This window comes from Phyllostomus discolor, chromosome X (assembly GCF_004126475.2).
Source record: "Phyllostomus discolor isolate MPI-MPIP mPhyDis1 chromosome X, mPhyDis1.pri.v3, whole genome shotgun sequence".
Taxonomy (NCBI): Eukaryota; Metazoa; Chordata; class Mammalia; order Chiroptera; family Phyllostomidae; genus Phyllostomus; species Phyllostomus discolor.
In genome coordinates this window covers 68,962,776-69,106,954 of record NC_050198.1, presented here as the reverse complement: position 1 = coordinate 69,106,954, position 144,179 = coordinate 68,962,776, and the positions used below count along the sequence as shown (strand labels likewise).

Below are 144,179 nucleotides of genomic sequence, written 5' to 3'. Positions count from 1 at the left end.
TATTAGTATATAGCCATCATTAGATAGTTACAAGAAATCATTAGTGGGAGGCCAAATTCTAAGATGGCTCTCCAAGACTACCCACCCTAATCTCCAGACTGTGAATATGATGACAAATCTGCCATCAGGACTAATAAGCTTACCTTATGATAAGCAAATTATATAGATGGGACCAGTCTAATCACATGAGCCCTTTAAAAACAGAGTTTTCTCTGCCTCATAGCATAATAGGAAGTTCAGAGGGATTGGAAGCAAGAGAAGGATTTGATGCACTTTTGCTAGCTTTGGCAGGGGAGAGAACAGAGGGGTCCACATACGAAGAGTGAAGATTAGCCTCTAGAAATTGAGGGTATACCTGACTGACAGTTGAAAAGGAAATGGGGAGCTCATAAACCACACAGAACTGGATTCTACAAACAACCTGAATGAGCCTGGGAGCAGGATTCTCCTCCAGTGCCTCCAGATAAGAGACCACTCCAGTCAACAACTCAGTTTTGACTTTGTGAGACCCAGAGCCCAAAACACAAGTGAGCCTGTTGACTTCTGTCCTTCAAAACTCTGAGATAATAAATGAATGTTGTTTTAAGCTACCACATTTGTTGTAATGCAACAATAGAAAACCAATATGCTATTCTCCAAAGATGAAGGAAGTAGGACTATTTATTCTGGATGAGAAATGACTGAAGGGGAACATTGGATAGCTTTTCATGTGGAATAAGTAATAGACATTCTGTTTTCTATAGAGCAGTGCTATCCAATTAAACTTTCTGAGATCATGGAAATTATATACAGCCACATTGGTCAATACAGCTGCCACTAGACGTATGTGGCTATTGAACACTTGGTATATGGCTATCCCATCTGAGGTACTGAAATTTAAATTCTTTTCATTTTAAACTTTATTTAATAGTAATGACTTTAAGTTCAAATAGCCATATATGATTATTCACTGCTGAACTGGACAGAACATCTTACAAGGTTAAAGCAAGAAAATGCAGAGGAGCACCAGGGTAGCAGATTTTAGTCAACATAAGCAAGACCTTCCTGCTAATTGGATCTACTAACAACTAGAATATCATGCTTTTTAAGGAGTGGATCTCCAGTCACTGGAAGTATTAAACAGAAGATGGATGATTATTCACCAAGGATTATGATCGAGGATGAGGTAGGATTCCTGCTTTGTGAAGAAGGTTGCCTAAATGGTGTTTTCCAATTCTGAGATTCTAGGTTCTAAAAAGTGGAAATAGCTTTACTGAGCTTCCCTATATGTTATCAGGAAACTAACTTCAAAAACTTCTCTCTCTCTCATATATTTATATTTTCAAAATGCAGGGAAAACATTTCAATCTCTTTTGGGAGTAAGAAACTTCCCATAAATAAAAATAGCATCTTAATTTCCTTTTTTAAAAAGATATTTTATTGATTATGTTATTACAGTTGTCCCAATTTTCTCCCTTTGCCCCCTTCCACCCAGTACTCCCATTTCCTCCAGCAATCTTCCCCATTAGTTCATGTCCATGGGTCATGCATATAAGTTCTTTGTCTTCTCTATTTCTTATACTATTTTTAACATCCCCCTGTCTATTCAATACCTGACAATTTGTACTTCTTAATCCCTATACCTTCCACCCATTCTCCCCCCTCCCCCTCCCACATGATCTCCATATCTATGATTCTGTTCCTATTATGCTTATTTGCTTAGTTTGTTTTTTAGATTGAGTTGATGATAGTTGTGAATTTGTTGACATTTTAATGTTCATACTTTTGATCTTCTTTTTCTTGTATTTCATACAGTAATGGCTTGGTGATGATCAACTCCTTTAGCTTTGCCTTGTCTCAGAAGCACTTAATCTGCCCTTCAATTCCAAATGATAGCTTTGCTGGATAGAGTAACCTAGGTTGTAGGTCCTTGTTTTTCATGACTTTACTTCTTGCCAGTCCCTTCTAACCTGCAAAGTTTCTTTTGAAAAATCAGCCAACAGTCTTATGGGAACTCCTTTGTAGGTAACCTATCTGCTTTTCTCTTGCTGCTTTTAAGATTCTCTCTTTATCTTTAACCTTTGGTAATTTAATTATGTGTTTTTGTGCTTCCTGAACTTGTATGTATGTCCATTTCCTTCACCAAAGTAGGGAATCTTTATTTCATTATTTTTTCAAATAAGTTTTCAATTTCTTGCTGTTCTTTTTCTCCTTCTGACACCCCTGTGATTCAGATGTTGGTACATTTGGAGATGTCTCATAGGTTCCTTATTCTATCCTTGTTTTTTTAATTCTTTTGTCTTCTTGCTATTCTGATTGAATGCTTTTCTCTTCCTTATGTTTCAAATTGTTGATTTCATTGTCAGCTTCATCCTCTCTACTGTTGGTTCACAGTAGATTTTTCTTTATTTCACTTAATGCAAACTTAATTTTTGCTTGGGTCTTTTTTATGCTGTTTCCATACCCACTGAGTTACTTGAGCATCCTGACAACCAGTGTTTTGAATTCTGAATCTGATAAGTTGCTTATCTCCATTTCATTTAGTTATTTTTCTGGAGTTTTGTCCTGTTTTGTTTTTTTTGTGTTTTTTTTTTTTTTTTCATTTGGGCCTTATTTCTTTGTCTCTGCAGTTGGGCAGCCTCCCTGTGTTGTTTTTTTTTTTTCTATGTATTAGGTAGAGCTGCTTTGACTCCCTGTCTTAGTAGCATGGCCTATTGTAGAAAAGCACACCTGTAAATTGTATGGGGTGGAGGCTTAGGTAATTGCCAGGGTGGAGCAACCCATTTCACTGTTCTGTGGCTGTGTTGGAGAGGGATCAGGAAGGTACAATACTGCTGTCTGACCTCTGGAATTTTGTCTGGGAGGAAGCTGTCTCTCAGCACTTGCCCTGCTGCCAGTCCCTTCTCTTTCTCTCTGTATGCTACTGTGCCCTTCTAGCTGTTGCCCTGGTGCTGAATTCCAAAGTGGGTGGGTCTGCTTAAGTCCTAGGATCTTAGTGGGCCCTTTAACAGGAGTCTCCTCAGAATCCGGCCATTTCTCCAGCTGCCGCAACCCTTATACTATTTTTATAGCTAGAAGTTCTGGGGACTTATCTTTCTGGCCCTGAAACCCTGGGATACATGGTCTGGTGTGGGGCTGGAACCCCTCACTCCTGAGGTATCCCTACCAATGTTTATATACCACACATGAATGTGGGACTCCCCATTCCACCGCCACTCTGCTTCTCTGTGCCTTTCTGCACCTTTCTACTTCTCCATGTGTCTCCCCGCATCTCTGTGTCTCCTCCTCTCCTCCCCATTTGGATGAATGTGGCTTCTTTAAATCCTGGGTTCTGACTTCTTTTCAGCTCTATTTTCTGATGAATCTGGGTAATATTTGTTTTGTAGCCTAGTTGTAATTTTTGCTGTAGTTGTTTGAGGAGGCAAAGCATATTTAACTACACATCCATCTTTATCAGAAGTTTAATTTCCTTTGCTGGTAATTTGTTGTTCGTATTTACAAACATGACTGATTTTTCCTTGTGATTTTGTATTCTGCAACTTTACTGAATTTATTAGTTCTAATATTTTAACATTTTTGTAGAATCTTTGTGGTTTTCATATATATGACCAAGCCATCTGCAACCATAGATAATTTTAATTCTTTTCCAATTCAGATGCCTTTCATTTTTTTCTTATCAAAGTTTTCTAAGATTTCCAGCACTATGTTGAAAAGAAGTGGTGAGAGTAGGCATCGTTACCTTGCACTGGATATTGTCAAGATTTTAGTTTTTCTTCATTGATTATGATGCTAACTGTGGGCTTTTCGTATATGCCTTTTATTGTGTTGAGGTACCTTCCTTCTAAACTTATTTTATTTAAGTGGAAAAAAGGGAAATGGTAACTGTGAAAGGTGTTTTTTAGTGAATATTTCACAGTGTATACATGTATTGCATCATCAGGTTGCATAACTTAAATATATATAATTTTTATTGTCAGTTATACCAACATAAAACTGAAAAAATACTGAAAATTATTTCTTAAATCTAGGTGTTATTTTTATTAAGGTGAAGTCCACATAACAAAATTATCCATTTAAAAATGTGTACAATTTAGTGGTATTTAGTACATTCACAATGTTGTGAAATTCTCTCTCTATATATATGTGTGTGTGTGTTTGTATATGTGTGTATAAAGATATTTATATATTAATCATAGATATAATTGTAGACAAAAATATTTCTATCTATACCTATCTATATTGATATCAATATCTATATCATCTATATCTATCTATCATATATATATCTATATATCTATATCTATATCTATATGTTTGAGTGTGATAATTTGTTAAAAGAGAGATATAGACACTTCCAGACAAGATGGAGGTGTAGGTAGATACACATTGCCTCCTTACACAACCAAAAGAAGGACAACAACAAGTTTAAAAACAAAAAATAACCAGAAATGCCAGAAAATTGAACTGTATAGAAGTCCAACAATCAAGGAGTTAAAGAAGAAGCATTTATCCAGACTGGTAGGAGGGGCAGATATGGGTAGCTGGGTAGAGGGGACTTGCAGCAAGACAGCAGCTTGGAGGACTGGGGTAGGTGAGGTGATGGCTGTTAGAGTGGGCAGTCCCACTTTTGCATGCAGATAAACTGGGAGGAACAACTGGGGAGTGAGATAGACCATGCAACCCAGGGTTCCAGCATGGTAAAATAAATCCTCAAAACCTCTGAGTGAAAAAAACCTGTGGGGGTTGAAGTGGCAGGAGAAACTCTCAGCCTCATAAGGGAGTCCATTGGAGAGACCCACAAGGTCCTATAACGTACACAAAACCACCCACCTGGGAATCAGCACCAGAAGGGCCAATTTGCTTGTGGGTAGCAGAGGAAGTGACTGAAAATTGGTTGAGAGCTGAACAAGCTGCATTGTTCCCTCTCAGATCCCTCCTCTACATATAGTACCATGATGCAGCACAGGGTGAATTGCCTCACCCTGGAAAATGCCTAAAGCTCCCCTCTTACTATGTAACAGGGGCACTGAGAGAAAACAAATGGCCCAAATGAAAGAACAGATAAAAGCTCCAGAAAAAATACAACTAAGTGACAAAGAGATAGCCAACCTATCAGATGCACAGTTCCAAACACTGATAATTAGGATGCTCACAGAACTAGTTGAGTATAGTCATAAAAGAGAGGGAAAAGTGAAGGCTATGAAAAGTGAAATAAAGTAAAATGTGCAGGGAACCAACAGTGACAGGAAGGAAATTAGGACTCAAATCAATGGTTTGGAGCTGAAGGAAGACATAAATATTCAGCCAGAGCAGAATGAAGAAAAAATAATTTTAAAAAATGAGGAGAGGCTTAGGAACCTCTGGGACAACTTTAAACATTCCAACATCAGAATCATAGGGGTGCCAGGAGAAGAGGAAGAGCAAGAAGTTGAAAACTTGTTTGAAAACATAATGAAGGAGAACTTCCCTAATTTGACAAAGGAAATAGACTTCCAGGAAGTCCAGGAAACTCAGAAAATTCCAAAAATGTTGGACCCCAGGAAGCACACACCAAGGCACATCATAATTACATTACCCAAAATTAAACATAAGGAGGGAATCTTAAAAGCAGTAAGAGAAAAGGAGACAGTTACCTACAAAGGAGTTCCAGAAGACTATCAGCTGATTTCTCAAAAGAAATCTTGCAGGCAAGAAGGGACTGGGAAGAAGTATTCCAAGTCATGAAAGACAAAGACCTCCATCTGAGATTACTCTATCCAGCAAAGTTTTCATTTAGAATGGAAGGGCAGATAATGTGTTTCCCAGATAAGGTCAAGTTAAAGGAGTTCACCATCACCAAGCCCTTATTATATGAAATGTCAATGAGATTTATCTAAGAAAAAGAAAATGATCAAAAATACAAACAGTAAAATGACAACACACTCACAACTATCAACAACTGAACCTAAAAAACAAAAACAAACTAAGCAAACAACTAGAACAAGAACAGAATCACAGAAATGGAGACCACATGGAGGGTTACCAGTGGGGAAGGGGGGAGAAAGGGGGAAAAGCTACAGTGAATAAGAAACATAAATGGTAGGTACAAAATAGACAGGGGGAGGTTAAGAATAGTATGGGAAATACGTACGACCCATGGACATGAACTAAGGTGGGGGAATGATGGTGGGAGGGGGGTTACAGGGCAGAGGGGAATAAAGGGAAGGAAAAAATGGGACAATTGTAATAGCATAATCAATAAAATATATTTAATTTTTTTAAATTAAGAATAAAGCTGCAATGTGATAAAAAGAGATACATTACTGGCAAGAACCATCAGAGGTATAGGTTGTCTGGAAACAGAGTGTGAAATCTTATTAGCAATCTGTGTTTTATGTCTTTGACCCTAAGCTTGAGTTATGGCCTTGCTTTAGGTTATATGGGCTTTTAACCTCTAATTCCAAGAATAGATAGTTAAGAAGGTAGTCTCTGCAGTGATATTAGTTTGGACTTAATCCCTACTTATCAATCACTAGCCCTATAACCTCAGGCAGTTGCTTTATCTCTGAGAGTGTTTTATTACTTGTAAAAGTAAGATATAATAGTATTTACCTCATAGAATGCTGTAAGGATTAAATGACCTGGTAAGAGTTACCTTGCACAGAGTAAAGTGTTCAATAAACATGGTGTAGTATCATTGTGACCAGCATTATTATAATATTTAGCACTGGCATCTGAAATAACATGTGATTTTTTTTTTGCCTCCATTGTTCTCAGATGGCACACAAGGCCTGTTGACTGGTGAGGTGGAGCTGGACAGTACTATATGGACTGGGGTCATTTATTTCTTTGATTATTGAAAAAGAAGTGCTGCTGTGGCAGGAAACATTTCTAAAATTAATTTAGTTAGGTATCTGGAATGTCAGTCTTTTGAACAATTGAGTTAGTCCTGAATTTGAGGAAATAAAGTAAATTGTTTCTGTGAGAGTTTCTATTAGTGTCTTAGCATAGAACACTTCACTGACCTTTTCACCTTTGCGGCCAAGCCTTTTAGATGATCTCACTGGAACTTCATAGGCGGTTGAAACTAGACTCCATTGAGTGTGTTATGCTGCAAGCTCCTTGGAGACCTTCTGAGAAAGCCTCTGTTCATTATTTCTGCCCAGCATGATGTCATTAGGGAAAACCATATCTGTGTGACTTAAGTGCTCCCAGGGCTTTGAAAGAGTGTCAAGTGAGATGACAAGTCTTTCTGTATGGTGCTTCCTATTACTCTCCATAAGAATTGTTATATTTGGCCAGATACTATGCTTTGTAGCTAGAATTTTTCTGGCAACTTAACCCATCTGTGGGTTTTAATGGTGTTTGGCTTACAAGGCCATTTGTTCCTTTCTTTTTTCTTGTATTCAAATACAATTTTTATAAGGGTAAGAGGAGTTTTATTGTAGTTTGTTTAAATGGCCCCAGAGAAATAAATTTATAATTGAACACAGTTCAACTCTTGGTACTGTTTCAACTACCAGCACAAGCTATTATGGGGGATTTGCCACAGACCACATTTATTTGTGCAAGTGGCTATAATTAGATAAGGGAACACAGATAATTTATTTATGAAAAATACCTAGGGTGTACATTTTGTTAACAAAGACCCCTTTCAAAATGCAATAAAATAGGTGGGACTAAGGCTTAGAAACAGAATGGAGCAGACAAGATTCCTGTAACGTGAAGAGCACTGGAGGGGGCCGGGGGATCTGATTTTTTTCTGGATCCCTCATTAACTCACTGTGGCTTTGTTAAGGCACTCTACCTTTCTGGGCCTAATTTCATTCATTTGTACAAAGATAGGATTGGACCAGATGAACTCTAAGATTCCCTCATGTTATAAACATCTGTGCTTTGAATTGCCTGTGTTTGCGATTTTGTAAGAATTACCTTAGAGCCCTTGCTGGTGTGACTCAGTGGATTGGGCCCTGGCTTGTGAACCAAAGAGTCACTGGTTCAATTCCCAGTCAGGGCACATGCCTGGGTTATGGGCCACATTCTCAGTTGGGGGTGTGAGAGGCAAACACATATTGATGTTTCTCTCCCTCTCTTTCTCCATCCCCCTTTCTCTAAAAATAAATACATAAAATAAAATAAATTAGCTTAGAGTAGCTATTTGTGTTGCCAAGTATCAATAAATACATGATCTTGAGCTTTGAGCTGAGGTCACATCTTATTCTTTACCATCATATTCTCTCAACTAATTGAAAAAAAGAACAAACCTCAAATGTTTAAACTGTGTTCTATAGCTTTTAATTTTAGAAAATATAATGGCCCTGGCTGGTGTGGCTCTGTGGATTGGTGCCAGCTTGTGAACCAAAGGGTTGCTGGTTTGATTCCCATTCAGGGCACATGCCTGGGTTGCAGGCCAGGTCCCCAGTATGGGGCATGTGAGACGCCACTACATATTGCTGTTTCTCTCTCTTTCTCCCTCCTTTCTCCTCTCTTAATTAATTAATTAACAAATATTTCTTAAAGAAGGAACAACCCTCAGGGTTAAGAATGAATTATTTTCCCCACTTCCATAGCTGAGATGACAAATATGGTGGTCAGAAACGTTAAATGACTTATTCCTAATCATGTATCTAAGTGATGGAGCTGGAACTTCATCTCAGGCCTCCTGTCTCCAGAACCAGTTCCCCTTCTACCCCAAATTTTGAATTGCAAGAATTGTTTTATTGAGCAATTATTTTGTATCAGTTTTTGTATTGAAAAAGCTTTTATTTGTTATCTCACCACTGTCCTTACTTTCTACACAAGGTAAAGGTGAAGGTCAAACAGCTCTTATAAGGTTGAACAGAGGACAGATGCACTGTTTATCTGACTTGGTTCGCTTAACCAATATGCCTTTAATCATTGCTATGTTGCATCAGTGAGTATGGGACAAAGAAGGCACTCGAGATAGGAGCTAAGAAGGCTAGGTTAGGATAAAGTGAGTTACTCTTATTTCCAATTGCAGATACCCATGAGGTGTCCTCTGAAGTCCTACAGTGCAGTTTTAGAATAATGTTCTAGTCTAGCTGTCTACAATACCATTACATCAGATAACCTTGTCCTTTCCCTTTACTCAAGCTGCTGTTCCACCATCTCCTCCTCACAGAGTTTGTATGCAAAATAGCACTCTCATCTTTCTAATTCCATATTCTGCCTTCTTTATCCTGTTTGCACTTGTTACCACTAAAGCGACTAAATATCTACGTAGTCCTTTGTCATCTATGACCCTCCAGTAGACTATAAGCTTCATGTGGGCAGGACTTTTGTCTGGTTTGTTCAATGATATATTCATAGTTCATAGAACAGTGCTAGGCCCATAGTATCTACTCAGTAAATATTTATTAAAGGAATGAAAGGAAGAAAGACAGTGAAGGAAGTATTGGCTTTATGCCCAATGAATAAGGATTTAGGTATGAACATGGACAAGTGTCAATTGAAATCCTGGCCAGCATCACAAAACCAAAGGGTATGATGGGTTGTCTAGGTGGAAAAATCAAAATGTGTTGAAAAAAATTAGCTCTGCATATATGACCAGTGAAATCATGTAGTTTTAGGTTTTTAGGTAAATATATCTTCCTATTTCAATTTCAACCAGTGATCCTGGTATCTTTTTGTTGTTGTTGTTCAAGTACAGTTGTCTCCACTTTTCCCCCACCAGTACCCCCTACCCCAGCCATCCCCAACTCCCACCCATGATCCCACCCCACCTTGGTTATGTCCATGTGTCCTTTATAGGTGTTCCTGAAAATCCTTCACCCTTTTACCCCCATTATCCCCTCCCACCTTCCCTTCTGGTTACTGTCAGTTTGTTCTTTATTTCCATGTCTCTGGTTATATTTTGCTTGCCTGTTTGTTTTGTTGATTAGGTTCCACTTATACGTGAGATCACGTGGTACTTGTCTTTCACCACCTGGCTTATTTCACTTAGTATTCTGTTCTCCAGTTCCATCCATGCTGTCACAAAGGGTAGAAGCTCCTTTTTTTCTACTGTGTAGCATTCCATCATGTAAATGTACTATAGTTTTTTATCCATTCACTTACTAATGGGCACTTAGGTTGCTCCCAGCACTTGGCTATTGTAAATTGTGCTGCTATGAACATTGGGGTGCATAGGCTCTTTTGGATTGGTGTTTCAGGGTTCTTAGGATATAATCCCTGCAGTGGAATTGCTGGGTCAAAAGGCAGTTCCACGTTTAGTTTTCTGAGGAAATTCCATACTGTTTTGCACAGTGGCTGCACCAGTCTGCATTCCCACCAACAGTGCATTAGGGTTTGATCCTGGGATCTTAAAACTTGACTAGATCTTTAGATCTCATCCAGTCCACCTCTGTTGTAAGGAGAGTGAAACTTGGACAGGGGAAATAACTTGCCTAAGATCAAACATGGCTACTTACCTGACAAAATCAAATGGAAACCTCCAAACCCGAGTGGCCTTGTTCTGGGAGACACTTTCATATGATATGATGATGGAGTGGATAGTTATTAGTCACCAAATGGGATTCTGGTAATGTGCCTGTGTCTTTTAAGTAGTATTATTGTTTTGCTATAAATGATCCATATTGGAAGATCACGGGTAGACTGCAATATATTTGGTGATTCAGATGACCAAAATGTATTCTCATATATATTTGGTCTTCTTCCATAGTTCCTGGCTCACAGCTCTTAAAAATTCTTGGAATTTCATAAGTGATAAAGGTATTTTATGTCAATGAGGTCACTTTTGAGAAGCACCTAAGTATGGAGGCTGGTTCCCAGGTGAACCAACCCCATGATTAGAACTCTTCCTCTGACATTTGGGGAGGGGAGAGTGGCTGGAGGTTCAGTCTGTCACCAATAGCCAATGATTTACTCAATGATGCCTCTGTTATGAAGCCTCCATTAAAAACCCCAAAAGGATGGGGTTTGGAGAGCTTCTAGGTTGATGAACATGTAGAGATTTAAGGAGATTGGTGCACCTAGAGAGGGCATGGGAGCTCTGAGCCCTTTGCACCTCTTCCATTTGTGTATATCCTTATAATATCCTTCAATAAACTGGTAAATGTAAGAAAGTGTTTCCCTCAGTTCAGTGAGCTACTCTAGCAAATTAATAAAAAATAAGGAAGGGTATCATTAGAACCTTTGCTCTATAGCCAGTTGGTGAAAATCACAGGTGATAACTTGGCCTTGTAACTGGCATCTGAAGTATATGTGGGGGAAGCATAGTCTTGTGGGACTGAGGCCTTAACCTGTGGGATCTGACACTATATCCAGGTAGATAGTGTCAGAATTGAGTGAAATTGTAGAATACCGGGCTGGTGTCACAGAGAATTGCTTGGTGTAGAGGTAAATACTTTCACACGCTTGGTGACAAGAAGCGTTTTGTGTGAATAACAAAGAAGACTCAAGTGGAAAACTGAGTTTTTCTAATATAGCAACCTATAAAAGTAACCAGACTGTCACACAAATATTTTCAATAGTAAAATTTCAGTAAAACTTTACAAATTTTCTAGCTATATGGAAACACCTGGGAGTCTTAAAAATTACTGATGTCTGGATCCCATTTAAAGAGATACAACTTTAATTGTCATTCTAATGAGCAGACTGGGTTAAGAATCATGAGCTTGGAAGTCAGGAATATAAATTTGGAAAGGACAAAATAGGATTCCAAATGATATCTCTCTTACTTATTAGCTGCTATGATTTTGGGTAAGTTCATTTTTCTGAGCCTCAGCTTCCCCATTTGTAAAATGGATGTAACTGATCTGACGGGAGTTTTGCTGGGGATTACATGAGATAAAGTACAGAAAGCATATAGCATGTTGCCTAAACCACACAAGCACTTGATAAATGATAGCTGCTGTTACCATTATTAGGATTACTAATGTGCAAATAATAGTTATTTATTACTATGCTGAATAATGATTTTCCCTTCTATATCAAAAAAAAAAGAAGACTTTAAGAGTATATAAGGATTAGTTAAATGGTACAAATTGAAACTATGGGACTGTCTGGATGTAGCTATGTGTAGGGTGACCTGTATAAAATGACTGAAGACTGACTGCAAAGTGAGATATTTAAAACAGACCTGCCAGGCTCGTTTAGTTCATGGACCTGGTACCATGTTTGTGAAGTGGTAGCTGAGGAGACTCTGTCACTCACAATGGCCCACCAAAAGCCCAAGAAAAGAGTCAAGACTGAGAACAATGATTGCATTAATTTGAAGGTGGTGGGGCAACATGATTCTGTGGTGCAGTTTAACATTAATAGGCATACACCACTTAGTAAACTAGTGAAAGTCTACTGTGAACAACAGGGTTGGTCAAAGAGGCAGATCAGATTCTGATTTGATGGACAGTAATCAATGAAATGGACACACCTACATAGTTGAAAATGGAGGCTGAAAATACACTTAATGTGTTCCAGCAGCAGACAGGACATGTCTACTAAAAACAGAACCTACTACTTTACTCTAGAACTTTTCCTCTAGACCAAGAACACATTCCCAATTAAAATACCACAATTTTGTTCCATCACTTCCTGACTACAACAGTATAGTTTCCTCTATTCTTTCATTTTCCTCTTCCCCCATTCCTTTATTGTACATAAGGTAACTGGTGTACGTGCACAAATATTTGTATTTTTTAAAACTAAATGGCCAATGGTATATTTTGATCAACATACTCCCTTTCTCCATAGGTGATGTGCTCATTCATTTCTTATTTTTATATTCCAGTAAGTTAGTTTGCTCTCACTGTTTAACAAACAAAAACAATATAAAAATCTTTTCATACCTTGATAAACTGTAGAATTTTAATGTTTTTCATGTATCATTGTACAACCAAGGACAATTTTATGACTTTTTTTGTATGTAGCTGTTACATACATGTAGGGCAATCTGTCCTTAAGTAGGGGTAAATTATTCTAAAAGAAATAAATCCTAGACACTTTTCCCTTCAAGTCAAACCTCTTGCTGTTTAAATAAACTTCTTGTTTAGAAAAATAAAATAAAACGTGCCTGCCATATAGTAAATGTTACAGAAATCAGAACTCTGGATTCTGTGGGAAGCAAATTCATATATTGCTTCCGATGTTGCAGTAGTACCCACCAGTTGGAAGTGAGGTAGTGATCAATGCTCAGATTGTCTCTGGGCAGAGTTGGGGCAGCTCCACACCCAGAACCACACTACTGAGAAGCAGCTGGGTCCTGCCAGCCTGGAGCATGAAGTAAAGGGGCAGTTGCATCAGTGCAAGGTATACAGGTTAAGGTCAGACAGAATTTGAGGGGGTCCTTGACAAAACCCTGTTTCCCCCTTTCTCTCCTGTGGATGTTCTTGGAATATGTAAAATAAAACAACAGAGAAAATTTCTGCATGATAAAAAGTCATTTGACCATTACCAATACAAATATTTTACCCATGGGAAGCCTGTTTTGCTTTCAGAGCAAGAGAACATTTAGGCAATTGACCTCCTTTTTCATTACTGTAGTTTCAGATGCAAGAGCTCTGTGAAATGTAAGGAAGTATGAGTTTAGAATGATTCACACTTTAAAATGTACATTTCAATTGAAGGTAGTAATCTTAAATGTGAAAAGAAAGCAATACCATAATTATTTGTGTTTGGTAAAGAAAGCATTCACCAAAATACCAAAAAGTTGGAGCTGGTTAATGAAGAGTGAGGAGCAACCCAGGATGTCTGTAGATATCTTTGTTTAGGGCACTCTTCAAAAACAGATCCTTTATATGTGTCAAATATTTTAAAAATAAATTTCAATTAATTTCCAATTGCTATTTTAGGAACACACTGGAGCATAATCAAATTCTAAATAACAGAGTGTATCATCCTAGGTTAGAGAATAATTTCCATTAAAATGACTTGAAATTTATTTTGCAACATGTGTTATTATGATATTAGACCTCTGTCCATACAAGTATTAGAAGAATAGTCCTTCCTAAGTCTGATGAAACCAATTTTCCTAACAGCATCTCCCATAATTTTCCATAATTATTATTCAAAATGTACAAATGTACACATATTGCTTACAGTAAGCCTCAAATTGGATGAAAATGAGCTTATCTATCTTCCATGTGGGTAATCACGTATTTTTCTAATGCGTTTGTGAAACTGAGGCAGAAAACTTTGTGGGCCTGTTTTACCAGAGATAAGGGAAGAAAGCTAATTAAGACCTTAGACACTTTTGGGGGGAGTATTATAAGGCACAAAAGATTTTAATTTGGTTTTACTTCACTTTTTACAAATAATCATTTCTTCAGTTTCTTTCAAAATGGTGCTTGTTTGATCTTAGTGAAAAATGACACATGGCAAACAGTGTTTATGTACCAAATAAAATAAAGAAGCTGGGAGAAATTGACAGATTTTTAAAAAGTAAACTCTTCTAATTTTGCATTAGTGGTTTACATTAAACACAGCAACCAGTGGCTGTATTGGTAATTGATAGCAACATCCCTATGGGACCTTTAGCCTGTCTGTTGATTTGAACATTTTCAATTATAAACCACTTAACGCACTCATCCCTTTGCCTCTCTCTCCCTGACTTCAGCTGCCAGGTAAATATCTTCCCTTACATGGTGCTGATGGAACTTTGTAAGTCTGAGTTAATTTCAACATGTTCAGTACTATAACTAACTCTTGTCATTTTCCAACACCCAGAAGAATACTTTGTGTAGGCACGATCAGTCTGCCGCCCACTTGGTAACATGAGTAATGATCTTTAAGTGAACCATATCAAGACTGTAAAGGCTTTGGGTAATTTAGACCAAAAAAAATGGAACAGTGTTCATTTCTCTAAAAAATGTCACTCTGATTTTCTGCTTAGTGGGACTACACAATCTGTTAATGCAAAAATCCTCTCAAAGGGTTAGAAATATTTTCCACCAAGCCAGGGAGGGTGCATGCCTGTGTGGTGTGTGTTTGCGTGTGTGTGTGTACATATGTATATCTCCAGAGATTAAGATGGTAGACCAGCAGTTTTTCTTCAGATTCATGAATAAAAAATACTGGACAGAGGAGCACAGATGATGTCTTTCTATTGTTTCTTAGTGCCACAACACATTCCTGAGATGCCTGTTCCTAGCCCCAAACAGCTTCTGGAATTAAAACCCTTTAGAATGAAGGATATTTGTCCTACTACACTGATTGACAGCATACTTAGCAGCTCTGTGACAAAGAGAGGGAAACCAGGATTGGATTTTTTCCCTTTTACACTGAGTCATTCTAAAACAAAGGATTTCATATCCAAAGAAAAAAAGCCAGCAAAAGAGGTAGATGGTCTCAGGGTGGAGAGACAGAAAGAGAGGGGGAGGGGGAGGAATAAACATTAGTAATATGTTTTCTAATTGCATTTATTTTCAAAGATTTAAATTTTTCTAGTCATAGACTATAAAGGGTGTTGGGTGACCTCCTGGGGGAGGAAGGCACTGTAGGTTTTTGGATGCTGTTACAGGGTTCCTATTATATAAGTGAGCTGGAGAAATTGCTAAAAAACATCTCTTTTTGGAGCTGAGAACTATTACCATTTCTTACATCTACTATCTTGTTTGTTATTTATAAGAATCTTAGGAAGTGAGCTGCACCAATGGCAGTGACCCCATTTTATAGATGACAAAACTGAGGCTCAAGATATTTACTCAAGTTCACACACCTGGTTTATGGTCCTATCAGGACTGGTTTCATTTTCAGTTCCTCTCCTGGTCCTATCCATAGAACAGAATTTTTGACCAAGAGCATGAGGAATTTAGTTGACCTCCATTACCTTATTCCTACCCCTTGATCTTTATTACTCTATTGGTATGTAATAACCAGTAATATTTCCAGACTTCTCAGTGCTGAGCTCCATTTTTCTCATCTGTAAAGTGACAGTTGAGCCAGATGCTCTCAAAGTTTTCTTTCATATTCCTTTTATGATTAATTAAGAGTCAATGGGTGCCCTGGCCAGGTGGCTCAGTTGGTTGGAGCATCCTGCACACGAAAAGTTCACAGGTTCAATTCCTGGTCAGGGCACATATGGGAGGCAATCGCTCAATGTTTCTTTTTCACATCCAAATTTCTCTCTCTCTCCCCCTCTCCTTCTCTCTAAAGTCAATAAACATATCCTAAGGTGAGGATTAAAAAAGTAAATGGCACAGTCTCTGAATGATTTACATAGTATCTGGTTGTTTTTGCTATATAGTTATTGTAGTGGAAATATTACTGCTGTCTGAATACGAATCACTAAAGAGTTAATGCTTAAACTTGGATCTCACGGTAGTAATTGTGACTTGTGCAAGGAAGAATGTTAAGGTTTGTTTGCTCAATGACCTGTATAAACACAAGTGAGGCAAAAAACTGCCATTCATGCTACATTTTGACTGGACTGCCCCATCACCAGTGATGTTAAGTGATCATGATAATCCCTGAAGGAAAAATGAAAGCATGTTTGCCCCTTTGATCTGTAATTGGCCTGACACTGAGTCTCAGAGACCATGCACACCATGTCTCTCTACTGGTAATAAATATTGCATATGTCATCTTATCAGGCCATGATTAGGCTGATGTGCTTTTTTTTTTTTTTGCCTAGGATTATTTTAGTCATCTTCACTTTCAACCTTCAGTTTCATGGGACAATACAGACAGATTGCATTGTGCCTGAGCTGAGTTAACAATGATTTGTTGTCCTTTTCATAGGGTGGACTGGCAAAAATGCATTTGTTAGTCAATTGTATGCTGGATAGAAAATAAAAAAAGCCTTTTGGCTAATAATCACATCACACATGGGTAGTATGGTAGGGTGGAAAAAGCACAGATTCAGAGTCAGACTGTCCTGAATTGAAATCCCAGTTCTGACACTTACAAGGTTATGTGACCTTGGACAAGCTCTCAAACCTCTCAACCTCTAAAAGCTGTAGTTATCTCATATGCAACATCAGCAGTTTTCAACTGGTATGTTGTGGCACACTGTTGTGCTGCAGGAATTTTTAAAACAGGCAATACCTGACTGTTTAGTCAGGGGCACTGACCTCTTTTCCTTTAGATTGTCAAATATAAAAATGACAACAGCCAATAAAACAATAGCTGATCAGTGAATGAATCAAAAGTATACCCATTTTTTGTCAGATTGGCAAAAATATATTTTTGGTTTGCTGAAGATTTTTAGTAATTAGTTTATGTATGCCATGAGAATAAAGGTTGAAAATCACTGTGTAAAATAAATATTATAATGTCAGTCTTTAGGGGATGTTGTAATTTATGAAGTTTCTAACACAGTACCTGCTATGAAATAGTGCTCAATAAGTGGGAGATATTTTATTAAGGAAGATTCAATGTCAGCATGATAGTGTTTCTATTTATACATGTGTTTCAAAGGCTGGATATGGAAAGAGGCCTGGGGTTTTTTTTTATTCCTGTTTCTGCCTCGTTGCCTAGTATCTGGGGATGCTGGTATTGCATAATATGGGATACAGACAGCATTCAAGAATTACTAGTTAAATGATTGACTGAATGAATGAATGAACAACAGAAATAGTAAATAATTGGCAGCAACGTGATCAACACCAAGAACTTATAACCTATTCAACTGTTGAGTAAATTGGCAGAGCCAGGACTCACCTGCATCTTCTAATTCCAAGGCAAGTGCTTGTTGGTAGTATCTACCTATCTCATTAATTATAATGGTTTTGTTCCCCCACATTTAAGAACATTTGTGAGTTTCTAAAGACTTGTCAATTGCTCCTTGGCTCTATTAGGTCCCTTTTCTAAGTAAAGTAAGTAGGATTATCTTATTATTTGTTTATTCATTCAACAGCTTTGAGTAGGAGAGCAGAGATTTTACAGGAAACCATGAGTTGGAGGGGGCTTTGTGGGGCCATAGCCTCTGCTGAGAGTTTTTATTCTGTATCTGTTATAGGAGCCTATAGATACTTCTAGAATAGTCCACTGTATTCCGTAAAATACTGAGGCTTCTGCAACTCACAGCAAAGAGGAGAAATAACATACATTTTTCTCTTTCTAACCTGCTTGCCAAGATCCATGTTCTTCACTAACCAAGCCCACTTTTCCTGCTTGCAGGAGTAAAGAAATGGGGTTCTTTTGGAGTACATGGGGTGGGTCCCTACTTTGGACTTCGTATTGGCTCATTTCTAGTAGTTATTCTCTGTTTCCTCTGAGCATGAAGACAGACAGTTCTCACCCACTGATCCCACCTCTGTTCTGACCATTGCTAACACTGTCATACTCTGCAGCAAGGACCTTGCACTACTTTCCATGGCCATTTGGTGAGTCAGCAACAAGGTCTTCATTAGAACTTGGAATTCCTGAGATCTGACCTTTGCTGGCTTCAGTAGTGTGAATGATGGCAGCTGGGAATAACAAGGTTCATTGGAAGACATTTGGTACTGAGCTTCCAGACTCTGGAGATAAAAAAATATCCATTAGATTAACGAGATTTATTAAGATACAAGTTGTATTTACTTTTCTGTGTTGAATTGAGGAATACTTTATTTGGTATTTCAATTATTGTGTTTCAATATGTCCTAAAACACAATGCTTTAAAGACTTGCCTTCTAGGATATCTAGCATGCTGAATCATTTTTAGTGAGTTGGGTGAGTTATTGTTCAAAGAGATATTTTTCCAGTTTCTTTCCATATTTCAAGTATTTGCAGTCCTCAGAAATATCAAGACCCCACCACACAAATACTGTAACCACATCTCTAATGTTTTAGAGTCCCTTCTCTATCTGTCCTGGGAAGAGAGGGAAATTTGTCTGTGTAAGCTTTGGATAGGTTTATTAGGTCAGAATTTATAAGGCTGTAAAAGGACACATGACACTTCTTGGTTGGAGGCTAAGAAGGTGCCTTGATCCTCAGGTCTGTAAAAAACCTTTCAAGACTTCTTTTTTAAATTTATTTTTTAAAGATTGTATTTATTTATTGTTAGAGAGGGTAAGGAAGGAAAAAGAGGAAGAGAAACATCGATGTGTGGTTGCCTCTTGTATGCCCCCTACTGGGGACTTGGCTTGCAACCCAGGCATGTGTCCTGATTGGGAATTGAACTGGTGACCCTTTGTATCACAGGCTGGTGCTCAATCACTGAACCACACAAGCCAGGGCCCTTTGAGGTTTTCATGAGGGTAGAATTCACTGTGTCCTGATGGCTGAGTGCCACTCCTGGTTAAAACAAAAAATTGAAAAAAAGTACTTCTCACATGAAGAAAAGATGCTACTATATTTTTGTGTGCAGTGGCTAGAAATTTCTTATGCAGAAGCTATATAAAGACAAAAATAAAAATGTCATCTTGTTTCTTCTAGTTAATGATCATTCACTCAGGGAGAGGAGGGTAGGGATGGGCAGTGAGGGATCAGCATGAGAATTGCAAAAAGTGTGTCAATTAGAGTTAGAGAAAATTGGATTTGAGGACAGCAGGAAACATAGCTGCATTTTTTTCTGCAGCCCCATTGTTATAATCTATAAACAATCTTAATAGTAATTGCTTCACATTATTGATGTGAGAATTCAATATAACATATAAAACACTCCAGCACAATCTCTTTCACAGAATAGAAGATCAATAAATGGTATTTGTTATTACAATCTGGACTGCATTATGGTTTTTCACCACCCCAAACTACAATGGTGCAGCTTGAATGAATAGCAAAGAGGCTGGAGAGGAGCCTGGTGAAGAGCCTGTGCTCAGAGGTCTCATGGGTTCTGAAGTCAAACTGACTATCTAGTTTTGAGTCATATCTATGCCACTTTTTAGCCACATGATTTTGGGCCAGTTTACCTAACTTTCTGAGCCTCAACTTACTTGGCTGTATAATGGAGATTTTAATACCCACCTCATAGGATTGTTTGAAGACTTAAAAATCTATATATATTCTTAGAACAGCATCGGGCACTAAGCATTTAATAAGTGCTAGCTATTATTTTATTGTTATAGAGTCTAAATAATCATTCATCATTCATATCTCAAATATCATTTTTATATATGAATCATTTAAAAATGCCTAGTATATAGCAGCTAATTGTTAACTGTTATTTGTTTTCTTTCTCATATATTTATTTCTTTTGGTGAAAAAAAATTAAGTTCTGCTTTTATCTTTTTTAATTGAAATGTTATCTGGTTTTATTTATTGAGTGCTTATTATACATCAGTCACTGTATTAAATGAAAACAACTCTTTGAAGTAGTTATTATCATTATCAGTTTACATGAAGAAATCAAGCACATGTGCCCATGGTCTTTATTTGGTTTCAATATCACAGCTTGTTCTTTCTCTCCTATTAGAATTGTGGCAGCTTGTATGTGGCAGAGTTAGGACTAGAACCTGGGTTTGTTGGACTCCAAACCCCATGTTCACCATACTTCACTACTTAGTACATGTTCATTGAATGGGGTGAAGCTTAGCTAAGCCTGGCTTGGATAATCCTACATATTTCCCCATTCAATGGACATGCACTAAAAATGGAATCATTCTCTGAATTCCAAAAATTGTCTTCCATGTTCTGTCAGTTAATAATAACTAAAGAAGTACAATTTATGAAACTTCCAGATTAAGTGCCTGGTATGGCAGCACAATGCTTCTCATCAAGGTTTCTAAACACAGATATAAGTAAAATAGGTTTGTAAAGCTTTTGCACAGTTGTTGTTACTTGTCTTGAAGCATTCTGGGTTTGGATCATTTTAGTTCTTCTATGTTTTATGCAGAAGACTGAAGAGAGCTACTAATTGTGTTTATCATTTACAAAAGAAAAACAGCTTGAATTTATGGACCTGAACATGAATGCTGCACTTGTGATTATGAAACCTTCACTGTGTTACTTGACTGTAATGAAACTGGTTTATGCCTGAAAGTGCCTCAATGGTTTGATCCCAGCTGGATAAAACCAAGTAACAAAGTCCTTCAGGATTTTGTTTGCAAAGAGGGTGGAACTGTTAGGATTACAGGAGTTTTACTGGTATTAGTTTCTAAAGGGATGCTGATCTTGGAAGATACTGAATCTCTGACCATTCTAACAATGGTGTGGTTGTTGAAGGAAGCTAGATTTATGAGTTTGTAAGAGTGGCAGTGTCAAGGAGTTGCCTGGGTGATGGCGGGTATTCAATCTTCATAATATCACACACTATGCTAAATAAAAATCCAACCAATGCAAAAAACAGCATATAATCTCAGGTTCAAATCAATATACCTCACCTGCCCCTTCCAACCAGAATGTTATCTGTGAACCTGTAGAAGTTTTGGAATGGCCACTGGTTCCAAGGTAGGGTCTGTTTTACATATATTATATTCATTTGTTACTCATAAAACTCTATAATATGGCTATTATCTTCATTATTTTTATTTTATAGGTGAGAAAATTGAGATTCAGAGAGTGTCAGTGACTTGGCCAGATCTGTAGGAGACTGTTCTGCATGGTGTGGGCCCAGCTCCCACTCAGAGATGCCCAGGACCCATGCCCACAGATAGGTTCTCCCGTGGGTAATCAGACCTGCAATGTACCTAGGCCATGTTGAGACTTACTTTTTGCTAAAATTCCCTCACCCTGAATTGAGGACATTTACGGCAAAGTAACTTCCTAAAATCCATGCTAAACCTTCTAAGGATGAGTGTAACCGGTTCAACTACTTTTCCCTTTTCATTTGAAAATATCCCTCTTCTGTGATGTGATTAGCAGCATCTGCTCCTTTGTTTTCTGTAAAAGGTAACCACCTAAAGTGAACCTGTGTATAGTAAATGAGGACCATCATGTCATGGGCAGAGAAAACCAATAAAGGCTGGTCACGGCAAGGGCTGAGGCTTTTTGCTCCCATTGAGAGAAAAAGCCATGCTTGCCCTTTTCTTCCACAGGACTTGGTAGTCTGTGTGAATGTCTTGTGTCACATCCACAATGTGGTGGACCCCATGAGCCGGGGTCTGCATCAAGATCACAGGATATGAAGTAACAGAACTGGGATTTGAAATCAGACCCACCTGACTTTCAAGTACATGCTTGTCCTATTGTACCATGTTGGTGAGGGCTATTGAGGATGCTGGGAACTACAGAGCTACTTAGAAGGCTTGAGAATGATCACTTACCTTTTTATGTCCTTGAAATGGCCATTATTGGTTATAGACCATTATTTAGAATTCATCACCGCACATGATTATTTTTAACCGATTGATGTAAATGTAAAAAATAAAATAGTTTGTTTGACAGGCCCATTTTAGCATCCTGGACCACAAAGGATTACAGGTGCCCAGACCCTCTTGTATATTGCTAAATATATATTTAGCCTACAGGTGACCTCTAACAATCAAAATAGGTCAAATTATATAAAAAAATGGAGGAATCTAGCCCTGGCTGGCGTAGCTCAGTGGATTGAGTGTGGGCTGGGAACCAAAGTGTCCCAGGTTCGATTCCCAGCCAGGGTACATTCCTGGGTTGCAGGCCAGAACCCCCAGCAACCGCACATTGATGTTTCTCTCTTTATCTCTCTCTCTCTCTCTCTCTCTCTCTCTCTCTCTCTCTCCCTCCCTCCCTCCCCTCCCTCTCTTAAGATAAATAAATAAAATAAAATCTTTAAAAAAAATGGAGGAATCTAGAACTTTAAGATCTCCACGGCTACTGTGAAGTAGAGTGTATTTCCTAACTCAAGAATCAAAGGCCTTGGAGGGCCTCAGGTCCCAGTGAGCTGAACTTTCCATCACCAAGCTGGAACATTTAATTGAAGTTTGAAATGTATGTATAAGATGCTTTAGTTGTTGTGGACTGACGTAATTTGTTTAAAATGGTCACAATTGGAAGTAATTTCATTAGTCTTACAGAATCCATAGACTGGTGTGGATACTTCAGAGTTAGTAAACAAGTTCAACTGGAAAGACAGAGAGTGTTTCAAAGCATAACAGGAATCGCCAATGCCACCTCTTTCAGTGATCTCATGGATCCTTCCAGAAAAATCTAAGGCATGTCTTGAATATCTCATGTTTGAGAACACATTGTGTGCCATATTTCTGGGGCAAAGTGCTAGGACTGGGAATTTGGGCTAGGTCCCATGGGTGGGTTGGAGATATTTTCCTTCCTGCACTAAGAAAGGAAATGGAATTAAGAACTGTAAGAAGGTAACACACAGTCATGAAAGTTATTGTCTTATTGTTTACTTTTTGTTAAAAGCTCCATTGCAGGTTTTTTTTTCTTTTTATCTCTGTTGGATCACTTAGATTTCAAAGTACAGTATGGACCAGCAATCCTCTCAAATTTTAATTTATATTTATTATTTAAGTTTACAGAATTTCCTTTTTGCCTATAGCTGTTATGTATTTTTGACTCTTCTTGTTTCTATTGTATTTCTCCCCTGGTATTACTGATAAAGTTTGTTTGGTTTTGCTTTCAGTAAGTACTCAGTTACCCTACTACATACCTCAGATTTTGCCAGTTTTTTTTTGAGTCTGTGAAAAATTCACTGACATGAAATCATATTTCATCTTTTGATGAAAAAGGAGCCTAGCTTGTTATACAGATGTTTTACATGAAGAAATGACTAAGCTCTGCTTTGCATCAACATTGTGCATTTTGAAATGATTTATCTTTCCCTTTGAATACTGAGGTACCTCCTTCTTAATGAACCTTGTGTCAGAGCCATGCAAAAGCAGAATTTGGGGCTTGACAAAGGAGAAATAAATATCTATGGTCGGGGAGGCTAAGATGGTGTCGGAGTAGGAAGGAGCAGATTCAGCTTCCCTCAGCTCAGGGGAGAAAATCCTGACTGATCTATGGAGTAGAGAAGCAAGCAACCAACATACTTCAGCATATGTGAAAATAGGGGACCAAGGATTGTGGTGGAACCGAAAAACCAGACCCTAAGAAGAGTGCTGCAACAAGGTAGGGTCCCAGGGACCAGCATGTGGTCTGGGGGCTGCAGCCACAGGCCCAGGGCCCGCTGCTGGGTTTGCTACAGAGTCCTTGGGAGAGAGCCGAGACAACTGCTCCCTCCCCAGCTAAACGAGGTCTGAGCAGCACTGGGAGGAATCCAGGTGCTAGCAAATACACAAGGGCTGTGAGCACCTTTGGAGGCTGTGAATATGGGAGAGGCTGGGTCATGCAGCAGGCCCTGACCCACATGGTCACCAGTCTGGCTGGAGAGTTTGGTGGCAGGAGAATCCAGGCCACTGTGGGGAGCGGCAGGCTTGAACAGGAGGAATTTCTCAACAGGAAGGAGTGAATAGACAGACACTGTTTGGGGAATTCTCCTAAAGTGATCAATTGCTCCAGCCTCCCTGCCACCCAGCCATGGGTGCAAGGGCACGCATGCAGGGAGAGCATCCCCACACCTCAGTCCACAGCAGTAACCCTGGGGAAAGACCTGATTCTCACACCCAGGGTGCAAGGCTGAGGAGCAAGTGTGAGCACTGCTGGCCAAGGAAGAAAAGCCATACCAATCACCCCTCAGCCTGCCTCAGCCAGCAAGAGCAGAAAAACTGGTTTGGCCACTTTGAAACCAAGAGATTTTTTAATTTGATTCTATTTTTTTAACAATTTTTAATTTTAAAATTTTTATTGTTTTATTCTCTTTTCATTTCTTTTTCCTCCCTTTCCTGATTTCTTGTTTTATTCTTTACTCCTTCCTTTCCTCCAATTTTATCTCTTATTCCTTCCTTTGTCTGCCATTTCTATTTTTACTTTTTAAAATTTTTTCTAAATACCTACAAGTGAGACAAAATCCTGGATCTGTGAAAAGAGCAAAGTTGAACCCAAAGAAGGGGCATCACAACAGCGGGGACAGTAAGATAAATTTAATTCTGCTATTACAGAGAGCCTGCAAGTTATTGCATATTTGTATTATTATTATTTTTCCAGTATTCCTACATATTTTTTAATAGTATTTTGGTATCCCTCTTCTTTTTTGTATAGTCTGCTTTGCTAGGCTGGATAGATTGTATGACCTCACAGCTTTCCCCTGATATCTCTTTCCATAGTGTATTGCTAATCTACTGTCCTTTAACTCACCTGTGTCCCATTAGCACACTACTCGAGGTTCTGTACTCCCTATTCTTGTTACGTAGATCTCATAGATTCTGTCATATGATTGTTGCCGTAATATTATTGTAAATAACTGCTGTTCCATGCAATTGTAATTACTTCACAACACCCCCACCCCAGACCTTAGCCCATTTCAAAGTTTCCTGAACTCTAATACTGTAGTGGTTAACTCTATTCTATCACACACTACACCTATTTACTATCCTTTACTCTCACCTTACCTCAGAACCTGACCGCCCACAACCTCCCTGCTTTATAGATCCAACTCACAATCCTTCCTTCCCCAACAAGAGTCTTATCTTCTTTCCATCCTTTCTAAAAATCAGCTAGCTGGGTGGAAGATCACGGTTAACACTATACATAGTCAAAGGATCTCCTATCTCTTCCCTATTCACTACTATTGTAAATATCATAGAATTCTCTGTTGCTGTCTTAAACCATTTTGCCTTCCCCCTCCAACTGATGACAAAAAAGAATAGGTGGAGGTGGGGAACACCAGGATACCCACTGGAAGAGGAAACCCAACAACAAAGGAACCACTAACAGATAACAACAGAAGAAGGTGAAGGAGGGAGTAGTAACCACACAAACCTCAATCCAGGACCTATCTGGAAATACAACTAAACAGTAGAGACAGTACCCAATACAAACAACTGAACAAGATCAACAGCGAATTCTTTAAACCTTATACACACAGAATAACCAACTTCAACACAACCTGCCCTCACCAGCACAACAAAATACAAAAGGTGGTGGACAGAGTGACCCTCATTTAAACCAGCTGGTGGGAAGGAACCACCAAAGAAAGACTCAACAACAATCAAAACACAAAGGCAAACACAAAGCCAACTTAAATGACAGCTGAAGACCAGTGAGCTTGGGAGATCAAGGAAACTGCACCACTGAAACTCCCTGCTATTCTATAAAGAAGTTCACACCACAAACCCAGGTAGCCAGAAAAGATCAATGTAAGAAGCTGAGGCTAACAAGAAGAGTCTCACAAACAATGGGAAGACAAAGAAACAATCCCCAAATGAAAGGAAAGGAGGAAGCCCCAGAAAGAATGCTAAATGAAATAGAGGCAATTCAACTATCAGATATTGAGTTCAAAGCAATGATCGTCAGGAAGCTCAATGAGCTCACAATGAGCTACCAGAAACTACAGGGAAGCTACAATGAACTCACTGAAAACTACATCAGCATGAAAAAGGAAATAGAAATTCTCAACAAGGGCCAAGAGGAAATGAAGAGTACAATTTCTGAACTGAAGAACACAGTAGAAGGAATGAAAAGCAGGATCGATGAGGGAGAAGATCAGATCAGTGAACTAGAGGACAAAATAGAAGAAAACACCCAGAAAGAGCAAGAAAAGGAAAAGAGGCTCAGAAAGAATGAAGAGGGATTAAGAGAAATGCAAGACAATATGAAATGTAATAATATCCGTATAATAGGGATACCAGAAGGAGAAGAAGAAGAGCAAGGGACAGAAAACCTATTTGAAAAAGTAACAATGGAAAACTTCCCTAATTTGATGAGACAAAAAGTCACACAAATCCAGGAAACACAGAGAGTCCCAATCAAGAGGAACCCAAAGAGACCCACCTCAAGACACATCATCATTAAAATGGCAAAATTTCAAGACAAAGAGAGAATATTAAAGGCAGCAAGGGAGAAACAGGAAGTAACACACAAGGGAGCCCCAATAAGACTAAGAGCTAACTTCTCAATGGAAACACTCCAAACCAGAAGAGAATGCAAAGAAATATTCCAAGTAATGAGAACCAGAGGTCTGCAACCAAGGATACTTTACCTAACAAGGCTCCCATTCAAGATAGAAGGCCAAATAAGAATCTTCTCAGACAAAAGAAGTCTAAAATAATACACCTCGACCAAACCAGCTCTGCAAGAGATTCTAAAAGGACTGCTTTAAGGAAAGAAAGGAAAAGAGAAAGTGAGGAACACACGTACATAAAAGGCAATGAATAAGTACCTATCAATAATAACTTTAAACATAAATGGATTCAATGCTCCAATCAAAAGACATAGAATAGCTGATTGGATAAGAAAACATGACCCACACATATGCTGCCTACAAGAGACCCACCTCAGGATTAAAAACCTGCACAGGCTGAAAGTGAACGACTGGAAACAAGTTTTCCAAGCAAATGGACAGGAAAAAAAAGCCAGGGTAGCAATACTCATATCTGACAAAATAGATTTCCAAAAAAGGACCATAAAGAGAGACCCAGAAGGTCATTTCATAATACTCAAGGGAAGAATCCACCAAGAAGACATAAATATTGTAAATATATATGCACCCAACATAGGAGCACCCAAATACATAAAGAAAATCTTAGAGGACTTCAAGAAAGATATGGACAGCAACACAATTATTGTGGGGGATTTTAACACCCCACTATAAAATATGGACAGATATTCCAAACAAAATATCAACAAAGACATTGTGGCATTGAACAATACCCTAAATGAAATGGGCTTTACTGATATTTACAGAACCCTCCATCCCAAAGAAGCTAAATACACATTCTTTTGAAATGTATGTGGAACATATTCAAAGATTGACCACATGAAAGGACACAAAACAAGCCTCAACAATTTCAAGAAAATTGAAATCATACCAAGCACTTTCTTGGATCACATGGGACTGAAGCTAGAAACCAACCCCAAGGAAGAAAACTCAAAACACTCAAAATCATGGAGATTAAATTGCATGCTATTCAACAATGAATGGGTCAAGAATGATATTAGGGAAGAAATCAAAAGGTTTCTGGAAACAAATGAAAACGAATGCACAACAACCCAAAACTTATGGGACACAGCCAAGGCAGTCCTGAGAGAGAAGTTCATAGCAATACAGGCCCACCTAAAAAAGTTAGAAATATTCCAAACAACCTAACCCTATGTCTACAAGAACTCGAGGAACAACGACAAAGACAGCGCAGAGCAAGTAGAAGGAAGGAAATAACCAAGATCAGAGCAGAATTAAATGACACAGAGACGAAAAGCACAATTCTAGGGATCAATGAATCCAAGAGTTGGTTCTTTGAAAAGATAAACAAAATTGACAAGCCTTTAAACAGACTCATCAAGAAAAAAAGAGAGAAAACCCAAATAAACACAATCAGAAATGAAAGAGGAGAGATTACAACAGATACCACAGAAATACAAAGGATTGTAAGAAATTACTACAAAGAACTGTATGCCAAGAAATTTGAAAATCTAGATGAAATGGACAAATTTCTAGAAAAATATAATCTTCCAAAACTCAATGAAAAAGAAGCAGAAAGCCTGAACAAACCAATAACAGCAAAAGAAATTGAAGCAGTAATCAAAAAACTCCCAACACACAAAAGCCCTAGACCAGATGGTTTCACAGGAAAATTCTACAAAGCATTTAAGGAACAGCTAACCCCTATCCTTCACAGACTATTTGAAAAAGTCCAAAAAAATGGAAGACTCCCAAATTCTTTTTATGAGGCCAACATCATCCTAATTCCAAAACCAGATAAAGACACAACAAAGAAAGAAAACTTCAGGCCAATATCCCTGATGAACATTGACGCTAAAACCCTTAACAAGATACTGGCAAACTGCATTCAACAGTACATTAAAAAGATCATACACCATGACCAAGTGGGATTCACTCCAGGGATGCAAGGATGGTAAAATATTCGCAAATCCGTAAATGTAATACATCACATAAACAAAAGCAAAGACAAAAACCACATGATCATATCAATAGATGCAGAAAAAGCATTTGATAAGGTACAGCAGCCATTTATGATAAGAACACTCAGCAAAGTTTGCATAGAGGGAGCATTCCTCAACATAATAAAGGCAATATATGAGAGACCTACAGCCAACATCATACTCAATGGGCAAAAATTAAAATCTTTTCCACTAAGATCAGGAACAATACAAGGATATCCACTTTCACCACTTCTATTCAATATAGTACTGGAAGTTTTAGCCACAGTGATCAGACAAGAAAAAGAAATAAAAGACATCCAAATCGGAAAGAAGGAAACAAAACTGTCACTGTTTACAGATGACATGATAGTGAACATAGAAAATCCTATAGACTCCACCAAAAAACTGCTTGACCTAATAAATGAATTTGGCAAAACAGTGGGGTAGAATGTCAATATCCAGAAATCAAAGGCTTTTCTGTACACCAACAATGAAACAGCAGAAGCAGAGATCAAGAAAAAAACCCCATTTGAAATAGCAAAAAGAAAAATAAAATACCTAGGAATTAATCTAACCAAAGAGGTCAAAGACCTGTATATAGAAAACTACATAACACTGAGAAATGAAATCAAGGAAGACACAAACAAATGGAAACATATACAGTGTTCATGGATTGGAAGAATTAATATCATCAAAATGTCCATACTACCAAAAGCAATGTACACATTCAATGCAATACCTATTAAAGTACCAATGGCTTATTTCACCGACATAGAACAAACAATTCAATAATTTATATGGAACCATTAATGACCCCGAATAGCTGCTGCAATTTTGAGAGAGAAGAGTAAAGTAGGAAGGATCACAATACCTGACACTAAACTATACTACAAGGCCACTGTAATCAAAACAGCCTGGTACTGGCATAAAAACAGTCACATAGACCAATGGAACAGAACAGAGAGCCCAGAAATAAACCCAAGTCTCTATGGTCAATTAATATTTGACAAAGGAAGCAGCAACATAAAATGGAATAAAAATAGCCTCTTCAACAAATGGTGTTGAGAGAACTGGACAGCTATGTGTAAAAAAATGAAACTTGAGCACCAACTTACACCTTTTACAAAGGTGGATTCAAGGTGGATAAAAGACTTAAATATAAACCGTGACACCATTAAAGTCCTAGAGGAGAACATAGGTAGGAAAATCTCAGATGTTTCATGCAGAAACTTTTTTTACTGACATGTCCCCTAGAGCAGGGGACATAAAGGAAAGAATAAACAAATGGGACCTCATCAAAATAAAAAGCTTTTGCACAGCTAAAGAGAACAGTATCAAAATAAAAAGAGAACCAACTGTATGGGAAAACATATTTGCCAATGATACCTCAGACAAGGGTTTAATCTCCAAAATATAGAAAGAACTTACACAACTCCACTCTAAGAAGACAAGTAACCCAATTAAAAAATGGGCAAAGAACATGAACAGACACTTCTCCAAGGAGGACATACAGAAGATCCAAAGACACATGAAACAATGTTCAATATCTCTAGCTATCAGAGAGATGCAAATCAAAACCACAATGAGATACCACTTCACACCAGTCAGAATGGTCATCATAAACAAAGCAACAAACAACAAGTGTTGGAGAGGCTGTGGAGAAGAGGGCGCCCTAGTGCACTGTTGGTGGGATTGCAGGCTGGTACAACCACTAAGGATAGCAGTATGTAACTTCCTCATAAAACTAAAAATAGATCTGCCTTTTGTCCTTTCAATTCCGTTGCTGGGACTATATCCTAAGAACACTAAAACACCAATACAAAAGAACCTTTGCACCCCGATGTTCATAGCAGTACAATTTACAATAGCTATGTGCTGGAAGCAACCTAGACACTCATCAGTAAATGAATGGATCAAAAAACTATGGTACATTGACACAATGAAATTCTATGCAGCAAAAAGAAGGAAAGAGCTCCTACCCTTTGCAACAGTGTGGATGGAGCTGGAAAGCATTTTGCTAAGCAAAATAAGGCAGGCAGTGAAAGACAAATACCATATGATCTCAGCTTTAACAGGAACCTAAACAACAAAACAAACAAGCAAAATATAACCAAAGAGACTGAAATAGGGGACAGACTGACAGTGACTAGAGGGGAGAGAAGAGGGAATTTCAGGGGAGAATGGGAAGGGTTTACAGGAACAGGTTTAGGGGACACATGGACAAAATCTAGGGGGAGGGTGGTAATGGGAGGGAAGTGGGGAAGGTTGGGTGGATGGGCTGGAATGGGAGTAAAAGGGAGAAAACTGTACTTGAACAATGATTAAAATAAAATAAAAAAGTATCTATGGTCAAAGAGCCTGCAATAGGACAATTCACAAACATCCCTTCCTTTGGAGTGAGGCAAATGCCCTTTTTGTTTAGGGTTGGTTTACAGAGAGAAGCTGCATCTAAAGTCTTTACTGTGCTGAGCATAGTTTGCATATTTGTAGCCATGGGGAAAACCCCAGTCCCTTCTGCTTTTATGAGCTCCTAATTCGCAAATTTGTGGTATGTTTTTATTAAGCTCTCATCTTTCTTTAGAGCTTGTGTAATAGCTTGTTGGTATAGCTCAAACTGTCTATCAATGTGGTGACCATATTTTCTAGTTACCAGTCAGATAATCGGGTCTGAAAAGTACCGGTACTTAAGGAGACAATAGAATAACATATTTGAAGTCCAAAGTATTGAAGAATGTATAGACACTACTACTCTTAGGAAAACAAGCACATTCAAAGTTTGTCAACATGGGAATGTTACTTAAAGTTCCTGGTTGTGACAAGGAATGCTGTCTTTGACCTATGGATATTTTTTTGCTCCTTTTAAGATTTCAGGTAAGATTACACCAGTTTGAACCCCAACAAAACCCTTCTGGCTTCTGTTGTTATTTCTGGTACTGTAGCTACTTTGCTACAGAATCTGCACATTGTGGGAATAATGTGTTTGTGTGAAGATAATTCAAGTGAGGTGCCTTATTGAATTATTATTCATATAACCATGAGGATCCTGGCATGTGGCTTTTGTAATCAGTGTCTTTATTTAATGCACTTATTTCATACATTAAATTATAAGAGGCATGGAACTTTTAAGAATTTTACAAACTCCTGCTGTACTGAGAGGGAACAAAGTGGCCAAAATTCATGAGCATGTGGTAAAACATTTCTTATCTGTAGATCTAGGGAAAATGCTTCATTAGGGAAAAGAAATTAATATTGTGGGAAGATCTCTTTTACTCTCAGGCTGAGGTCACTCAGACTCTTAGGAGAGCCCTAGCTGCACAAGGGGTTTAAGCACACAGTTGGACCTTATATAAATGTGAGTGTGTTCTTGGAAAGCAACAGTATTATTTGAAAATTTTAATGTAGTCTGAACACCAAATGTAATTTTTTTTTCTATTTGACAAAGTAAACTCTCTTCTCCCTCCTAGAAGCATTTCTTTCTTTCACTTCACAGTGGTTAGAGTGGCCATCATTAATGAATCAACAAAAAACAAATGCAGGTAAGGTTGTGGAGAAAAGGGAACCATAGTGCACTGTTTGTGGGAATGCAGACTGGTGCAGCCACTGCAGAAAACAGTATGGAATTTCCTTAAAAAACTAAAGATGGAACTGTCTTTTGACCCCGTGATTCCACTGCTGGGACTATACCCTAAGAATCCTGAAACACCAATTCAAAAGAACCTATGCACCCCAATGTTCATAGAAGCACAATTTACAATAGCCAAGTGCTGGAAACAGCCAAAGTACCCATCAGTAAATGAGTAGATCCAAAAACTGTGGTACATTTACACAATGAAATACTATGCAGTAGAAAGAAAGAAAGAAAGAAGTAGCTCCTATCTTTAGTGACAGCACAAATAGAACTGGAGCGCATTATGCTAAGTGAAACAAGCCAGGTGGAGAAAGACAAATATCATATGATTTCACCTATAAGTGGAACCTAATCAACAAAACAAACAAATAAGCAAAATAGAACAGAGACATGGAAATAACTAACAAACTGACAGTAACCAGAGAGTAGACGGAAGGGAGCTAACGGGGTGAGAAGGGGAAGGGACAAGGAAAGGAACACGAATAGAGGACTTGCAGGCATGAACAATGGGGCGGATTGACTATGGGAGTAGGGGGATGAGGTAGGTGTGAGCAATTGGGGAAAAGGTGGGACAATTGTAACTGAACAACAATATTTTTTTTAAATCAGGAACTGAAGAGCCCTGGCTCCTTGAAGGCCAGGTTGGCATTTGCTCCTCTTTCCCAGCTGTGGGGGTTCAGAGTTGCTATTACTCCCCTAAGTTTGTAGTTGTCACTTCACTAATTCTTGGTGAAAATTATGTTTTCTTGCACAAAACAAGACAGATAGGAGGGAATGGAATTGTTTTAACATTTATGGTTTAACTTATTATCCTGATAACCCAGTCTACTCTTATCTCCTAATAGTTTCCTCAGAAATCAGGTTAGGAGGGTAACTTTCATTGCTGAGGGCTATAGAGAAATACTGCTTATGAATTCTAACTTTACGTTGTAAAATCAGAGTTGGGTACTGAGAAGAGTCTCCTACTGTCCCCAAAGAGAGATACAATGATTCTACTAACAAATCCTATAGCACCTCTGAATATTCTCCAGTTTGTGACTTAGAAAGTTAAGTGTACATGGCATTTTTATCAGAGAAACTTTGTCTTGTTTGCCCCACCCCAATTTTTGGCTAAAACCAATACAGGCTCCCAGAGTCTTGCCTGTAAGATCTAGATCTTAGTATTATACATTCTATATCCTTTATTACCTCTGGAAAAATTCAGCTCAGCCCAGATTGTGAAGTAATGAACAAAATTTATTGTACTCTAATTTTCCCACTTTGTGTTCTTTTCTCCCAGTCATTCTTTTCTTCACTCATTTAAGATGTATTTATTGACCTTTTAGTATTTGTCAGTCATCACATTAAGACATTGAGAATACAAGTGGTAAATACTTCTAGATCTCAATGACCACAAAGCAGCTGCATAAAGTAGCAGTTAAAAACACACACTTTGTGCCCTGACTAGTATAGCTCAGTGGATTTGGCATTCTCCTGTAAACCAAAAGATCACCAGTTTGATTCCCTACCTGGGCACATGCCTGAGCTGCAGGGGTGGGTGCACTGGAGACTACTGATGTTTCTCTTCCTTTACTTCTATCTTTCCCTTCTTTCTTAAAAAAATGCACATTTTGCATTTAGATTGCCTGGGTTGAAATCCTGGCACTATTACTGTTTGATAGTAGACAAGTCACTTAACTACTCTGTGCCCTAGTTTCTGCATCTGTAAATAGTATATTTCTTATAGGGTTTTTATGAGCATTAGATAAATTCCAGTTCATGTGAACCATTATGGATTTATTAAGTAATATAAAGCTTACATTGTAGTGGAGGAGATGGATAATTATAAGTCATGATAAATGGATGCAATAGGTTGATGAGTCCAATATCCTGATACTGTTTATATCTTGGCATAACCTTTTTCCTGGGGAAGGATCTTATGAAATCATTCATACTATGAATGGAACAGTCTTGATATATTTATATGTCTACAAAGGGAAAAGCACACATTATATATAACTCAGTTGTTAAACTTTATTGGAATTTGGAATCATCTTGGAGGCCCTACCTCCAGAGTCCAAATTGGCTGCTAGGACTCCAGCTAGCATTATCTCTTTTCAAGGAAGCAAAATGGAGGAAAAAAGAGGAAAATGTGTGCTCTCTTTCTTATCTTAAGACTTTCCAGAAGTTCTATGTGACAGTTTTGCTTATATCTCACTCTCTTGAACTTAGAGGCACAGCTTTACCTAGCTGCAAGAGAGGCTAGGCAATGTAGTATTTTCACTATTGACTATGCTCAGATAAAAGTTGAGCTTTTCTTTACTAAAGAAGAAGTAGAAAATGGGTATTGGGAAGCAATGAGCAATCTTTGTGTCAATCCAGTTCTCTAACTTCATATCTAAATTTGTGGCTTTTCTTTTTCTCGCCTTGGGACTATTATTAAGTTTCCTATTATTCTCATTATTTTTAACTAGGTTGGACTTTTACCTCAGATGAAATGAAAATCTAACATTTATTGAGCATTTACTCTATACCCAGTATTGCACAACAATGCTATGATGTAGACTGTATTATTATCCCCATTTTATGGATGAGGACACTGAGGAACAGAGAGGCTAAATAACTTTTTATTGGTGTCATAGTCAGGATTCAAATGCAAGTAATTTGATGCTAGAACATTCTTATTAACACAGTACTGCCAGATTTGCTTTGAGTTGGGGAAAGGAATTGAGAAAAAGTGGGAAGGGAGAAAAGGGAGGCATGGTAAAAGCAGCATGTGTTTTATATGAAATGTTTAGTAGTTCCATTTTCATAACTTACATAACCTGTGTATAGCATAATATGGTAAATGTTTCTCTGATGTGACACAAATAACTTTTTCATTTAACTAATTTTTTTGCCATTCAAGGCTCTTCACAATCTGGCCTCACCTTTTCTCATGTACCTTAGCTCATACCACTCATTATGTCATAATGGAAAGAAGTTTTAGAAATTGGGCAACTTTTGGTTTGTTTCCCACCTCTACCACTGTTACCTGCGTGCCTTTGGGCAACTGACCTATTTCTTCATATCTGAGTTTTCTTTTTCTTTATATCAGTAATGATAATATCTAGTTTTAAAAGGCAGCTGTAGAGAGTACAGGAGACAATGTAGGTGATATTCCTAATATTTAAATTAATGTTATTTTCTTCTGTCTTCTTGTTTTCCTTCCTCCCTTCCCTCTCTGCACCCCTACCTTTTTTCCAGTGTGCTCTATTCAAACTGGTTTGTTTACTTTTCTGTAAGAATAGTCTACTCTTTCTAACTTCTCTGTCTTTGATTTCAACATTGCCTCTTCCTCAAATGCCCCATTCTCTTCTTCCTTTGTGGTATATTGGAATTTACTGAAGGCTAGTGTCTGTACACCAGTATGTTTTGTTTGGTCTGCACAGTGTTTATTATCTGCTTTTATTTATTTTTATTTTTTTTTTTTTGCCTTACCAGGTATGGCTCGGTTGGTTGGAACTTTGTCCTGTACACCGAAGGGTTGTGAGTTTGATCCCCAGTCAGAGTGTGTACAGGAGGCAAGCAGTTGATGTTTCTCTCTTTCTCTGTCAAACAAATAAAAAAATGTCCTTGGGTGAGAATAAAAAATATTTAAAATTTTTCCAGTACAGTTGACTTTCAATATTATGTTTCAGCTGTACACATAGTGAATAGACATTTATATTACTTATTAAGTGATTCCCCTGATAAATCTAGTACCCTCTGATATCATACATAGTTATTATAACATTATTGCCTATATTCCCTATGCTGTACTTTACATCCTTGTGACTATTTTGTAACTGGAAATTTGTCCTTCTTAATCCCTTCACCTTTTTCACTCAGTTCCCCAATTCCTCTCCCACCCGGCAGCCATGAGTTTGTTCTCTGTATCTATGACTGTGTTTCTATTTTGTTTGTTTATTTTATTTTTAGATTGTACATATAAGTGAAATCATAAGGTATTTGACTTTCTCTGACTGACTTATTTTATTTAGCATAATACCCATTAGGTCCATCCATGCTGTTGCAAATGGTAAGATTTTACTCTTTTATTACGGCCGAGTAATATCCCATTGTATATATGTACCACATCTTCTTATCTGCACATCCTGATGAGCACTTGGATTGCTTCCATATCTTGACTATTGTAAATAATGCTGCAATGAACATAGAGGTGCATAGATCTTTTTGAATTAGTGTTTTAGATTTCTCTGGATAAATACCCAGAAGTGAAATTGCTGGATCATAAGGTCATTATATTTTTAAATTTTTGAGGAACATCCATAGTGTTTTTCAATGGGGACATTCATTCAGTATATATTCATTCAGTATATATCCTGCCACTTATTTTTTCTCACATCTAGACTCTTTTATAGTCTCTGCTGGGATCTGAAGGCATTTCATTTTGAGGCAACCCCTACTCCAGGTTTAATCCTGCTCATTGTTCAAGGTCCATCTCAAATGACTTGTCCCCCATGAAAGTCCTCCTTAATATGATCATAACCTGAAATTTATTGCTCCCCTCTTTTTTTCTCTAAAGTGATGAAATTTATTTCTTCAACATTGTGCTAATGGTGTGTGCAAGTCTTACTTATGTGCTTACTAAAGTCTAAGCTCTCTGAGAACAGGAATCCTTGGTTTTTTAATTTCTGCAGCCTCTCAGTTCTTAGTAGCTGTCTTGCTCTTTTTGGGCACTTAGATTCTTACTGATTGGTCAGTGAAATCATCCTTGCTGCAAAGCTAAACTGTAGAAATTCACTGAACAAAAGTATTTTGTAGAAATGAATTTTAGAAATGGAAAAAAAAAACATGTTTTGGCTAAGAATTCAAGAAGTATCCAACCTGATCATTCTCTGGGAAAGAGAGAAAGTAGATTTTTTCACTCAGTCCTCAGTGCTGGCATGGGATCTGTATTTCTTTAGTTTTGCTTCCAAATTGGTGTTGATGTCAGCTGCTGAGAAGTCTTGGCTTGTGCTAAATCTCATCTTCAACAGGATGGGCTTTAAAAAGTAAATGGAGCGAAAACCCGTGAAATGGGAAGCTCTAAAATGGATGCACATGGTCAGTATAATCAGTTACTAATTAAGGTGAGGTTTATAGCCATTTTACTCTTTCACCCTGAAGAAATGTCAAGGCCAGTTATGCACCACTTCATATTGCCAAGTGAAAGGCCAAAGGGTCAGAAAATCAACATCATCGAAAGGTCTAGTTCTGTCATAGGTGGGTTGATAGATGTGCTTGAGGCTTGAAGGATAATTATTTTCAGCAGTTCACTTGGTTTCCTTTGGTGATCCAGAAAGGCTGGAGTGGACTCCATAGAGGCAATACAAACTTTTGAGGATAGTGAGAAAGCATTGCTGTATTTCTAAGCAGTATTCTTATAAACACTGGCTAAGGCTCGTGCAGCGATAAGAAGAATCATTTAGAACTTGCAACCAAAAGGGGAAAGAGGCCAGCCTGAATTCTGGTGCCCCAGCCTCTTGTCCTTCGTGGCTGTGGTGCTGACAGTTATTTTCATCACCAGGAAACAGGGACCTCATATTTTCACCCTCAAATCAAGAGATAGATTGAAAAGATGTATATACCAGCAGCATTTGCAATAGCAAACAAAGTAGACACACAGAAAGGTCTATCAATAAGGGATCAGAAAATTTACATAAGCTGCAACCAGAAGTAAGCAGCTCTTTAAAAAGAGAGTAGGTCTATTTGTGTGTTCATAGACTTCCAAGGTGTATCATTGAATGGTAAGAGCAATTTGTAGAATATACTTTTTAAAAAAGTTTATGTACCCCCCTCCCACATATGTGTATGTATTCACAGAAAGCTGGAAGGATGTTTAGGGAATATCACCAGCAAACAATTTGGTGGCAGATGTGGGTGGGGTACATAAGGGAAAATTTCCCTTTTATTTTATATTTTTCCTTGTTTATATTTTTATAACAAGCTTGCATGACCTTTGTGATGGATAAAAACAGAAAGTTGATATTATTTTCTTAAAAAGGTAACAGAAGGAGTCCTTATTGATGACCTCTATTCACATGGAAATTACTGACAGGAGCTCTTCCTTTTTGAGGGAAGTGTGGCATGGTATATCTTTAGGCGTCAAAGCCTTAACCTGGTGAGGCTTTAATGATGGAATTTCAGCTAACTGGTAAACTGAAATTACAGATCCCTTTTCCTGACTCCTTCCTTTGGGGGGAGAGTTTTTTCTGATGGGTCAAGTGATTTTCAGGCCACTTTTTTACCAGGCCTGTTAGGGGAATTGGGAGCCCAGTAGGTGTGATCCCAGGTGTTCTAAGATTGCTTTGACAACAGCAGCTCTACTCTGTCTGCTTTTCTAGTGTCAGAGTTTCAACTAGGATTTCACTTGGGGAAAAAAGAAGATTCTGCTGCTTAATGGAAGTTTGCAAAATACTGGTTCATACCACGCTTAGCTATAAAATGGGAAGAGACAATCCCTCTTTTATGGAGGAGGCATTGAGGGTCAGAGAGTTAAGTGAGTTGCTTCTGAATAGACACAAAGAAATGGTAGAGTTGAGACTTAAACCCAAATCTCTAGTTTTGTGATCTTTTTACCAGGTTATATTGCTTCCCATATGTGGCCTGGAGGAGCTGTTTTTAGTGAGCTCAGTGATACAACTGAATTAAGAATCACTGCGAAATGCCCAGGTGTCTTTGAATGGCATAGTCTAATTAGTGCTTCACTGCCTCAGTTTACCACTTCTTCATAAGCCTGGACTGGAAGTGGGCAGGGCCCAGGAGCCCAGCAGAGAACACTTGCTTTGGGTACATGTCTGTACTATAATTACCAAGGAAAGTTAACAGGAAGTTCTCATTGTGAGTTGGTAACCTAGACTGGGATGTAATTCCCTTCCCACTATGCCATAGCACTGGGCCACTTTTGCTCTGGGTGGGGGTAAAATGCAGTATGTCCCATGGCTGCAGTTTATAGATATCCCATTTTTCTGGGTGGTTGATGCCTTTATTCCAAATTTCTCAACCAGCACCTAAAATCCTATATGTCTTGAATCATTGCTAAAGCATAAAGACAAAGACAGGAATAGTTTTGGTTATAAAGAAAGAGTTATGAATGGTACAGGCCTGAATGGCTTCTTTAAGACATTAGGAGGTCCTAAGGTTACTGTTTATAGAAGGGAAAGCCACTGAATTAATGGTCTTATCCATAATCCATGTTGCTGTGCCTTTATCCCTGGCTGAAACTGTGACTTTCAGGTCTCAGTCTTCTTCCCACAATATAGCCTTTGGAACATCCTCTAAGGTCTCTTGGTACATTCCTGAGAACTCTTCTACCAGCTTTTGGTACTGCCCTTTATTTTGTCCTTATCTGGGGACTGTTGCTGTCTTCTGCTTAGAGTTGATCTGGTAGGTCCTTCTATGTCCATTTATGTCTGTTCTCGAGGCCAGGCCATGCTTGGTGGTAATACCATTGCTTTACATTTGGAAGCAATTTTAATAGCACCAAGTGGAATTTTTTTTTTAGATTTTATTTATTTATTTTTTTAGAGAGGGAAGGGAGGGAGAGAGAAAGAGAGAGAGAGAGAGAGAGAGAGAGAGAGAGAGAGGGAGAGAGAGAGAGAGAAACATCAATGTGTGGTTGCTGGGGGTTATGGCCTGCAACCCAGGAATGTACCCTGGCTGGGAATTGAACCTGGGACACTTTGGTTCCCAGCCTGAGCTCAATCCACTGAGCTATGCCAGCTAGGGCTAGCACCACGTGGAATTTTTTTAACTTTTCATTTTATTTCTAGTAGAAATCCTCAAAATCAATAGTGGACAAAAGGGATTCTGTTTGTTCTAATATTAGTACTGGCTTCCCTTACTACAGTGTCCTAGTGGCCACTCATGTCATGGGAAGGCTGAGTGAATGATGTTTTCCCTTTGGTGTATTTCATCCAGACAGCAATATAGCTCAAGTGAGATTAAAGCGCTATGGGGAATGGATCACCTCAAGCTAGAGCTATTTTGAAGATAAGGAACTAGCTAATGAAGGTTCATTAGTCTGTCATGAGCAATTTATAGTCAGCAAACAAGAACAAAATTTTTTATAAGAAAGATCATTTACCATAGCAAAGAGAAATTTTCTTATTGGCAGAAGGTTGCACAAAACCTGGGGTAGGAGTATAGAAATGTGGACATAAAGGGGAAGGTTTCTAAGAGGACTGGGCACCTGTTCTGGCCCTTTGACTGATTTTATTCAACTTGACACTAACCTCTCATAAGTTGGAATGTCTGGTTGCATTCCCTTACCTAAAAAATGAGGAAGAAAATTCCTGACTTACCTACTCCGTGAGGTTGTTGCAAAGATCAAGGAAATAGTAGATGCTCTAGCTCTTCAAAAATCTTTAAATGTTGGATGGACACATACACATACATACCACTGGTCATTAACTCCCATGTTTAGAATAATTATGAAATTCTGTCCCTTTTCTAGCTGCACTTTTCTGCCACAACCAAAGCTTATTTATATGTTTTTTTTTAAATGGGCTACTGCACATGTCTCCTAAAGTATCATTTTGCCTTCAGTTTCTCTCTTCTACAGTCTATTTTCCATTGTACTGCCATATTAATCTAAATCCACTTTAAATCATAACCTCCCTTGCTCTGAAACCTTCAATAACTCCTTGTTACCTGTTGAATCAAGTTCAGACTCCTTGGCCTGGTATTCAAAAGCCTTTGTGATTAGACTCCTACCAAGATGTTCATCCTGTTTCTGTATTCTTCCCCTGTGTTTTTTAGCACTCCATCCAGCCTGTAACATGTATCCTCTGCAAATGCCCCATAGTTTCTTATAGCTTTTAGGATTTTGTCATCTTCTTATCTTTACTTTTTGTTTTCAAGCATCAAAATTCAATGTTCTGAGGACCATATTGAAATGCCATTTTCTTTCATAAAGCTTTTTGATATCTCCCTTGGGGGCATCTGTTTGGTAAGGATATTTGGAAGAGGACTCAAGTATTACATGGTGGTTGAGTGAGATGATTTTTCAGATCCCTTTCAATTGTATTCATTTTTCTCAGCAGTGCTACTTGGATAAAAGCAGAGGCATGAATACTCCTATTTTGATGAATCAAATATTTCCCACCTCTTGTTCTTCCTACCATATTCCCCCTCCTCCCACCTTGAGTTCCTGCTTTTTCTGTTCATACTGGCAAAGTACCTTGTCGTTTCAACCAAAAAGACAGTCAATCTGGGGACTTTTATTGAAGCAGACAGGATGTGTTTCAACATTGCTCTGAAAAAAATGGTGCTAGTCTCAACAGACTGCCTGGCACACTCTTACAAAACAATTTTTAATCACTGTAATTGCCCTCTCCTCTATATTCTTCCAGCATTTTGTGCCACTCTTCAACCACTGTCTTGCCTTTCTGACATCTTCAGGTACATATCTTCCTATCTAGACTTGAAGTTTGTTGAGGAAAGTGACTTTTTATCATTTTGTTCCCCATAGTATCTACGGGTGCTCAGTCAATGTCTGGTAACTTGAGTTGACAGTGGATGAAGAAGGAGATTTTGAAGGTATTTTTTTCTAATACAAGGGAGAAGGTACATAATGGAGGACTCCTTGACCCCTACCCATCTTCTGTGACATCAGCCTTTCTGAAGCTTCCCTTTGTGACTGGGCAATAACCAGTGTCTCAATGTGAGAGGACTTTAATTTCTGGCAGAGCAGCTCTTGGCTTTGCACAGCAATTCCACTGAGTCCCTAGGATAGAGAGACATTTTAGAAAGAGTGATTCATTTGTTTGGTTTTCATTCTAATCAGGAAAAACAAATGTCAATGCAGCATAGCATAGCCATGGCCATTTCACTGGGAATGCTATTGCCGTATGAAACTCAGCTTTAACAAAATCCCATGATCATGGATGCCATGCAACCAGCAGCCATCACTAAAATCTGAGAGAAACAGTTTGGAGAAGGGGATAGAGAATCAGCAAAGAGTAATGGAACCTGCTTTAGAAAATACACTTTGCAGGACAGCCTGGGAGGGTGTAACTAGAAGAGTAGCTATACAAACTATGGAGACCAAGGGCTGTATCTATCTGGAAGCCAAGTTCATTGTGTAACCTAGGTGTTCTTATTTCACCTATAGCTCTGACACTTGTGCCAGCTTTCTTTCTCTCCCCTGTCCCACTTTTTTTTTATCTCTCTCTCTTTCTTTCTCTGGATTCTGGAGTATAAAGGATATGCCCAAAAGAGCAAGCACTAAGATCTAAGTACTTCAGATCTAAGTACTCATTCTCATATGTATACGTGCGTGTGTATACACATATAAAGGCATACTTCATTTTATTGCACTTAGTTTTATTGTACTTCTCAGGTGTTTCAGTTTTTACAAGTTACAGGCAAGACCATCTACCAGCAAAAATATTATGATGTTTTATTGTGGTGGTCTAATACTGAGTCCACATTATCTCTGAGGTGTGCATGTGTGTGTGTGTGCACCTCAACAAACAGCAATTTGAAATACTGAATTTTTAAATTGGGTTGAAGCTTACACATGGAGGTGATAGTAAAGAAATCTGAGGTTATTAAGATATTGACTCATATAACCAGCACATAATAGAGGCAGAATATTTGGGGGCAGACTAGAAGTAGAGAGAGAATATTTGTTTTTGTGTGATCAGTGGTATTAATGGAAGGAAAGAATGGGCCAACAGGAAAATTATAGTCAATATGGAAAGAGTGACCAGGGCCAGAGGAACTCAGACAGATTCTTGGAATCATATACATTCCAGGCAATTTGGGAAACCTTTTCTCAGTTGAGAGGCTGGTCAGTCTAAAATATCCTTGAAGAACAGCTTCTCCTCTGAGCTTTGAGTTCATGCACATACTGAAGTTTTCTGATGATGAATCTGAGCCTGTGGTACTTTAATATCAGGAAAAGGTTAGAACACAGCACACACACACACACACACACACACACACACACTCATACCCCACTTTGGTCTCTGTAAGGGATGCCCCCTAAATGAATACATGCATGTTTTGGTTTGCACAGCAGTCTTGTGAACTTGGTAGTCATTCTTCCTGAATCTGACCCACTTTGAAGTACACATGAGACTGAGTTTCTGGAAATACAAGGCTAAGGAACAACCTCCAAACTATAGCATAATTGTTCCCTAAGAAGCCTTTTGGCTGACTGGCTTGCTATCTGCCTCTTGGACACTCCTCATCTCATTGCCTCCCTTCTTGAATGACTGAAAGGGGAATTGATCAGCTTTGCACCACCTTAATGGTAGACTGTAGTGCCTTCAAATTCCAATAAATGTCTCCTTGGTGCTCTCCATCCCCATCCATTGCTGTTGGGTTTGTTCATCTTGTTTGCCTATTTTATCTTGCATTTTGCAAATGCCACAGCTGTGTTTGTGTCTTTTCCTTCTTTCAGTTCAGAGCAATCTGTTCATTTTGAAGAGCCAACAGCTTCCACAATGTGCAAGAAAACAGGGTCTGTGTAACCAGACATTTGGTTTTTCTCCTTTTGCCAATATCTCAGGGATGGTGAAAGGCTGGTAGAAATCTATTCACTTTAATCCAGTGTATTTTGTTCTGCTAAATTGTCATTGTCTTCTCTTTATCCCTTTAATCTATTGTTACAATAACAAAAAACACTCCTTTGCCTTCACATTCCGTCCCTTTTTTGATGATTCTTACTACAATAAAGTAATCAGTTTTTCTTTAATTATAGTATTTGAAAATGTTTGCTACATTATTTAATGTAATTTGTATCATCTATTGAGTTGAAAATTATACCTGAGTGAATCCATTAAGAATATTTTTGTGAAAGTGAGTGCAAAAACAAAGTTTTCTATTTAGATACTTGATGTTGTGTGTTGAATTGTATCCTTCCAAATTTCAAATCCTAACCCTCAGTACCTCAGAATGTCACCTTATTTGGAAACAGGGTCACTGCAAATGTAATTAGTTAAGATGAGGTCATACTGGAGTAGGGTGGGCATTAATCCAATATGACTTGTGTCCTGAAAAGGGGAAATTAGGAGACAGACACATACAGGGAGAACACCCTGTGAAGATGAAGAAGAGATCACAGTGCTGTTTCTACAAGCCAAGGAACACCAAAGATTGCTAGAAAACTACCAGAAGCTAGGAGAGGCATGGAACAGATTCTCTCTTGCAGCTGACAGAAGGAACCAATCCTGCTGACACCTTGATTTCAGACTTCCAGCCTCTGGAATTGTGAGACGATACACATCGATAATTTAAATTACCAAATTTGTGGTACTTTCTTACAGCAGCCCTAGCAAACACGTATACTTCATCTACTGAAAATCCTAACTAAGCATGTATTCTGTAGAGTGAGGAACAAATGGATTGTGAACTCAAAAATGTTACACATTGTGGAAGAATACTGTTTGTCTGAAGGTTACTGGAGAATGGAAATGGTCTATCTCAAGAGCAAGCCCTAACTAGACAAATCCATGGGCAGGTTGAGAAAGTAGAGATGGTGAAGAGAACTTGAAGCTCCTCCAAAAGACAGATAAAACTATATTCCTGGGTGTGTTTTTTTTTGCATATTTATAAAGTCAAGTCTCACATGCCTACTTCTCCCCTTATTCACAAGGTAATTGTGTGTGTGTGTGTGTGTGTGTGTGTGTGTGTGTGTGTAGGTGTCTGGTTAATAAATGGGGTAAAGAGCATACCCCTGCACAGTTCTATAGGTTGGAAGTTACTCAGCCTTCCAATGTGGGGCCTGAAAGCTTAACTCGCTATGGTCTCAGCTGCATCAAATGAGTCATCTTACGAAGGCCTATCCAGATGAATTCTATTTATTAATATTAGGATTCTGCCTGAACTGTTCTCCTAGGTGCTTTAGGCTACAGTTGGCAAAAACAAGGCTTGCAGGCCTAATTTGGCCATCCACCATTTTTTTCTGGCCAGCACCTTGTTTTACCTGGTGGCAGTGCCGAGCTCCTCACCCCTAGTTAAGGAGTAGTTACATTTCTACAGTCCTAAAATTACATTCAGCCCTTTAGGGGTGACAACCTCGAGGCTGACGTGTTCCCCTGGTGAAAATGAGTTTGACACCCCTCCTTTAGGGTAAAAGAACTCAGCAGAACTCTGGTAAGGGTTAGCAAAACCTTCCCAAGAGCCACTGGTTCTATCAAGAGCCTCCTCTTTAGCAGGTATGTGAAAGTAAAGCCTTGCTTCTCCTTGCCACTCCTGTCTCAGCCCCCTGAGCTCCTTCCCTGAGGTGGCATCCTGACCCAAGTTATCTGATATTCTGCCCTTTGCTTTCTACCCCTGATGTTAGTATCCATGGCAGCAGCTGCCAAAAAAGAAACAAAGTGATGGAGCTTTTCTCAGGTCAACCTGGTATTTGCAGAGGCCAATTGGTATTTGTCTTTCCTAGGTTCTCAGCTTGCCTGGCTTGTAGCCAGAATACCAGAGCTGCTCCAGTTGGAAAATTTTCTAGAGACTAGAAACTGTATCTGGCTTGTGTGCTTTTTCTTTTTCTAAAAATAAAGATTTTATTTATTTATTTTTAGAGAGAGGGGAAAGGAGGGAGGGAAACATCAATGTGTGGTTGCCTTTCACACACCCCCTACTAGGGACCTGGCCCACAACACAGGCATGTGTCTTAGACTGGGAATCAAACTGGTGATCTTTTGGTTCGCAGGATGACACTCAATCCATTGAGCCTCACCAGCCAGGTCTGGCTTGTGTACTTTTAAGTGGCTAATTCTTTAAAAGCTAATTCTTGGCTTACTGGTCAAAATTCAATGGGCATACATACATTTTAAGTAGCATGACCATGTTTATGAAGCCAAAACTTGGTTAAATGGTTTAATCATGGGTTTTGGAGAAAAAAATGTATTTAGTTCTTTATATGAAGGGATTTTTCTTTGGAGGAAAAAAAAATATATATTTCCTCCAAAATGTGCTCTGATTATGTGGTTATAATACTTCTTAGACGGTTTCATTACTTGAGTCCTTTTAAGTGATGTAAGTATTGCTTATATCAAATTATAGCCTTTCAAGAGGTCAGTGCTCCCACCACATGTCAAAGTCCAGTCCCATATATGCTGTGTGATTCCCATGTACATGGCTGTCATTATGTTCTTACATACCTGAGGAATGAATGAGTGAGTAAATGAGCTAATAGATGCCTCTGTGATAGTTTCACTTATCAGTAAGGGGAGTGTTTGTCAGTTCTTATTGCACTTGTGGAAAAAGTATCCTTTAAAATAAGAAAAGGTATGGACCGGGAGGGCAATTGGGTTTGAGGTTCTACTTCTCCAGTGGGAAACTGTGCTCACAAGAACTGATTGATTGAATCAGTTTCTAAGCCTCATAGAGTTCCATATCCAGTTCTCTAATCCAGCACTTCTCAAACTTTAGAGTGCACAGAAGCACCTGGAGGACTTGTTAAAACACATTGGCCCCAACCTGAGTTTTGATTCATTACATCTGGGTGGGGCCCAAGCATTGGAATGTCTGCCTCAGCCCCTTGAACTCCTGTTTTGAGATAGTATCCTGATCCCAGGCATCTGATATTATGCCCTTTGCTTTCTAGCTATGAGTATCCATGGAAGCAACTTCCAAAAAAGAGATAAGAGCCGGAGTCTTTTTTAGGTCAGCCTTGGGACCACTTTTTGAGAACTGCTAATCTGTAACCAGTGTTGATTGAATTGACAGTGGAGTGATTAAGCATGTGTGCTCTGACTAGTCATCAAATCCCTGTTCTACCCTTTACTGTGTGGCTCTGGATATGTTTCTTCACCTTTTTGATCTGTACATGGAAACATTAGTGCTCACTTTCTAGGATTGTTGTGCAGACAAGACAAGGCATATAGAGAGCTTAGTACCGTGCTTAGAAATGAATAAATGTTAAGTACTATTATCATTGCTTGGTATCTCAATAGCTTGATACATAGTAGACTCTCAAATGTCTGAGTGACGATGCACATGTTATTTGGGGGCCTAGAAAAAAGTATTTTAAGAAATATTAAAAAAGTTTGACCTTTACTATTTAACTTAAGGTCAAGGCAGATGCCTGGATGCTGCTGCAGGTGACATGTTGATGCTTAAATAGCACAAATCATTTGCTGTATTTTTCTGAACCCAGCTATATCTTGACAGCCACACAGTGGATTAGAATCTGCAAAAGAACCAAAGGCCAAGAGTTGGTGGGGATGTTGCAGTTTGTGCACGAGACCTGCAAACCTGGTGTTAAATGTCCTTAGTTTAACATTGTCTGTCATTCCTAGGCCAGTGGGCAAGCCAAATCTAGTGTTTAGAATACTCCTGTGGTTCTGTTTCAAATGCACATTATGCAGAAATACTCAATGGGTTTGTTTAAAATGAGGAATTTCTCTCTCTTTCTCTCTCCCTCTTCCTCCCTCTTTCTCTTTTTTCTCTATTATCATTATGAATATACATTCCAGTATTTTCCAAAATGTGGTCCATAGACCATTTGCATCAACTTGGGGTGCTTGGTGACATTGAAGATTTCTGAGATAGACATAACAAGTAAGAATCCCTCAATATGGGGTCAGAAAATCTGTACTTTAAAATTAATACTGCTATTCTGGTATGCATTATATCTTAGGAAAGACTACCACAAAAGTCTACCCAACCTATATGACAGCAAGAATGGTAATATTTGTCTATTGTAATTATTAGAGGAGTTTATGATATTGACTACAGGACCAATAGCTCCACAAAGTTCATTCTAAGGCCAAGCTGAGAGAATTGACTGTGGAGCAATTAAGCTTTGGAGCTTGGTTTATGTCACCCAACCCCAATACTAAGCCTGTGGATCATAAAGAACAGCTAGGAATGAAATGAAATTTAACAGTGATTTATTAATAATTATCACTATAGTTGTTTTGACGTGTGCAGAGTTGAATGCTTTGAGGATATAAATTGGAAAAAAAAAACATGATTCCTGATCCCAAGTGACTACCATTATGATGAATTGGCTCAATCAAGAGGCTCACTCCTGTGTCTTTTGGCAAAATTGCATGAGTGCTTCTGGAGTCTATTCTCAGGGTGAAAGGAAATCACCACGTTTCACTCTGTTTTCCCACTGATTAAAGTTCATATCTGGTAATCCCAGATGTACATCATTAGTTGGAAGAGACAGGAATTAATAGTTAGAATTCAAATAAGCCAGGATTAGTGCCCAACCTTTGGAAGGGCATCAATGACAGGGAGCAGTTAAGATTCTGTGCCAGGTGTCTATGTGGCTATTCAGTTTAGCCAACTCAGTGGGGCTGAGACTCTCCCCACTCCACCTGTCTGACTTGGTGTGGCCAAATAGAAACCATGGTTTCTATTTCTGACCTTCCTTTGGCACCTTATTCTGCCATCTTTTGTTTCTGATCCAGACCTGATAACCTATGCTTATCCAGAATCCTTTACTTGAATCTGCCACATTTACAGCAATTCTGCTTATTCACAATGGATAAATGACTATAGGTGTTTATTGAACACCTATAATCTGTAACTTACACAGTTTGCAAGAAGCCCCGATGGGATTTGAACTGAGGGCTATCTGATGTTATGCTACATTTTAGTAATTCAAATATTTTCATTCTTCTCCTGGCTACAAATGACCTCCTCCAAGGAAAACCCTCTTACTTTAATAATCAATTATCAAGGAAAACAGTACTATATGGTGAATCTTATCTGATGCACGTGTTTGTCCATGATTGTGGGTGTAAGTTGTATTTGGTCTTTAATTCTAATGATCGGTGTTTATGTATTTTAGTTTTTGTTGCATATTTTCTGCCCACCAGTTTCTAAAACAAGCAAACCTTATCTCTGATTAATGAGACAACAGCAAGACAGTCTCATGTGCTTTTTTGCTGTAAATGTTAGAATTACATTTATTACATGTCTCTATCCCTTCATGGTGTCTGTTGAAGTGAAGTCAAATTGGTCCAGTGTCAATGTGCTGATTTAGAATGCATCACTTTTGCGGGAAGTACAGTCTGATACTGACTGTGATAAGAAAGGGAGACTCTGATCAAGGCTTTGGAGAGAAATGTGCCAGTGCAGTGAGAGTGAGCATAACTCTGACCCAAATACACAGATCTTAATTTTGAGACATGAACTTCTGAAAGGAGCCAGTTAAAATGCGGAATTAATTTTGAGAATCCTTTTTAATGTAGGCTAGTGCATTTAAAACTTCAGGAAGCTTTCTGTCTGGCACTGACAGAGCAGTTTGAAATGAGCTTGGGAAGGAAGTATGGCAACTTCAAACACAGCAAGAAGTTATCTGAGCTTTAAAGGCTGAGTTTTAACTGAAAATAAGCCTCTCTGGTTTGGTTAAGCCAATAAAACCTTAACTTAAATAAAAATAAATCAGACTCTAGGCAAACATTTGAATTAAAGGTACTAATAATAATGCCCAGCTATTGAGGGTACCCTATGTGACTGTCAGTGTACATATCTTCTGCTGGTTTTCACACCACCAGCACCAGAGGATATTCTTCTCCTCATCTTACAGATGGGGAAACTGAGACTCAGGAAGATGCAGTGACTTGCTTAGCACTATACCAATAAAAAGTGATAGGCTTTGAATCCAGCTTGGCCTAACTCTTCAACATGTCTTAGTTAGCTCGGGCTGCCATAACAAATGACCACAGACTGGGTGGCTTAAACAAAAATTATTTTTCTCACAGCTCTGAAGGCTAGAAATCGACCATCAAAGTGCCAGCAGATTTCATTTCTCCTGAGGGTATTCTCCTGGGACCTCACATGGCTGTTCTTCATGTATACACCTTCCTGGTATCTCTTCCCCTTGTTATAAGGGCAACACTCAAGCTGAATTAGAGCTCTGCCCTTATGACTTCTTTTTAGCTTAGTTACCTCCTTAAAGGCCCCATCTCCAAATATAGTTAGCTGAAGTGTTAGGGTTTCAGCCTTTGAACTTGGGGACGACATATATTATGAATTATGAATTAGGCCATAATAACACCCTAGCCCACTATCTCTCAGATGCAGTCTCAGGGAGATCTGAGATGGGACTTATAATAAAACAAGATCATACAGGGCCTACTTTGGTCAGACAGCTGGGTATAACGGAAAGGATTATATTTACCCTGATAAAATTGTAAGAACTCAAATATGTTAAAGGGAAAACCAAGCAGCCTTGTATATAACTGACCTTATGGAGCAGATCAGTTATTGACCAAAAGTGCCTGGCAGGGCTGGGATTTTGAAAGGAAATCTATTTTTGAGAGGTTATAAGTTATTGCAAAAATTATTAACAGATAAAAGATTTTATGTTTTTTGGATTTGCTCTAATGTGAATTTGTTAACTCCAACTTCATTTACTCGTGATAGTTTTTGCTTATAAATAAATAGCACAGCTTCTCATTTAGTCTTCGATTTAAACTATCTCTATTTCATACTCATTCCTTGGTTGACAGGCAGTTAGTTTAGTTACAGCTGGAAAATATTAGGTTTGTTTCAGCACACTGGCAGTGAAGGCTCAGAGCTGAGGTAAAATTCCTATGTGAGACATTAAAAGCCTATGTAAGAATCCTCTTAAATCCTAAACAACAGTAACAGAACTCAAATGACAAATGCCATTTGTGATAGGCTTTCATTGACCATGTAATTATAGCCCCTGTGCTTGGTATCTGGCTCTGACTCAGTTCTGGGGTCCCACTATTGTCAAGCTGTTTCAAGATCTCAATTAATTCTCTCACCATGAGGGCAGAATACAAAGGCCCATCAGATGTATACTACATTTGTTACTTTCTCCAAACTACTGAACTTGTCAATCTGTCATAGGAAGAATTTTGGTTTGTCTGACATCCTATTCTTCATAGTCAGATTGATAGAGTGCCCTGTGTACCTTAAAATCTTTGTCAATTGTTTTTTTTCCAGGATTTCTCTAGGTATGAAAGTTAACAAGTCTCTTAATTCCTGACCATTGTTTCTCCTATTTAAATGCTGCTTTATGTTCAGCCTTTCTTATTTATCAATCTTCTAGTAATTTTCCATGAGCAAGATTCATATGCAGCAAATGTAGAAGTCAGCCAAGTCGATATCAACACCTTCCTACTTCTCACTCCTTTCTCTCTTGTAAAAATCCTTCTTATCTCTATTGGGAATTTAAATTATGCTTCCATCTCATAGTGGACTTATAATCTTGTCTAGAAAGCAACTAATTTTGCTTCCTACCCACCTTCAATTTTAAGGTATTATCCATTCATAGATTGTATCATTTTAATAGGGACCTCTTTAAAAAACAAACTCTTCAAAGGCCAAGAGATTGGGCCGCTACTGGTGGAATGTTATAGAAAAGTGTTCATGTAGTTTGGGAGCTTCCTTTTATCTCAGTACCTCTACGCTCAGAGGCAGCCACGTACTCAAGCAGTTTTCAATGGGGAAAAAGGCACTTGTAATGATGGTACACTCAGTTCCCAGGGGGTTGAACATTTTCTCTCAAACCAGAAATCTGTTTCAAATCAGGTGTTTCACTTATCTCCTGATTCATTGAAAGGGTTAACTAAGGTTTTAGAAAGATGCAAAAGTGTTTGAACTAATTTTTCTAAGATTTAACTGTTCAAGGACTTCAATGAAAATATGAGCAATCTTTTAAAAAGACAATAAAACTGTTGGTAGAATAAAGGGGCAGGGCTTGTAAGGACTGTTCAATTGCTTATGTATTAGGTAAGCCTAGCCACATGAATACTGGGGCCCTAAAATTACCTGAATTTGAGACTTAAAGGAGACTTGAGAGGTTCTCCAGTTTATATAATGGGAGGAAATGTAGAATAATGGGGGCGGGGCACATGCTTTGGAATCAGAAGGACCTGGGTTTCAATCCCACTCTTAGTGGGTGACCTTGAGAAAATGAAGACCTTTTTTGGAACTTAGTTTCCACTTTTGCAAAATGAGGATGATAATACCTTATAATGAGAGCTGTTGTGAGGTATGGAGATCATGCATATCTGAAGTACTGGGAATAGTGCCTGGCCCATTGTAGGTGTTCAAAAAATGATAGCTATTGCTATTATTTTCATCATCATTTAGTTATAGATGAGGAAGCTGAAAAGCAGAGGTTAAATCACTCAAGGCAATTTATCATTTTGTTTAAGAACAAGGCCTATCCCTGGCTGGGTGGCTCAGTTGGTTGGAGCATTGTCCCATAGACCAGAAAGAGGTTGTGATTTGATTTCTGGTTGGGGCATATACAAGAGGCAACTGATCGATGTCTCTTTGTCTCTGTCCTTTTTCCTGTCTCTGTTTCTCTATTTCTCTGTCTCTCTCTTCCCCTTCCTCTCTCTTTAAAATCAATAAACATATCTTTGTGTGAGGATTAAAACAAAGAAAGAGAGAAAATAATATGGGTTAGAACCTAGGTCTTCCAAGTCTCTGATTCCTTGGCCTACCACAGCACACACACACACACACACACACACTGCTCCATCAACTGTCACATATGGTATATAGCCCTTCATAACAAAATGCCAATGGTGTGAGAATTAAAACTCAATCTAGCAATCTGAATGCATGGGTTAAATGTTCTTTTTCTTTGTACTCTACAAAAGTTTTGCTCAGGAAAAGCTTGCCAGACTAACAGGAGTCTCCTGGAAGTCATTTTCCAGAAAGAGAATGCTAAATGCTGAGTGACTATGGGGCTTATTTCACAGATAGAGCTATCATTATTTTTATAAAGTGATACAATCACAATTTTAAGTTGAATAATTTAGAGTTCTTTGATTCTAAGTATCTTTGATATCTCCTGTCTACTAGTATCCACTGCATTTGAGAGCAAAGCTAATTGAGGTCTTCAGAGATGAGGGACTTGCCCCGTGTCACAAAGCTTGTAAGTGGCAGAATCATAATTAGAAACAAGGTCTCCTGACTCAGTTCAGAGCAATTTCTATCTCATATTAATTCCCCAGATTATCAAACCCTTTATTTTATCTTGGTATTGTGCATTCTATGGATTTGGACAAGTATATAATGCCATATATTTATCATTATAATGTCATACAGAGTATTATACAGCCCTAAGAATTCTATGCTCTGCCTATTCACCCCTGAGCCTCTCTATGGCAACCATTGATCTTTTAATTGTCTTCAGAGTTTGGCCTTTTCTAGAATGTCATATAGTTGGCATCATACAATATGTAGTCTTTTCAGACTGGCTTCTTTCACTTAGTAATATGCATTTATGATTCCTCCATGTCTTTTCCTGGCTTGATAGCTCATTTATTTTTAGCTCTGAATACTATTCTATTGTATGGATGTATCACAGCTTATTTATCCATTTACCTACTGAAGGACATTTTGGTTTCCAAATTTTGGCAATATTGAATAATGTGCTATAAACACCCACATGCAGGATTTTGTGTGGACATACATTTTCAACTCCTTTGAGTAAATACCAAGGAACATGAATGCTGGATCATATGGTGAGACTATGTATAGTTTTGTAGGAAACCACTAAGCTGTCTTCCCAAAGTGGCTGTAATATTTTGCACTCCCACCATCAATGAATGAGAATTTGTGTTGCTCTACATCTCTGTCAGCATTTACTATTGCCACTGTTCTGGATTTTGGACATTCTAATAGGTGACCCTTTTATTATTTTTCTGCCCTCTCTGATGTTAAATTTTTGAATAATCCTTTAGAGCTATCTTAGTCCTCTGTTACCACGGTATCTTTATTGCTAGGAAGTGGCACCATTAACTTGATTTTTTAAAACTGACTCTGCAGGTTTTTTAATATAGCTGACTGGTGACTCAGATTCCTTCCTCTGTATTCCACTCTGGCCCACCTGAGGATTTAAGTTCCTCCTTTGGTCTCCCTGTTCTGCCTCTCGGTCTAGCTGTGGACATATTTCAGCCCACAAGGAAATTTAGCCTTCACCTAACTCATGAGATCCTGAAATTGGCCCTATTTAGTAGAACATTAAAACTCATCCAGGGCCTTTTCCTCTTCTGGCTGGTTTTCCTTTATGTTCAGTTCCTGATTGACCCTAGGCTTGTTCTGTAGGACCTGGATCCTCTGCTTCCTGCTTATAGTGTTGGAAATTTACTGGTGATTTCTAGAACTGCCTCTTTGTTATGGTAACTAATCCTGTTATGCTCCTGACAGGAGTTCTTAGAGATTGTCAGAGCAACTCTATGTAATCCCATGGCCAGATTGACAATTGTAGAACTGTGCTAAGGTTGATAATAGAAAACATATATTTCCCTGTAACAACCAAAAGCTTGCTATAACCAAAAGATTGACTGGGAGAGGTGCTTCCACCCATATAGCTTGTAGAATCTTTCAGAAAATCTTTACAATTTACTTTATTATTGTTTGGTGGCAGCCCAATAAAAAATACCACTAACAGCATTTGTCTAAACTGAGCAAGCTCCAACAATTTCATAATCTGATTCTTAGAAGTAGTAAAACTTTGAGTTAAATTACATATCATTACCATGACAAAAGGGAGCATCATTACACCTTTTACCTTGGTATCTTCTTCCTAGCACCTGGGGGTGAGTGCTAACTGGGAGGTGCTCTGTGTCTCGCCACTCGCCAGCTGAAAAGAAGGGTCTCCTGGAACTTCTTGGTCATATCTATATACAAATCATTAAATGTGCAAATTATTTCTCTGAAATTCATTTATACTCCCAAGAGCAAATAGTTTCCTCTCCCAATACTATACTTTCTGCCTCCTGATTCTTATTTGTAAAAGGAGTAGAACTATGGTATCATATGTACTACTAGAGAATAGAAATGGAACAAACAACAAAAAGACTCTCATTAAGGCAAAAAAACAATTCTGGACAACCATGTTGTGAATCACTGCTGGATGTAGATTGGGAAACCTGAAAGGAACAAACCTGGACAGGAACTCCTGAGGAACAAAAATTCACACTGAGGTATACTCACAGAGTCATAACCCTTCAGGCATACATAACGCTTTGCACACTGCTTTCTCTAGATTCCGTATTTATGGTTTCAGGGGACCTGTGTTTCAGGTATGACAACAGTGACTGCCTATACTTTCTGAATCAAAGGTCTACAGTTCTCTTCCCTCCAGTACCCACATGCACACATACAAATTTAGTGTTCTTAGATCTTATTATCTTAAAGTTCTTATTCACTTGCATCTGTTCCTCTTAGTTTGAGATGAATCCTGGAGAGCTGGGACTAAGAATCTTTCATTCATTCATTCATTCACTCACTCATCTACTGATTCAACAAATATTTGAGTGGTTATGGTTTGCCAGGCACTTTATTTGGCATTGAGGAAGGACACAGAGATGTGTTAGGTACTTAAAAGAAATGTAAAGTATGAAAATATATGATTAGAAACCTAATGTGGGATAGGAGAGGGTAGCTGGGTTATGGAAGGCTTCTCTTGGACCTGCATAATAAATGAAACTTAGTCAGATGAATGGAGGTGCAATGTATTCCTACAGAAGAAAGACATTTGTGAAGGCTCTGAGTGTAAAGGAGTGGAATTTTTGTCATGATTGGGAATGAGAATGGGGTAATATTAGGTGGAGAAGTTGACTGGGGACTATATCATGCAAGGCCTTGTGTAAAGCAGAGTAAGAATTTGCCTTCACTGACTCATTCTCCCCAAAACTTCAGGCCTTGACTCCTTTATTCTCCAGGCTTTGAGGTTCTTCTACTCTATATTAGCTCCCTAGTACCCGCTTTTGATTAAATTAAGAAGAAGCTACCAGTATCCCAGGACCGAAGATGGCTGTGCACATGGTGAACACAGGATTTATCCATTTTGTTAAGGGGGAACCACTTAGAGCTGGTTCTTTTAGGACAGGCAAACCAAAGTACTGTGGCCATGGGAAGTAAACTTACAGACTGTTACTTGCTGTCAAGAAATGGTATATATAAATAATTTCTATGAGGTGGGCCTAATTGTGCAAAAGAGGGAGTATTAAAATTTCTGGATTGTTTCATTATGATTGTACCTTCTTTTTTTTTTGCATTCTCAGTACTGCTGTGTTGCACATATTAACCACTTAATAAGTATTTGTTAAATGAATAAATGGCTGTTCATAATTTTATATTGGTAAAAACCTGTGAGAACAGCTATCATAAATCCACAAAATGACTCCTGGGGTCACTGTTAGAGAACTGGGCTGACTGGAAAATTGTTGATATGAAGCAGTAGTATTTTTCTTAAATAAAGCAGGGCAGGGTTGGGGTTCATCTGAGCACTCTAAACACCAGACTTCTTGGATTCAAGGACTCCCCGAATGTGGCATCTCAGACATTCCAGATTAAGGTACCATAAGTTATGTATATAGACCAGCTATGTCCATAACGATTTAACTGAATACTTATAAAATAATTTGTGTGTATGTGGAGGAGGGGTATGTGCATTTTTGTGAAGTAAAATTTATTTAGGTGGTACTGAGAAAATAATTTATCATTTGTTAGAACCATCAAAATCTTTTCTCTAAATGACCCAAACAACTTCCACTTTTAAAAAAGGAAGAGGAAATTGGGGGTTAGAAAAGGAAAATACCTGGCAACAGTCTTTTCACTGGGCTGTAGAGTGTCCTGAAGCCTTTTTACTCAATATTTTCCTAGGTACTAAGTGCTAATCATGTAATAAAATCAAGTCATTCTCCCTGAGTCATACTATCCCAGAAAGTATTTATTTGTCAAGATACAGGTGAGTGACACCTTTAAGTGAAACCTAATCAACGAAACAAACAAGCAAGCAAAATATAACCAGAGGCTTTGAAATTAAGAACAATCTGACAGTAACCAGAGGGGAGGTGGGAAGGGATAATGGGGGGAAAGAGGGGAAGGGTTTTCTGGAACAGCTATAAAGGATACATGGACAAAACCAAGGGGGCGGGGTGGAGCCAGGGGAGTGAGGTGGGGATGGCTGGGGTGGGGGGGAATTGAGGGGGGTAAATGCAGACAACTGTACTTGAACAACAATAAAATAATTTTATTTATTTATTTAAATATTTTATTTTATTTATTTTTAGAGACAGGAAGGGAGGGAGAAAGAGAGAGAAACATCAATGTGTGGTTGTTTCTCATGTGGCTCCCACTGGCGACCTGGCCCACAACCCAGGCATGTGCCCTGACTGGGAATCGAACCTGCGATGCTTTGATTTGCAGCCTGCACTCAACCCACTGAGCTACACCAGCCAGGGCACAATAAAACAATTAAAAAAAAAAAACAAGATACAGGTAAGTGATAATTCTAAATTTATTTGGAAAGGATGGAGAAGTAAGAGCCCCAGCTTCTGAACTCAGCTTCAACTTACTGGTAAACAGATTATAAAAGTTGGACTTGTTTTTTCAGAACCTCTGACCAAAGGATCTTATAGGATAGCTTGAAGTTACCAGACTTAATGAACAAAGGCAGGATGATATCTTCAGGAAAGAAGAAACGCAGAATGTTTGAGACAGGCAGGATTGACTTTGTATGGATGGAGTAAGGGCTTTTTTTGAGGTATGCTCTGAGGGTCCCCCTGCAAAAGAATGCCTTACTAAAAGCTGGCAGCAAGAGTGTGATATTCCAGAAGGTAACCAAATACCTGAAAACTAATCACCAACTAACTGATTGTTTTATGAAGTTTTACTAGGCTTCACTGAAGCCATTTTGCAGCCAGTATGGGGTGATGGAGAGGCCTACAATGTTTGCATCTGTATAACCTAAACAATACACAAAGCTATTTATATAGAATCTATTGAAATGCACATATATATCATTTTTATTTTAAAATATAAAATAAAATGATTTTTAAAGTATACCAACCACACCTATTATAATAATATAAAACTGTCTTAATAAATATCCAAGCTATTTAAAAACTGCAAAGGACCTTTATTTTTCTTTTGAAAATAGACATTTTTCCAAAGATGACATACAGTGGTCAATATCACTAATCAGGGAAATGCAATGAAATATCACCTCATCCTTAGATGGCTGTTAGCTAAAAGTAATTTTGTTCAAGAATATACATGTTTAGAAGAGACCACCATAGTAATTTTGTCCAATGTTTATACAAAGATTTAAATGAAATTGTGTTTGTATCCCCTATGTTCTCAGTTGTATCTTAAAATCCATTTTCTAGATTAAACCATACAAAATTACTGATTAACTGTTTTTGAGATAATAGTTTGAGCTCTTTTTCTTCTCTTGCTGCTGGTCTACCATAGCTTTGTATAATGAACAGATCAATGGATGAGGAGCCAGGAGAACCTACAGTAGTCTGAGATCTGGCAATATTAATCTGAGTGACCTTAGGCCAGTTAATTAACTTCTCTGAAAGTGGGTGGCATGGTTGTATCCCTATCATACATCTATTAATTCTTTCAACACTTATTCAATGAATACCTTCTAACTGCCAGGCCCTATGCTAGGCATTGGGGGATGGTAAATTAGAGGTATGGCTTCTGCCCTCCTAAATCTTAGTCTTATAGTTGATTTTTGAGGCATTTTCACTATTCTCTTCAACAAACATTCCAAATAACTCTGACATTTTCACTTATTCAGGCTAAAGTCTTTTCAACTGAATAAGTCAAGTTAACCAAGGTGAACACATTGGTGGAACACTGACATTGACATCAGCCAGTGAAAAGGATCAAGTCTCATCCATAGCCACTTTGCCTACAAGCAGGAGATATTTTGCCATCTTCTCCAGCTTCATTATAGCCTGTACTATTGGGTTGGCCAAAAAGTCCATTTAGATTTTTCCGTAAAATAAAAACACACTTTTCATTTTCACCAATATCATTGATTTGGATATTTTGAGCATGTTGGCTGTCTCCCACTATTGACTTCTAGTGGGTAGAGGCCAGGGGTGCTGCTAAATATCTTGCAATGCATAAGACAGCCCCACAGCAAAGAATTATTTGGTCAAAATGTCAATAGTACCAAGAAACTTCACAAACCACTTTTGATTTGTTTGATGAGTCACAGCACCTTCCCCATAAACTGCACAAATATGTTTTGTGTATTTCAGTTGCATTTTTACTTTTCTTGAAATAATAAAGCATAATATGCTGAAAATGTTACATATCTTCTTCCATCTTCAATATTAAAATGGCTTCACAAAAATTCACCAATTTTGATAAATTATTTTTAAATGCATGCTGATATGACAGTTGTCACAATACAATCTAAAAAAAAATTGTTTCAAATGAAGTTAAAGACAACTAAGCACTATTAGAGCCATTATATGGAAAAAAAAACAAATTACTTTTTTGGCCAACCCAATATCTTTGTAACAATCACATATGGATCTTGGCTTGGTAGTAGGCCTTCCTTTAAAATATCCATCCTCATGCAAAGTGCCAGGGAGTGTCTTTGCACAAGCATGCCATGGGAGCTGCCCAAAGAAGAATGAACTTAACTAAAGTGGATCCAAGCTATGGGGTGGATGCTTGTTTTATTTTATTTAAAATTAAATTTTGCTTAATTTAAAAGTATTATAAGCATACCACAGAGATTTCAGAAGGTACAAATAGGTCTACAATGAAAATCATTTCTCCTTTGAACTCCTGTCCCCCAGCCTCCATGATTCTATCCTTAGGAGCAACCATTGTTATCAGTAATTTTTGTGTCTGTTTGCAAAGATAGCCTATGAATATACAAGAACACTTATTTTAAATTAACTTTAATGTTTATTATTACTCCTATAGTTATTTAGCAGAAAACTCCAAATAGTTGATCTCACCTACCAGTTGACCTTGGAGCCTTGTTTGCTCTCTTCTCCTAGTTATACATATCTCCATTGCTCCCCAGTATGTATATTTCCTGGGTTCCTAGTGGGAAGGCACCCTTCACTAAGATCAGACACAAATCAAAAGTAGTTTCATTTCAGGAAGAAATTATAGATTCCTAATATATAGTAAATATAAACCAAAACTATTCTTAGCCTAGTCCACTATGGGGGGCATTTAAAGAACAATTGCAATTATTTTTATGTGCTCTTACTTTCTGAGGCTGGGGATGGACACTATATGGAGAATAGTTAGTTTTCTCTCAAAGTGCTTTGGCAGGGTACATAATAAGGTGAAGAGAAGCTGTGTTATCTTGAGGTTGGGGTATCTGCATCAATGTTCTGTCTCCCTGGAAGTTATGAGAAAGTCAGATGTAGTCAGTTAATTGCTTCATAATTTATTATTTGCATACTTTAAACAAAGTATTTGAAGTATGAGTAACTGCATAGTGTAGAATGAGTTTATTTTCCTAAGAAGTCATAGGGTCTTTGGTTTGCATCTGTAATGCTGGAAGAACTTCAATATCTGCTAAGATTACCTAAGAACCACCTTGGACCCCTGTTCCTATTGTGTAGGGTACAGCCACCTTCTAAAGATTCAGCTATACCCTAGGATGTAGGAACAAAATATTTTTGCTTTATATTTTAAAAGGTATTATTTTATTTATTTTTTAGACAGGGGAAGGGAGAGAGAGAGGGAGAGAAGCATCAATGTGTGGTTGCCTCTCACATGCCCCCTATTGGTACCTGGTATGCAACCCAGTCATGTGCCCTAGATGGGGAATAGAACCAGTGACCTTTTGGTTCACAGGCCAGTGCTCAATCCACTGAACCACACCAGCAAGGGCAGACCAAAGTATTTTTGGCTTTTGAGGCTTAGATCAGCAGTTTGGAGACTCAGCATCTTTGACCTAGTTGCTAACTGTTGTCTAACTTTGTACCATAGATGCTACTTGTGACTAATTCCTCCCTTATAGTCCAGACTATATTTGGGCCCATTTCATGTTTCCCTAGTTTCTCTAGGATTGAGATTCCTTGCCTTGCCAACCCCCAACTCCCCATTCCAGTTGTTTAAAGGATTCACTCATTTGTTAAAAGAGGGTTTTTTTTTTACGTTTATTTATGTTTCACATGGATCCGATACTTTGCTAGATGATGCCCAATCTTGATGGAGTTTACATTTCTAACAAGGGAAACAGAATATGTGAACAGGCAATTGTAATACAGTGCAAATGTATTTTAATCACACATTATAAGAGTGAGCAGCACAGGATGCTATGTATTGGAGCACAGAGTAAGGTCAGTTAATTCAATGGGGGCAGGGGCTTTATAGAAGAGGTGATGGTTAATCTCAGGTTTAAAAGAAAAAGGCAGAAAACTGTACTTGAACAACAATTAAAATAAAATTGTGTGTGTATATATATATATAATTTAGGCAGAACAAGTTAGAAGAATGTAGAAGAGATTTCTTGAACTTAGATGTTCTGCTGCCCAGGTTGAATCTACCTAATCCTAACATCTTGGTGCCTGTTATTTATTTAGCATCAGAATAGTTTTGTGTTCCCTTCTTTCAAGACATCCACTTGGCCCACAGTTTGATACCTTGATGCCAGGTCCACTTGTTAACTTTTTCTAAGTGCCCTGTGGGTCCCTCTGGTCTTTAGGCCTTAGCTAGCTTTACTTTGACAATATATCGCCAGTTTGGACAGCATGATAGGAATATATCTTGTGCTCTGGACAAGTGGGGCATTATACACTCCTGAGAAACCTCATTCATAAGGATCATTTAAGGGAGTGGCAACCAATGCAATCTTTGGTGGAGTCAAATTGGCAGTGGTATGGGGAACTACTGTAGTTGCTGCCTGCACAACAACAAGGAAGAAGGGGATACTTACAGCTGTAGATGGGTTTGAGGTGGATATAATGGTAGAAGGTCATGGATTTAGGCCTGGGAATTGGGTTGGCAAGATGCTGGAAAGAAGAAAGGCAAATGCCAACTGATGCTAGCAGATGTGGATCAGAGTGACTAAGACAGAGAAAGAAAGGAATTGGAGTAATAGCCAAAGCAGGAACATAGGCAGAAATCAAGTCCAATTTCTTTCTCGGAGCCAGCAGCCCAACTTGGAATGTTTTGAATCATAAATTGGAACAGACAAATGATTAACAGGAAGCCAAGTAGTCTGGAAATTCAGGTTGGTTGTTACCAGGGAAACAATAGAAGTGAGAGGAGGTGAGCTGTTTGGATGCAGTAGTAAAGGGTTCTGCTCAGGAGTTGTGTCAACAGGGCTCTTGGAGCATTTCTTTGTAAAGAGATAACTCAGGGTTTCCCAGATAAGGTTAGAGGCTGGGGAGAGATAGTGCTCCAGTCAGAGATTAACTTTGCCCTTAATCCTTCTTGTCTAGCCTGGAATTCTGCCTTCGAAGAGAGGTGGACTTGATCATAGTAAAGTTGTTTGAGCCACTTTCCTGGAAGAGTTAGTTTGTAAAACATTCAACCTGGTTCTTTTCAGGTACACAGATTGACGATGAGAGTTCTAAGGACAGGAATTATATAACAGTAATTCCTAAAAGATTGATTGGTGCCATCTATGATCAAGTCTTCACCAGTCTTCACAAATGTTGGACAATGATATCAATGTTATAGTGAGTGTTTTTTTAGGGGAAAGGGTAAGATTCATCCACATAGATATTATGTAGTATATTCATCCTATTTTTACTTTGAAATATTATGTATGTATAATAAAGCATATAAGTATACTTTAAAGAAGAAAAATATTACCCTAGATAAAAAAATAGAGTATTCCCAGTACCTTGAGACTATACTGGTGGGTCTCTCCTTCATAGCACCTTCATCCCCCAATCCCCCCATCCCAGAAAAAAAAAACACTGTACTGACTTGTCATCATCATTCCTTGCTTTCCTTTATCATTATAGCAACTGGATATGTATTCCTAAATAGGTACTATATTGTCTATTTTGGCTATTTTTTAAGTTTTATGTGAATAGAATCATACTCCATATATTCCTCTTTGACTTGCTTCTTTGACTCAACATTATGTTGGATTTATCCATGGCAATTCATGTTGCTGTAGTTTGTTTATATTTCTGTTCTGTAATATACAATTTGTTTACCCAATCTCTTAGCAGATACTTGATTTTTTCCAGTTGTTTTGATATTACAAGCAAATAGCATTGTAGACATTATTTTTCTTGTTTCTTACTACATATGGATGAGAATTTTCTTGGGTAGTTACATAGGAGTATAAATTACTGGATTAATGAATATGTGCAGCCCTGGCCAGGTGGCTCAGTTGGTTGAAGTGTTGTCCTGTACACCAAAATGTTGTGGGTTCAATTCCCAGTCAGGGCACATACCTAGGTTGTGTTTTTGATCCCTGGTCAGTGTATATAAAGGAGGCAACTGATCCATGTTTCTCTCTCTCTCCCTCCCTTTCTCTAAAATCAGTAAGCATCTCCTGAAGTGGGGATTAAAAAAGATGTGCATGTTCAACTTCACAAAGTAATGTGGATCTGATTTCTAAAGTATCTGGAGTTATGTAAGGTATCTAAGAATTCCAAAGCATTGCATACTTATTGGTAGTTGGTATTATGTCAGACATTTCCCCCCCAATTTGGTGGGTACTTGTGGGTATATAATTAGGGTTTTATTTCATTATCCTGATTACTAATGAGGTTTTCAATAAGGTTTCCCATTTTTCTAAAGTTCATTTATTTTTAGAAACATATATATGTGTGTGTATTTATGTATATATATGAGGGGATACCCCCCAAATTAGAATTTATTTATAAAAAAATTGTACATTTATTCCTACATGTTTAAACTTCAGTCACCTTCAAAGTACTCTCCATTCAATGTAATATACCTATCAAGACATTTTTTCACTGTTCAAAACAGTTTTTGAACTCCTTGATTTCGTTCGATGCCTTTTAGTGCTTCTGCCATTTTTTGTTTCACCTCTTCCACATCAGCAAAATGTTTCCTTTGAGGACTTTTTTAACCAGTGAAACAACAAAAAAAAGTCTTTTGGGGTGAGATTTGGTGAATGGAGAGGGTGGGTCACTGGAGTTATGCCATTTTTGCTCAAAAACTGCTGAACACTCAGTGCTGTGTGGGCAGGGACACTCATAAATCATCCATCATGGAATGGGCAAATGTGTTGAAGCAATCTTCAAAAAAATTAACTGAGGCCAAACACAGCCTCTCACAATGCCAGCTGGTACACTGATACAGATGGTTCCTAGGACACTCACCTAGCAAGGGAAGACTGTACTACAAGGGACCCATCTTCTAGAAGATAATTCCAGTTTTTCGGGGGGAGGGTTTCCCCTCATATATATGGTCTGGCATTAATAATGTCCCCTTTTTATTATAAAATCTTTTATTACAAAATCATAAACATGTAATTCTGTAACATAGCAATATCACACCCAAGCATACCATATGACATTTTAGGTAATGTTCAAATTGATGTCTATCTTGTGTGAGACATTCACATACCCTATCAACAACACTCAAGCAAGCCTTACTTCTGCTTGAACCTGTGTGTGTATATGTATATACATCCATGCACACATACACAGATAATGTTATATGTGTTGTAAATACCTTTTGCACTTTGTGGCTTTTCATTTGCTTTGTGGTGTTTTGATGAGTGGGTGTTCTTATTTTTAATGTAGTCAAATTCAGTCTTTTCTTTCATAACTTGTACCTTATGTTTTGTGTGAGAAGCCTTTCCTTATTCAAATTTCATAAAAATATTCTCTTGTATAATAATTACTGTGATTTGGTTTTTTACTTTTAAGTATTTTATCCACTGGAAATTTGCTTCTCTTTTTGGTGATATGAGTAAAGATTCAGGCTATTTTTTTCCCAAATGGATAACCCTTTGTTCCAGCACCAATTTAAAAAAAGTATATACATTCCCTCACTGATTTGCAATAACACTATTGTCTTATGTCATGTACCCATGTATGTGTAGGTCTCTTTCTGTGTTTTTAATTATGCAGCATTGATCTATTTGCCTATCCCTGTGCCCTGTTTACCCAGATCTCAATTACTGTACCTTTACGGTAACTCTTGGTATCTGGGAGGGAAATATTCTCAGCTTATTCTTTCCATCAGTGTGTCTTGGCTATTTTTTGGCTCTTTGCACTTCCTTATAAATTTTATAATCAGTTTGCCAAGTTTCACAAAATAATGAAATATTGGAATTTTGATTTGGTTGTCAAGAAAGTCACTCATATTTTTAGAAACAATTTAATTGAGCTTAAAAAATGATGGGAGGCAGGAAAAAAAGCAATAGACTACAACACATTCTGTTATGAGCCATAGTTGGTACAAAGGTTTCCTTCTAAGGAAGTTCATCACTGCAGTAATGCTTGACTTTCTCTTAGCCTTGTTTTCCTTACTGTAATGGCTAGAGTCTAGAGTTTAACCCAACATTTTTCTTTTAACTTGAAAAGGCTTTTGTCATTCTTTGGACAGTAACAGTGGAACATTATGAGATGTCATCAAATGGGCTACTGGTTCACTTAAGAATCAGTAAAAGTTGAAGAAAAAATACCTATTTTTATTTTTACCACTCTGGTGATAGTGTCAGTGGAAAAATTAAAACAAATAAAATGAAGACAAGGAATACACATACACACACACACACACACACACACACACACACACACAGAGAAAAGATAAAGAAGGAGGGAAAGAGAAAGTCCAGTTACAACTGCTAGATCAAAATATATTCAAAGCAAAGTGAAAAAGAGATATATGCAGGCTATTATCCAGACTGTGCCATATGAACCAATTGGTTTACATGTACCATAAATAAAAACCTTCCTTTTAAATATTTGGTTCAAAGATTTATTCCTGGAATTTATCCATAGTTGATCTCCAAGACATGTATTGCAGTACATGTCTTGTATTGCAATATTGTAATTTGTGAGAAATACATATATGGTCATTCATATGACTAAAATATATTTCTTTAATATATATTTTGTCTTTGCCCACAATTCCTGTCTCCCAGCTCTCAGAACTCTTGGAATTTCCTAAATGTTGAGGGAGTGTCTCTTTTGCTTTATTAATGAGGAGACTTTTGGAAAGCACCTAAAAACGGGGGGCTGATTGCTAAGGGAATCAACCATATGATTAGTTTGTGGGAACTTTCATTCCCCCCACCTCCAGGGAGGGGAGAAGGGTTGGAAGTTGAATCAGTCACCAATGGCCAATGATTTAATCAACCATGCCTATGTAATGAAGTCTCCCTTAAAAACCTAGGAGGACAGGGTTCTGAGGGCTTGTGGTTTGGTGAACATGTGGAGATGTAGGGAGAGTGTCATGCCTGAAGAGGGCATGGAAGCTCTGTGCCCTTTCCCACATCCCTTGCCCTATGCATCTCCTCCATTGGGCATCTCCTGAATTACATTGTTTTATAATAAACCAGTGCTGTCATAAGTAACATGTTTCTCTGAGTTCTGTGAGACATTCTAGCAAATTAATGGAACCCAAGGAGAGGGTTGTGGAGAATATGATTTATAATCAGTCAAAACTACATGTTAACAATCTGGACTTGTGATTGGCATTTTGAGTTGGAGGTGGCCTTAGGAACCTCCAGTCAATAGCCAGTTGTTCAGAAGAACAGGCGAGTCTGGTTTTGTGGCTGGTGTTAGAAGGACCCATGGACAAAGCCAAAGGGGGATAAGATTGAGGGTGGGAGGTGGGGGTGGGTGGAGCAGTGGGAAGTGGTGGCTGGAAAATGAAGATAACTGTACTTAAACAACAATAAAAAAGAATTTTAAAAAAAGAAGTGTGTGTTTGGCGGGGGGGACAGAGTATAGTCTTGCAGGGCTCAACCCTTAACTTCTGAGATCTGATGCTATCTAAGGGTAGATAGTATCAGAATTGAGTTGAATTTCTGGGCACTCTGCTGGTGTCTGAGAATTGTTTGTTAGTGTGGAGGGAACCCCCCATGTTGGGATTGGGTCCAGGAACCCCTCTTTAGTTACCACAAAAGTTATTTCATCATAATTTTTATTCAAGCCAATTAAGTTTTCACTAGTCTGTTTTTTTTTTGAGGAAAAACTCATAATACTTGATATTAATTCAAATTGATCCATGATCATCTATTAGGTTCTCTTCTTTTTGGACTGAGCAAAATTATTCAACAGAAAGGTTTTTGGTATATATACATCACTTGGCATCTGAAATATATTTAGCTTAGGGGGGTAGCCCATTTGGGTTATCTAGTTGATTTTTGTGTGTTTGCTTCATTGCATTAATAAAGAATAACATGAGCCCAGGGAGAACACTAATCAATAAAATCTAATATACTTGCTTTCAAATTGTAAAACTTGAGGTTAACTTTTTTCTTTTTTAAAGTTTAATTTATTGATTTAAGGGAAAGGAGATGGAGTGAGAGTGAGAGAGAGAGTGAGACAGGGAGGGAGGCATCAATTTGTTGCACCACTCATTTATGCATTCATTGGCTGATTCTTATACATACCCTGACCAGGGATGAAACCTGCAACCTTGGCATATTGGGACAACACTGTAACCAACTGAACTACCTAACCATGACCATTTTCTTCTCTTTATAAAACTTGAGTTCTCAGTTTAGAACTATATAACTTTCATTTTCAAATAAAAAAGAATTTTGCTTGACAGCCCCACCTATTGACAGAACAATGAGTTAGCATTATCAGAAACAAATATATTTAATTTTCCTACGCTGGTGCCAGGACTGGAAGAAAAGGTTCTTAAATGCTACTGGGAAATGGACTCAGCACTATGTCACAACCTCACATTGCTACTTTCCATTACTATACCAAAAAGCATGTTGCTACTCAAACCCAGTCCTCCAGTACTGATTATCTTTTAAGGCAGTAGTTTGCTAGAACTTTGCATCTATGAAACCTGTGGAATTTTATTTAAAAATAGAGGTGATGAGAAACTAACAACATTGATTACCGGCTTTTAAAGAATCAACTATTGTTCGTGTCCTTTTTTTTAGAGAGAGGGTATTATAGCAATGACTAAAAAAAAAGTGTTACAACACATGATATCAGACTAAGCACAGTCCTTCAAATTAAATGCATTTAACCATATGAAAAATTCAATATATGCTTAGAGTATTATGGCAGGTTATACACTCAGGTCAATTCTCCTGTTCAAACCAAGGAAATGCCACACAAAAATGTATTGTAAAGATTCTCTAAGTTCATCAATGACTAGCAAAGAAATATTTAAGCCTAAAAAGTAAGTTAGAGTCAGAACCTAGAAAGGTAAGCAGAACTGTGGGTGGTATTCATCCTGAGAGTATTTCACAAACAAAGGAAACTGAAGGATGAGTTGTTTTCCTCTCTGAATGGTTTTTGCCTTATATTTCATCTGCTATTAATCTAGCCACACTTTACTAATTTTGTGTACAAGATTATATGTATATATAATTATATGTATATATAATACATATATGTATATATGAATATAATTATATATACATATAATTATATGTATATATAATCTTGTATATGTTTCCATCTTTTTATTTTCACTCCTGTTAGATTGCTATGTTTTACATATGTTTCTTGTACATGGCATAGAGTTGAAATTTTTTGCTTTTCTCAGTCTGACAATTTTGCCTTTTAATTGAAACATTTAGATAATTTATATTTACTGAGCTTATTGATATGGTTGAATTTATATCTATAATTTTCTTTTGTGCTATCAGCTTGCTTGGAACTATTACTATGATAGTGAAGATAACAAAATATATTTTATGTAAACTTCATGGATTCTTGAGTCAACAAGCAGTCCTTTTATTAATATTTTGTATTGTCTAACCATAATTAATTACCATTATTGTCCAAAGAATAATGATAGGCATTTGTAAGTAAAAATAAAAAGGCTGAGGTAGATTCTAGCCACTAGAGTATGAAAAACAAATTCTAAGGGAAAAGTCAAGCATTATTGCAGGGATGAGCTTTCTTATAAGGAAACCTTAGTACGAGCCATGGCTTATAGCAGAATGTGTTATGCACTATTGTTTTTTAATGTGAGTGGCCTGTTCTGCCTTTTATTGCTCTGTTATGTCTCTGAGCATGAATGATTTATTTAATTGTTGATAGTAAAGACACTTATATTATTTGTTCTCTAAATGCCTGTAGTTTTTGTCAAGGAAAACAGTAAGAATCTTTTTTTCTGGTTGAATATTTCATATTCTCTCTTCTCTTTTTGAATACAATGTTTCTACTCTCTTATATTAGTGAACACAGTATTATCATAAGTTTGAGACAATTGCTTCCATAAATGATTACATGGAATGTAAGAACTGACATTTTAAATTATTTTTCTATTTTTTAAATTAATTGAAATTAAAGTATATTAGGGAATGATAAGGTGAGTCATCCTTTATGCCTCTTTTCTACCTCTAATATATCCAGCTAATCAATAAGCCATGTGAGTAGCAACTACATGCTAATGTGATTTCAAGAATGTTAGATCTAATGCACTGTATAGTGAATGTAGACAATATTGCATTATAATTATCAGAGTTGCTGAGACTAGAACTTAATTAATCCAACTACTAAAAGTAAATGATAATTATGTGATATGATGGAGGTGCTAATTTTCACTACAATGGCAATCATATTACAATATATAAATGTGTCAAATCAGCATGTTTTATACCTAAACTTTATACAGTATGTCAAATGTATTACAATAATAGAAAAAACACTTGTAACATAGCTATTTCTAAGAAATCTGCTTGCATGGCAACTTGAGAAGTGTTATACCAGTGAATAGAAGTGACACCCATTCTGCAAAGCATGTAGAGAAGTGTTTAATAACACTTGTAATAAAAATGGTTCTAAGAATTATTTAAAAAACAAAATCTAGAAAGTCCTGTCTGTAAAAATCTCTCAGTTGTACATGCTGGAAATTCTGCCATTATCAATTGGTGCTTTTTTGTGATCATTTTGAAAAATGAAAGAAAAAAAATGTTCTCAGATGAGGATAAAAAATAAAATTTAAATTTAAAAAATTAAAAAAAAAAGAAAAATGAAATCATCCTTCTAGAAGATGTGACACTTGTCTCTGACACCTATGGGTTTATTGGGTCTCTTTTCCATATGAGTGATAAAAGATACCTAAGCATGTCAACACATTAGGTAATCGAGGCATTGATGGAGGAAGGGTAAATGGTAAGTTTTGGGGCACTGAAGACAGGTTCTGTGTACTATATAAAGTTTGTGAGGACTAGAAGGCCAGACCACTAAAATCGTCCTTCAAATCCAGTGGAAACATAGTGAGATTGGTTACATTCTAATACAGTAGAAAAGAGCAAGGAGAAAGATGCAGTAGTAGTAAAGGGTTAAAGGGAAAGGTGCTTACTTGGGAATCTGATGAATGGAAGTGCCAGATAGCCCTGCAAAACTACTGTAGTATTTCTTAGGGAGAAAAATGCCTAAATGTCAACTTCATATCCATGTCCCTGTTCTTTTTATATTATTAAGTACAGGGACAGTTAATTTAAAAATGAAGGCCTGCCCTAGCTGGTGTAGCTCAGTGGATTGAGCTCGAGCCTATGAACCAAAGGGATGTTGGTTCAATTCCCAGTCAGGGCACATGCCTGGGTTATAAGCCAGGTCCCCAGTGGAGGGGGGGGTGCATGCGAGGCAACCACACATTGATGTTCTCTCCCTCTCTTTCTCTCTTCCTTCCCTTCTGTCTAAAAATAAATAAAATATTTTTTTAAAGAAATAAAGCCCTGACTGTGGCTTTTTGGAAGTGAGAAAAGTTCCTAAAATGTGATGGTAAATCATGTAATTTCTTGGTTTGAATTCTCCTCTTAAGAAAGATGGTTACAGAATGCTGGGAAGATGGTGGCAAGATAGGTGGGAGTTGATACCACTTGCTGGTGCACCCAAGTGGGACACCAAGCTGATCTTCTGAGGAATAGAGTGAACAGCCAATGAAATCCCAGATTAAGAAATTTGGAAGCCAAAGACTGCAGAGGACTTTTAAAAACAGATGGTAAGGAGATTGTGTAGGCTGATGGTAAGTTCCCCGGGCCTTCTGCTGTGGTCCCTGGGCCTGGTGGAGGAGAGCCATATTAGTGGTTGTAACTTCACATCTCCCTCTTCTCTGAGAGCAGGGAAACTAGTCCCATAGCTGGAAACACCTGGATGCTTGAAGTCGCAGGGGGGATAAAGACACATTGGGAGACAAATAGAGGCAATGTTTGCCAGCTAGGACTGTGGTCACTGGCTGGAACAGTACCAGAGAAATTGGGGAGCCAGGTGACACCTGGAGATGGAAGAAGAGTTGAGCCATGGGAGACCCTGACCCAGATAGTCTCAAGACTGGCCAGAGAGTTGGGCTGTGTGAAAATCCAGGCACTTGTTAAGATCGGCAGGCCATTAACAAGGGGAATTTGCTCCAATAAAAAGGTTCTCAGCAGCTGTGCAAGGAACTCTTGTGCACGTCAGTGGGTCAGCAAAGAAGGAGTGTTATAGAACAGACCCAGGAAAGGGGATAGACAATATACTATTACTGAATGGATCTCCCCATTCTGCTCCAGGGTTCCCCCCATACTAGGTTTGCCTTGCCCACCACCAGGGAAAGATGTCTCTCAATGCCAGAGACTGGTGTAAAGGAAAGGAATTATTTGTTCAAAGAATTATACAGACTTAGAGTAATGACTTAGTGTCTTCATTAAAATAGTAAAGTCCTTTAGAATACCCACAAACGCACACAGTCCTTCCTTCTCCCTCTGCCCAGTCTGGGGTACCATATCTCAGGAAAAGAAGTAGAAGCCTGTGGCTCAGGTAGCCCCTCAGTTCCCAGCACCATTAGCTGTGTTGCTGCCACAATCTCCAGTTAACCCAAAACCATGTGGCACCTTCTCATGGCCAACCAGCAAGAGTCATTTCACCCCTTTTCTTCCCCAGCAAGATCTCTCCTTCCTAAGCCACATGGCAAAAGGGAGCACCCCAAAGCCATGTGGTATCCTCTTACTCAAAAGTCGTGTGGGCCCCAACTTTCCTTCTTTTCTCTCTCATGTAGGTGCTGTAACCAGGGGGGTTTTGCTTCCCAGGTACATCCTGGGTCCAAGTCACTCCCATCTCCCTGGCTCAAAGCATGGCCACAGTTATTTAACATATCCATGATACCAGTCCAAAGTTATAGATATGTTAAGTGACCATGCCAGAGGTTAGCTGCAAAACTGTTGCTATGCAAAACAGCTCTCAATGCCCTGCTCCAGGTGTCCCATCCCCCAGTTCAGACTTGTGGGGTTGAGGATATCACATATATATATATATATATATATATATACACACACACACACACACACACACACACACACATTTCTAATATATACATTTCTAATATATACATTTCTAATATATATACATTTCTAATATATATACATTTCTAATATATACATTTCTAATATATACATTTCTAATATATATACATTTCTAATATATATACATTTCTAATATATACATTTCTAATATATACATTTCTAATATATATATTTCATATATATATATATATATATATATATATATATTTCTAATATTTCCAGGACACTCTGAGTTCTGGACCCCATTACAAATCTTTATTTGGGGGCCCCCTGGCTGCACCCTGTATAAGGAGAAGGAGGGGCCCAATTTGCTCCAAATCAGGGTGCCTCATGGACTGATCAAAGTGTGCAGCAGGGGCTCAGAAGGGAAGCAGTCCCCAGAGAGACTTAATTTAATAGGGGAACTAAATTGCCCTGAAGGGACTTTGCTCACATGCAGTGCCCAGGCCAGCAAAGAGGGAGGAGGTAGGGTTGCAAGCTGCTCCCACTTAGTGCACCTCATGGACTAATCAATGGGTGGCACAATGAGGTGAATTAAAGGTTTTGACCTGGCACATAAGGACAGTGAAGGCCAAACAGCACTCTGAGGGCTTGGGCTGGAGGTTGGACACCTGTAAATTTTGGAGCCCAGACTGAACCCTCAATGCAGAACCACAGGAAAAAAAACAACAACAACAAGACATAGCCTAGTCCCCCTCTGCCTGTAGCATCCAGAAAGATCAGCAGAACCTGCTTGGTGGATTTAAAGTCAGCAAGAGGCTTTTTTTTTTCCACTTTTTTCTTCCAAGTGTAAGACAATTAAGACCTGGAGGTATGAAATAATCAAAGACAGATCCAGAGAGAGATCAGAAACCTAACACCAACAATTGAGACTTTCACTTTGCTATCCTAAAGAACTTGCATTTTATTTTTATTTTTGTTATTTTTATTATTTTATTTTGTTTCTCTTCCTTCTGTTTAGTTTTTTTTGCTTTATTTGTTTAATTTCATTGTTTGATTAGTTTTCTTCTCCCTTTCATATGCCATTTTGATTTCTCTTCTTCACTTCACTTGTTTCCAATAACACGCTGCTCTTGGCCTTTTACTTTTTATTCTTTTTATCTGGATCATATATTTCTATTCATATTATTGTTCTCATTTCCACACAGCACCCTTCCCTGGTCTTGGTACATTTATTATCTTCCTGAACTTTATTACTGTTATGGTTAACTTCACTATCTCACACACTATGCCAACTTTCTATCCCTTACTCTTACTATATCACACCATCTAAACTAGCGTAAGTGCTCTGCTTTCTGGAGTTAGCTCACATTCTTTTTCTTCTCTAATAGAGTCTTATCTCATTTACAATTTTTATAAAAGTGGCTAGTTGGATGAAATATCACAGTCATTGCTGTACTTCTCCAAAGGATCTCCTATCTGTTCCCTACTTGTTGGTACTTTAAACCCCAAAGAGTACTCCCCTGCTGTCATAATCCACTCTGCCTTTGCCCTGCCCCAGATCACATATAAGATAAGAAGTTGTGAATACCAGTAAACCCACTGGAGGGGAGAACCCACCAAAAAAGGAGCAACCAACTGGTAAAACCCAAGTACAACAAGAGAACCCACATAAACAGAAAAGAGGGCAACCCTAGAGCATCCAGCCAAGGAGATCAGAGAGATCACACCACTGAGTCCCACAGAACTCCTACCATAGAAGTTCACTCTACGAAGACAGCTAGCAAAGCAGAGCATTGGGAATCACAGAAACAAACAAAAACACTCACCTAAAATAGGGAGACAAAGAAAGAACCTGCAATCAAAAGTAATGGAACACTTCCCAGTAAAAGAGCTAAATGAAATGAAGGCAACCAAGCTATCATATATAGAATTCAAAAGAACCATTACAAGGATGCTCAAGGAACTCACAGACAACTATAAGGAACTGAGTGAGAACTACAACAGTATGGAAAGTGAAATAGAAACTATAAACAAGAACCAGGAATAAATGAAGAATACAATTTCTGAAATAGAAAACACTCAAGGAGGAATTACTGACAGGCTGGATGAAGCAGAGGGCTGAATTAGTGAACAGGAAGGTAAGGTAGAAAAAAATATCCAGGTAGGGGAACTGCATGAAAAAAAGCTCAAAACATATGAAGATAGCTTAAGGGAACTGCAAGACAATATGAAATGCAACAATATTCAAATCATAGGAATGCCAGAAAGAGAAGAAAAGGAGCAAGGGATAGAAATCTTATTTGAAAAAATAATGAAGGAAAACTTCCCAAACTTGGGGAGGGGAAAAACCACCCAAGTTCAGGAAGCACAGAGGGTCCCAATCAAGATGAACCCAAGGAGGCTCACTACAAGACATACCATAATTAAAAAGCCAGTTTTAAAGATAAAGAGAGAATCTTAAAAGCAGCAAGGGAGAAACAAAAAGTAACATACAAGGGGGCTCTGATAGGGCTAGCAGCTGATATCTCAACAGAAACTCTACAAGCCAAAAGAAATTGGCAAGAAATATTCCAAGTAATGACAAGCAAAGGCCTGCAGCCAAAACTATTCTATCCAGTGAGGCTTTCAATTACAATGGAGATGAAATAAGGAGTTTCCCACAAAAAAGAACACTGAAAAGAATACACCTCCACCAAACCAACACTGCAAGATATACCAAAGGGACTGCTATAAGAAGAGGAAGGATTAGGGCACATGCCTGGGTTGAAGGCCTGCTACCCAATAGGGGGCGCACCAAAGGCAACCACACATTGATGTTTCTCTCCCTCTCTTTCTCCCTCCCTTCACCTCTGTCTAAAATAAATAAATAAAATCTTTTCAAAAAAAGAAGAGGAAGGAAAAGAGTGAGAGAGAGAGGAACACAGGTACGAAAGGGGAAATATGAATAAGTACCTATCAATAATAACCTTAAATGTTAATGTATTAACTGCTCCAGTCAAAAGATAAAGGGTAGCTGATTGGATAAGAAAGCATGACCAGCACATACACTGCTTATGAGACCCACCTCAGTCAAAAGACCTACACAGACTGAAAGTGAAGGGTTGAAAACATACATTCCAAGCAAATTGACAGGAAAAAAAGATGGGGTAGCAATACTTATATCAGACAAAATAGATTTCAAAACAAAAGCTATAAAAAGAGACACTAAAGGACATTTCACAATACTCAAGGGAAGAATCCATCAAAAAGACATAAACATTATAAATATATATGCACCCAACATAGGAACACCCAAACATATAAGAAAAATCTCAGAAGACATCAAGAAAGATATAGACAGCAGCACATTTATCTTAGGGGATTTTAACATCCTACTGTCAAAAATGGATAGATCTTCCAAACAAAATATCAATGAAGATGTTGTGGCATTGATCAATACCCTAGATCAAGTGTGTGTGTGTGTGTGTGTGTGTGTATATATATATATATATATATATATATATATATATATAATCAGCTAAGTTATATAAAACATTTCATCCCAAAGGACAAAAGTACAAATTCTTTTCAAATGCACATGGAACAATTCCTAAGATAGACCACATGATAGGACACAAAACAGCCCCCCAAAATTCAAGGAAATTGAAATCATATCAAGCATTTTCTTGGAATACAAGGACCTGAAGCTAGAAACCAAGCTCAAGAAAAAAACTCAACAACACTCAAATTCATGGAGATTGAATAGCATGCTATTAAACAATGAATGGGTTAATAATGACATCAAGGAGGAAATCAGAAAGTTTCTGGAATCAAATGAAAATGAACACACAACAGTCCAAATCCTATGGGACACAGCAAAGGCACCCCTGAGAGGAAAGTTCATAGCAATACAGGCCTACCTAAAAAAGATAGAAACATCTCAAATAAACAACCTAACCCTACAGCTACAAGAACTGGAGGAACAACAACAAACAAAACCTAGAGTGAGTAGAAGGAGGGAACTAATCAAGATCAGAGCAGAATTAAATGACATACAGGCTGGAAGAACAATTCAAAGGATCAATAAATCCAGGCCCTGGTTCTTTGAAAAGATAAATAAAATTGACAAGCCTTTAAACAGACTCATTAGAAAATGGAGAGGACTCAAATAAACAAATTCAGAAATGAAAGAGGAGATTACAACTAATACCACATAAATACAAAGGATTGTAAGAAATTACCATGAACAGATATATGCTAAGAGATTTGAAAACCTGGGTGACATGGACAAATTTCTAGAAACATATAACCTCCCAAACCTGAATGGAGAAGAAGCAGAAAGGCTGATCAGACCAATAATAGCTGGTGAAGTCAAAGCAGTAATCAAAAAACTCCTGGCACACAAAAGCCCTGGACTGGATGGTTTCACAACAGAATTTTACAAAAAAGTTAAGAAAAAGCTAACACCTATCCTTCTTAGACTATTAAAAGAAAATCCAAGAAGAAGGAAGACTCCCAAAGTCTTTTTATGAAGCCAGCATCATCCTAATCCCGAAACCAGATAAAGACACAACAAAGAAAGAAAACTTCAGGCCAGTATTGCTAATGAACATGGATGCTAAAATCCTCAACAAAATATTGGCAGACTGCATCCAGCAACACATGAAAAAGATCATACACCATGATCAAGTGGGATTCATCCCAGGGATGCAAGGATGGTACAATATTCACAAATCAATAAATGTAGTACATCACATAACAAAAGGAAATATAAAAATCACATGATCATGTCAATAGATGCAAAAAATCTGATAAAGTGCAGCACCATTTATGATAAAAGCATGCAGCAAAGTTGGAGTAGAGGGAGCATTCCTGAACATAATAAAGGCTATATATGAGAAACCTACAGCCAACATCATACTCAACAGGCAAAAACTAGAGGTTTTCTGCCCTGGCTGGCGTAGCTCAGTGGATTGAGCGTGGGCTGCAAACCAAAGTGTCGCAGGTTCGATTCCCAGTCAGGGCACATGCCTGGGTTGCAGGCCATGCCCCCAGCAACCGCACATTGATGTTTCTCTCTCTCTCTCTCTTTCTCCCTCCCTTCCCTCTCTAAAAATAAATAAATAAAATCTTTAAAAAATGTAGAATTTGGGGGAGGGGAAACTAGAGGCTTTCCCACTAAGATGAGGAGCAAGACAAGAGTGTCCACTTTCACCACTTCCATTCAACATAGTATTGGAAGTCCTAGCCATAGCGATCAGACCAGAAAAAAAATAAAAGGCATCCCAACCAGAAAGGAGGAAGTACAGCTGTCACTGTTTGCAGATGATATGATAATGTACATAGAAAAGCCTATAGACTCCACCAAAAAACTACTCAACATAATAAGTGAATTTGGAAAAACGGCAGGATTCAAAGTCAATATTCAGAAATCAAAGGCATTTTTGTATACCAACAACAAAATATCAGAATCAGTAATCAGGAAAAAGGTAACATTTACTATAGCAACAAGAAAAATAAAGTACCTAGGAATAAACCTAACAAAGGAGGTAAAAGACCTGTACTCAGAAAACTACTGAAGAAAAACTATAATGCTGAAGAAAGCAATTAAGGAAGAGACAAATAAATGGAAGCATATACCATGCTCATGGATTGGAAGAATTAACATCATCAAAATGTCCACACTACCCCAAGCAATTTATAGATTCAATGCAATCCCTATTAAAATACCAATGTCATATTTCACATATATGGAACAAACATTTCAAAAATTTATGTGGAATCATAAATGACCCTGAATAGTTGCAGCAATTTTGAGAAAGAACGAAGTAGGAGGGATCACAATGCCTGATATCAAACTCTATTACAAGGGCCACTGTAATCAAAACAGTCTGACACTGGCATAAGAACAAACACATAGATCAATGGACCAGAATAGAGAGCCCAGCAATAAACCCATGTCTCCATAGTCAATAGTTGACAAAGCAGGCAGAAGCATAACATGGAGTGAAAATAGTCTCTTCAACAAATGGTGTTGGAAGGTCTGGACAGCTACATGCAAAAAAAATGAAAACCCACCACCAACTTACACAATACAAAAAAAATAAACTTAGGATGGATAAAAGATTTATATATAAATCATGACACCATAAAAGTCCTAGAGGAGAATTTAGGCAGAAAAATCTCAGATATTGCACACAGCAATATTTTCGCCAATATGTCCCCTAGTGCAAGAGACATAAAGGAAAGAATAAACAAATGGGATCTCATCAAAATAAAAGGCTTCTGCACGGATAAAGAAAATATCAACAAAATGAAAAGGGAACAAATCCAATGGGAAAATATATTTGCAAATGATACCTCTGACAACAGTTTGATCTCCAAAATATATAATGAACTCACATGACTCCACTCCAGGAAGAGAAAAAACCCAATGAAAAAAATGGACAAAGGACCTTAACAGACACTTCTCCAATGCTGATATGCAGAGAACCCAGAAACACATGAAAGGAATCTCAGTTTCAGTAGCCATCAGAGAGATGCATATTAAAACCACAATGAGATACCTCTTTGCATCAGTCAGAATAGCCATCTTAATCAAATCAACAAATGCTGGCAAGGTTGTGGAGGAAAGGGAACGCTAGTGCATTGCTGGTGGGAATGCAGACTGGTGCAGCCACTGTGGAGAACAGTATGGAATTTCCTTAGAAAACTAAAAATGAAACTGCTTTTTTACCCGGCAATTCCACTGCTGGGGTTATACCCCAAGAATCCTGAAACACCAATTTGAAAGAACCTATGCACCCCAATGTTCATAGCAGCACAATTCAAAATAGCTAAGTTTTGGAAGCAACCTACGTGACCATCAGTAACTGAATCAAAAAACCATGGTACATTTATACAATGGAGTACTATGCAGAAGAAAGAAGGAAGGAATCCTGCCCTTCCTGATAGCATGGATGGAACTGGAGAGCATTATATTAAGTGAAATAAAACAGGTGGTAAACAAGAAATACCATATGATCTCACCTACAAGTGGAACCTAATCAACAAAACAAACAAACAAACAAACAAACAAGGAAAATATAACCAGAAACATTGAAATAAAGAATAAACTGACAGCAACCAGAGGGGAGGGGCAGAGGGATAATAGGGGAAAATAGGGGAAGGGCCATCAAAGAACATGTATGAAGGACACATGGAAAAAGCTAAAGGGTGTAGGTACCAGGGTGGGAGGCAGGAATGGGTAGGGCAGGGGGCAGTGTTGGGGAGAAAATGGCAACATTTGTACTTGAAGAACAACAATAAGAAAAAAAGATGGTTACATATATCTTCTGTGCACGTTTTTGTAAACAAGTACAAGACAGGTGGAAATCTAATTAACAAAACATTGTTATTCATGGAGTAGTGTTGCTAAGATACACTAATAAGATCACACAACAAACAGATTTTTAAAATCCAAGATACAAATTTGAGACCAAAATAGATACTGGAATGAACTCTTGACTTGAAAGACCAAGGTTTAGGGATGAATGGTACAAAAATCTATATTTTTGTGTGTTAAAGAATGCATACAAAATACATACATTTAGGCAAGGATAGCAAAAGAAGCCCTACCTTAGCAATTGTGTAATTGTTCCCTCATAGCAATGATTAACTACAGCTGAAGTGAGCATGTGGCTTTGTGAACAGCTATCTTCACAGTGAGGTGGGATTTCATTCTGCATGAGCATTTAACCAGAGCCTTGTAAAGGAACATCATTTATATTTTAATTTTTATTTTTTTAATGACAAGGAACCACCCTGGCTGGGTTGTTCGGTTGATTGGAGCATTATCCCATACACTAAAAAGTTGAAGGTTTGATTCCTGGTCTGGACACATACCTAGGTTATGTTGGGAATAAGGAAATTAAGAACTAAATTTCCTCTAATAGACAAGAACCACATTGTAGCTAAAAGGAAATGATAAGGGAGACACAGGGCAGTTAAGCAAACATCCTGTGTCCAGCAGACGCTCTCCCCTGAGTAGGCTAGATAAGCAGTGCTTTGTAGTTTTTAACGAGAAAATAGAAAACTAGCTAGCTAGAGCCAGGAGATTACTAGGTTAATGAACAAACAGCCTGCCTTCCCGCCTTATGCAAAAACGCTTGGTTTGAAATTCCCGCGCGCGGTCTCTGTAAGCGAATTGCTAACTGCCATGTCTGCTTCTGTATAACGCTTGCTTGCCCGCCCCTATATAAGAAAGTAGTTGTACGCGCTCGCGGCGGCTCTCGTTTGCAGCTCCTTGTGGGCACTGTGTCGCTGGCCACTTTGAGAGTTCGCCCCTGTGCAGGTTAAACTTGGCCAATAAAATAACATCTTTGAACCCCTGAAAGTCTCCGATATTGGTTCTTGAGTGTGCTGGATGCTACAGGTTACAGGTTCAATCCCCAGTCGGGGTAAGTACTGGAGGCAGTCAATGGATATTTCTTTTTGATATCTCTCCATCTCTCCTCTCCCTCCTCTACTCCCTCTCCCTTTCTCTCTAAACATAGCCTGAGCCAAGATTATAAAATAAAACTAAAATGACAAGGAACATACTATTTAAATGGCCTAAGTGACTAGGGCTGTGTTGCTCAAAGCAATTTAGAGGTTTAATCTGTGAAGCCAGGTACGATGGCATTGATGAAAAAAAGAAAACTGAGAAATATGCAAAGCTGTTCTGTGTCCCTTTACTAAGCTCTGTATGATCTGGCTGACCTAGCCCCACAGAAGGAAAAGTTCCTGTTATCTTTCAGGATCACAGCTGGGAGCAGGTAGTACATTCAGAAGGGGTAATTGAAGGGAATTGAATGAAAGGCCTTCTTACAATTGTGTGGGCAGGGCTAATGGAAAAAAGGGATGGCAAAGTATGTCGGAGGAGCTGCAACTTATAGTACTCAAGGGATTTGGGGAGGGAATCCCCACAGAATCTCTGCAAGAGCTCTAACTGTGGGAGAGAGCCACCTGACAGTTGTGGCCTATGATAAAGGAGTACAATCAATGCTACCCAACTGCTTGGCAGGAAGAGAGCCAGATCTCTAGCTGGGGGTTCCCACTGGCCAGACTCAACAGGAAGTTAGAGGGCAGGGGAATTCATTTGATGTAATCCATAAAGGTCAGCCCATTGGCAAAGATTAAGGAAGACAGTACATATATCTGGATGAACAAATAGAAAATTATCTTGGGTTTTACAACTTTGAAGGAGTGGGGAGGGCACCCTTTTTTTCTGCCACTTCTACTTAGGAGGTATTTTTCCTTTTCATTTTCAGCAATGGATATCTGGTTGGATCCCCTAAAAAGCACCATCAGTGAATAGTGTTCTCTGTCTTAAAGGGTTCAGTTGAGAAGGTAATGGAGATTTTGGAGAGGCAGAGACCTGGAGGTCATGGTGAGTGAATGTATTGACATGGTGAGTGAGAGTAATTGGCATACTCTCATTCTCATTGGTGAGAATAAGACTGTGAAAATGAGAGTATGCCAATTAAAAGCAGTGATTTTGAGCCACTATCATCCCACTGTATATTTCATCTTGTATAGAACATTAAGATATCACTGTCTATGGGGGGAGGGGAATATAATAACTCTCATACAAATGAGGAAGGGCATATTTATTCTAAAGAAATAACTCACTGGAAGATAGTAAAAGGCAGAAAGAGAATAGACACTGACTTTAATTTCATTTGCCTTTCTTCTCCATCACACCATTTTCTTACTGTCCATCCTTGCTTTAACTGTATTCAATAATGGGATTAAGCCAAAATGAATATTGTATTTTCCAATCATAAAACATTTCTATGTGAGAAACTTGAGTTCTACTGAGGCAAATGTTTCTGACCAGGAAAAAAAGTTTGTGTGTGTGTGTGTATAACATAAGCTTTATTGATAAATAATTTACATACTAACAATTCATCCATTTAAAGTATACAGTTAAATGGGTTTCAGTATATTCACATAATTATGCAACCATCACCACTAATTCCAGAATATTTTCATCACTATTTTATTGTACATTCCATTTATCCATTCATCAATTAATGGACATTTGAGTTGTTTCCACTTTTTGGCTTTTATGAATACTTGTGTTAGGAACATTCCTGCACAACATTTTGTGTGGACATATGTCTTCATTTCTCTTGGGTATAGATGTAGAGTAGAATCACTGGGTCATATGGTAACTCTATTTTTAATTTTTTGAGAGAGTGCCAAACTGTTTTCTAAACATGTTATACCATTTTACATATCTATCAGCAATGTATAAGGGTTCCAATTTCACCATATTCTCATCAACACTTATTGTTGTCTGACTGTTAGATTTTAGTCATTTTGGTGGGTATAAAGTGGTTCTCAATGTGATTTTGATTTATATTTCCCTGGTAGTTAATAATGTTAAGAATCTGTTCATGATCTTGTGGACCATTTGTATATCTTCTTGTTGATTCAAACACCTTACCCACTTTTATTTTTTCTGAATATTATAAATTATTTAATAGCATTTAAACACACAGCAATTATTGTTTGCAATTTGATTTTTCCCCACCCCATTGACAAGGGACTACTTTAGCAAAAAGTCAAATATCTTAGATTGTCAGAATATTAATCTCTACCTAAGAATGAATAAAGACTAATCTCCCCAACATACAATCACCTTTCTCCAAACAATTTGTTGGCTCCTTCTAGGTTTGAAAACAATTTGACATCCTAATTATGTTCAGGTCTGATCCTTACCTATCTTTCCTGCTTATTTTCCTTCCTATACTCTAACTAAGTGGATTTCTCACCATTTCCTGAATATAGTTTTAGCCTGTTTCTTTCCTCATGACATCCATCTACCTAGAATGCCCTTTCTCTTGACTTCACCCATAGACATACTATCTAGTCTTTCAGTTCACACAAATGCCTCCTCCTCTATATAAGTTTACCACACCTATCAGTGTGAAGTATTTTGTGTTTTTTTGCTTATATTTTATTTTTTAAATTTTATTTTAATTGTTGTACAAATACAATTTTCTATCTTTTACTCCCATCCCAACCCACCCACCCAACCCTCCCCTCCTCGTTCCCATTTCACATACCCCTAGTTTTTGTCCATGTGTCCTTTATAATTGTTCCTGTAAACCCTTCCCCTTTTCCCCTGAAATTCCTTCCCCTCTCCCCTCTGGACATTGTCATCATGTTCTCTACTTCAGTGTCTTTGGTTACATTTTGTTTGTTTCTTTGTTTTGTTATTTAGGTTTCTGTTAAAGGTGAGATCATATGGTATTTGTCTTTCACCACCTGGCTTATTTTGCTTAGCATAATGCTTTCCAGCTCTATCCATGCTATTGCAAAGGGTAGGAGCTCCTTCTTTCTTTCTGCTGCATAGAATTCCATTGCGTAAATGTACCATTGTTTCTAGATCCATTCATTTACTGATGGGCACCTATGTTGCTTCCAGCACTTGGCTATTATAAATTGTGCTGCTATGAACATTGGAGTGCATAGGTTCTTTTGGATTGGTGTTTCAGGGTTCATAGGATATAATCCCAGCAGTGGAATTGCTGGGTCAAAAGGGAGTTCCATTTTTAGTTTCCTGAGAAAATTCCATACTGTTTTCCATAGTGGTTATACCAGCCTGCAATCCCACCACCAGTGCACTAGTGTCCCCTTTTCTCCACAACCCCTCCAACACTTGTTGTTTGTTGCTTTGTTTTTGATGGCCATTCTGACTGGTGTGAAGTGGTATCTCACTGTAGTTTTAATTTACATCTCTCTGATAGCTAGTGATATTGAGCATCTTTTCATGTGTCTCTGGATCCTCTGTGTGTCCTCCTTGGAGAAGGGTCTGTTCAAGTCCTTTGCCCATTTTTTAATTGGGTTGCTTGTCTTCTTAGAGTGGAGTCATGTAAGTTCTCTATATATTTTGGAGATTAAGCCCTTATCTGAGGTATCATTGGCAAATATGTTTTCCCATATTGTTGGTTCTCTTTTTATTTTAATACTGTTTTCTTTAGCCATGCAGAAGCTTTTTATTTTGATGAGATCCCATTTGTTTATTCTTTCCATTATGTCCCTTGCTTTGGGGGATATATCAGTAAAAATGTTGCTGTGTGAAATATCTGAGATTTTCCTTCCTATGTTCTCCTCTAGGACTTTAATGGTGTCACAACTTATATTTAAATCTTTTATCCACCTTGAATTTATTTTTGTGTATGGTGTAAGTTGGTGTTTGAGTTTCATTTTTTTGCATGTAGCTGACCAGTTCTCCCAACACCATTTGTTGAAAAGGCTATTTTTACTCAATTTATGTTGCTGCCCCCTTTGTCAAATATTAATTGACTGTAGAGATTTGGGTTTATTTCTAGGCTCTCTGTTCTGTTCCTTTGGTCCATGTGCCTGTTTTTATGCCAGTAGCAGGCTGTTTTGATTATAGTAGTCTTGTAGTACAGTTTGGTATCAGGTATTGTGATCCTTCCTACTTTACTCTTCTTTCTCAAAATTGCAGCAGCTATTTGCGGTTGTTTATGGTTCCATATGAATTTTTGAAGTGTTTGTTCTATGTCTGTGAAATATGCCATTGGTACTTAAATAGGTATTGCATTGAATGTGTAAATTGTTTCAGGTAGTGTGGACATTTTGATGATGTTCTTCCGATCCATGAAAATGGTATATGTTTCCATTTGTTTGTGTCTTCCTTGATTTCCTTCCTCAGTGTTGTGTAGTTTTCTGCATACAAGTCTTTTACCTCCTTGGTTAGATTTATTCCTAGGTATTTTATTTTTCTTTTTGCTATATCGAATGGGACTTTTTTCTTGATTTCTGTTTCTGCTGTTTCATTGTTGGCCTACAAAAATGACTTTGATTTCTGGATATTGACTTTGTATCTGGGTTGTGCCAAATTCATTTCTTAAGTCGAGCAGTTTTTTGGTGGAGTATATAAGATTTTGTATTTACACTATCATGTCATCTGCAAACAGTGACAGTTTTGTTTCCTCCGTTCTGATTCAGATGCCTTTTATTTCCTTTTCTTGTCTAATCGCTGTGGCTAAAACTTCCAATAATATATTGAATAGAAGTGGTGAAAGTGGACAGCCTTGTCTTGTTCCTAATCTTAGTGGAAAAGATTTTAGTTTTTGCCCATTGAGTATGATGTTGGCTGTAAGTTTCTCATATGTGGCCTTTATTATGTTGAGGAATGCTCCCTCTAGTCCCACTTTGCTGAGTGTTTTTATCATAAATGGGTGCTGTACCTTATCAAATGCTTTTTCTGCATCTATTGATATGATCATGTGGTTTTTGTCTTTGCTTTTGTTTATGTGATGTATTACATTTCCTGATTTGCAAGTATTGTACCCTCCTTGCATCTCTGGGATGAATTCCAATTGATCATGGCGTATGATCTTTTTAATGTATTGTTGGATGCAGTTTGCCAGTATCTTGTTGAGGATTTTAGCATTTATGTTGATCAGGGATATTGGCCTGAAGTTTTCTTTCTTTGTTGTGTCTTTGTCTCTTTTCAAGATTAGGATGATGCTGGCTTCATAAAAAGAGTTTGGGAATCTTCCACCATTTTGTATTTTTTGGAATAGACCGTGGAGGATAGGGGTTAGCTCTTCCTAAATGTTTTGTAGAATTCTCCTGTGAAACCATCCAGACTTGGACTTTTGTGTGTAGGGAGTTTTTTCATTACTTCTTCAATTTTATCTGCTGTTTTTGGTCTGTTCAGGCTTTCTGCTTCTTCTTCACTGAGTTTTGGAAGATTATATTTTCTAGAAATTTGTCCATTTCACCTAGGTTTTCAAATCTCTTGGCACACAGTTTTTCATAGTAATTTCTTACAATCCTTTGTATTTCTGTGGAGTCAGTTGTAATCTCTCCTCTTTCATTTCTGATTGTATTTGCTTGGATCCTCTCTTTTTTTTTCCTGATGATTCTGCCTAAAGGCTTGTCGATTTTGTTTATCCTTTCAAAGAACCAGGTCCTGGATTCATTGATCCTTAGAATTGTGCTTTTAGTCTCTGTGTCATTTAATTCTGCTCTGATCTTGGTTACTTCCTTCCTTCTACTAGTTCTAGGCTGTCTTCGTTGTTGTTCCTAGAGTTCCTGTAGGCCTAGGGTTAGGTTGTTTGTTTAAAATGTTTCTATGTTTTTTAGGTAGGCCTGTATTGCCATGAACTTCCCTCTCAGGACTGCCTTGGCTGTGCCCCATAGTTTTGGGTTATTGTGAGGTCATTTTCATTTGTTTCCAGAAACTTTTTGATTTCTTCCCTAATTTCATTCTTGACCCATTCATTGTTAATATCGTGCTATTCAGTCTCCATGATTTTGAGTGTTTTGGGTTTTTTTCCTTGAGGTTGTTTTCTACTTTCAGTCCCTTGTGGTCTGTGAAACTGCTTGGTATCATTTCAATTTTCTTGAATTTGTTGAGGCTTGCTTTGTGTCCTATCATGTGGTCTATCTTAGAAAATGTTCCATGTGCATTTGAGAAGAATGTGTATTTAGCTTCTTTGGGATGGAGGGCCCTATATATATCAGTTAAGTCCATTTCATCTAGGGCATTGTTCCATGCCACAGCATCTTTGTTGATATTTTGTTTGGAAGATCTGTTTATTTTTGATAGTGGGGTGTTAAAATCCCCCACCATAATTGTGTTGCTGTCAATATCTTTCTTGAAGTCCTCTAAGATTTTCTTCATGTATTTGGGTGCTCCTATGTTGCGTGCATATAGGTTTACAATGTTTATGTCTTCTTGGTGGATTCTTCCCTTGAGTATTATGAAGTGACCTTCTGGGTCTCTCTTTATGGACCTTTTTGGAAGTCTATTTTGTGTGATATGAGTATTGCTACCCCGGCTCTTTTTTTCCCTGTCCATTTGGTTGGAATATTTTTTTCCAGCCCTTCACTTTCAGCCTGTGTAGGTGTTTTATCTTGAGGCAGGTCTCTTGTAGGCAGCATATGTGTGGGTCATGCTTTCTTATCCATTCAGCTATTCCATGTCTTTTGATTGGAGTATTTAATCCATTTACATTTAAGGTTATTATTGATAGGTACTTATTCATTGCCATTTTCCTACCTGTGTTCCCCCCCTCACTTTTCCTTTCTTTCCTTAAAGCAGTCCCCTTAGCATCTCTTGCAGAACTGGTTTTGTGGAGGTATATTCTTTTAGACTTGTTTTGTCTGGGAAGCTCCTTATTTGGCCTTCTATCTTGATTGAGAGCCTTGCTGGGTAAAATAGCCTTGGTTGCAGGCCTCTGTTTCTCATTACTTGGAATATTTCTTGCCATTCTCTTCTGGCTTGGAGCTTTTCCATTGAGAAATCAGCTGCTAACCTTATCAGGGCTGCCTTATGTGTTACTTCCTGTTCTCCCTTGCTGCCTTTAAGATTCTCTCTTTACCTTGGAATTTTGCCATTTTATTTATGATGTGTCTTGAGGTAGGCCTCTTTGGATTTCTCTTGATTCGGACTCTCTGTGTTTCCTGGATTTGTGTGACTTTTTGTCTCATCAAATTAGGGAAATTTTCCATCATTAGTTTTTCAGATAGGCTTTCTATCCCTTACTCTTCTTCTCCTTTTGGAATCCCTATTATATGGATATTATTACTGTTTATATTGTCTTGCATTTCTCTTAATCCTCTTCATTCTTTGTGAGCCTTTTTTCCTTTTCTTGCTCTTTCTGAGTGTTTTTCTCTACTTTGTCCTCCAATTTGCTGATCCGATCTTGTGCTTCATCATTCCTGCTTTTGATTCCCTCTGCTGTGTTCTTCAGTTCAGAAATTGTATTCTTCATTTCGTCTTGGCCCATGTTGGTAGTTTCTATTTCCTTTTTCTTGTTGATATAGTTTGTAGTGAGTTCATTGTAGTTTCCCTGTAGTTTCTGGTAGCTCATTGTGAACTCAATGCTCACATTGAGCATTGTTATCAATGTGATAACTATTGCTTTGAACTCAATATCTGATAGTTGAGTTGCCTGTATTTCATTTAGCATTCTTCTGAGGCTTCCTCCTTTCCTTTCATTTGGGGATTGTTTCTTTGTCTTCCCATTGTTTTTGAGACTTTTCTTGTTAGTCTCAGCTTCTTAAATTAATCTTTTATGGCTCCCTGGGTTTATGGTGTTAACTGCTGTGGTGGAATACCTGTGAGATTCAGTGGTGCAGCCTCCTTGATCTCCTGAGCTCACCAGTCTTGGGCTGTCGTTTAAGTTGGCTCTATGTTTTTCTTTGGGTTTTGATTGTTGTTGGGTCTTTCTTTGGTGGGTCCTTCCCATCAGCTCCTTAATGGAGGGTCACTCTGTCCACCACCTCTTGTATTTTGTTGTGCTTTTGAGGGCAGGTTGTGTTGGAGCTGTTTCTTCCATGTGTACAAGGTTTTGAGGATTTTTTCTTGGTCTTTTTCAGTTGTTTGTACTGGGTAGTGTCTCAACTATTTAGTTGTATTTCCATATAGGTTCTGGATTGAGGTTTGTGTGGTTTCCAATCCCTCCTTCACCTTCTTTTGTTGTTATCTGGTGGTTGTTCCTTTGTTGTTGGGTTTCCTCTTCCAGTGGGTTTCCTGGTTTTCACCACTTCTACCTACTGTTTTTTTGTGATCAGTTGGACAGGGAAGCCAAAATGGTTTTAAAAAGCAAGAGAGTATTGTATAATGTTTACAGTAGGAACTGGTAGAGAAGATGTAGGTGATCCTTTGGCTATGTATAGTGTTAACCATGATCCTCCACCCAATTAGCCACTTTTTAGAAAGGATGGAAAGAAGATAAGACTCTTTTTGGGGAGGGAAGGGTTGTGAGTTTGATTTTGAAGGCATTGAGGTTGTGGGAGGTCAGATTCTGAGGTAAGGTGAGAGTAAAGGATAGTAAATAGGTGTAGTGTATGAGAGAATAGAGTTAACCACTACAGTAATAGAGTTCAGAAAACTATGAAGTGAACTAAGATCCAGGAGGGGTGTTGCAAAGTATTTACAATTGTATGGAACAGCTATTGTTTACAATAATATTAGAGCAACAATCATATGACAGAATCTATGTGATCTGGATAACTGGAATAGGGAGTATAGGACCTTGAGAAGTGTGCTAAAGGAACACAAGTGACCTGAAGGACAGTAAATTAGCAATGCACTCTGAAAGAGAGAACAGAGGAAACCTGTCAAATGATACAATATAACCAGCCAAGCAAAGAAGAGTATACAGAAACAAAAGGAATTAAAAATACTATTAAATTAAAATATGTAGGAATAATAAAAATAATAATAATACAAATATATAATAACTTGCAGGTTCTCTGTAATATCAAAGTGAATTTTGTGTCACTGTCTGATCTGAACTGTTGGGGTGCCCCCTCTTTGGTTCCAGCTCTGGTCTTTTCATTGTTCCGGGTGTTTTTTCTCACTTGTAGGTATTTAAATTTAAAAAGGCAGAAAAAGGGAGGGACGGGAGATAAAATTGGAAAGAAAGGAAGACAGAGTAAAACAAGAAAGAAGGAAAGAGAGGAAGATTACTTTAAAAAAACCTTCTTGTTGGTTTCAAACTGACCAAACTGGCTTTTCTGGTCTTGCTGGCTGCAGCAGGCTGAGGGGTGATTGGTATGGCTTTTCTCCCTTTTGGATCTACACTCACCCAGTCTTGTTCCCACTCTCCCTAGAGCTAGCCTGATGCCTCTCTCCAGCGCCTTGGGTGTGGGAATCAGGTCTTCCTGAGAATGTTCTTCCTCCCCCCCTACTCCCCGGGTTACCGCTGTAGGCTGGGGTGTGGTGTGTGCTTGCTTGACCAGGCTGCCTTGGTCCTGCCGGTCAGGCTTGCACCTTTCCTAATGCTATGGGGGTGCCCAGGGCCTTCTGTGCAAACTTCCATGCCACCTCGGCATCACTGCCCGGTTGGGTGGGGATGAGGCTGAGTGGCTGTTGGTGGAGTATTCCCCAAACAGTTTTTCTTTTTGAGAAATTCCTCCTACTCAAGCCTGCTGCTCTATACCGCCCAATTCTCCAGCCAGACCAGTGGCTATTGGGGTCAGTGCCCGTCACTGTGTGACTCTCAACTCTCCCAAGCAGGTGTCCACAGACCCTGTGGGTGATCACAGCCCCTGTGTGTTTGCCACTTTGTCCTTTTTCCCCTCTCTGCAACTTCAAGCAACCAGGTCACTCTCAGTGCTGTTTAAACCTTGATTGACCAGGGAGGGAGGGAGCAGTTGACCTGGCTCTCCCCTAAGGACTCTGCAGCTCCCCAGACCCCATGCTGGTCCCTGGGACCTTATTGTCCTGAAGTATTTTCCTTACCATCTGGTTTTTCAGTGTCCGCTACAATTTTTGGTCTCTTATTTTCATCTATGTTGGGGTACTGTTGGCTGTTTGCTCTGTTATTCCATAGATCAGCTAGGTTTTTCTCCCATGTGTAGGAAAAAGTGGAATCTGCTCCCTCCTATCCCATCACCATCTTCCCTCTTTTGGTTGTATTTTTAAAGCAATATCCATGTTTTTGGTATTTAAAAAGAAAAAATTTTTATTCTTTATGGTTTTATATTTCTTTGTTTAATAATTTATAGATTGTAATGAAAGTAAATAAAATAATGTTTTTATTATATAAATATAATAAATGCAAATTTGCACTGTTTTGAAATTTTTGTCTGCATTTCAGCACATACTAGTAATGCATGTATCTCTCAGATAAATGCAACCTATGCTTTAATTTTTTTCACCACGACCTCTGTAGTATAAAACTGTCCTCATTTTTCTTTTTTCTTTTTTAAATATATTTTATTGATTATGCTATTATGGTTGTCCCATTCCCCCCTTCACTCCCATCCACCCTGTACACCCTCTCCCCTCCACTTCCCCCCCTTTAGTTCATGTCCATGTGTCATACTTATAAGTTCTTCAGCTTCTACATTTCTCATAGTATTTTTGCCCTCCCCCTGTCTATTTCCTACTTACAGTCTATGCTACTTATTCTTTGCACCTTTTCCCCCTCTCTCCTCCTCCTACTCCCCTGTTGCTAACCCTCCATGTGATCACCATTTCTGTGGTTCTGTTCATGTTCTAGTTGTTTGCTTAGTTTCTTTTGGTTTTGCTTTAGGTGTGGTTGTTAATCATTGTGAGTTTGCTGTCATTTTACTATACATGTTTTTTTTTTTAATCTTCTTTTCTTAGATAAGTTCCTTTAATATTTCATAAAATAAGGGTTTGGTGATGATGAACTCCTTGAACTTGACCTTCTCTGAGAAGCACTTTATCTGTCCTTCCATTCTAAATGAAAGCTTTGCTGGATAGAGTAGTCTGGGATATAGGTCTTTGCCTTTCATGACTTGGAATACTTCTTTCCAGCCCCTTCTTGCCTGTAAGGTCTCTTTTGAGAAATCAGCTGACAGTCTGATGGGAACTCCTTTGTAGGTGACTGTCCCCTTATCTCTTGCTGCTTCTAGGATTCTCTCCTTCATTTTTACCTTGGCTAATGTAATTATGATGTGCCTTGGTGTGTTTCTTCTTGGGCCCAACTTCTTTGGGACTCTCTGAGCTTCCTGGACTTACTGGAAGTCTATTTCCTTTGCCAGAATGGGGAAGTTCTCCTTTATTATTTGTTCAAATACATTTTCAATCTGTTGCTCTACCTCTTCCCCTTCTGGTACCCCTATAACTCAGATGTTGGAATGTTTAAAGATGTCCTGGAGGTTCCTAAGCTTCTCCTTGTTTTTTTTTTTTTTTTTTATTGGAATCATTGTTCAAGTACAGTTTTCTCCCCCCTACTCCCGTTCCAGCCCCTCCACCCAACCCTCCCCCCTTCCCCCCATTACCCCCCACCCCTAGTTTTTGTCCATGTGTCCTCCAAATTTGTTCCTGTAATCCCTACCCATTCCCCCCTGAAATTCCCTCTTCTCTCCCCTCTGGCCACTGTCAGACTATCCGCTATTTCAGTGTCTTTGGTTATATTTTGCTAGTTTTTTGTTTTGTTTTGTTTTGTTGTTTAGATTCCTGTTAAAGGTGATATCATCTGGTATTTGTCTTTCACTGCCTGGCTTGTTTCACTTAGCATAATGCTTTCCAGCTCCATCCATGCTGTTGCAAAGGGTATGAGCTCCTTCTTTCTTTCTGCTGTATAGAATTCCATTGTGTAAATGTACCATCGTTTTTTGATCCATTCATTTACTGATGGGCATCTAGGTTGCTTCCAGTACCTAGCTATTGTAAATTGTGCTGCTATGAACATCGGGGTGCAAAGGTTCTTTTGTATTGGTGTTTAAGTGTTCTTAGGATAGAGTCCCAGCAATGGAATTGCTGGGTCAAAAGGCAGATCCATTTTTAGTTTTCTGAGGAAGTTCCAAACTGCTTTCCATAGTGGTTGTACCAGTCTGCAGTCCCACCAACAGTGCACTAGGGACCCCCTTTCTCCACATCCTCTCCAACACTTGTTGTTTGTTGCTTTGTTTATGATGGCCATTCTGACTGGTGTGAAGTGGTATCTCATTGTGGTTTTAATCTGCATCTCTCTGATGGCTAGCGATATTGAACATTGTTTCATGTGTCTTTGGATTTTCTGTATGTCCTCCTTGGAGAATTGTCTCTTCAAGTCCTTTGCCCATTTTTTAATTGGGTTACTTGTCTTCTTAGAGTGGAGTCGCGTAAGTTCTTTATATATTTTGGAGATTAAACCCTTGTCTGAGGTATCATTAGCAAATATGTTTTCCCATACAGTTGGTTCTCTTTTTATTTTGATACTGTTTTCCTTAGCTGTGCAAAAGCTTTTAATTTTGATGAGGTCCCATTTGTTTATTCTTTCCTTTATGTCCCTTGCTCTAGGAGACAAGTCAGTAAAAAAGTTTCTGCGTGAAATATCTGAGATTTCCTACCTACGTTCTCTTCTAGGACTTTAATGGTGTCACGCTTTATATTTAAGTCTTTTATCCACCTTGAATCTATTTTTGTATAAGGTGTAAGTTGGTGCTTGAGTTTCATTTTTTTGCACGTAGCTGTCCAGTTCTCCCAACACCATTTGTTGAAGAGGCTATTTTTATTCCATTTTATGTTGCTGCTTCCTTTGTCAAATATTAATTGACCGTAGAGGCTTGGGTTTATTTCTGGGCTCTCTGTTCTGTTCCATTGGTCCATGTGCCTGTTTTTATGCCAGTACCAGGCTGTTTTGATTACAGTGGCCTTGTAGTATATTTTAGTGTCAGGTATTGTGATTCCTCCTACTTTACTCTTCTTTCTCAAAATTGCAGCAGCTATTCGGGGTCGTTTATGGTTCCATATAAATTGTTGAAGTGTTTGTTCTATGTCTGTGAAATATGCCATTGGTACTTTAATAGGTATTGCATTGAATGTGTAGATTGCTTTTGGTAGTATGGACATTTTAATGATATTAATTCTTCCAATCCATGAACACGGTATATGTTTCCATTTGTTTGTGTCTTCCTTGATTTCTCTCCTCAGTGTTATGTAGTTTTCTGAATACAGGTCTTTTACCTCTTTGGTTAGGTTTATTCCTAGGTATTTTATTTTCCTTTTTGCTATTTCAAATGGGATTTTTTTCTTGATTTCTGCTTCTGCTGTTTCATTGTTGGTGTACAGAAATGCCTTTGATTTCTGGATATTGACTTTGTATCCCGCTGTTTTACCAAATTCATTTATTAGGTCAAGCAGTTTTTTGGTGGAGTCTATAGGATTTTCTATGTACACTATCATGTCATCTGCAAACAGTGACAGTTTTGTTTCCTCCTTTCCGATTTGGATTCCTTTTATTTCTTTTTCTTGTCTGATTGCTGTGGCTAGAACCTCCAGTACTATATTGAATAGAAGTGGTGAAAGTGGACATCCTTGTCTTGTTCCTGTTCTTAGTGGAAAAGATTTTAATTTTTGCCCATTGTGTATGATGTTGGCTGTAGGTTTCTCATATATGGCCTTTATTATGTTGAGGAATGCTCCCTCTATTCCCACTTTACTGAGTGTTTTTATCATAAATGGGTGCTGTACCTTATCAAATGCTTTTTCTGCATCTATCGATATGATCATGTGGTTTTTGTCTTTGCTTTTGTTTATGTGATGTATTACATTTCCTGATTTGCAAGTATTGTACCATCCTTGCATACCTGGAATGAATCCAACTTGGTCATGGTGTATGATCTTCTTAATGTACTGTTGGATGCGGTTTGCCAGTATCTTGTTGAGGATTTTAGCGTCAATGTTCATCAGCGATATTGGCCTGTAGTTTTCTTTCTTTGTTGTGTCTTTATCTGGTTTTGGGATTAAGATGATGTTGGCCTCATAAAAAGAGTTTGGTAGTCTTCCATCTTTTTGGATTTTTTGAAATAGTCTGTGAAGGATAGGTGTTAGTTCTTCCTTAAATGCTTTGTAGAATTCTCCTGTGAAACCATCTGGTCCAGGGCTTTTGTGTGTTGGGAGTTTTTGGATTACTGCTTCGATTTCTTTTGCTGTTATTGGTTTGTTGAGGCTTTCTGCTTCCATTTTATTGAGTTTTGGAAGGTTATATTATTCTAGAAATTTGCCCATTTCATCTAGGTTTTCAAATTTCTTGGCATACAGCTCTTTGTAGTAATTTCTTACAATCCTTTGTATTTCTGTGGTATCTGTTGTAATCTCTCCTCTTTCATTTCTGATTGTGTTTATTTGGGTTTTCTCTCTTTTTTTCTTGATGAGTCTGCTTAAAGGCTTGTCGATTTTGTTTATCTTTTCAAAGAACCAACTCTTGGATTCATTGATCTTTAGAATTGTGCTTTTAGTCTCTATGTCATTTAATTCTGCTCTGATCTTGGTTATTTCCTTCCTTCTGCTTGCTCTGGGCTGTCTTTGTTTTTGTTCCTCGAGTTCTTGTAGACGTAGGGTTAGGTTGTTTGTTTGAAATGTTTCTAACTTTTTTAGGTGGGCCTGTATCGCTATGATCTTCCCTCTCAGGACTGACTTGGCTGTGTCCCATAAGTTTTGGGTTGTTGTGAGTTCGTTTTCATTTGTTTCCAAAACCTTTTGATTTCTTCCCTAATATCATTCTTGACCCATTCATTGTTTAATAGCATGCTGTTTAATCTCCATGAATTGAGTGTTTTGGGGTTTTTTTTCCTTGTGGTTGGTTTCTAGTTTCAGTCCCTTGTGATCCGAGCAATTGCTTGGTATGATTTCAATTTTTTTGAAATTGTTGAGGCTTGTTTTGTGTCCTATCATGTGGTCAATCTTTGAAAATGTTCCATGCACATTTGAAAAAAATGTGTATTTAGCTTCTTTGGGATGGAGGGTTCTGTAAATATCAGTAAAGCCCAGCTCGTCTAGGGTATTGTTCAATGCCACAGCATCTTTGTTGATATTTTGTTTGGAAGATCTGTCCATTTTTGATAGAGGGGTCTTAAAATCCCCCACAATAATTGTGTTGCTGTCCATATCTTTCTTCAAGTCTTCTAAGATTTTCTTTATGTATTTAGGTGCTCCTATGTTGGGTGCATATATATTTACTATGTTTATGTCTTCTTGGTGAATTCTTCCCTTGAGTATTATGAAATGACCTTCTGGGTCTCTCTTTATGGATCTTCTTTGGAAGTCTATTTGTCAGATATGAGTATTGCTACCTCGGCTTTTTCTCCTGTCTATTTGCTTGGAAAATTTGTTTCCAGCCCTTCACTTTCAACCTGTGCAGATCTTTTATCCTGAGGTGGGTCTCTTGTAGACAGCATATGTGTGGGTCATGTTTCTTATCCAATCAGCTATTCTATGTCTTTTGATTGGAGCATTTAGGTCATTTACGTTTAAGGTTATTATTGATAGGTACTTATTCATTGCCTTTTATGTACGTGTGATCCTCTCTCACTCTCTCTTTTCTTTCTTTCCTTAAAGCAGTCCCTTCAGCATCTCTTGCAGAGCTGGTTTAGTGGAGGTGTAATCTTTTAGACTTCTTTTGTCTGAGAAGCTTCTTATTTGGCCTTCTATCTTAATTGAGAGCCTTGCTGGGTAAGTAGTCGTGGTTGCAGGCCTCTGGTTCTCATTACTTGGATTATTTCTTGCCATTCTCTTCTGGCTTGGAGTGTTTCCATTGAGAAGTCAGCTGTTAGCCTATTGGGGCCCCCTTGTATGTTACTTCCTTCTTCTCCCTTGCTGCCTTTAAGATTCTCTCTTGTCTTGAAATTTTGCCATTTTAATTATGATGTGTCTTGAGGTGGGCCTCCTTGGGTTCCTCTTGATTGGGACTCTCTGTGTTTCCTGGATTTGTGTGACTTTTTGTCTCATCAAATTAGGGAAGTTTTCCATCATCACTTGTTCAACTAGGTTTTCTATCCCTTGTTCTTCTTCTTCTCCTTCTGGTATCCCTATTATACGGATATTATTACGTTTCATATTGTCTTGCATTTCTCTTAATCCCTCTTCATTCTTTCTGAGCCTCTTTTCCCTTTCTTGCTCTTCTGGGTGTTTTCTTCTATTTTGTCCTCTAGCTCGCTGATCCGATCTTCTGCTTCATCGATCCTGCTTTTCATTCCTTCTACTGTCTTCTTCATTTCAGAGATTGTATTCTTCATTTCCCTTGGCCCTTGTTGAGAGTTCTATTTCCTTTTTTATGCTGATTGTAGTTTTCATTGAGTTCATTGTAGCTTCCCTGTAGTTTCTCGTAGCTCATTGTGAGCTCATTGAGCTTCCTGACAATCACTGCTTTGAATTCAATATCTGATAGTTGAATTGCCTCTGTTTCATTTAGCATTCTTTTTGAGGCTTCCTCCTTTCCTTTCATTTGGGGAGTATTCTTTGTCTTCCCATTGTTTGTGAGACTCTTCTTGTTCACCTCAGCTTCTTATATTGATCTGTTCTGGCTCCCTCGGTTATGACTGTGAACTTCTTTAGTAGAGTAGCAGTGAGTTCAGTGGTACTGTTTCCTTGACCCCCCAAGCTCGCTGGTCTTGGGCTGTTGTTTAAGTTGGCTTTGTGTTTGCCTTTGGGTTCTGATTGTTTGTTGAGTCTTTTCTTTGGTGGTTCCTTCCCGCCAGCTGGTTAAATGTGGGTCCTCTGTCCACCACCTTCTATAATTTGTTGTGCTGGTGAGGGGCAGGTTGTGTTGAAGCTGGTTCTTCTGTGTGTACAAGGTTTAAGGAAATCTTGTTCAGTTGTTTGTATTGGGTACTGTCTCTACTGTTTAGTTGTATTCCAGATAAGCCCTGGATTGAGGTTTGTGTGGTACTACTCCCTCCTTCACCTTCTTTGCCTGTTATCTGTTAGTGGTTCCTTAGTTGTTGGGTTTACTCTTCCAGTGGGTATCTGGTGTTCACTCCTCCACCTATTCTTTTTTGTCATCAGATGGAGGGGAGGGCAAAATGGTTTAAACAGCAACCGAGAATTCTATGCTATTTACAGTAGTAGCAAGTAGGAAGATATAGGAGATCCTTTCACTATGTATAGTTAACCGTGGTCTTCCACCCAGCTAGTGATTTTTAGAAAGGATGGAAAGAAGATAAGACTCTTGTTGTGGGGGGAAGGATTGTGAGTTGGATCTATAAAGCAGAGCGGTTGGGGCGTTCAGATTCTGGGGTAAGGTGAGAGTAAAGTGTTAGTAAATAGGTGTAGTGTGTGGAGAATAGAGTTTACCACTACAGTAATAGAGTTCAGGAAAACTTTGAAATGGGCTACGATCTGGGGCGGGGGTGTTGTGAAGTAATTACACTTGCATGGAACAGCAGTTATTTACAATAATATTATGGCAACATTCATATGGCAGAGTCTATGAAATCTAGGTAATAAGGATAGGGAGTACCGAACATTGAGTAGTATGCTTATAAGACACCGGTGAGTTAATGGACAGTAGATTAGATTATACGGTATAGAAAGAGATATCAGGGGAAAGCTGTCAGGTCATACAATAAAACCAGCCTAGCAAAGCAGGCTATACAAAAATAAGAGGGATATAAAAATATTGTTTAAAAAAAAAGATGTAGGAACACTGGAAAAAATAATACTAATACAAATTTGCAATAAACTTGCAGGTTCTCTGTAATAGCAGAGTGACATTTATCTCACTGTCCCAGCTGTTGTGATGCCCCTTCTTTGGTTCAACTTTGGTCTTTTCACCGTTCAGGATTTTGTCTCACTTGTAGGTATTTAGGAAAAATTTAAAAAAGAAAAAAAATAGAGAAGGCAGGAAGAGAGATACAAATTGGAGGATAGGAAGGAGGAAGAATAAACAAGAAATCAGTAAGAGAGGAAAAAGAAGTCAAAGAGAATAAAAACAATAAACTTAAAAAATTAAAAAATTGTTAAAAAAATAGAATCAAATTAAAAAGTCTCTTGATTTCAAAGTGGCCAAACCGGTTTTCTGCTCTTGCTGGCTGAGGCAGCCTGAGGATGACTTGTTTGGCTTTTCTTCCTAGGCCCGTGAGTTTGCACTGGCTCCGCGGCCCGTCCGCCACCCGGCGCGGACATGGCGCGACCCTCGCTCCCGCGCTCCGGTGAGCGGGCTCGGCCTGTCTGCTGCCTGCACCCCGCGCGACCCTCGCTCCCCAGCGCTCCTGAGCGGGCGCGGCCCGTCTGCTGCTGCTTGCACGGCCGTCTGCCCACATGCCGGTGCCCCCGCCGGTGCCCCCCCAGGCGGGCGTGGCGCGGCCTTCCGCAGCCTGCGCGCTCACAGCTGGGGAGCACACAGGCCAGAGCCACTGATCACTTCAGGAGAATTCCCCAAACATGTTTGTGTCCATTCACTCCTCCTCTTGGGAAATTCCTCCCGATCGAGCCCCGCCTGCTCTCCAATGGCCTGGTTTTTCTCACCGCCAAAGCTCCAGCCAGAACGAGACCCTGGGAGTCCGGGTCCGCAGCGCGACTCGGCTCTGGCGTTCACTGCCTCCAAAGCTGCTCGCCACCCGGTTGTGCCCGCCAGCACCTGCTCCTCCCAGGGCCGCCCAGACCTTGCTCGGCTGGGGACGGAGCAAGCCGACCTGGCTCTCTCCACTAACCCGCACGGCAACCCCAGCCCGGGCCCCCGGGCCTGGGGCTGGCAGCCCCGGGCACACGCCTGTCCCGGGAGCCTACCTTGATGCAGCGATCTGTTCTTTGTTCTTTCGGTTCTGCCACAATCCTTGGTCCTCCGTTCTCAAAAATGCTGAATATGTTGGTTGCTTGCCTTTCCACTCCAAATCGGTTCAGGACTCTCTCCCCTGAGCAGAGGAAAGCCAAATCTGCTCCTTCCTACTCCGACGCCATCTTAGATCCCCCTGTTTTTTTGAATTGTTATTTCTCCATTTTTCCTGTTTGGTTGTTTCTTTCTTCCTTCTGGTCCACTCTATTGTTTTGAGTCGCAGTTTCCTTCCTATCACTATTCCTTCCCTGTGCATTTTCCTTCATTCTTTTATGGTAAGCTGCATTTGTTCATCTAATTTGTGACCAAAATCAACCAATTCTGTGAGCTTCCTGATCACCAGTGTTTTGAACTGCATCTGATAGGTTAGCTATCTCTGGTTGCTCAAAAGGATGAGTTCTGGAGCACTGATTTGTTTCTGTTTGAGCCATCTCTCTCTCTCTCTCTTTTTTTTTTGGTCTGGTTGCTACTGTTATGGTGAGGGGTGGAGCCTTAGGTGTTCACCAGTGCTTGGCACCCCAGGCGCTAAGTTGTGACTTTTGTGAGGGTGGGGTTGAGAGGGAACAATGGTGGTAGCTCCGTTCTCCATGGGGCCTCAGTCCCTTCCCTGGAATCTTGGGTTGTGTGCTCTGCCCTTCTCCACAATCGCTGCGTCACTGGGTCTGCCAGCTGCCGCTTTTGTACTGAGGGTCCACCTGCTGCGATCTTGCGTGCCCCAGATGCCTTATGCGCTCCCAGTTGCTTATGCACCCAACTCCCTGTTCTCTGCACTGTGACCTGTGCCTGGGTTGTCTCCACCCTCCTACCTGTCTGGATGAACAGGTCTACTTCAACTTCTTGGCTGTCTGATTTCCATTCAGATAAATTTTTTGTCACTTGTGGGTGTTATTCTGCCTCTAAATTGTTGTGTTCTAATCTTGGTTGTCCATGGAGGTACGGTGCGTCCACCTATGCCTCCATCATGCCAGAAGTTCCTCATTTTTCAAGTTATTTCTTTTTACTACTGTGATGGAATGTTTTTCCTACCTTGTCTTCCAAATTGCTGCTTCAGTCCTCTGCTTCATCCAACCTACTGCTCATTCCTTCTAGTGTATTCGTCATTTCAGATATTGTATTCTTCATTTCTGATTGGTTCTTTTTTAATGGTTTCTATGTCTTTTTTCATGTGTTGTAATTTCAGTAAGTTTCTTGAGCATCCTTATAACCAAGGATGAACTCTATATCTGAAATTGTTTGACTCCATTTTATGTAGCTTTTTTTCTGGAGATTGGGCCCCCCCCTTTTTTCATTTGGGGAATGTTTCTTTGTCTACCCATTTTGGCTGCCTCTTTTTTAAAAAAAAAAAAGTTAGATAGATATGCTATATCATCTATTCTTGGTAGGGTGACTGTATGCAGTAGTTGTCTTGTGGGTGATCCAGGAATGTCCCTTTCATGGGTTATGGGGCCCTCCTGTTGTAATTGAATCTTGATTACTATTGGTACATTTGTGAGTGGGGTTGACTTTCAGGCTGGTGATTGTGAAGGTCAACCTTGACCAAGTGTATGAGTTGTTCTTCAGGTACTGACACATCATAAAGCAGAATTCACCTCAGTAGGTTCTGATGACTGCCAAAATGTCCCTTTGGATGTGCCACTTGTGAGCTAATTGGGTCCTGCTTGATGTTGTCTGAAGCTGGCCCTGAGTTGTTGGTTCTGGGGACCCTTGGGAGGGATTCTGATGCAGGCCAAAGTCAGATGCTGCCTGTGACTGTCCCATGGGAACCTGTTTGGAGATTGCTACAAAGCAATTATTTGGTGCTGCTGCTGGTCCTGAATATGTGTGGGAAAAAAACAAAGCTGCCATACCAAGGTCAGCTTTTATCAGCACTGGGCCTATGGAAAGGTGAGAAAAAATCTTACAGCATGCCTAGATCTGCTTTGCCTGTCTTTGTCTACTTTTGCTGCTTTGGCCTGCCAGTGCCTGCTAGGCTCAGTGACTGAAGGAGCCTCTGGCAGTGTTCGAGCTGCATGAGGTAGATTCTCAGTGAGTTACCAGGAAGGGATGAGTAGTGTTCACCAGAATGATAAAGCTTCAAACTCAGTGCCAGTGCTGGGTATGAGGGCGCTCAGTAAATGTCCCAAAGTATACCAAGTCTAGCTGCCACCTGCTGGGTGATTGCATGTTTTTGTGTTGGGACAGGATCTCAAGCAGTCATTAGGGTGAGTCCAGAAGAGTTTACCAGGCCCAAACAGAGAAAGATATGGCCATGTGAAGGGAGGGCTCTGCACTAGTTGGTGTGAGAAGAGACAATGTTCCCAGCCCTAGAGCCACAGAACTCAGTCTGTCCCAGATTCTGCCAGGAACTAGATCTCAGCAGGAAAGGGCTGCTGGAGTGGGGATAGTGAATCTCCAGTGAGGAGAAGTGACCCTTATCCCAGAGCCACATAACTAAGTCTGTCCCTGATTCTGCCCAGACCTTGCCAGAGTGGAGTCTGTGGGAGTTGGTAGGGTGGAGCCACCATGAGCTGAGAGAGTGCAGTTAGTGATCTCCCATGGTGGGGGGTAGTACCAGTCAGGTTCATGGGAAAGTGGGAGAAATGACTCCTGTCCCAAAGCCACACAACTCGGTGTCTGACACCCCCTTATTCTTCCCATACTTGTATATCCCTGTCCAGGCAGCTTACTCCTGAGCATAGTGCAAGCTCTGCAGGATGGTGTGAGAGGAAGCCCAGATGGTGGAGCTATTGCTTTCCCCAGGCTGATGCCATACCGTTGGAGGGAGTGCTCCATTCCAAAAAGATGGTGTCTGTGTTGTGGGGAGGGGCTCAGCAGAGGGATCCTGGTGGCTGTCCCTTCAGCTCTGTCCCCAGAGCCATATATCCCAATCTCTCCTCATGTGACTCTAGTCTACTCTGCCCTCCCTCTCCTAGAGCTCAAGGTGATTGGCTTCAAACAAGATTTTGTGCACTGGCCCTTTAAGGGGGCACCTGTGTCTCTAGTGAACTCCAGTCTCTCCCTGGTGGAAAGAAACCTCACCAGTTTTCACAGCCAGATGTTATGTGGGTGCCTTTTCCTGGCTCTGGTGCTTTGGACTGTGGAGCCTGGCTTGGGTTGAGGCCACATGTTTCTCAGTGTGAACCTTTGCAGCTGAGATCTTCCTCTGGAATCTCAGCTAATGCTGTGGGAGCAGGGCCAGGCCTTTTCGCATCTCCACCCTTCTTGCCAGTATCAATGTGGCTGCTTCTGTAAAGCCTTTGTTATAAGACTTTGTTAGTTAGTCTTCAGTTGGTTTTCTAGGTTGATTGTTCTATATTTTAGTTGTAATTCCAGTTTTTTTCATGGGAGGAGGTGAGTGTATCATCCACCTACTCTATCAATATCCTAGATTCCAAAATGTTTTAGTTTTGAAAAAATCAAATTTGTCTATTTTGTGTTTTATTGCTTGTGTTATTGATGTCATATCTAAGAAAATATTGCTAATTCAAGCTCATAAGTATTTACTTTTATGTCTTCTAAGAATTTTATAGCTGTGGCTCTTCTATATAAATCTGTGATGTATTTTGAGTTAAGTTTTATATGTGATGTGAAGGAAGGGTCAAACTTCATTTTTTGCATGTGGATATCCATTTCTACAGCACAAGAGATTTATTTAGTTTTGTACACTTCATTAAAAATAGTCTGTGTATTCCAAGGAGGACATACAGAGGATACAAAGACACATGAAAAGATGCTCCGTATTGCTAGCTATCAGACAGATGTAAATTAAAACCACAATGAGATACCACTTCACACCAGTCAGAATGGCCATCATAAACAAAGCAACAAACAAGTCTTGGAGAGGTTGTGGAGAAAAGGGAACCCTAGTGTCCTGCTGGTGGGATTGCAGACTGGCATAACCACTATGGAAAACAGTATGGAATTTTCTCAGAAAACTAAAAATGGATCTGTTTTTTGACCCAGCAATTCCACTGCTGAGATTATATCCTAAGAACCCTGAAACACCAATCCAAAAGGACCTATGCACCCCGATGTTCATAGCAGCACAATTTACAATAGCCAAGTGCTGGAAGCAACCTAGGTGCCCATCAGTAAATGAATGGATCAAAAAACTATGGTACATTACATTTACACGATGGACTTCTATGCAGCAGAAAGAAAGAAGGAGCTCCTACCCTTTGCAACAGCATGGATGGAACTGGAAAGCATTATGCTAAGCAAAATAAGCCAGGTGGTGAAAGACAAATACCATATGATCTCACCTTTAACAGAAACCTAAACAACAAAACAAATGAACAAGCAAAATATAACCAAAGACACTGAAATTGAGACCAGGCTGACAGTGACCAGAGGGGAGAGGGGAAGGAATTTCAGGGGAAAATGGGAAGGGTTTACAGGAACAAGTATAAAGGATACATGGACAATAACAAGGGGGAGTAGAAATGGGAGGGAGGTGGGGAGGGCTGGGGGGTGGGCTGGAATGGGGGTAAAAGGCAGAAAACTGTACTTGAACAACAATTAAAATAAAAAAAGTCTGTAGAACATATGGACAGTTGGGGAGAGGGCTATTTCTCACAAACTAAGTCATTTTAGAAGGTATGATATGCAGTATTCAAACAACATGACAGTAGAAGGTGGTAATCAGTGTCTGAGTTGGAAGGTAAAGCAATCTGGGATACCAACAAGATTTATTTAATGGTATGAAATGGTTAATGTACGTGCACCTAGCCAGTTAATAGTTATTCAGCCATAGGTGCCCTGACTTTAAAAGTCTACCTGTGATACATAAAGATGCAGATAATCTGTTTGGAGATATCTGAAAAAATATATAATGAGGTTTGGTTTGTGGTAAGATTTGCAAATATCTGACACTGTTTTTAAGGTGAAATATTCTAATTCAGTTTCTTATGTGGAAGAGACAGTGAAATTCTTGGTTTCTTGTGTGAAAGGGACTGAAGGCATCTCTAAGCAGGATATAGGCTTTACAACTTATATACTTCTCTGATATAAAGGAGGTGTCTATTTTTAATCCCTTCATCCAAAGACAATGAATATATTTGACAATAAAAAGACATTTGGAATGAGTATGAGAGAATAAAAACATACAATGTTTACATTAATATTTTCCACTGAGAATTCTCATAATTTTCCTCCTTTCCTCATTTCATGGAGACTTTTTTTTCTAAAAGTGAAGAAAACCATTTTCCTCAAGGGTATGATAGAGTTCCTGAATCCCTGAATCTTACTCCTGGCCCTGCTCAGCCATTTGCAGCTTCAGTACACTATCTCCTCAAGTGCAAGACAAGGTGACTGCAATTGCTAGGCTAGGATGAAAAACCATGTTCACTAGATACCTTACAGGGTCCCAGGCTTATAGCATCATCAATGTTGGTATAACTTCTCTTAAAGCTGAAATAATCATACATTCTATTTAAAATTTTATTTCATGGTTTTAGTATTGCTTATCTGAAAAAAAAAAACACCCAGAGATAGAACAAATTTAAATCATGTTATTCTTTATTGTGCTTATTTACATTTTCTTGCATAATTAATATAGCACATTATGGTCCAAGTTAACATTGTTTTCTACACCTTAGTCATTTGTCTAGGCGACATTTTTATGATGTTATCGCCAAAACCTCTAGTGGGTATATTTTTTAACTTGATGAGTAATTCATGTGCACACTAACATATTCTCCTTCTCTAATTTACAGCCAATAAATAAAGGCCATCATGAAGTATATTTTCTGCCAGTGACAGCCTCAGTACTATACACCTTTAAGTGAAATTAGCTATCCTGTTCTTATTAGAGAGATTCTCCAGGACACTGGTAATGCAAACATTTCTTTCAAATACAACAGGTATTTAGTTTCTCAGCAAAACATTGTGCCAGGTATAGCTTATCAGTTCATTTCCAACCCCCCCAAGCAATGCATATGAAAATGATTAATGATTATACCTTTATTTTTATTTCTTTGGAACTGCCATCCCTGACTACTTACAGAAGATCATTATATTTTTATAGATCTTAAGCCCATCTGCTGAATCAGCAAAGCAAAGAGCTCCTGCATTTTCACCAATTAGAGCTACATCTTTTTGACATTGCAAAGAATGATTACCCAATCACTTGGGGTGGGGGGCAGGAAGACTCTGTGTTTTAAATGAGAGTAAATACAGTGGAACGTTTTAAAATATTGATGTTATAAGCTGTAATAAAATGGACCTCCAAGGCAGCCCTACTCCCCTAAAGATCCCTCAAACACAATACTTCTCCAAATGAGATTTTGCTATTTTAACTTTAAAACTGGAAGCCAAGAGTTGTAAGCAGTTTGTATAGGCTTCCTCCTTTATGTATGTCATCTCCTTCCTTACATACTGTTTCCCTTATGGCATTAGTTTCCCAAGCCTAGCTTGTAGGTCTATTTCATTTCAACTCTGATATCCCTTCTCAATGAATCCTATTATGCCCATTCAAAATCCATCTTGCCCTGAGAAGCCTCAGCATCATCTGCCTTTTTGTATTGACATACCAACGACTCTACATTTAATTTTTAAACATTTTTTTCACATTAAAAAATTATATTACACAAGTTTGGGGCTGGCCAGTTCTTAAGATTATATGTTCTTATCACATGAGCTACTATTAAGCGCTTATTGAATGGAGCTGTTAGCAGACAGGATTTGATTTGACTTCTTACATAGATACAAATACACAACATAGTTAGGTAGATAACCTAGGATTCAACTCTTCAAGTTACCCTTTTGTTGGGCTAGGAAGAAACTGCAGCAGTTCCTAGAATAATGTCTTCCTGTTCAAATTTATTTCTTTATAATGCTAATGAGATGCCATAGGAATTTAACTCTTGTTTATATCAACTAGCCTATGGTAAACTTGTTTCATTTATATATCATTTGGCTTAAAGTCACAGAACCTACCTACAACATTAAGTGAGGACTTACTATACATGCTCTGGTATAGTAAAGGGAAAACTTGCCTTGGCTCTCTTCTCAAGGAATCTTCCTCTTGGATAAATTTGTCTGTGGCTTATATTGGAGGAGGTTCAAAGATTATCTCGGTCCTTTGTAAACAACCTGAATTCAGAGACATGGTTGGTCGAGGCTAGAGACTGAGTCCCTGGAAGCCAGCCCGTAGGGGGGGGTGTGACATATACCCCACCACAATGGCTGCATGGTGGAAAGTAGTAAGTAAGTTATGGAGGTAGGTTGCAGCCTGCTGGGGACGTCTGCAGTCTTGAGGGTAGCAGGACGTGGGCCCTGGGGAGCAGGGCTAATGAGTACTTCTCAAAGACCAGAGGGTATCTGTTCTCTGCTGTGCCCTTCTACCATCCCCACCAGATATAGCCTGCCTTGCAACTACAGAGGTTCTGTAGCATGAATGTGGTCAGAGACTTATGTATATCATCAATTCTATTCCAGAATGAAGCACTGACAAATGACAAATGCTAGAATTTTTTCAAGGCATCGTGTCATGTCATATGAATAATGCACGTGAATGTATGGATACACTGCTCTCCAGCTGTTCCTTTCTCATTTTCACCATGAAGTGAGACTGTTTTTAGACTCAAAACCATTTGCTGCTCTCCTCCCTGCCCAGGGAAACAAATGGACTAATGGGGTGTTGATCAAAATTGAGCTGGTAGTTTAAGATTCACACAGAACCATGGAATGCTCTGTGTGAGCATTCTTATCCACCAGCTCCTGATGAATATAAATTAAAACCATGGAACAGTCCAAGTCTGTTTTGTGGGCTGAGATGGGGTGAAGGGAGCTTAAGAATCATTTTTCAACTTCTCTGGTTTTGATTGCCCCTCAATACAAAAATACTGCTTTCAGAAAACCCTTTTTAGATTAAGTATTTCATAGAAGCAGAAAATATGTGAAGAAATGTCTTGTACCTGTAAGAAGCTTCGACCAAATGTGGTTACCTAGACTTCAGAGCCTAGTGTTCAGTACCTTGCTGAGCTTTCAGACTCTGGAGTTCTTGCTGCTGCCTTTACTATACACCCTTTTCTCATTATCCCAATCTAATCACATTCTACTTGTGGTTCATATTGCACATCTGTGGTGAAACTTGCAGTGATCCCTCCAGCTCTCACAAGAGCCTCCTCACTGGTTTCATAATACTCATTCTCACCATAACAGTCATGATGACTCTTACCCATATTTAATCTCCTATCACTTTCTAGTTGTCTCATTTGTGCATACCTGAATCTGGTGACATGCAGATCCATCAAAGCTGGGAGACTATAATAAACTTTCTTTGTGGCCTCCAATAGCTGGGCACACAGAAAATTAGAGTGTTTTATGAGTTGGAGAGTATGAAAGGGATAGCTATCTGCCAAAGAAAGGTATCTGAGATGGAAAATATTTACTTTTTTGGCAACTAACAAGTCATCACTTGTTAATTTAAAAATATACATTTTTTCACTTTCACTATCTTTCTGATGCCAAACTCTTTCCCAACGAAGTCTAATTCTCTCCCTCCATGGTGTTTTAATTCCTGCTATCTTGAATGACATTCAGTTATGATGACAAGCAATGTAGACAGCCACATGCTGCATCACTTATTTCTTGTATCTATTTCAAACTTTCTCTTTTCAAGTCTCTGGGAATGCATATATTCTATTTATGTACTGAATCTGGATGTTTATTTCCTAAAGAAACTTGGTATTCCAGAATGCTGCTTTGTAAATGGTTTGCATTTAGAATTTCAGTGGGATAGCTTTTGAAGATGAAGACCAGACTAGCTATTCCTGAATTCCGTTTAGAAACAATGACATTTAACACTTCTTAAAGAACAATATAAAGGTGATACTTATCAAGGGAATGGTTTGCTTTTGATCTTTTTGGCTACTCTGAGTTTCTGAGACTCCAAATGAGATTATGAGTCTTGTCGATCTGAATTACTAAATATTTCTTTAGTTCATCCATTCCTTTTCATGCCAATTACCATTTAAAAAAAACTTTTCTGGATTGGTAAAGCAGTTTCCTCTTAGGTCTCCTTCCCTACCTGCAGTCTTGTGCTCTAAATTACAACTACCAGGGAGCCACCAGAGTGATATGAGTGGGGACTTAAAAGTCTGGACTTACCTTCTGGAAAGTGGGCCACTTGTACTACAGGCTTCCTCCACTAGGTGAGTGTTCTAGGAACCCATCTGTAACAGTGTATGAGCTGGCGTCATTGTGAGAGGCTGCATTCAGCTTCAGTGAAATTTTTTGGAAGACTATTTCATTGTGTTTGCCCATTTCATGATGGGTGATTTATGAGCACACCTGTCCACACTGCGCTGAGTGTTCAGCAGATTTTTCATACCAAAAATGGCATGACCCCCATGCTCCACCCCCCTATTCATCTGATCTCACTCTGAGCCACTTGTTTTTTTTCACAGCAACAAATGAAAAAAAAGTCCTCAAAGGGAACATTTTGTTGATGTAGAAGAGGTAAAACAAAAAATGGCAGGAGCACCAAAAGGCATCAAAATCAATGAGTTCAAAAACTGTTTTGAGCAGTGGGAAAAGTGTCCTGATAGGTGTATTGCATCAAATGGAGAGGACTTTGAAGATGACTGAAGTTTAAACATGTACAAATAAATGCACAATTTTTTATAAATAAATTCCAATTTTTGGGTCCTCTTCATCATATTTCTAAAACAAAACTCTATCGCCCTGCTTAAAACTCATCAGTAGCTCTCTTCTTCCCACAGGGTAGAATAAAATGACTCATGATCTGCTCCCGTTTTTCTGTCTAGGTCTGTAGCCTGTCACTCTTCAACTCTTTATACTCTAGTGACAACAAACTGCTGATAATGTAGTCCTCATCTCTGTGCTTTTCACGATCTTCCTCTCTATCTGAAACACTTTTTTTTTCTCCTGAGTGTTTAATTCTGATTTATCATTTATGATTTATCTCACATTCTATTCCTTCTTGGCTATGTCTGTGATCTTTGCCTGTCTTTAGGTGCCTCTGCTATAGGCTTTCTTGGTACTTAATACCAATTGACTATGTAATTCTTGAGGGCAATGTCTGCATTTGAGGCAATGTAGCACAATTCTTAAATGCACAGTCTCTGGAGTCAAACTGGCTGGGTCTAAATCCTGACCTCACACCACTGACTAAATACAGTGCCCCACCCCATCCTGTCTCATTTTTACAATGAAGTGTGATCTTCCTTAAACTTGTACAAATTTTTTACCCTTCCTATTTCTCAGTTTTCTCATCTGTGAAATGGGAATAATAGAGGCTTCCTCAGAGGGTTGCTGTCATGAAAAATAGTTAATACATGTGAGTGGTTAGAATGCTTCCTGGAATCTTGTGGGTACTTAAACATTAACTGTAATTATTATTTGAACACCCAGAATCTAGCACAGTACCTGGTCCACAGTAGGGACTGTAGCATAGGTTTATTTGATACAAAGCATTTTGTAATTCAAGTTAAATTCAAATAACATAAAATTAACCTTTTGAAGTTTAATTTAGTGGTATTTAGTACATTCACAATATTGTGTTACCAGCACCACTGGCCAGTTCCAAACATTTTTATCCTTCCAAAAGGAAATCACATACCCATGTAGTCATTAAGTAGTTACTACCCCAGTTCCCTTCCCAGCAGCTGTCATGCAAGTAAAGTTTCTGATGCATTTTCTAGAGGGGATATTACAAAAATGTGATGTAGCTAGACCACAATACAAATAGAGTTGAACTTCAAAACTGCCACAGTCATAAAAGATTAACAATTAGGGTTTTAGTTCACAAACCCTAGGCTGATTAGGCCTCAAGAAAGGATTTACTAAGGCCACCAGTATGGTGCCAAGTGTTCTGCTACCCTTTCCTTTAAATAATACAAGATTTCTTTGAAGGGGCACAAAAGTAACATTTTTCCTTCATTTGAGAACTTTAGAAAGAAAGCATTTCATATTGTATAAAACATGCTTAATGCAGTCTGGCCTTTGGAAGGCCACCATCTGAAGTATGTAGTGACAAGAGAGAAGACTCTAGAGCAGGTGCTGTTGACAGCACTGTTCCTGTGTGTCACCCCTGACTCAGTGACTCCAGAATGACATTGGGTCCCTGTTGAAAGAGCCATTCAGGCTATCTACTGCCCATCAGCTCAGTCCCTGCATATTCATAATTGATAACAAAACTGCCTTAAAAAGGTCTTTTTGACATTTATTAGGACTAAATAGCTATTGATTTCTCATTCTTTCCATTCCAGCAGCTGCTGCCACTTTTCTGATCCTTTCAAGTCATGTTTTGTGTGTATATGGAAACCATTTCCTGTCACACACGCGCGCGCACGTGTGTGTGTGTGTGTGTGTGTGTATGTGAAAGACCTCTGTGACAATGAAACTCTATCCCAGGATCAGGCTTATATTGATAATCTGACTACTGGTATTGTTTTCCTCATGAGACTTTCTGTAACTCAGACTGTAGAGACCTAGCTGTTCCCCCAGCTTTGACTTTCTAGATCCTTGAAGCTTAATGTACTTCTGTTGATTTGGGCCACTGTAGGCGATTTATTACTCAGCCTGCAGTTTTCTTGCCTCAGAAAACTGTCTGGCTTTGTCCTCGTCCTTAGAAGGTTGACTTTAGCATTGCCTGTATCCTTATGTTAGAACATATTTTAGATTTACACCTGACAAGAGATATTGTAACATTCACATTAAAAAGCATTTTCTTTTAAGTAGATTATACAGATTTGAATGCATATATGAGGGGGAAAACTCAAAGAAATTTACTGTATGTGAAGGGTAGTATCATTTAAAAATCTATTATCAGATTCACATTATTTCTAATTAGGGTGATAAAATTCAATCACCACTTTTATTTAATGCCTCATTTTAGGAAGTTTTTCTTAAACTAATGGAATGGATGTATTTCAGACTAAAGGAATTTTTCAGACCCTGGAAATCTACCCTTTGTTTAATTAGATGAGGATACTGTTTAAACTTTGGAAAGTAAGGATTGCCAGCCTCAGTGTTTCTTTCTTGTGCAAAATACCAGGAAAAGAGAAAAGCCAGAGCTGCCTTGTACAATCGGATCTGGGCAGGGTACATACTGCTGCATGATCTCATGTTTGGGAGAAAAATTGCTCTTTTCTGCAGACAGGCCAGAAGGACTGGGTGGCAGAGAGCGCAGCTACAGGCATGCAGAGGGGCTGGGAGCCATTAGTCAAGCACCTGTGGTGGCTGCTTTCATAGGGTAGAGTTAGCCGCACTGTGAATGAAGTTGTTCTCATGAGTCAGGCAGGTGCTGAATCTCCCCATGTGGGAGGTTAGGACCAAAATATCCAAAAGGGAGGTGATGGAGTTTAGTGGCAACCTGTGTATTTGATTCTATCTTCTGCTACTTTATGGGATGTTTTTCACTCTGTGCTGCCATTTCCTCACTTACAAAGTGACAGATTAATAATGTCATCTACCTGATAGGTAGAATACCAGGTATAAAGTGTAATTCAATGCATTTTACCTAATATTATTCTGATTATTATTACCCCTGCTACTGGGAAATAGCATATATTTTAGTGGCTAACAACATGGTTGAGGCATTTATTAACTGGGCTTCTATGCTGGCCCCACCACTTACCAGTTTTTTTTAACAAGGAGTGAGTTGGTTAACCTTTCTGTGTCTCGTTTTTCTCATCTGTCTAATGGGGTGACTAGAAGTACCTGTCTCATAGGATAGTTAGGAGAAGTAAATGAGATCAGATACATGAAGCAGTCAACCTAGTGCCTGGCATATAGTGAGCAGTCAAATATAGATGCTATTTTATTTTATTATTAAATATATTTTATTGATATATGCTATTACAGTTGTCCCATTTACCCCCTTTGCCCCCCTCTACCTGGTACCCCCTTTCTCTCCAAAAAAGCTATCACTTAGAATTGAAGGGCAGATAAATTGCTTCCAGACAAGGTCAAACTAAAGGAGTTCATCATCACCAAGTCATTATTATATGAAATGTTACAGGGAACTATGTAAGAAAAAGATCAAAACTAAATTCTATTTAATTATCATCATCACAATGCAGTCATCATAATAATCAATAATATGAATTGAACTTTGTGATGTTGTCTCCAGCATAAGAACTTAAGGGTTCTAAAAGCTTCAGTCTGTCATATACTCTTTCTCTTAATAGAACTCTAATGCTAGAAAATGAATGGCCGATGCCACAGTCTATCAACAGATTCAAGATACTAGTTCTCTTTCTTCTTGTCTGAATTTCAAAACTTTCCATGGCTTACTTTCTTGAGGGGCTGGAAGAAGACATTTTATAGGTCAATAATGGAAAAGAAACAGAAGAAAAAAGAAAATTTATCAGGAGTAAGTTTCTGGGCATCATTGGTCCTAATAGCCATAATTGTACTTGTCTAGATAGCTTCTGAGACTTTTATGGATGTAAACAAATAAACAAACAAAAGTATATAATAAATAATATATATATTATTTTAGTATATATATATAGTTTTAACTCCCTAACTGTATACTTTTTGTAATGGCTCTATTTAGATATAATTCACATACCGTAAAACTCACCTTTTTAAGTATAATATTCAGTGGTTTTTTAGTATTTTTACAATGCTGTAAGACCATCACCACTATCTAATTTCAGAATATTTTTATTATCCTTCCACAGTGCCCTCCACAGTCCCGAGACCCTTATCTTCAACAGAGTTTAGACAGAACAGACTAGGGACACCCCTTCTTTCCACTACCATCCAAATTCTTTTCTAGTCACCACCTTTGGAATCACATGAGCCACCCTCAGCTCCAAGACCAGACACATGCTGAAGAACCATGAGCTCCCACATTTGTTAAAATTACTCCATGGAGGTGGAGGCTGCCATCAACACCTGGCCAGTCTGCATCTGCAGGCCTCCTATACCTACCTCTCTCTGGCTTCTATTTCTATTGTGATATGGCTCTGCGGGGTTGTGGCCCATTTCTTCTACGACTTGGCTAAGGAGAAGCTATGAGGATGGTGGAACAGATCTTAAAGCTGCAAAACCAATTGGGTGCCCCACATTTTCTTCCAGGTTGTGGTGAAGCCTTCCCAAGATGGAGTGGGTTAAAACTCAGGACACCATGAAAGCCACAGTGAAGTTGAAGAAGAACCTGAACTAGGCCCTTTTGGACATGCATGCCCCTGGGTTCTGCCCACACAGACCTTCATCTCTGTGACTTCCTGCACAACCAATTCCTGGATGGGGACGTGAAATTTCATGAAGAAGTTGGGTGACCACCTGACTAGCCTCCACAGGCTGGCTGGCTCCTGGGATGGGTGGTATCTCCCTCTGAAGGCTCACCTCAAGCAGGATGAAGAAGCCTTTGGAACCCAGAGGCCTTTGAAGGGCCCCTCTGCATTTCCCTGAATCTGGCTTTTGCCTGAGCCTCTCCCTGAAACCACTAGACATCATTGTAACTACCATGCAGTGCTCTCTCCCATGCATTGGACCAAATGGAAACATTAAAGCTTTTTGCAGAAAAAAAGAATATTTTTATTATTCCTTCCAAGAAACCCAAACTCCCCCTTCCTTCAACCTCTTTCAGGCCTAGACAACTACTAATCTACTTTCTGTCTCTATGAAATTGCCTATTCTGAATGCTTCATTCTGAATTATGTAATACGTGACATTTTACCTGACTTATTTCACTTACCATGTTTTCAAGGTTCATGCTATAGCATGTATTGGAACTTTATTCTTTTTATGGTTGAATATTTCATTATCTAATGCTTTGCGAGGTTTTAAGTAATTCTCACCTTAACCCTTCAACTTATTCAACATCCTCAGGGTATCTCTTCTCTCTTCTTTCTATAATAGAAAGGATTTCAGGACTCCCAGGCACTGTGGCACACATGGGAAGGAGTGGATAGCAGAGGTTGTTAAGGCACATTATCATCAAATGCTTAGATCTTAGCTCTGTATAGTCACAGATATTACAGACCTATCCAAAAGTTTCTTTCATATCCATAGCTGAGACAGAAGAGTTATTGTCCCTCAGGCACAGACATACAAAAAAATCTTGCAGTTTCCTGTTCTCACACAGATGGGCACTGTCCTCTGCCTGCAAAGAACCCAGAGAAGAGCCAGCTTACAAATATGCCTTGCCTTCCATACTATTCAATTCTGATTATAGAACACTTGCTATTCCTTCAGAGCTCTCACTGACAGTGCATCAAGGAGCAGGGCACTGACAAATTTCTAAAGGCTAATGTTTGAATTAAAAGAATTCTAAAAACAAGTGACATTTGCATTGTGGGAAAATATTGGGATGTGCTTTGGAATCAAGTGGGTCTGAATTTGATTTCTCACTTGTGACTGTGGGTTACTCATCTTCAAAATGGCATAATAATACATAATATCTCATAGGATCATGGCATAAATGGCATAATATCTCATAGGATCATGGTGAGGATGAACACAGTTGAGCCTGGCATAGCTATTCATAAATAGTAATGTACATGGTTACTTTTGCTTGGGTATACTTTCCTTTAACAACAACAACAACAACAACAACAACAACAACAACAACAACAATTTTACTTTGTATAGTGATTAATAGCTTTTGACTTTGAAATCATATGACATAGGTTTGAATCCTGACTATTAGCTGTATAACTCTGTTGAGAGTTTTAAACTAGTTTATGTTTTCTAAAGCATCTTGGCACGTGGTAGTGGCTTGATACACTGCAACTATTAGTGTCAGTAATAAAGTAAATATATCTTCAGGTATCATGTTTACATCAGTCTACAGGGCTCATTGCTTTCCTATTTTACTTAGAATAAACTCTAGACTCTTCTATATGGTGTACAGAGTTCAACACAATCTGGTCCTGCCTACTTAATCTACCTCAAACCATGCCACTTTCTCCCTTTGCCTCCTCCTGGGACTGCCATTTGGTTTTCTATTATTCCTCAACCAAACTGTGCTCTTTCTTGCTTTAGGGTGTTTGCATTTGCTATTCCCTCTCTTTATGTTTTCTAGATCTTCCAATTTGTGGCTCCTTTTTGTCATTTGGGTTTCAGTTCAAGTGTTACCTGCTTAGAGAGGCCCTCCTCAACCACACAATATAGTTCCCCATGCCTTAGTCACTCTGTTTTATATCCTGCTTTATTTTTTGCAGCATTTATTGCTATATAAAATTATTTTCTTTGACTTCATGTTTATTGTCAACTTTCCCTACTAAAGTATAAGCTACATGAGAGCAACCACTTATCTTTTGGCTTATTAGTATATTGCAGCAACTAGAATAGGACTTTGAGCAATAGTAGAATAAATATTTGTTGGATGGATGGATGGGTAGAGGGAAGGAGATACATGACAAAGATCTTTACTCTGACTTTTGGGAATTCCATTATGGCTGGAAGTGGTATTCCCCCACTTCCAAAGGTATAGATCTGTCTGCAGATTACAGGACAATGGCTCATTAGAAAGGATTATACCTCTTAGTGGAAAGAATCCCAGTGCACTATCCTCCTGCCTAGCATTGCCTTGGGAAACTGCATTGGATGCCTAAAGATATACTATTAGACAACCACATGTATGGCTCCATGAGGTAAACCCTTTTTTACATTGAATTACCCAGATAATTTCATATGTTATCTGCCTCACTTTGTGTGTAGATAACATTTGGAATGCTTTTTAATTTCAGTGTTTGAACAGGCTTTAGAAGGCATTGGGAGTATTAGATACCTGGCTTGATAACTAATAGTGAGCCAGAGTTAGGAAGATAGCTTGCCTGTAAACATATGGATGATGATATTGGCAAAAATTAGTAAACTCCATAGAGAAGCCTGGGCTTGACAACTTTATTATATGTGGGAATTTAATAAGAAAATAATTGAGGGTCTCTGGAAAAATTAATAATAGCAACGTACTGTTCCCCACAGAATTAACAAAGACAGGATGTGCTTGACTGAGAAACTTAGTTCGTTTGGTTTCTTTTTTACCTTTTATTGTTTGTTTGTTTGAAAATATTAATAGTAAGGTAGGAAAGGGTCTAGAAATAAACCAGGACATGGTGATCCCTGATAATTGTGTCTATCTAAATCTCTCTAAGCAAGTAGAGGGATTAGAACCCTCCCCCAAGTCTCAGTCATCTCTTGGTCAAGAATTCTCATGGTTCGTGCTTCCTGCACTCCCCTAAAATTAGAATAATGACAAATTAGAAGAGGGAAGTGTTGAAACTAGAGGTGGAACTCATTTGGTGGTGTTTCCAAATGCTGGTTATTTGGCTCTGGAGAGTCTCATTCATAGAGGTCTGCATCTTTAATAAGCTCCCCAGGTGTTTCTGATGCAGATATTTCTGAACTATGTTTTGAGAAACACTCATTTAGTGTTTTTCACTTAATGATATTTAAAAATTTTAGTGTAACCCAAACCTTATGCTCTCATCAGTCCCCCCTCTTCCTCTCCTGTCTTTCAATCAACTGCAGAGGGGTTGATTAGGTGGTTGCCTATTATTTACCACTGGGCAAGAGAAAGCCTCTTATAGGGTATTAGCTCCCTTTCTTGCTACACATGTGCAGTTGTCTATTAGGCAGCCTTTTTGTGCCTTTTTTGCTCCTATTCTTCCATACTACAGTGTATACCAAAATTTCCTCCAACTATAGTGGCTAAAGGGTTGTAATTCACTGTTCTACCAATCAGAGGCTCAATGTAGGTGCTAGGGTCTGAATGTTTGTGTTTCTCTCAAATTTATGTGTTGAAAGCTAATCCCCAAGGTGATATTAAAAGGTGAGGCTTTTGGGGCTGATTAGGTTATAGGGATGTTACCCTTATGAATGTGATTAGTGTCTTTATAAAAGAGACCCCACAGAGTTCCCTAGCCCCTTCTGCCATGTGAAGAACAATGAGGAATCTGTGGCCTACATGGGAGCCCTCCTCCAACCATGCTGGTACCTGATCTCACACATCCAGCCTCCAGAAGTGTGACACAATTTTTTTCTGTGGTGTATAAGTCAGCCAGTCTGTTGCATTTTGTTATAACAGCCTGAATGGACTGACAGTGGGTGTCCTAGTTATTGGTTTACACAGTTTAAAGCTCTCATAGCAACTGAAACTTAAATGAAGAAACTCAGGCACAAAACTTCAGTGCAAACTTCAGAGCCCTTCCTTGAACTCTATCCAAATGCATGTAACACTAACCTCTCTATCCCACCCATGATGCTTCCCATATTCTATCCCATAGCAACAGGGGACCTGGCACCTGTTAGAAAAATGGATAAAGGAGGGTTTTGAGAGTTAGCTGAATTTGAGCTGAGCCTGCAATCACAGGCAGGACATCTTCAGATACAGTTGGAGACAAAGTGCAGTCTAGAAAAAGGTAACAATATGAAGATAATCACACATGAGGTGGGGCCTCTTTCCAACTTAATGAATACACATCAGAACCATTTGGAGTGAGAAGGGGAAAAGATGTATTAAATGCAAATTCTAGGGCCACAGGCTCTGAGATTTTTAGTTTTTTGATTTCATAGGTCTCGGGAGGGACTTACAAATCCTAAGTTTAACAAGCCCCAACCCAAGTGATTTTGATGCAGGTGTTTCATGCAGAACACTTTGAGAAACACTGGCCTAGTACAATAATAGCTTTGCACAGATGTGGAAATTAACAGAGAGGAGAGTGACCTGTTGGTTAAAAGCAACCATTCTGGAAATGCTGTAAATGATTCTTCCATCTGAGGTGGGCTCTGAGCCATACTCCTTAAAGTCTCTCCTAACTTGTACTTCGCTGTAAATTTAATATCCATTTTTATGATACTTGAAAGAGATGCATAATTTCATGGCTTGGACATTATTGCTGGCATTAAAGAAATGACTATTACTTGTACTTAATATATCTTTCCAAGTTTCTTAATGTCTTTGAAGCATATAGTTTAAGTGCTACTCTATTTGCATAGAGAGCACAAATGCCGAAAGCGAACACCTGTTCTCTTGGGGTGTGTTTGACAGGCAATAGTTTCCTTCTTCCTTCAGGCATTCTAACTCCCCTCCTTCTTCTTGCCCTAGCTGTTTTGACCATATAAACAAGAATGGTACCTTTATCCCAAGTCTCTCCCACTGTTCCTTAGACCTTCATTAAGCTCCAGGTACCCTGAAGCTCTACCTTTAGTTAGCTAATCCTTGGAAGGTAGGCAGCAGAAATTACACACTATTAGGGATTGGAAGAATTACTTTAGGAGCTGAAATAAGGAAAAATAATTAATGCACATACTAATATGAACTTCCCTCCTCACCCTCATGTTTACAGAGGAAGTGTGTGGGGAGTAGCGGTGGTATGAGAAATCTTACTTCTTCACCACCCTTAGTAAACAATTTTAATTCCTGCATGTCATCTCTCTATGTTTAATAAAGGATCAGAATATGACAAAGAGGGAAATGCATTATAATTTGGATTTATAATATTGTATTGTCCCCTGATTCCTTGAGTTCAGAATGCTTGAGGTAGAGATGCAAGAGAGCATGATTTGTGACGGAATGAAATGTGCATTTTCCATTTACAATTTTCTCTCCCTGTAAATATAAGATTTAGGACTGAAACACTATTAGTTCAGATTAAGAAAGTTAAGACATCTAAACTATTATGGGACTAATTCCTTTCCACAAGTCTTGATTGCACTGGGCATTGAAAGCTTGGATGTGGACAAGAGTAAGAGACAGAGATGAGAATAAACAGCTGATCAGGAGAGAGTGAGCGCTAACAATTTTCCTCCTTTTTTTTGTGAGTGGCTAGCAGTACCACCTCCTTTAAATTAATCATTTTTTTTTCTGTCCTGACTAGGACAAAATGTGTTCTGTTTAAGCATCTCTTGGGAGTTTGGGGTGAAGCATGAGGGATGAGTGGACACTGAATAGATTTAGGGGAGCATCTTGCCAATTATTTTTCATACAAATGTGAAAGATTCACAGAGACTTGGTTCTCCTTTCAGTTACTCTCATAACTTTCTTGCATGCTGGCTTGCCATAACCTCCAAGGGAACTACTTCCATAAACAGATAATGTATACCAGCATGAGGGTGCAATGGGGGAGAAATTTTCAGCATATAGATTGATTTAAGAACACACATTTAGATTTCATAGAATAATTATTGAGATGATTATGGAGATAAATGGCATGCCATGTTAGTAATTGAATATTGCATAAATAAGATACAGTGACTATGGTTATAGTTCTGTAAATATCTTGATAGTATGTTAAGAGAAGTCAGTGAGCACAGTGTATTTCGCCAAATGTCAATATTTCAAGAAATCTATAAGGTGACACTGACTGTGAATAACTACCCCTTTCATTCTCTCTAGAATATAGGTAGTAAATAGAATTATGATCTTTATGGTGCCTCCTTTTTCCTAATTGGTATAAAGATGTCCATCAGCTAACAACATATTCTGGACATTTACTTTGTGTGTTGGCCTGTATTAGGTTCTCTAGAAAACATAATATTTCATGTCACTGAAAAGTAACTGAGTTATAGTAGATATTGATCACATGCCCTAAACATAAAACTAATAACTCAATAGTAAATTGTATAGAAATTTCTTCACCTTATTTAGGTTACTAGGATATTAGGCAATATAATGCAATAATATGTGTTATGAGACTTTCAGTTTAGCAACTATGGTATAGGGTAAAACATCTACATTTGGAGGTCAAAACTACTCTCTGCTTGTTACTAGTTTATGTGACCTTGAAAAAGGGTACTTCATTTCTCTGGTTTTCAATTCTCTCACCTGAAAAATGATGATACCGTCCTCTCATAGCTGATGTTGGGATGGAAGACATCAAGTAGGGAATATGAAACATCTGATTCAGGCAGCAGCCCAGTTAATGTTTGCTTTCCTTCTACAAATACAAACCAATGATTGAATTCATTAACTTGATTGATGATTTAGAGTCAGATACTAAATTTATTCAAATTGTACTTGTTTGCATCTATCATTAATTTTTTTTTTTTGGTTTGTTGCCTTTCGTAAAACATTTTACTCATGACATTTCTGGGTTACTCAATGGAGCAGTTATTTTTCCCATAATTTTCATAATTTTCTTTTTTTATTGTTTAAGTACAGTTGTCTCCATTTTCCTCATACCACTTTCCCCCACCCCACCCACCCCTTCATCCCACCCTCCATCCTTCCCCTCTTTGGCTTTGTCCATGGCTCTAAGCATATTCCTTGACAACCCTTCTCCTTCTCACCCCTGTTAACCTCCTCCCCCATGCCCTCTGGTTACAGTCAGTTTGTTCTTCATTTAAATGTCTCTGGTTATATGTTGTTCACTTGTTTGTTTTGTTGATTAGGTTCCACTTATAGGTGAGATCATATGGTATTTGTCCTTTACCGCCTGGATTATTTCATTTAACATAATGCTCTTATATTGGTTGGGCTCTCTATTATATTCCATTCATCTATGTGTCTGTTCTTATGCCAGACTGTTTTGATTGCAATGCCCTTGTAATATAGTTTGATATCAGGTATTATGGTCCCTCCTACTTTGTTTTTTCTCAAAATTGCTGTGGCTCTTCAGGGTTGTTTATGGCTCCATGTAAATTTTTCAAATGGTTGTTCTATATCTGTCAAATATGACATGGGTATTTTAATAGGGATTGCATTGAGTCTATAAATTGCTTTGGGTAGTATGGACATTTTGATGATGTTAATTCTTCCAATCCATGAACATGGTACATGCTTCCATTTATTTGTGTCTTCCTTAAATTCTTTCTTCAGTGTTGTGCAGTTTTCTGAGTACAGGTCGTTTACTTCCTTGGTTAGGTTTATTCCAGAGGTACTTTATTTTTCTTGTTGCTATATCAAATGGGATTTTTCTTGTTGCTATATCAAATGGGATTTTTCCCCTGATTTTTGTTTCTGATATTTCATTGTTGGTGTATAAAAATGCCTTCAATTTCTGAATATTGACTTTGTATCATGCTGTTTTGCCAAATTAACAATTCATCGAGTAGTTTTTTGGTGGAGTCTATAGGGTTTTCTATGTACACTATCATGTCATCTGCAAACAATGACAATTTTTACTTCCTCCTTTCCAGTTAGGATGCTTCTTATTTCTTTTTTTAAAGATTTTATTTAGTTATTCTTAGGCAGAGGGGGAGTGAGAAAGAGAGGGAGATAAACATCCATATGTGGTTGCCTCTAGCACACTCACTACAGGGGATCTGGCCTGCAACATAGGCTTGTGCCCTGATTGGAGATTGAACTGGTGACCCTTTGGTTCACAGGCCGGCATTCAAACCACTGAGCCACACTAGCCAGGGCATTCTTTCTTTTTCTTGTCTGACTGTTGTGGCTAGAACTTCCAATACTATGTTAATAGAAATGGTGAGGATGATATCCTTGTTTGTTCTTGATCTTAGTTGGAAAGCTTTTAGTTTTTACCCATTGAATATGATGTTGACTGTAGGTTTCTTGTATATGGCCTTTATTATGTTGAGGTATGGTCCCTCTATTCCCACTTTGTTGAGTGTTTTTATCATAAATGGGTGCTGTTCCTTATCAAATGCTTTTTCTGCATCCATTGCTATGATCATGTGATATTTGTATTTCCTTTTGTTTATGTGATGTATTACATATATTGATTTGTGAATATATTGTACCATCCTTGTATCCCTGGGATGAACCCCACTTGATCACAATGTATGATCTTTTTAATGTTTTGCTGGATGAAGTTTGCCAATATTTTGTTGAGGATTTTAGTGTCTATGTTCATTAGCAATACTGGCCTGAAGTTTTCTTTCTTTGTTGTGTCTTTATCTGGTTTTGGGATTAGGATGATTCTGGCTTCATAAAAAAGAGTTTAGGAGTCTTCTATCATATTGGATTTTTTAGATTAGTCTGAGAAGGATGAGGATTAGCTCTTCCTTAAATATTTTCTAAAATTCTCCTGGGAAACTCTGATTTCCCAGGACTTTTATGTGTTGGAAGTTTTTTGATTACTGCATGAATTTCACCAGCTGTTAACAGTCTGTTCAGGCTTTCTGCTTCTTTTTCATTTAGTTTTGAAGGATTATATTTTTCTAGAAATTTGTCCATTTCACCCAGGTTTTCAAATTTCTTGGCATACAGTTGTTTGTAGTAATTTCTTCCAATCTTTGTATTTCTGTGGTATCAGTTGTAATCTCTCCTCTTTTATTTCTGACTTTGTTTATTTGGGTCCTCTCTGTTTTCTTGATGAATCTGCTTAAAAGCTTGTTGATTTTGTTTATCTTTTCAAAGAACCAGCTCCTGGATTTATTGATCCTTAAAATTATTCTTTTGTCTGTATGTCATTTAATTCTGCTCTGATCTTGGTTATTTCTCTCCTTCTATTCACTCTGGGCTTTGTTTGTTGTTGTACCTCCAGTTCTTGTAGCTGTGGAGTTAGGTTGTTTATTTGAGATGTTTCTATCTTTTTTTAGGAAGGCCTGCATCACTATGAACTTTCCTCTCAGGACTGCCCTCATGGCATCCCATGGGTTTTGGACTGTTGTGTGTTCATTTTCATTTAATTCCAGAAACTTTCTGACTTCTTCCTTGATGTCATTATTAACCCATTCATTGTTTAATAGCATGCTATTCAATCTCCACGAATTTGAGTGATTTTGAGTTTTTTTCCTGGAGGTTGGTTTCTAGTGTCAGTCCCTTGTGGTCAGAGAAAATGCTTGATATAATTTCAGTTTTCTTGAATTTGTTGAGTCTTGTTCTGTGTCCTATCATGTGGTCTATCTTTGAAAATGTTCCATGTGTATTTGAGAAAAATGTGTGTTTTTCTTTCTTGGGATAAAAGGTTCTCTCTATATGTATATCAGTTAAGTCCATTTGATCTAGGGCATTGTTTCATGCCACAATATCCTTGTTGATAGTTTGTTTGGAAGATCTGTCAATTTTTGGCAGTGGGGTGTTAAAATCTCCTAGTGTAAGTGTGTTTCTGCCTATATCTTTCTTGAGGTCCTCCAAGATTTTCCTTATATATTTGGGTGCTTCTATGTTGGGTGAACATAAGTTTATAATGTTTATGTCTTTTTGATGGATTCTTCCCTTAAGTATTATGAAGTGTACTTCTGGGTCTCTGTTTATGGCCTTTGTTTTGAAGTTTATTTCGTCTGAAATAAGTATTGCTACCTCAGCTGGTTTTTTTTTTTCTTGTCCATTTCCTTGGATTATTTTTTGTCCAATCCTTCACTTTCAGTCTATGTAGTTCTTTTGTTGTGAGGTGGGTCTCTTGTAGGCAGCATATGTGCAGGTCTTCTTTTCTCATCCAATCAGCTACCCTATGACTTTTGATTGGAGCATTTAATCCATTTACATTTAAGGTTATTATTGATAGGTGCTTATTCATTGCCAGTTTATACCCTTTGTACCAGTAGCCCTCTCTCTCTCACTCTTTTTCTTCCTCTTCTTACAGCAGTTCTTTTAGGATATCCTGCAGTGTTGGTTTGGTGGAGGTGTATTCTTTCAGCCTTCTTTTGTGTGGGAAACTCCTTATTTCACCTTCTATTTTCATTGAGATCCTTGCTGGGTAGAGTAGTCTTGGTTGCAGGCCTTTGCTTTTCATTCTGTGGAATATTTCTTGCCATTCCCTTCTGGCTTGCAGTGTTTCCATTGAGAAGTCAGGTGGTAGCCTTATGGGAACTCCTTCATATGTAACTTCCTGTTTCTGTCTTGCTGCCTTTACAATTCTCTCTTTGTCTTTAAAATTGAGCATTTTAATTATGATGTGTCTTGGAGTAGGCTTATTTGGGTTCTTAACTTGGACCCTCTGTTCTTTCTGAGCTTGCCTAGCTTTTCCTTTGTCAAGGTTAGGGAAGTTTTGTGTCATTTTTTTTTCAAACAGGTTTTCTAAGCCTTGTTCCTTTTCTTCTCCTTCTGGTATTCCTATGATTCAAATGTTGTTGTGTTTCTTGTTGTCTTGCAGTTCTTTTAAGCGATCTTCATATATTTTGAGTATTTTTTCATGCAGCTGTTCTACCTGGGTATTTCTTTCTACCTTGTCTTCTACCTACTAATTCAGTCCTCTGCCTCATCCAGCCTGTTTGTAATTCCTTCTAGTGTGTTTACTATTTCAGAAATTGTTTTCTTCATTTCTTCCTATTTCTTCTTTATAGTTTCTATTTCATTTTTCATACTGTTGTAGTAGTTCCCACTCAGTTTCTTGTAGTTGTCAGTGAGTTCCTTGAACATCCTCTAACCATTCTTTTGAATTCTATATCTGATAGTTTGCTTGCCTCCATTTCATTTAGCTCTTTAGTGGGGAATCTTTCATTGTTTTCAATTGTGGGTTGTTTGTTTGTCTCCCCATTTTAGTTGAGTCTTTTTGCTTGTTTCTGCAATTCTTCATGCTCTGCTTTGCCAGCTGTCTTCATAGGGTGAACTTCTATGGCGGGGATTCTGTGGGACTCAGTGGTGCACACTCTTTGATCTCCTTGTCTGGATGCTCTAGGGTTGCTCTTTCTTTTCTTTGTGTGGGGTCTCTTGTTGTACTTGGGCTTTACTTGTTTGTGGCTCCTTTGTTGGTGGAATCTCCCCTCCAGCAGGTTTACTGGTATTCACAACTCCCACCTTTTCTTGTATGCTGTTGTACAAGTGTTGGTTAACAAAGCAGTATTACCAGACAACTAAACCTATACCAGCAAAAAGAACACCTCTACCACATCAGCAGTCTGAACTGCAATTGAACTAAGATTCTAAAAGTGAAGAGAGATGGCAGATATTATAAGATATGACAAAGGGAGTATGAGATGACTAAAAGAGAGGAAAATGTTGTGTGGTAAGAGAGAGGAGAACTGATAAGAGTTGGGATAGAACTGAGGTGAAGAAAGGGAGAGAGCAAAATTTACTATGTAAGCAAAACATGAAAGGGTGGTTGGAACAAGGGGGTAAGAAGAAGGAAGAGCATATTATAAGATGTGAAGTAAAATTGAAAAGGTATTGGACCAATGCGAGCAAAATTGGAGAAAAATCACAGCAGGGTCAATAGCAGCGACAGCAGAATGAAGTTTAATGAAGGTGAACTGGGAATAAGAATATTGTAGAAAAGCAAAGGAAAAATGAATATGAGATATCTACAGTGAAGAAAAATGATTTTGAGAGTATGGGGTAAGCACACTAATAAGAATAAGGAGTAAAGCTCAGGTTGAAGGGTAGGGGAAAAAGGGAGAGAGAAAAAAGTGAAGTAAAATTCCTCACTCAACTGACTAGGGGCAGGTCAAAGGAGAAATGGAATAAGACAGTGGGAGAGTATTCTATGGGATTTAAAGTACAAACAAGTAGTGAACAAATAGGAGTTCTTTTGGAGAAGTAAAGCTATAATCATAATATTTCACACAACTAGACACTGTTTATAAAATGTGAAAAAGAAATAAGACTCTTAATAGAAGGGGAAAAGAATGTGAATTGACTTAAGAAAGAAGAGTGCTAAAAAAAAAAGTCCCCTAAACTCACAGCCTTTAAAGCCTTCAAGATGAAGCCCTGGCTGGCGTAGCTCAGTGGATTGAGCGCGGGCTGGGAACCAAAGTGTCCCAGGTTCGATTCCCAGCCAGGGTACATTCCTGGGTTGCAGGCCATAACCCCCAGCAACCGCACATTGATGTTTCTCTCTCTCTCTCTCTCTCCCTCTCTCCCTCTCTCTCTCTCTCCCTTCCCTCTCTAAAAATAAATAAATAAAATATTTAAAAAAAAAAAAAGAAAAAAAAAAAAGAAAAGAAAGAAGAGTGCTTATGCAAGGTTAGATGGAGGAGAAATAGTGAGAGTAAGGGATAGAAACTTGGCATGATGTGAGAGAAAATAAAGTTAACCATAACATTAATAAAGCTCAGGAAGATGGTGAAATGGATTAAGATGAGGGGAGGGTACTGTGTGGGATATGGAATAACAATAGTATGATAAGAAATATATAGTCTGAACTGGAAGAATAAAAAGTAAAAGACCAAGAGTGGGGTGTTATTTGGAATATGAGTGAAAAGAAGAAAAATTAAAATGCAATATGAAAGGGAGAATAAAATAAATAAAAATAAAAACAAAGAAACAAAACAAAAAAGGAAAGATGAGGAAAACATTCACGTTCTGAAGGATAGCAAAATGAAATTTGTCTCAGCTGTTGGTATTCATCTTCTGGCTTTTTTCTGGATCTGTCTTCAGTTTTTTCATAACTCCAGGTCTTATTTACGTGCTCTTGGTGGTGGGATGGGGAGCCTCCTGCTGATTTTAAACCTGCCAAAGCAATTTTGCAAGTCTGCCTAGATCCAGCAGGCAGAAGGGTTGTTCGGGGCTCCATTTTTCCCTTTCCTGTGGCTCCACAGAGATGGTGGCTCAGTCTAGATCACAGGTGGCAAACACAAGGCCCTTGGGTTGAATCCAGCCCTCTACCTTGTTTATCTGGACTGGCACCTTGTTTCTACTCGGGGTTGGGGGCGATCTCTTGCTTAACTGTTAAGGAGTAGTTACATTTATATGGTCCTAAAATTACATTTAGCCCTTTGAAGGCAACTGCAAGGCTGATGTAGTCCCCAGTGAAAATGAGTTTGACACCCCTGGCTGGACTACAATAATTGCATGTGCTCAGTTTCCAGCCCCGGCCCTCAGAACACTGTGCAGCCCTCACTGTCCATTCTGTGCATTTGCACCAGCTTGGCACTGATAATCCATCTCATTTTGCACCACTTTGATCAGTCTGAGAGGTTCCCTGAGTGGGTGAAAATTGTGCCCGCCCTGCTCCCTCTTTTTTGGTGTGGTGGCTGAGTGCATGCAAGGTCTCTGCAAGGGGGCTCGATTCCACTTTTTTTAAAAATGCATGTTTTATTGATTTTGCTATTACAATTTTCCCATTTTTACTCCCCTTTATTCCTCTCCACCCTGCATCTCCCCTCCCCTCCCCCTTAGTTCATGTCCATGTCATAAGTAGAAGTTCTTTGGTTTCTCCATTTCCATACTATTCTTCTTTAAAAGATTTTATTCATTTATTTTTAGAGAGAGGGGAAGGGAGGGAGAGAGGGAGAGAAACATCCATGTGTGGTTGCCTCTCATGTGCCCCATACTGGGGTCCTGGCCCACTACCCAGGGAATCGAATCAGCTACCCTTTGGTTCACAGGCTCGTGCATAATCCACTGAGCTACACCAGCCAGAGCATCCATTTCCCATACTATTCTTAACCTCATCCTGTCTATTTTGTACCTACTGTTCATGCTTCTTATTCCATGTATATTTTTCCCCATTCTCCCTCTCCCACTCTCCACTGATAACCTTCCTTGTGATCTCCATTTCTGTGATTCTGTTCCTGTTCTAGTTATTTGCTTAGTTTGTTTTTGTTCTTGTTTTTAGGTACAGTTATTGGTAGTTATGAGTTGTCATTTTATTGTTAATACTTTCAATCTTCTTTTTCTCAGATAAGTCCCTTTAACATTTCTTGTAATAAGGGCTTGGTGATGATGAACTCCTTTAACTTGACCTTGTCTGGGAAGCACTTTATCTGCCCTTCCATTCTAAATGAGAGCTTTGCTGGATAGAGTAATATTGGATGTAGGTCCTTCTTTGCCTTTCATGACTTGGAATACATCTTTCCAGCTCTTTCTTGTCTGTAAGTTTTCTTTTGAGAAATCAACTTATAGTCTTCTAGGAACTCCTTTGTAGGTAACTGTCTCCTTTTCTCTTTCTGCTTTGAAGATTCCCTCCTTATCTTTAACCTTGGGTAATGTAATTATGATGTGTCTTGGGTGTTTCCTCTTGGATCCAACTTCTTTGGGACTCTCTGGGCTTCCTGGACTTCCTGGAAGTCTATTTCCTTTGCCAGATTGGGGAAGTTCTCCATTATTTCTTCAAATAAGTTTTCAATTTCTTGCTCTTTCTCTTCTCCTTTGGTACCTCTATGATTCAGATGTTGGAATGTTTAAAGTTCTCCCAGAGGTTCCTAAGCCTCTCCTCATTTTTTTTTTTTTTTTGAATTCTTGTTTCTTCATTCTGTTCTGGCTGAATGTTTACTTCCTCCTTCTGTTCCAAATCATTGATTTGAGTCCTGGTTTCCTTCCCTTCACTGTTGGTTCCCTGTATATTTTTCTTCATTTCACTTTGCATAGCCCCCACTTCTTCCTCTATTTTGCAACTATACTCAACCATTTTTGTGAGCATCCTGATTACCAGTGTTTTGAACTCTGCATCTGATAGGTTGTCTATCTCCACATCACTTAGTTCTATTTTTGAAGCTTTGATCCGTTCTTTCATTTAGGCCATATTTCTTTGACTTGCTTTGACTATTGTGTTGTAAGGAGTGGAGCATTAGGTATTCACCAGGGTGGGGCAACCCACCCTGTGCTGCGTTGTGGTCCTGTATGTGGGTGAGATGTCCGAGAGGGAACAATGCCACTTACTGGACCCTTATGCGGCTCTCAGTCACTTCCCCAACTTCCCACAAGCAAATTTGGCCATTTTGGTACTGATTCTTGGGTGGGTGGGCTTATGTTCCTTCTAGGACCCTGTGGGTCTCTCCAACTAACTCCCCTGTGAGGTTGGGAGTTTGTCCTGCCATCACAATTTCCACAGGTCTTTACATCCAGAGTTTTTGAGGCTTTATTTCCCTGTGCTGGAAGTCTGGGTTGCATGCTCTATATTGTTCTACAGTTGTTCCTCATTTATCTGCATACAAATATAGGACTTCTCAGTCCACCAGCCACTACCTTGTCATGTGTTCCCTCAACCCTGGTTTCCTGTTTCTGCCTCTCCTACTGGTATAAATAAATGTTTCTTCTTTAACTCCTTGTTTGTCAGACTTCCATACAGTTTGATTTTCTGGTAGTTCTGGTTCATTTTTTGTTTATAAATTTGTTGTTGTCCATCTTTTAGTTGTGCAAGGAGGCAAACAAAGTGTATCCACCTATGCCTCTGTCTTGGCTGGAAGTCTAAGTTCCACTTTTGACAAAAGTCCTCTTGGGTGCCATCTGGTGCTCCTAACAAGCACCTGGATTTCCACACAGTCCAATTCTCTCACCTGTCCAGAGTCTATCTGCATCATGGCCAGTCATGGTTCATCTCTTCTCCCAGCTCCAGGTGCCATCCAGCTGCCCAATTTCTCTGGTACTGTCCCAGCCAGCGACCACTGCCCCAGCTGGGGTGTACCACCAGCAATGTGTCACTTACTGCCTTTTTATCCCTCCAGTGACTTTACACACTCAGGTCTCTCCTGGGAGTTCTTGGAGTCCAGGTCTGGGAGTTCTCTGCTCTGGGAGGAGAGGGAGCTGCTAGGTTGCTGTCAGTGACCTGGTTCTCCTCTAGTGCTCCTGCTGCAGCCACAGTGTCTGGTGCAATGCCCAGTAACCTTCCTGTCAGCCTACAAAATCTTACCACCCTTTTTTAAGTGTCCTCTGCACACCTTGGCTTCCAAACTTCATATTAGCTGGGATTAGGCTGTTCACTCAGTTCTTAAGATTGGCTAGGTGTCCCAATTGGGTGCATGAGCAAGTGGGCTTAGCTCCCACCTATGTCGCTGCCATTTTCCTTCCCTGAATCCATAATCACTTTTTCTGTGTGGTCACAGTATAGTTAAGAATATAAACTTTGATGTCAGGCTTCCAAGTGGTGGCTTGCTTGTTACTTAACCGTGGCATGTAGGTCAGATTATATAGCCTCTGTGTGCTTTAGTTTCATCATCTGTAATTTGAAATAATATTGGTAGCTGCCTACAGGAATGTCATAAAAATTAAATCATACAAGCAACATGCTTAGCACACTACCTGTCCAGATGAAATCACTCAGTGTTAGCTATTGATCTTTCTTTGAAATAAGAGGTGAACAGCAGATTCATGTGAATGGTTTACAACCAGAATGTTACTTTTAGGGAGATAATAGTGTGAACAGTGGAGCTTCTGATGTGTTTGTCCTTTTTCCTTACTAGTTCTCCAGGTCCCTAATATTCTTTGGTACCTGGAAGCAGAAATAATCATTTTATAACAAAATTATAAAACCTATTATTTCACTCAACCAAAATGGTCAATGACTACCCACTAAGCACTATAAAATGTGCTGGGTACCAGATATAAAAGCCAAAACATCATGGTTCTTCCTCTTATGGACTTGTAATTTAGGTCATTTGTAGTGTCCTATACTTGATGCTAGGGGAACATCCACTATGGCCTTGAGTTGTTTGTAATCTTATTGAACTACCTTAAATACTTTCTGGAGCCAGACAAAATTTAACTGGAAAAACAATAACAGTTTAGTTGGGTTGATCATAGATACAAGGAAATAAATGATACAGTATGGTGTAGCTGAGCACCATGTGAGTGGCACAGATTATGCTAGAAGAGTTCAAAAGAAGAAATGATCAGCAAGGGGAGGGGGTTATGATTTAATTGACTCCAGCATCATGGGGGCAGGGCCGGGGACTGGAACATGGATGGGCCAGATTTTACAGTGTAAGAGGTACTTAGATGTTAGGGAACAAGGGGATTATAAGTAATTGAGCAAAGTCAAGGAAGCAGAAATATGTGTGGCAAGTTTAGGGAGCTCAGACTATTTTAACCATAAGAGAGACTTTTATATAGGTTGTTACACAGTTGAGGGATTAGATAGGAACCTTATTTTGGATGAATTTGAATACCCCACAAGTTATGCTAAAAGTTTTTAACACTTAAAAAGTTGTCAAAATAAGGAGATAATGTGTGCAAATCAAAGGTTTTTTTGGAAGCTGGAGGTTTCAATGAATTATATGCTGTGTTGCTTGGGTACATATTTGAGTAGAATTATCAGTAATGAACAATTGTAATACTATTTACCCAAGGGGAGGAAGACTAGGTTGGTAATAGTTGTGATTGAAAGAAGTGGTTCAGCCCTTCACTTCTCCAAATTTAGTCTAAGGGATTAACTAGGCATCAGTGTCAAGATGTGTGTACACAGATGTGTGTCCCAGCATCGTAAACATACTTTAAACAAACAAACAAAAAATACAAATGTGGTTGAAATCTCCTATTTTAATCCCTTTTCTCCTATATCCCATTTTCTTTACTCCCTACCTTGTGCTATCATGATTTTGATATTAATCATCTCCATGCATGTTTTTATTTTTTTTTAACTGGTACTTTGAATGCATCCACAAACAATATAAATTGCAATTTGCAAGTTTTTAACTTTCTATAAATGGCATCACACTACACATATCCTTCTCAAACATCATTTTTGAAATTTATTTAGTCAATATATATATATATATATATATAGACGTAGTTGGGTAGTTCTCAAACCTCAGCATCCATCAGAATCATCTGGAGGGCTTGTTAAACCATACCTTGAAGCCTCCTACTCCCAGAGTTTCGGATTCAGTAGGAGTGGGTTGGGTCCCAGGAATTGACGTTGCTGGCAAATATCTGGGACCATACGGTGAGAGCCACTGCTCTAGTCCCTTCATTTTAGGTAAAAATTAATATTTAATTGTCCAAATGAGCTACAAGGTACTTGTCTGTTGTTCATAATTATAAACAACATAGTAGTGAACACTTATTTGTGTATTGCTGTCCCTTTGTGCCCTTGTATGACTTTTCATAGTATATACTTGTACAGAAGATATCGTTGGATGGTAGGGAATGCACATCCTCAACTTTGAGATTTTACCAAATTATTCTTTAAACTGGTCACACCTATTTATACTCCTCCCCCATCCAGTGCACAGAGCCATGTATCAGATTTCCAGTTATTCCACATGCTTGCAAAAAACTTGGTAAGATCAAATTTTTAAATTTTAGCAATCTGATTCATATTCTATTGTTTTAATTTACATTTCCTTGTTCATTAGGATGTTGACTATCTTTTTATGTTTTATTGGCCTTTTGGATTTATATACATTTTGCAGTGCTTTAGATTAGTGCTGTGCAATAGAAATATAATGTGATTACATATGTAACTTAAAATTTTCCAGTAACCACATTAAAGAAAGTAAAAAGAAATAGGTGAATTGAATTTTAATCATATATTTAATCTACTATATAAATTTAAAAAATCATTTCAATATTTAATCCATATAAAATTATAAATGAGATATTTTGCATTATTATTTCACTCTTCGCCTTAAAAAATCTTGTGTTTCACATTTATACTCACCTTAACTCTGATCAGCCACATTTCTGTATTGGAAAATGCAGTTTTAGTGTCTGAAGGCTTTTAGTATATACAAGTTGCAAAATAATTTCACTTACTTTATAACTTGTTTTTTTTTACTTTGTATATGTTTATTTATATTGTATAAACTTTTTACTTTTACTTATTTTTTATCCTCACATGAGGACATACTTCTTGATATTAGAGAAACGGGAGGGGAGGGAGACAGAGAGAAATAAACATTAATGTGAAAGAGAAACATCAATCAGTTGCCTCTTGTACCCCTGACCAGGAATTGAACCCACAACCTTTTGGTCTATAGAACAGTGCTTCAACCAGCTGAGCCACCCACCCAGGGATAGTTCCCTGTTCTTAAATAAAATCTGAGGAAATATAAAGAAAAAGTTACCTGGCCAGGGCAAACTTTTTGCTTTTAATATAATTATATCTACAAATGTTTCTGTTATGATGTATTTTTTTGTATCTTGTTTAAGAAAACCTTCTTACCCTCAAATCATAAAAATGTTCTGCAAAAGTTTGCTAAGCTTTTAGTTTTTTTCTTTTAACATTGAACATTTTAACCTAGTGGGAAATTATTTTTATTAATGTTGTCAAGTAGTGATTTAATTTAAAACATTTTTTTTCATATAATGAACCTATTGTCCCATAACTTTTACCAAATAATCTATTTTTCATGATACCTCTCTTATACTTTAGGTTTCCATAGATTATGTGTTTCTTTCTATGCTTTATATTCTGTTCCATTGGTCTATCATTGTACCAATACCAGTCTTTTAATTACTAATGCTTTAAAAATAAGTTTGGTATTTGTTAGGGTGACTCTCTCTACTTGTTTTTCTTTAAAAATTTCTTGGCTAATTTTGGCCTCCTGCTCTTTCCTATGAATATTAGGATTAGCTTATCAAGTCCCATGAAAACTCATTTTGTTATTTTCATTAAACTTATACTGAATTTATATGCTATTTAGAGGGAATTAGGGTCTTCATGATACTGAGTTTTGCTATCCAAAGTCATGCTTTATTTCTTTATGTATAAAAGTCTTATTTACCATTAGTTAAGTTTTATAATTTCTTTCAGAAAGTTTAGATATGTTTTGTTTTTTCTAGATTCCGTATAGTTTTTTATTACTGTTGCAAATAGTACCTTTTAAAAATTAATGTTTTCTAGTTTTTGCTTGCTAACATACAAAAGTGCATTAATATTTTCATTTTTTGTATCTTTGTGATTCTTACTTTGCAATCTTGGTGAGTCCTATTTATTTAGAAACTTACATAAAGTTCAATTTTCTTTGGCATAGATTTCTATGAAGTTAAACAAATGCTTACAGTTGCGGAACCACCACCACAACCAAAATGTAGAACAGTTCTATCACTCCCTACAATTCCCTCATCCTGACACTTTCTAGTGAACCCTTCTCTTCATGTCCATCCTCTGGCAATCACTTCTCTGTTCTCTGTCTCTCATTTTGCCATTTATAGAATATCATTTCACTGGAAACACACTATTTATCCTCTGGAATCTGTGTTATTTCGCTTAGCAATCTTTTGCATACATTAATAGCATTGTTATTTTTGCTGAGTTGGATTCCATTGTATAGTCGTACAATAATTAATATGTTCATTCACCAGCTGAAAGATATTTGAGTTTCTGTGTTTTAGCAATTATGAATAAAGCAGGTATAAATATTTGCATACAATATTTTGTGTGAACTCCTACTCTCATTTCTTTTGGATAAATATCTAGGATGCAGGACAAATATGTTTAATTTTATATAAGAAACTGTTAAAGTACTTACCAATGTGACTGTACCATTTTACATTCCCACCAGTGATGTGTAAGACCTCCAGTTGCACTAGTTGCTCCACATCCTTGTCAGCACTTGATATTCTAGTTTTATTTTGTTTATTTTTGTTTTGTTCTTTGACCATTCTAATAGGTGTGTAGAGATATGTTATTGTGTTTTTAATTTTATTTCCTTAATGACCACTGATGCTACACATATTTTTTGCACACTTATTTGCTACCTATAGCAAAGTCTGGTAAAGTCTGGTAAAATATTGTGCCCATTTAAAGATTTCTAAACTAAATATATTGAGGTGACATTGGTTAATTAAATTACATAGGTTTCAAGTGTATGATTCTATGCTATATGATCTCTATATTGTATTGTGTGCCCACTATCCAAAATCATATCTTCTGTCATCACATATTTGACCCCATTTACCCTTAATGCCCCCCACATCCCTCCCCTCTGGTAACCACCGTATTTTTGTGTGCATCTATGAGTTTTTCTTTGTCCTGTTTTTTCATTTGTTGCTTTCAGTTTTATATCCCACACATGAGTGAAATCATGTGGTTCTTCACTTTTCCTGTCTGACTAATTTTACTTAGCATGATATGTGCCCATTTTTAAGAATTGGGTTGATTGCATTCTTATTGTTGAGTTTTGAGAGTTATTTATGTATTCTGGATAAAAGTCCTTTGTCAGATATGATTTACAAATATTTTCTCCCAATCTACTGCTTTTCCTATTTTTCTTTCACCAGCGTTTAACACAGAGCAAACATTTCAAATTTTTATGGAATTCAGTTTATTAATCTTTCTTTTATGGATCATACTTTTGGTATCATGTCTAAGAGTTCTTTGATCAACTGAAGGTGACAAAAGTTTTATCTTATGTTTTCTCCTATAAGTTTTGTTTTTACATTTAGGTCCAGACTCATTCTTAGTTAATTTTGGTATAGAGTGCAAGACATGGATTTAAGTTCATTTTTTGGCACAAGTGTCCAAACTTTCCAACATATTTGTTGAAAAGATTATCTATTATTTATTTATTTTTTAAAAAAGATTTTATTTATTTTTTAGAGAGGGAAGGGAGAGAGAGAGAGAGAGAAATATTAATGTATGGTTGCTGGGGGCCATGGCCTGCAACCTAGGCATGTGCCCTGACTTGGAATCGAACCTGCGATGCCTGGTTTGCAGCCTGCACTCAATCCACTGAGCTATGCCAGCCAGGGCAATTATCTACTATTTATTAAAATGTCTTTGCACCATTGTCAAAATCAGTGACTGTGTGGGACTACTTTGCATTTTTTAGTAAAGAACTCTACTGAGATCTAACTTCTATACCACAAAAATGCAACTTTTTATTATTACTTTTGTTTATTCAATTACAGTTGTCTCAGTTATTTCCTATTTGCCCTCCTCTATCCAACCCACGCCCTGCTCCCATAGTCATTCTTCACCCTGTGGTCCATCTCCATGGTTCATCCATACATTTTCTTGGACTAATCTTTTCACCTTCTTTCCACCATTTTTCCCACCCACTGTTTTCTGGCAGCTGTCAGTCTGTTTCATGTTAACAAGTCTCAAGTTTTGTTTTACTTTGTTCATTAGATCCCTCTTATAAGTGAGATCATATGGTATTTGCCTTTCACCAATTAGTTTATTTTACTTAACACAATAGTCTCCACTTCCATCCCTGATGTCACAAAATGTAGGAATTCTTTGTCTGTTTCTGCTGCATAATATTCCATTGTGTGAATGCACAGCAGTCTTTTAATCCATTCTTCTACTGATGGGCACTTAGGTTGTTTCCCACACTTGGCTATTGTAAATAGTGCTGCTATAAACATAGGGGTGTATAAGTTCTTCTGAATTCATGTTTCAGGATTCTTAGAGTATAAGACCAGCAGTGGAATTGTCAAGTCAAAAGGCAGTTTCATTGTTATGTATTTGAGGAAATTCCATACTGTTTCAAACGGCTGCACCAGTCTACATTCCCACCAACAGTGTACTAGAGTTCCTTTTTCTCCACATACCCACGAGCACTTGTTTGTTGATTTATTAATGATAGCCATTCTGGCAAGTGTGAAATGATATCACATTTTGGTTTTAATTTGTATCTCTCTGATGACTAGTGATGTTGAGAAAGTTTTCATATGTCTGTGGGTCATCTGTATGTCCTCCTTGGAGAAGTGTCTGCTTATGTCCTTTGCTCATTTTTTAACTGGATTGTTTGTCTCCCTGGAGTTGAGTTGTATGTGTTCTTTATATATTTTGGAGATTAAACCCTTGTACAATGTATCATTGGCAAATATGTTGTCCCATACAGTTGGTTCCCTTTTCATTTTCATGATGGTTTCTTTTGCTGTGCAGAAGCTTTTTAATTTGAGGTAGTCCCATTTGTTTACTTTTTCCTTCTCATAGGTGATATGTTGGCAAAAATAGTGCTACGTGGGATATCTGAAATTTTACTGCCAATGTTTTTTACTAGGACTTTTATGGTATTACTACTTATAGTTAAGTCTTTTATCCATTTTCAGTTTATTCTGGTGTATGGTGTGAGGTGGTGGTCTAGTTTCATTTTTTGCATGTACCAGTCCAGTTCTTCCAGCACCACTTATTAAAGAGGCTATTTTTACTCCATTGTATGCTTGTGCCCTCTTTATCAAATATTAATTGACCATAGAGACATGGGTTTATTTCTGGGCTTTCTATTCTGTTCCATTAGTCTATGTGTCTGTTCTTATGCCAGTACCAGACTGTTTTGATTAGAGTGGCCTTGTAGTATAGTTTGATAACAGGTATTGTGATCTCTTCTACTTTGTTTTTCTTCCTCAAGATTTCTGAGGCTCTTCAGGGTCCTTTTTGGTTCCATATAAATTTTTGAAATATTTGTTCTAGTTCTGTGAAATATGCCATTGGTATTTTAATAGGAATTGTGTTGAATCTATAGATTACTTTGGGTAGTATGGACATTTTATTGTTAATTCTTCCAGTCCCTGAGCTGGGTATACACTTCGATTGATACACTTTGTATCTTTGTCAATTTCTTTCTTCAGTGTTCTATAATTTTCTGAGTCTAGGTCTTTTATTTCCTTGGTTAAATTTATTCCCAGCTAGCTTATTTTTTGTTGTTATAGTAAATTGAATTTTTTTTCTTAGTTTCTCTTTCTGATAGTTCATGGTTGGTGTACAAAAATGTCATTGATTTCTGAATATTGACTTTGTATCCCACTACTTTGCCTAATTCACTTATTAAGTTGAGTAGTATTTTTGGCAGAGCCTATAGGGTTTTCTATATAAGCTATCATGTTGTCTGCAAATAATCACAGGTATACTTCCTCCTTTCCAATTTGAGTGCCTTTTATTTCCTGTGTTTGATCACTATGGCTAGGACTTCCAGTACTATGTTGAATAAGTGTGAAAGCAGGTGGCCTTGTCTTGCTCCTGATTTTAAGGGAAACACTTTTAGTTTTTGCCCATTGAGTATAATGTTGGCTGTAGGTTTCTTGTATATGGTCTTTATTATGTTTAGTTATGCTCCCTCTATTTCCATTATGCTGAATGTGTTTTTACCGACTTTTAAAAAAGATTTTATGTATTTTTAGAGTGAGGGAAAGGGAGGGAGAAAGAGGGGGAGTGAAACTTCAATGTGTGCTTCCCGTTCGCACACCCACTACTGGGGACATGGCCTACAACCCAGGCATGTGCCCTGACTGGGCATTGAACCAGCAATGCTTTGGTTCAACAGGCTTGTGCTCAATTCATTGAGCTACACCAGCCAGGGTTTATGCTGAGTGTTTTTATCACAAGTAAGTGCTAGATTTTATCAAATGCTTTTTCAATATCTATGATATGATCATGTGAATTTTGTCTTTCATTTAGTATATGTGATGTATCACATTTATTGATTTGCAAATATTGTACCAACCTTGCATCCCTGAAATAAATCTCACTTTATCATGGTGTAGTATCTTTTTAATGTATTGTTGGATCTAGTTTGCTAGTAATATGTTGAGGATTTTAGCATCTATGTTTCATCAGAGATGAATATTCTTTCTTTGTTGTGTCTTTACCTGGTTTGGGGATTAGGATAATAGTGGCTTTGTAAAAAGAGTTTGGGAGTCTTTCCTCTTCTTGAATTTTTTGGAATGCATTGAGAAAGGTAGGTGTTAGTTTTTCTCTGAACATTTGGTAAAATTCACGTGGGAAGACATCTGGTCCAGGGCTTTTGTGTGCTGGGAGTTTTTTGATTACTGCTTCAATTTTGCTGGTTCTTATCAGTTTATTCAGATTATCTGCTTCTTCTTGATTCAGTTTTGGAAGAGTGTGTGTTTCTAGAAATATATCTATTTTGCCCAGGTTGTCCAGTGTTGGGGCATATATTGTTCATAGTAATTTCTTACAGTCCTTTGTATTTTTGTTGTATCAGTTGTTACTTCCCCTTTCCATTTCTCATTTTATTTATTTGGGTCTTCTCTCTTCTTTTCTTGGTGAGTCTGGTCAATGGTTTGTCAATTTTGTTTATCTTTTCAAAGCACCAGCTCCTGGATTCATTGATCCTTTGAATTGTTGATTTTTTTTAATGCTCTATGTCATTTAATTTTGTTCTGATCTTTATTATGTACTTCCTCAGCTCACTATTGGCTTTATTTGTTGTTGTTCCTCTAGTTCTTTTAGATGTAGGGTTAGGTTGTTTATTTGAGTTTTTTCTCTTTTTGAAGTAGGTCTGTATTGCTGTGAACTTCCCTCTCAGGACTGTCTTTGCTATGTCCCACAGGTTTTGGGTTGTTCTGAGTTCATTTTCATTTGTTTCCAGCTACTTTTGACTTCTTCCTTGATCTCATAGTTAACCCATTCATTGTATAATAACATGTTATTCAGCCTCTATGTATTTGAATGTTTTTGAGGTTTTTCTTGAGGTTGGCTTCTAGCTTCAAGCCATTGTGATCTGAGATGATGCTTGATATGATTTCAGTTTTCTTGAATTTTTTAAGGTTTGTTTAGTGTCCTACCATGTGGTCTGTCTTTGAGAATGATCCTTGTGCATTTGAGAAGAATGGATTTTGCTTCTTTGGGGTGAAATATTTTATAAATATCAATTAAATCCATTTGATATAAACTATCATTTAATGCTGCAATATTTTTGTTGTTGTTTTTTTGTTTGTTTAGAAGATCTATCCATTGTTTACAGTGGGGTGTTAAAATCCCCTACAATGACTGTGTTGCTGTCAATACCTTTCTTGAAGTCTTCCAAAATTTTCCTTATGTATTTAGTTGCTCCTATTTCAGGTGCATGTATGTTTACAGGGGATATCCTCTTTTTGGTCTACTCCCTTAAGTATTATGTAGAGATCTTCTTATTCTCTTGCTATGGCCTTTGTTTTGAAGTCTATTTCATCTGATATCAGTATTCCTACCCCAGGTTTCTTTTTCTTATGCATTTTCTTGGGGTATTTTTTTCCTAACCCTTCACTTTCAGTCTGTATAGGTCTTTTGTTTTGAGGTGGTCTCTTGTAGGTAGCATATATGCAGATCATGTTTTCTCATCTATTTAGCTACCCTATGTCTTTTGATTGGGGCATTTAATCCATTTATATGTAATATTATTATTGATAGGTACTTATTCATTGCCATTTTTCCCTTTGTACCTATGACTCTCTCTCCCTCTCTCCCTCCCTTCCTCCCTCCCTCTCTTCCTCCCTCCCTCTTAAACCAGTCCCTCTAGCATTTCTTACAATGCTGGTCTGGTGGAGATGTACTCTTTTGCCTGGGAAGCACTTTATTTTGTCTTCCTTTTAAATTAGAGCCTTGCTGGAGAGAGTAGTCTTCATTGAAGGTCCCTGCTTTTCATTATGTTAAATATTTTCTGCCAATCCTTTCTGGCTTGTAGTGTTTCTGTTGATAAATCATCTGATAGCCTTGTCAGAACTCCCTTGTATGTTACTAGCTGTTTCTCCCTTGCTGCCATTAAGATTCTTTGTTTGTCTTTAAATTTTGCCATTTTAATTATGATGTATCTTGGAGTGGGCTTCTTAGGTATATGTTCATCAGTACCCTCTGTGCTTCCTGGACTTGCGTGAGTTTTTTCCCTCACTAAGTTAAGGAAGTTTTTACTCATCAGTTTTTCAAGCAGGCTTTCTATTTCTTGCTCCTTTTCTTCTTTTTCTGGTATCCCTATGATGTGAACATTGTTACATTTCATGTTGTTCCAAAGATCCCTTAAGCTATCTTCATTCTTTTTGAGGTTTTTTTCATTTTGTTGCTCTGACTGGGTGTTTTCATTTTCTACCTTGTCTTCCAACTCACTGATTCAATCCTCTGTTTCATCTAGGCTGATTTTAATCCTTTTTAGTGTTTTCTTTGTTTCAGATATTGCATTCTTTGTTTCCAGCTGGTTCTTATTCAAGGTTTCTATGTAATTTTTCATGCTGATATAGTTCCCACTAAGCTCCTTGTAGTTCCTAATAAGTTTACTGAGCATCCTTTCAATCATTACTTTGAACTCTGTTTCTGATAAATTGCTTGCCTTGATTTCTTTTAGCTCTTTTTCTTTTTTTTTAAAGATTTTATTTATTTTATTTTTAGAGATGGAGGGGAGGGAGACAGAGAGAGAGAGAGAAACACCAATGTGCGGTTGGTGGGGGTCATGGCCTGCAACCCAGGCATGTACCCTGGCTGGGAATCGAACCTGCGACACTTTGGTTCACATCCCGCGCTCAATCCACTGAGCTACGCCAGCCAGGGCTCTTTTAGCTCTTTTTCTAAAGATTCTTCCTTTTGTTTACAATTTTGGGCTGTTTCTTTGCTTCCCCATTTTAGTTGTCTCTTTGTGTTTGTTTCTATGTGTTAGATTGATTTACTTTGATTCACTGTCTTGTGGAGTTGCCTTATGTGTTAGGAGTCTTTGGGACCCTGTGGTACAGACTCTCTTTGATCTTCTGATCTGGATGCTGTAAGAATGTCCTTTGTGTAGGTTATATGGACTTTCCTGTTGTACTTGGGTCCTGATTTTTATTGGCCTATTTGTTGTTGGAAACTCCGCTCAGGCTGGCTGACTAAGAGGCTCTACCCCCATAATGTGTTGTGTGCTGTTATATAGGTGCTAGAAGAACAAAGCAAAACAACACAAAAACAACATTAAAACAAACAACCCGTCCTCCAACCACCACAGCAATATCAATGACAAGAGATCAAAGAATAATAAAAGCAAAGAGAGAGATGTAATAGTAGAGAAAGGAGAAAATGAAAAAGAATATGAGAAGACCAAAAGAAAGAAAAGTGATTATGAGAGGAAAAAGGGGAAGATAACTACTGCTCACAATGAACTGAAAGTGGAAAAAAAGGAAAAAGGGAACACAGAAAAAATAACAAAAGTAATAAAAGGAGAGAAGGAGGGAACAATGGGATAATGAAATATAAGAGTAGAATAGGAAATATAAAGAAAACTTAGAGCACAAAAAATAAAAGAAAAAGAAAAAATAGCTAAAAATAATAAAAAGGCATCTTTTCATGTGTCTCTGGATCCTCTGTGTGTCCTCCTTGGAGAAGTGTCTGTTCAAGTCCTTTGCCCATTTTTTAATTGGGTTGCATATCTTCTTAGAGTGGAGTCATGTAAGTTCTTTGTATATTTTGGAGATTAAACCCTTGTCTGAGGTATCATTGGCAAATATGTTTTTCCATATGGTTGGTTCTCTTTTTATTTAATACTGTTTTCTTTAACCATGCAGAAGCTTTTTATTTTGATGAGATCCAATTTGTTTATACTTTCCTTTATGTCTCTTGCTTTAGGGGACATGTCAGTGAAAATGTTACTGCATGAAATATCTGATATTTCCCTGCCTATGTTCTCCTCTAGGACTTTAATGGTGTCATGGCTTATATTTAAATCTCTTATCCACCTTGAATTTATTTTTGTGTATGGTGTAAATTGGTGCTCGAGTTTCATTTTTTTTGCACATAGCTGTCCAGTTCTCCCAACACCATTTGTTGAAGAGGCCATTTTTACTCCATTTCATGTCACTGCCCCCTTTGTCAAATATTAATTGACTGTAGAGACTTGGGTTTATTTCTGGGCTCTCTGTTCTGTTCCATTGGTCCATGTACCTGTATTGCTAGCTATCAGAGAGATGTAAATTAAAGCCACAATGAGATACCACTTCACACTGGTCAGAATGGCCATCATAAACAAAGTAACAAACAACAAGTGTTGGAGAGGTTGTGGAGAAAAGGGAACCCTAGTGCACTGTTGGTGGGATTGCAGACTGGTACAACCACTATGGAAAACAGTGTGGAATTTTCTCAGGAAACTAAAAATGGAACTCCCTTTTGACCCAGCAATCCCCCTGCTAGGATTATATCCTATGAACCCTGAAACACCAATCCAAAAGAACCTATGCACCTCAATGTTCATAGCAGCACAACTTACAATAGCCAAGTGTTGGAAGCAACCTGGATGCCAATCAGTAAATGAATGGAACAAAGAATGATGGTACATTTACATAATGGAATTCTATGCAGCAGGAAGAAAGAAGGAGCTCCTACCCTTTGTGACCACATGGATGGACCTGGAAAGCATTATGCTAAGCAAAATAAGCCAGGTGGTAAAAGACAAATACCATATGATCTCACCTTGAACAGGAACCTAAACAACAAAACAAACAAACAAGCAAAATATAGCCAAAGACACTGAAGTATAGAACAGGTTGACAGTGACAAGAGGGGAGAGGGCAGGGAATTTCAGGGGTAAAGGGGAAGGGTATACAAGAACAAGTATAAAGGACACATGGACAAAAACTAGGGGGTGGAAATGGGAAGGAGGTGGGGAGGGCTGGGGGTGGGCTGGGATGGGAGTAAAGGAGAGAAAACTGTACTTGAACAACAATTAAAGTAAAATAAAATAATATAAAATAATAAAAATGCTATGAAAAAGAAAAAATATATAGCTATGATAATGAGAAAAGAACCAAATGGATTTTTCTCAGCAGAGTTTAGTGCTTACCTTCTGCCTTCTTCCTTTGAATAGTGCTATGCTATCTTGGTCTGGAGTAAGCCAGTGTCAGGCACTCTCCTCATCTGGCCCTTGACAATGTTTTCTAAGCTATAAGTGATCTGCAGTTTATGGCTGATTCCTGAGAAATTGGCTGCTCCCAGGGAGGGCCAAGCTGTGCTGCAAAGCTGGCTTTTATCAGCACCGGGTCTAGGGGTGTGTCAGATAATGTCTGAAGTCATCACAGAATCCACCTCTGTCTATCTCTGCCTGCTGGCCTGATGTCAGTTTTAGCCTAGTCTCAGACCCAACTGTTTCTGAGAGGGCTTCTGGTGGAAATGGGGGGCTGTGATTCCTGGGTCTCCTGTGGCAGGTGCCTTTCAGAATTCAGGGAAGATGGTGGGTGTGTTCCTATCTTCCAAAGCCACTAGTCTTTGACTGCTATTATTTCCTGTACTCACCAGGGTAGGGCACCTTGTATGTTTCCAGGGCCCAAATTATGGGTCTGCTAGATGCCAGGAGGGTGTTTCTTTGGCTCCCCTATTAGGGGGAAGCACCAGTCTGTTTCCCAGGATAGTGTATGGATTGGCTGTACCCTACAGCCAGTCTCTGATGACCCTTGAGTCTGTTTTTTTTGTCATCTCCTAAGATGCAGAATGGGAGAAAAGAAAGAAAACAAACAAACAAACAAAACAGAATGCCAAGACAGAGCAAAACTGAGAAAAGAACAAAAACAGGTGTTGGATAGAAGGAATAGGATGTCAGACGTTGGGCAAGGGGAATTCCAGTGGGTGAGGGGAGTGGTATCCCACAGGGTAAGGTAATTGATTTTCCCCTGGCATAGGCTAGCTCTTCTCAAGAAAGATGGCTGTTGTGGAGCCCAGGTATATCCTGGCCCTGAAAATCCCACAGCTGCTTCTCCAAG

The 144,179-nt window shown here is 38.4% G+C and overlaps 1 protein-coding gene across 1 annotated transcript; it reads left to right on the top strand.

Annotated features, from left to right (window-relative positions):
* Nucleotides 1–12,133: 12,133 nt before the first annotated feature.
* Nucleotides 12,134–12,420, top strand: LOC114505440 (small ubiquitin-related modifier 2-like). The gene is made up of 2 exons (XM_028523336.1): nt 12,134–12,284; nt 12,356–12,420. Exons 1-2 carry the CDS (start codon nt 12,134–12,136, stop codon nt 12,418–12,420), a joined length of 216 nt encoding a protein of 71 aa, XP_028379137.1.
* Nucleotides 12,421–144,179: the final 131,759 nt, after the last annotated feature.

Excerpts from the sequence above, each read along its gene's own strand:
- LOC114505440 (XM_028523336.1), top strand. The coding sequence starts at position 12,134 with ATGGCCCACCAAAAGCCCAAGAAAAGAGTCAAGACTGAGAACAATGAT. Across the intron at positions 12,285-12,355 it reads GAAAGTCTACTGTGAACAAC|AGTTGAAAATGGAGGCTGAA; the intron begins AGGGTTGGTCAA and ends ACACACCTACAT.